We start from the raw sequence: 144,179 nt of genomic DNA, 5'->3' as shown, positions 1-144,179 counted from the left end.
CATGGGAAGGGGGGGGGGGGTAACTTTCTTGGCTGGTGGGAATATAATTAATTCCTTTTGGAAATATTGAGTTTGAGGTGACGAGAAGACATCCAAGTCTCGGCCCAAGTTATACTTCACATGCAGACATTACAGTATATGTGGTAATATAGAGAACAGACAGCAGAGAATGTATGCAAAACAGGTCACTGTCACGTAAGTCGACATGTAGCAAGGTGCTCATCGTCTGCTGATCCACTGCCAGTCAATCCATTGGTTGCCTGCATTTTACCGTATTCAATAAAAAAAACTTCTCGCATATAAAGCTATTAACCATACTGCTCCAGTATATATATCTTTACTTATCTCAAAATATCTCCCATCTCGGCCACTCCATTCTGCGTCTCTCTTCTGCATGGATCACTAGCTCCCATTCACTATTACAGGACTTTCATCTGGATGCTCCCACCCCATGGAATACCCTTCCACGCACAATAAGACTCAGTAGTCTCCAAACCTTCAAGCGTTCCCTGAAAACTCACCTCTTCAGGCAAGCCTATCATAGTTAACTTATTTTTTGTACCTGCAACTTGGTGTTACTGAAATGCTATTACTGGTGCCCGTCCTTGTTTTTCCCTCCTATATCCCTATAGATTGTAAGCTTGCAGCAGGGTCCTCTTACCTCCAAGTCTGTCTGTTGTTACCCAGTTTGTTTTATGACTGTTGCACTATATAAGTAACTGGAGATAAATAAATTAATTTGTTTGCCAAGACATGAGGTATATAGATTGAGAAAAGCAGCGAACTTAAAACGGAGCCTTGCGGAACTCTGAGTCAGAGTCAGAGAAGAGAACACTGAAAGAGCTATCAGATAGGTAAGATCATTAAGACTTAGGGAGTACAGTGTTTATATGTCTCACATTAGAGCATGAACAATTTCCAATGAATTCATATAAAACTTTTGTTTATTTTAGTGACAAATCCTACACAATTATAGTTCAATTTTTTTTTGAGTGGTAGTCACACATAAAATAAATCTTCTAGGGCTACTCCATCTGCAGAGACAGAGAGTGTCAAGAGAATAACATAAATTCATCTTCTGCGGAGGCTTTTCGTACCCTTCAAAGTTATTTTTTATTTTTTTCTGTAAACTGTATCACAGTAACAATTATGGTCTATAGTATACAGGCTGCGAACAACTGTAGTCTGCTTTCAACTTATGTAACCTGCTGCTTAAAGCAGCAGAAGTTCATGTAAAAAATAACTCTACTGTTCACTTTCTGTTAGAAGTTCATTTTCTCAACTTTGTACGGCACAATAAACCATCCAGACAAATGAATACCTTCTTTCTTTGTTTAATTATATCAAGAAGCTTTAGCCACTGAATCTATTAGAACACATAAAGTACAAACCACTGCATTTTTTAGAAGCCAGTAGTATTATGCCGTATATTGCACAGAAGCCAGAAAACACAAATAATTGCAACTCTAACTCTACATGAGACTCATTCTCATGTGCTTAATACGCTTAATAAGCACTTGCAAAACCACTGAGGAGCCATCCTCAGCATCACTTCCCTAAAGAAAATGATTAGCAAAAAATATTACTTTATGGTTTGTTTTATAGAACATAGATTTCTGTCAAAAATATTTTATTAATTTAATTTTCATTTAATATAAATATATACACAATGGGGATAATTCAGTACCGCTCACTAAGCAGCAGTCCTTCCCTGCTGAGCGAGTGGTTTAACGCCACCTGAACCCTGCCGCCAAATCCCCTTGGGTAAATGCGAGGGGATGTACGTGAACACATTCCCTCACATGTGGACAAAAAGGAGAGAAATCATACAATGGTCGCCAACCATCAAATGATTTCTATCCCCTTTGGAAATCGTTGCAGTCCACCAAAAAGTAATATGATGTCAGCCGTCCACCCCCAGGAGGTATCGGCCCGCCTCCCCTCCAGTCACCGCCTGCAGCCCCCCCTCCCTCCGCTACCTGTACAAACGCCTCGGCGAGTGTGATACTTTCCAAAGGGGTTCACACAGGGGGTCTGCATATGCGCAGACCCCCCCACCAACGGAACAGGGCTGAATTTGGCCTGCTCCCAGGCTTACTAAATAACCCCCAAAATGGGTATTTGTGTATTTGTTACATATAAAGTCTTTTTGATAAATTGTTACATTGTTCAGCGAAAAAGAACTAACTCATAATATTACTGCTTTTATAATTTAATAACACTACAAAAGTGAAAAAGTGAAAGGTGCACTTACATGTGTAATAGATAACAACTGATGCCCTAGTCTGACTGCCACTGCCTGTGGTCACAGAGCTGCTTGTTGGAAACAAGACTTTTATCTGCTCACTATGTATTGCATAATCTGGTGGGGGAGGTTCTTGCAAAGCCATATTATGCAATAAACAGCAGTAGAGCACATTGTCAGTCAATTTCCCCCCCCCCCCCCCAAAAAAAATAACAAACAACAAAACACTAACATATATTATTGTTACCCAGCAAGCAACCCAATGACATTTTATCCACTTCAAATGTTTCTTACATGGATGAATTGCTGTAACCAAGATAGCTGGTAAAAAATAATAATAATTATATTTGGCATCACTCATTATAATTTATGCAGGACAGATGTGGCACATAACCATGAGCCGAGTCTTGGCAAGGTCATACAACATCCTTATGATAGAATGGCTGATGCAGAACATCTGTATGACCTTGCCAGAAGACAATGCAATAAGATATATCACACAACAAAAGAACATATGTGTGCTTAGGCTCTGCAGTACAAGCAGAAAAGTTGCTCTTCTTCAATTTCTGCCCAATTGCTAATTTCAGTCAGCTGGTCATGTGATCATAGCAAACATTTGTACTGCCATAATTCCTACACTCAAGGTGCACTACACGGTTTTCCCAATTTTGTAAGCATCAAAATGAATCTGCTAAAATACAATGTTCTCGAGAAGTCAAGAATATTATTTGGGTCATTTTACAAATTGACAATTGGCAAATCTGAAAACAATCCAATTTTCTAAAGTCTTTGTCTTTGTTGGCTTTGCCCTTAGTAAATGGAGGGTTTAGATTTGTTTGCAATACTAATGGAAATTTGCCTAAAAACCCAAATAAATATACTCCATAATGTTTTGCCTGCAAATTTTAATGTATTCTGATGAAAGGAACTGGAAAGATGTGAGGCATTCCTTTCTGACTGTGAGCTAGACAAATAAATGCCACGGATCAGTAAGTTACCTCTAAAGAGGTCATACTCATCTCCACCTTCTCAAAATACATCTCGTGCTATTGAAAATCTGGCTGCTACAACTTGACATATTTCTGTTTTGAAATGTGACTAAAAAGCCTGGTGTATCATTTGTGGATCTGTTTACTGATAAGTCTAGGAGCATATTATACAGCTATGTGATAGGCCTTATGTATACCATCTGTTTTCTTCTTCTGGTCAAACCATCCTCTCTAATACCATTCCAGTCACTTTGTTCATTTGAGACTTGATACAATGCTGTCTTCGCTGCTTCTGGCTTTACTGCGGTTTTTACAGTGTCTGTAGCAGCAGCAGATGGTGAATTAGTGCCGTCATCATTGTGGTTTTATGCCTTCCATATTTGCATATAAATTTGTTTCATTGTTTTTAGACACTTAGGAGTTCACATTCTAAAAGCTGATTTTCAGAGCTACTAAATAAACTTTCATTTGTGTTTGTTATTTACAGAATTTTAAGTTGATTTCTTAACAGTGCAATCTATTCAAAAGAAAATTAACCATTATAGAAACATTTTCAACATACTGTAGTAAAATTTTTATAAAATCGAAATCAATTCTGGATCTTAGAGGTTTAAATTTTCCCGCCAAACAGTCGATTTTTTTATGAAAACCCATAATAATCATGATATAATACTCAAATGTTTGCATGGAATCATGAGTCTTTCAGTAGCGTACCACTGAAACCATAAAGAAGATGATGGTTATAAAGTACTATTATTATCATAACAAGTTGCTTTGTTGTCAGGGTGGCTTACAGATGCGTTCTCATACATTTAGCCTTGGTATGCCATGTACCACAAGATATATGGCAGGAGTGAGCCTGCAGTTCCCATTCAAGTCTGCTAATGTCAGGTGAATTTTATGTGAAAATGCATATTATTCACAATGGTCTGCATACAAGATGCACAAGCAGACCTTTCTGATTAAAATGATGCATGTCTATAGTCTGTGTGTGACTGTGGTATCTGCATATTAAATATAATGTTATAGGGTTTTCCAAGAAAACACTGTCGGGGAAATGTAATAGCATCCATGATGTAGGAGGTGCGGAATGCCGGACGAGATTTTCTTGAGTATTTTTTTTTTAAAGTGGCAATCATTTACAAGGCAAAATGATCCTTTGTAAACGCTTGCCTCTTTAAAAAAAATCATCCCACACCGGCCAGCATTCTGAACCTCCAGCATCGTTAGGTTTCCCCCACGTATTTGGACACATCTCTGGAACTCCCAGGAAACATTTTCTCAATGGCAAATCCAATCACTACCCTAATGTTTTGCCTATTAGATCTGCCAGCTTGTTGAGTACTGACCACACCACTCACAGAAGAACACCACCTTTACCAACCCTAAGCTCTATCTGATTTTAACGAAAGTCCAACGTCTGTATTGTATCTAAATCAATACAGATTGTATGAGCTTAGGTGCACAAATAAGGTGCTAACATTACTTCTTGATTCTTCATGGGCCAATTAGTACATTGCAGTCCATTTAAATGCTATCAGGAATAGATTCTACTGCACATCATCTGCTTGTGTTATTTTCGCCAGAGTGAGGGGTATAAAATACCAGTGTGAATCCCTGCATTGTCACTAGTGCTGCATTCAGTGAAGGGACATTATTTATTTATTATTATTATTTTTTGGGGTGCTGATTTCCTGCCTTACCCCAGTTGATGGAAATTCTAGTTTCAGCCCTGCTTACAGCATATCCTCATTTTTCTTAGGCAAGGTTGGAAGCATAATCTGGCATCACTAAGCATCTTACAATTATACCACTTGTGATACTAACAAAAATGACAGAAAACAAGCATTTTCTCCATGCTAATAACTATCATTAATCTAATATAGTTCATTACTCTATTACAGTAGATTACTCTATTACAGCATCAACCGTCCACAGCTAACACACATTTTTGTAAAATATACTTCACCGCAGCTCTACACTAATTGTCTGGTGTTGAATCAATGTTAATTGTCCCTTAATACCGCTCCATCCTGTTTCTATATAAAATACCTAACCCAGGTCTTTAGATTGACATGTCTGAATGCAGCCCCACCCTTAAATCTTTCAGCAAGGAAAGGGCAGCAGAATCTCTTCTAAATATGTATGGTAGGTACTAATACTAAATATAACGTATGCTTAGTTTTAGAAGCCTACTATTATTACTATAATGGAATTTAATAACAGAGCCTTCAATGTTCATCTTAATGACATATCATTAGCATTATCAAATACCCACTCAGTTAAAACCTCTGGATATTTTTTTTTAAAGACTGTTTATTAAAGATGTATAATTACAATGTATAAACAGTGGAAGGGCGGGAGGGAAAACAGAAGCAAAAAGGGATGACGGGTAACGAATGGTGGTACAATGCTTGATCAATTGAGAAACATTAAAATCAGGTTATCACAGTGCAGAGAATCAATAGTTAAATCAAGCCTAATATCTTATGAAAAAGGAAATCATTTCAGAAGCTAAATGTCAGGGGAGGGGGGGGGGGCTCTATGATAAGCTAGCCAGGGGGTCCATGTTTCAGTGAAGGATAACGCCTTACTTTCTACTATGCTAGAAAATAATTCCATGTGATATGTGTCCCACATAGCTGCGGAAATAGATGCCATAGAGGGAACTTTTTGGGATTTCCAGTGACCGGCTAATTTGCATTTCATGGCATTAATAATGTGACACATAAGCTAAGGGTTTGGCTATTTTTGGAATGTTCCAGAGGAATCCAGAGGAATAAAAAGAAATAAGGCGAGAAGGGTAATTCTACTGCTGTAACTTGCGATATCAACCTCCCGGATGGATTTCCAGATTGGAACTATTTTGGGACAATCCCATAAAATATGAAGTAGGGTACCCCTTAATCCAGAACCTCTCCAGCACAAGTCTATTATGGCCGGGAAGGCCCTATTCAGATGCATTGGAACTAAATACCAGCGTACAAAGATTTTATATGAGTTTTCTCTGTGGTTGAGGACATTAGGTTTTGTCTTATCTCAACCCAAGTCTCAGTACCCAGTTGTTCTTGTAAATCAGTTTCCCAGGAGATCTCATGGGAGGATAATGGGGGTAAATTACTTATTATGTGTAAGCAGGAGGCGATAAATTGTGGAAATAAGACCCTTACAGAAGGAGCGAAGGGAGCACAGGATTTCATGGTGGATTTCACTAAACAGCTATGTGAGTGAAGTGTTGTTGAGTGAAAGCTGCAAAGCTGTAAATATTGGATAAAGCACTAAGGGAAGACTGTAGTATCTAACCTGCAATTCCTCAAAAGTTGGAAATGTGTGAAAATGAGCAATATCATTGATAAAGATTAAGTCTTTAGAAAACCAGTGTTAAAAATGTTGCTTGTCTTTACAGCCAGGAAAGGTCGGATTGGCGGGGGGGGGAATAATTTCTAAATCTTCAATAATCTGTCCCACAACAAAACAGTGAATGCGATAGATGGGAATGTGGACCATCCTGAAGGCCTCTGGTTTCAGGAACCCATAAAAGTGAGGTGATAGCATATGGACTAGTTCAGTTTCTAATTGAACCCATCTTTGCGAGGATATATTTGAGTGCCAGAGAACTGCTGGTACTTATGTAGTATCTGGGCTGCCGATTTTGTGATTGTATGCCTTACCTTAAGGCATACAATCAGATGCGATGCGATGCGATTCGATGCGATTTTGCATAGGATTCAATGTTAAGAAGGTCCTGTTCATTTCCCCACTATCCAAGTGGGCATAGAGTTGATTTTATATAGCGTGGCGAGCGCAGCGAGCCACTGAGCCCGAAGCGTGGCGAGCGAAGCGAGCCCCGCGAGGGGACGCACATTTCTTAAAAAGTATTCTGTGTCCCCTCGCGGGGCTCGCTACGCTCGCCACGCTTCGGGCTCGGTGGCTCGCTACGCTCGCCACAGGTTTATATCCAACTCCATGCCCACTTGGATAGTGGGGAAAGGAAAAGGACCCCTTTTTCCCATTGAATTCTATGTTATAATGGACTCAGACCATTTTAACATTGAATCCTATGGAAAAATCTTGACCATCGCATCGCATACGATTTGGTCGCATGCGATGCGATACGATGCGATCCGATCCGATTTCTAAATCGGACGCCCAGATACTACATAAGTACCGAACTGCTTGGGATAGATAAGCTGCATAGAAATATTATTTAATGTTTGGGACACCTAAACCCCCCTTTCTTGGTTATATTGTATAAAGTCTTGTCTTGTACCATTTTTTATTGGCAAGGGCTGTGACATTAGGCCATTCACTAAGACATATGCAGTAGGAGTATTATTAAGTGACTAGATCCCTGTGAGGAAAGTGTTGAAGAGTGTGAACCATGCATAGCCACAATACTCGATCACACAATTTTTTTCGCATCTAAACCTATTATTAGAGAAGGGATTTTTGGGGATTCCAAAAGGTGAATAGTATCTACCACCTTTCTGATATTGTCAAAGGCTTCATACCACATTTATTGGCAAGCTGCTCAATCAGATTGTCAAAGGCTTGTCTACCAGGTATGAATCCGACCTGGGCTGGATGGACCGGAGAAGAAATGACCCCAGCAAGTCTATTTGCCAGGTTTTTTGGAATAATTTTAAATTGGAATTCAATTGCAAAATTGGGAGGTAGCTACTTTAAAATGTGGGATCATGTCCGGGTTACAGAATAACAACAATCTCAGCTCTTGTGGTAGGGTCATCAAAGGGGGTACCCATTAAGATTGTATTGAGGAAATCTCTCAGTACTGGAACCGATGTTCTACTACATTTCTTATAATAATGGCAGGCAAGCCATCTGGGCCAGGTGCTGAAGCGACCTGATCATGAGTTCTATTTCTTTAATAGTGATGTCTGTATTCATGGATGTAAACTGTACTTCAGTGAGGGCAGGGAGGGAACATCTTGAAAGAAATCTATCAATATGTTTTTGTAGGGCCATATTATCCTCTGCGGAAGGTAAGTTATATAAAGAGTGATAAAAATTTTTGAAATGCTGGGCAATGTTTAGAGGATCATAGGTTAGTTTGTGTTGGCAAAAAGATTCTATTTCTCTGTTTACGAGCATGGAGGCGAGCGGCCAATAGAGAATCTGCTTTATCGCATTTAGCATAGCATTTGTATTGTAACCATTTCATGTTTTGGGCCGGTTTGGCAGAGAGAATTTGATATAGCTGTCCTTTGAGAGCTAAAAGCTTACTGTAAATCATACGTTTAGAGGACTGTTGATGTTTAATTGTCAGTTCTTTTATCTGAAGTTCCAAGTTTGCAATTGTCTGTTTATGTATTAATTGTTGGGCTCTCGCTAAGGAGATAAAATGACCCTGAATGGCAGATGTATGTGCTTCCCAGACAATGGCTGGGGAGATCTCATCATATTTATTCAAGGAGAAGAACTCTTCCAGTACTTTATCAGTTTGAGCAATATAATCTTTTTTTAATAGAAAAGTCACATTTAATATCCAACAAAATGTTGGAAGAGTTGTCTGAGTAGAAGTGATGGTAAGATATACATCTAAGTGATCAGACCAAACAAATGTGGTGACCCAGGCTTTAGAGATATCTAATACAGTGTTAATATTAGAAAAAGGTCTATTCTAGAAGGCAGAGCATGGGAAATTGAATAAGGGGTGTATGGGCGTTCCAAGGGATGTAGGACTCTCCAGGCATCAAAGTAACCATGTGAGGTAATAGATTCTGCCTATATCTTAGGTTCTTTAATTGTGGTAGAGCACGGAATACTAGACTGGGTGCTATCCCAGTGTAGATCAGGGACTGCGTTGAAAACACTTCCCACTATAACCCGGCTTTTAGCAAGCATTTCAAGTTTGGGGAAAAAGTCGCTGTGGAAAGCACCCTGCTCCATATTTGGGGCATAAACTGATGCTACAAATAAGTAGGAATATACTAGATGTAAAAAAAAAACCTCTGGATTTCTAATGATGTGTCAACTTTCAATAAACTCTCCTGAGAAGTCCAAGTACAACTCACAACAATAAAACACAAATAACAAAAGATTATTTTCACATGACTTGACATGTGTTGTCAATTTAAGCACCATGAAAGAGCTTTTAACATTCATTTCAATAGATTTTCTACATGTAGTGCAGTGGTGATACACATCTATTATGACTTTTTGTGGCAATGGGAAACATACATGAGGAGAGATGGTTCTGAAAGTTCCTCAAGCCCCTAAAGTCAGAAGCTGTGGTTTATTTATGAGAGAAGTAAGAGGAAGAGTGCATGAAACTGATATTATACAATAGCACTCTGAGGGTACTCAAATCAACAGCTGAGGAGAGGTGCCTGTAGATCAAAGTACAGCTTTTGCCTAAAATGGAGAAAACGGACACAGGGAACAGAGCAGTCCAGCAGTAAGGCACAGCAAGTGCTAGAGTTCCTCCCAATCGATCAGGGTGATAGAGGGCTATATTTTCTAAGTCTTAGATCACGGATGGGGAACCTTCGGCCCTCCAACTGTTGTTGAACTACACATCCCAGCATGCCCTGCAACAGTTTTAATATGGCAAAATAACAAAGCTGTAGAAGGGCATGCTGGGATGTGCAATTCAACAACAACTGGATAGCCGTAGCTTCCCAATTCCTACCTTAGATGAAGATAAAGTGGACAAAGATTAGGTACCAAGCATATTGTCCCTGTCATTTTCCAAACACATCCTGTGGCATGGAAGTTATTTGCTGATTGGCTTGCTCTTTATCTCCATCCACTTTACCTCTAGCTGAGGCTTAGTGAGTACAATAACTGAGAGTAGACTCACTGAAGGTGCACCAGAATCAGTGTATAACTGGTAGTACAGCTATGCCTTCACATTATACTTCAATAAACCACCCACTTTTTGAGTACTGAGCTGTTCATTATCTAAGGTCATCTGTTGATGTGTGCACTCACTCTGTCATACCACTGCCACTTGTACACACATTTTCAAACAGCTTATGGGCCAGACACATATGCTACACTTACTAACGGCCCAAGCTTGTAAAACAAAAATACACAGATGCCACTTTAGTCAACTGCAGATAAAGAGTAAATATTTGTTTCCAGCTCAATGTGTCTGTAAATAAGTTAAAGAAGGCACATAATTGCATAATTATGTCTGTGAGTAACTGCACACAGAATTTACACGCATCCTGGGGATATAAAACACAGAAATGCAACAAAATGTTGATAACAATTAACAGTTGATCCAGGTGAAAGCCCAAAATCGGACGATAAAGGGAGAGCCATGGTTATGATTGGCTTGATTATTGAGCAACACGTGAACTCATACATGGAAAAGTGTCAGCAAAAGACATATCAAAATGTGGCTCTCATGAAAATAATTAATCTGAGATGTGCATTATACAACACAAAGTTATGCGAATGGATCAGAATGAGTGAATGTTTTGATAAAATAATGTCTGTTTTCTACTTACTACAGTACTGTCTATAGGTGTGCAAGTTGATGATGAAGAGATTACTACAGTGATGTTCAAACCTTAACTCCAGAGTTTCACTTCCTAGTTGTGTCATCAGAAGCAAATGCAACCAAGCTAACTAATGACACAGTCATAACAAAGCTACTGCAGTTCTAAGAAAGTGAGCTTTGTGACTCAATGAGAGAAATGCATTACACAACATGTTATTAACAAAAATTCAAGTGTATGTGCTACATGTGTCACAATATGTCACAAAGCATTTCAAAGCAAGCCAAAAAAAGTGAATGTTATACAGAATAAGAAATACATTGACAATAATTAATCGGGGCTGTAAAATGGAAGAACACATTATGTTAATAAATGCAGTTTATGCAACAAGGCTATTATTATAACTTGATCTTTAATATAAGAATAGTATGCAGTTTGGAAAACTAGTTGATGGAAGACAGCATACATATTTACATATATACTGGCAGACACTTGGGGGCTTACCCATGTATTTGAAAATGTATGTAACCAAGATCCCTGAATTCTATTGTCATAATATACAGTATATATTGTTTTTTTTAAATCTAGTTACTGGTATCATTCAATGTGCTGGGGGAACAGTGTTTTTTCTTACATGAAAAACAGCCTAGTAGTGCACAGTACAAAGGAGGACCCTCGGAAGTGGATAAAACTGCTTAAAAACCTTATACAGTATATCGATCACTAGTTATCCAACATTGCCCATATTGTGTACAGCATATGGCAGATAACTGTAAGGAACATGTTGAAGAACATATGCGGTATAATACCTTGGCAATGTTATTAAGAAAGTGAATGCAAGTGTTAAATTATTATGTTGAATAATCTTGGGTACTTTACAAATAAGACACTTTAAAGATGACCTAATTAAGAAGTATAAATATAACCAATGACAATATACAGTGATATGTATATAATTTCCCTTTTAAAGGTTGCTTGGCTTTGTTTAAGAAATAGTGACCTATATTACATATATTATAGTGGTGATTGATTACCGGTTAGTCATTTTAGGAAATTAGTTTTATAGTATACTTCAAATATTGTATATGCAGTCTATATTTCATGTGTGTTCAGTGTCAGGCCTAGAATTAAAGCACTCCCCACTAAAAATAGTGTTCAGCCACCCCCTTCTTACCTGCTCATTGTCAGGGGCCGCTGCTGCACCACATGTCCTGCTCATTGTTAGGAGAGTTGGGGAGGGCCCCTCTGGATGCCTCCGTTGCCATCACTGATGATGTCCTGCCTCAATCAGGCGCTGGGTGGCTTATGGATGCTTGGGGTCTGCAGGGCTATCGCAAGACCTGGACCTGCAGATAACTTTTGCCTTCTGAAGAAACAGTTGCCACCAATAACGGAGAAACGCGTCAAGGGTGGGGGATTGCTGAACCCCTTTATTCACTCCGACCAAGATTGGCTGCCACTCATCAGTTCCCTATGCAGAGAATCTATTGCTTCACTTATCTGGCACAGCGGTATTTATAATTACCGGCTTCCACCTGGCTGAGTATAACTCACTAACACCTTCTTCTTACTACACGGCTTGCTCCCCAAAAAAATCTCTGAACAGCTGTCTGTCATCGGACAGCCACACAGGACGGGTAGAGCGATAGCCGGTGAGATACTTCATACCTACAACCTGGTGGGTCCGCAATTTATCCTGCGTCTAAACCGGCTCTCTCCCTGCTGAAATACTAACAACCACCTGTCATCTGACAGAAGCGGAGCGGGTGAGATTGAGCTGCTGGAGCATCTTCTATTCCCACCATTACCGGACCATTGCCGTGGACACTACCATTACAAGGTCGTATAATTAATTTTCTCTAGCATGGGGCTTTTATGCTTTACAAGCGCTGCCTAAATAATTGCAGCTTGGGCACTAATTCTACGATATAGCCCGCTTGCACCTTTGGACATAGAATTACAGCAACTAACGCTGATATTAACTCTATTAAAAAGTGGCAGTGCAATACATACCAAACTATCTGGAGTTGGATAATATTGCATATTTTTTATTACTGAAAATCTCCCGATAATTGTATTTTTATCTTGAAAAATCTGTATATATATGTGTATAATTTTTTATTGTGTTTTATATTACTTACTTTTTATTATTAAAAAGGAATAATTGGTAGTTCTGATTGTGTGGCGCTCTCTTAATATACTTAAAATCAGTTATATTTAAAGTGTATAAATAATCTTTTATTTCAGTAACTTGCCAATCTCCGTGTTGCAAATTGGAGCAGCCTTAAGTATACATTAGCGTGGTGATATAGCTATTAATCAAAATAAGTCTATTGGACTCAAATTATTGGCTCTGGTGGAATATTAATATTAATATTATTATTACAATTTGCGCCTGATTGTGTTCTTCATAGTTTTGTCTGAAGATAACTTGTCTGCATCCCTGCCCATTGAAAATAATCCCTCGCAAAATGTCTAATGCTTAATTTAGCATACTCGATAATTGTATCCTGTGAGGTCATTTTTGGGAGATATATTTTCTTTTTTTCTTTTTTTTTTTCTTTTATATTAATATATTTTGTTCAATTAAACTTTTTTTTTTTTTTACCATCAATAATTTTTTATTGGAACAGATTTTTTATATGGGGTACAGAAAAAAATGGATACTTTCAGGGGGGGGGTAACAAGCATATTCAAAATATAAAATGCTTCGCTACGCAGAGCGGACAACGTAGAAATAGCATAGAATAACAGAAAGTATATAAGACAGGTATAATAAGTCATATTACATTTCTAGGCAGATAGAATCAGTCGAAATAATGAAGGGCCTTTTTCTTGTTCACTCTTTCTGACAAAATCCTTCTTAGATGGACAAAACCATGTGCACTGCAGGGGGGGAGGCAGATGTAAAATGTGCATAGAAAATTAGATTTGGGTGAGTTATTTTGTTTCTGTGCAGGGTAAATACTGGCTGCTTTATTTTTACACTGCAATTTGGATCTCACTTTGAAGTAAAACCCCACCCAAATCTAATTCTCTCTGCACAAGTTACATCTGCCCCACCTGCAGTGCACATGGTTTTGTCCATCTAAGAAGGATTTTGTCAGAAATAGTGAACTAGAATAAGGCCCTAAGTGTTTATGTGTCGTCCTTATTATTATTGGACCTCTAGGGGTTTGTTCAAGCTAAACTGACAAGGGTCTGCGGTAGAGGTGTGAGGGAAGAATTTAGCTCCCTCACCCTCTGTTACATACAGTATGTATGCCATGGAACAAAGTTTGTCTCCATAAGAAAGTGTTGGTTTGTTTTCAAAATTACTTGTGCTAGGGATGGAGGTGAGGGCTGTTTCCATTGCTAGGCATCAATTAAACTTTTGATATACAATTTACAATATACCATATATACTCGAGTATAAGCCTACTTTTTCAGAACATTTTTTATGCTGAAAAAGCCCCTCTCGGCTTATACTCGAGTGAGGGTCCCACTTGAGTCAATATGTTTTCCCAGTTTTTTTTGTTGTAAAATTAGGTGCCTCGGCTTATATTCAGGTCGACTTATACTCGAGTATATACGGTACAAGAGTATATACAAGAGTATATACGGTACAAGAGTTTCAAGAAGTACATACAATAAAAAGGGACAATGTCCTCCAAATATTGCAAAGTACACTGTGACTATTCAAAATCTAGGACAAGTACATACTGTAGCGCTTTAAATTCTTAACTCAAACTTATTTTTTAAACTAAAATGGCAAAATGACACAAGTGTTGCACTAAACTATATGTTTTAAGACATGTTCCTAAAATTGTCAAAAGCGTTACAAACATATTTACTCTTTCTTAACAGTTTAAGTTATAAGGGTGAATAATATAGAAGGAATAAGGTTAAAAGAAACAAAAAAAATGTTTGCCCAGGGTATTTAAAGAGAAGGAAGAAATTTAGAGAGGAATTTGAAAGAATTACCATAGAAGAGGTCTCAATTAAAAGTTAGAATACATAATTCTCAAGATGGTCAGAGTTTTTTCTGCCACAAAGAGATTGGGTAAAAACAAACCATACTGTAGATTCCATATTTGAATAAATGTTATGAATTTGTTCTGTAGAAATGCTGTTATCTTCTCCATTGAAGCTACAAACCATATCCTATTAGTCACTGTTTGAGCAGAAGGGGGGTCCAGTTTTTTCCAGTCAACTAGACATCTTGCAGCACTGAGGGCCTTATTCGAGTTCACTCTTTCTGACAAAATCCTTCTTTGATGGACAAAACCATGTGCACTGCAGGGGGGCAGATGTAACATGTACAGATAGAAATAGATTTGGTGATTTTTTGGTGATTCTTTGCAGGGTAAATACTGGCTGCTTTATTTTAACACTGCAATATAGATCTCACTTTGAAGTAAAACCCCACCCAAATCTAATTAGATCTGCACAAGTTACATCTGCCCCCTGCAGTGCACATGGTTTTGTCCATCAAAGAAGGATTTTGTCTGAAAGAGTGAACTCGAATAAGGCCCTGAGTATCTGGGTTGCTAATTTTTCTAAAAGAGTGTCTAGGGAGGTTATGGAGTGTCCTTGAAAAAAGGACCATGGGTCCAATTTACTTTAGTAATTAACACTTCACCCAATAAATTGGCCACTTCTTCCCAATAAGCTGTAATTTTAGGGCAAGTCCACCATACAGATGGGGCTGGCTTCATCTTTGCAGGACTGGTGTTTCTCATGCCAGCCCCGCCATCACACCAGCCCTGCCAGGGGATGGGCGCGCATGAGACGCTCGCGTGCCCCCTGGCAACGGATCCTGTCTCTGGACCCCGCCGCCTCCACCGCCGGTACCCCTCGCTGCCCCAAGCGCCCCCCTAGCCCTGCTCGTCTCCCTGAAGCGGAGACGTGCAGGGACACGCACCGTCCCTGCTGAGAGACTGAGACGCACGTGCGTGTGAGACGTACCCGTGTGCCAGTTCAGTGTAGCCCCTGCCACCGGAGCTCGCCAACAGGGAGGGTCTGGCGAGCCCCGGCCAATGATGGCAGGGGCTCCATCTGTATGTGTAAAAAAGTGCCCAACTCTCCACAGCCTTTCCAGCATAGGGGAGAAGCAGAGCTATAAATTCTATTTAGTCTAACTGATACCAAGTACAAGTGATAATACATTTTATATGCATTCTCTTTAATCAGAGTAGAGATTGAATTTTTAGATAATCTCTCACGAATAAGAGACCAAGAATTTTCATCCGGGGGATCCCTCAAATCTATCTCCCATTGATGTTCAAAATTGGGAGCAGGGGGTTCTGAAAAATGTAATATTAAATTATATAAAGAAGAGATCATTCCCTTCATGAGGGGTTCATCCAAACAGAGTCATTCCAATGGAGATTTTAAAGGAGTTTTGGTGGGGAAGTGTAGGGTATCAATTCAATTCAATTCTGGAAAAGAGTATTTTTCTTGCAGATCACCTAGACTCATACTTATTCCCCCTTGGAGCACATCTGCGGCAAATATTATTCCTTTGGCAATCTACTTTGCTGCTATAGAGGTAGACCGCCCCTGTACAAATGAAGGATTTTTCCATAGTGGGGTAAGGGGAGAAGGATCAGACGGTAACTTATATTTCCTAATCCCCTGATTCCATATTGAATAGGTGAAATTAACTACAGGGTTGGAAGAGACCTCAGGAGGCCGGCTTTTCAAGGGAAGCATTAATATGAGAGGGAGCGACACAATTCCACTGGAAGTAACTTCAAGGTATACCCATCCTGGACCAAAAGAAGACGCAAGCCATACCACCGAGACTGACTGACTGAGATGTGTAGCCAAATAATATAGTTTAATATCAGGAAACCCACGGTCACCACAGGAGGTCTCCTTAGATAAAGTCAAAAAACTAATTCTGGGATTTTTCCCCTTTCAGACAAATTGTATAAACCATTTATGAAGCTGGGAGAGAATCTGGAATGGAACATTAAAGGGCAGCGTTTGAAATAAGTAGAGAAGGCGTGGTATAATGTTCATTTTAAGAGCGACTATTCTACCAAACCAGGATATATAATATGATTGCCATCTGTGTAAATCCATTTTTATAGAAGAGAGAATTTTGGAAAAATTGGCATTATATAGTGAGTTATATTTATTCGTGATGTAAACACCAAGGTATTTTATTTTATCTGACTTCCATGCAAAGTTATATTTTGTTTTAAGGGGATGTAAATGATCATGATTTATGTGAAAAGGTAGAGCCTCAGTTTTTGTATGATTGATCTTATAACCAGATAAATTACTGTATGTTTTAAAAATATTAAATAGGTTAGGGAATGATGTTTGGGGGGAAGATAATACGTCATCCGCAAACAACAAGATTTTATAGTCCTTCGGGCCAACTAATATCCCTTTTACCATCAAATATACAGTAGCAGCCAGTGGTTCAATAGTCAGAGCAAAGATCAGGGGAGACAAAGGGCACCCCTGTCTTGTGCCATTAGTTATTGGGAAGGAGTTTGAAACTATACCATTGACCACAATTTTGGCGGGCGGGACTGAATACAGAGCTAATACACCCTGTAAAAATGGACCATCCAAACCAAAATGACCCAGAGTCTCTATCATAAAGGGCCAATTAATCCTGTCAAATGCCTTCTCGGTATCTAGAGAAAGCATTATTCCCGGAATTTTACTGGATTTAATAATGTGTATCAGGTTAATAACCTTTCTAGTATTATCACGGGCTTGACGACCAGGTATAAAACCTACCTGATCTTTATCTACTAAAGAAGTTAAGATAGTATAATTTTATGTCAGTGTTCAGTAAAGATAGTGTCCTATAATGGCGCTGGGTGGCTTATGGACGCTTGAAGTCTGCAGGGCTATCGCAAGACCTGGACCTTCAGATAACTTGTCTGCATCTCTGCCCATTGAAAATAATCCACCCCAAAATGTCTGATGCTTCATTTAGCATACTCGATAATTGTGAGGCCATTTTGGGAGGTATACTTTCAATGGCATTGGAAACAAACAAGTTATCTTCAGGTCCCAGTCTAGCAATTGACCCGGCAGAGCCACAGCACATCCATGCTATCCAGTGCATTCAAGACCCTGCAGTGGCTAATGTTACGCCAGTGTATGTGTTGCTGAAAAATGATATGAAAGAGGAAGTTTTACTCTACCAGACTAGGGAGCTAGTGGGCAGCACATGATAGGCCTGATTCAGAGTTCATCGCAATTGCATAATCTTTCTCAAATGGACCAAACCATGTGCACTGCATGTGGGGCAAACGTACAGAGATAGTTATATTTGTGTGAGTTATTGTGTTCCTGTGCAGGGTAAATACTGGCTGCTTTATTTTTTGCACTGATATTTAGATTTCAGTTTGAACAAACCTCACCCAAATCTAACCCTTTCTGCACATGTTACATCTGCCTCACCTGCAGTGGACATGGTTTTACCAATTTGAGAAAGATTTTGCTTTTTCAACCAAAGGCCAGATAACCTCACTGTTTTGTTTTCCACCGTTTTTTGTATAGTATCTTTGATTGACAGGAAGAAATAATAGGGATGTGATGTGCCATAGTTCATGCATGTGAAATAAGTGGCAGAATGATGCACTTTTGCATCATCAATCCATTCTAATTATGGCAGAATCTGTCTGTCAAGTGTACTGTCTCAGAAGACTGAATGAGAAGTAAATTCCATTAAGATCACATTTTCTGCACATGAGACATCAAAACATCACCAACAATCTTATAGAATTCATTAGTTAAAAATCTATTGTGGGAGAATGCCAAGCAAACATTTTGTAAATTAATAAGGTCACTGTACTATAGAAGGTAATGAACCATTTTAGGAGGAATTTTGCACCCACACAAGTGAAATAACAAAACAAAAAAAAAAGTATTTTCTAACAAATGACAAATGCTGAATTGTATCAAGTAATAATAACAAAATGTATCAAGCAAAATGATACACGTTAATGTGTCGCTGGATTCATATTACAAAAGCTTCAGAATTTTCTGTTGCAAAGCACTGATTTAACAGAAATGCTCTAAAATATATCTGAATGCTAGCTAAGAGACGGTTTTGGCATTCTTACTGCCTACATAATTTGTAAACAAAATACAAAAATCAATAAAATACAACATTATTGATGATATCACTGTAGAATCCTAAATAAATAGATTAAAGACTTTTCTATTCTCTCAAGCATTTTACACACTGTTAAGCTTGTTTTGTTTTGTGTGCTGTACAGGTAAATGTAAAGCACTTTGAGTCCTATTGGAAGAAAACGGTTATAAAAATAACACTTATTGTTATTACTATTATTTTTATAATACATTAAAAATGTTATGTAATTTATATTCTCTCTGGAATTTCCTAAATTATGCTTTATTAAGAAGCACTTTAATTTGCCACGTTATCTCTGCTCTTTCTGTATTTTTGTTTCGGAGTTGCATTTAATTAGAGAGGGAGCATGTTAAGTACGTGTCTGTATAACACCTTCCCAAATAGAGGCAGTAAGCCGCATTTGTCAAACATTGCAATCAGTTCTTTCATGTTATTTGGTTTAATAGAACTTGCAGTAACTTTAATGAGCTGGATTAGTTTATCTGCATTATCCTACATATTGCCAGGGGATTTATTGTGATAGGCCATTTCTTATAAAAAAAAAAAATAGAACTATTTAAACAAAGATGTAACACTGTACACTGCGTTATTTATAAGTAAATTGGAAAATAATACTATTATAGGAAATTATATTTTATTTATTTTTCCAAAACAATACTTCCTATACTTCCTATTCTTTAAGAATTAGATTCCTATCTAGTATCCAAATGTATTCCAATGAATTATAAATACCAATTTAAGTGGACATGTCTTTCCTTTTTTATGATGTTCATTCAAAACTTGTGTCACACCTGAGCATTTCTAACTAGGTTTGTGGGCCAGGAGTGGTGTTGAAAGCTAGGTGTAATTTGCATAAAGGGGATTATTCTGGTTCACTCCCAGATGGACAAAACCATATGCACTGCAGGTGGGGCTGATGTAACATGTACAGAGATAAAGCACATTTGGGTGCTTTATACTTAAACTGCAATATAGATTTCAGTTTGAACACACCCGACCCAAATGTAACTCTCTCTGCACATGTTACATCAGGCCCACCTGCAGTGCATATGGTTTTGTCCACCTGAAAGTGAATATGCCTTTCGAGTGAACCAGAATAACCCCCAAAGTGTGAGAACTTGAGTAAAGTTAAACAACTTTATACAGGAAAGTATTAATTGTGAGTGGCACAGGAGACAAGGAGTTTTCAAGCAAAACGGGTGAAAGATATGGGTCAGTAGTTGGAAACGGTGTTAGGCTCAAGGGTAAATTTTTTAATGAATTGAGGAGACAAATGCATGTTTCAAGGCAGAAGTGACAGTGCCTGATGATAGGGATAGATTGATGAGGTGGACAAGGTGGAAGCAGGCAGATTAAGGGGGTTATTCTAGTTCATTCTTTCTGACAAAATCCTTCTTAGATGGACAAAACCATGTGCACTGTGGGTGGGGCAGATGTAACTTGTGCAGAGAGAATTAGATTTGGGTGGGGTTTTTCTTCAAAGTGAGATCTATATTGCAGTGTAAAATCATGCAGTCAGTATTTTCCCTGCACAGAAACAAAAAAACTCACCCAAATCTAATTCTCTCTGCACATGTTACATCTGCCCCCCCTGCAGTGCACATGGTTTTGTCCATCTAAGAAGGATTTTGTCAGAAAGAATGAACTAGAATAAACCCCTAAGAGAGGTAGGGGAGGAGGCAGGAAGGGATAGTGTCAAGTGGTAATTTGCAGGAAGGAAGGAAGAGATGAAGACCATGACTTCCTCATGAGATACATTGGAGAAAGATGGCAGGCTATATTTTGGAACTGAGAGATTTTTTTAAAGGAACAAATACTTACAAGGCAAGACAATACCTTTTAAATGATTGCCCCTTTTAAAAAAAAAAGTCTGAGTTTGGCCAGCGTCCTGCACAGCTGCAGAACTCGAGCATCATTACATCCTACCCCATATTTGTTCTTCACATGCTGAAATTTATCAGACATACTTCAACTATTTTCACGTTGAAAATATTTTAACTGGTGTACCCTGTTAGTTATTAACGAAAGATGTAAATGTTTAACAACAAATAGCCGCAAATCAAGAAATTGCTTTTTGGAAAACTCGGGCCAAATATATCAAAGCAAATTGTCAACCTGTTTCTTTGGTTCCATCACTTGTATTCCACATCAGCAAAGAACCCAAGCAAAGACACCTATTTGATGTTAATATTCATTGTACATGTATTACTGTATATGTGCTTTGTGGCATTACCTTTACAATATTTGGGTATCCTATTTTTATACAGTTCATACTTTTTGTTTCTCAAGATTCATGCATTATGAATCAGCATGAATTTTATATATCTTGCTTTGCGTTGTTCTGTTTTGATACAATGATTCTAGCTTTGATTTATAGTGTTATTACATTTATAATGACGTTTTTCCTCTTCTGTATGAAACATAATAAAAAAAAAACATAAGTATAGTAAAAAAAAAAAATACTTTTCCTATTCATACTGTAGTGAGTTAGTGGCAAGAGTGTAGCATGTAAGAGCTTATAGTTTATAGTACATAATTAATAACAATTCTTTACTGAGTGTCCAAAACTGTTACTTACATCTATAATTGGAGAGGGTAAGTTTTATGTTATTTATAGAACAAGTTTCACACTGAATGTTTATCCTGACGAAGGGGACGAGGGCACCGAAACGTAGATGTCCAAATAAATGCACTTTACTTTAAATTTACATTTTACAAAGTCTCTGAGTGCGGGTTGTCCAAGCACAGATCCATAGGGAATGGGCAGGATAGCCTCACTTGAGGGCACCAGAGTAAGCAAGTCAAGGGGGACACCGGAGTGCCGGAGCACACCTCTAATACATATATATTTATCTCTCTCTGTGTTTCCCTATCTCCCACTAACAGGGGGGATTTGTAGAGCAGCTGCTGTATTATACTGGGCGCTCTTGGGGTCACCCTGTGTTTTAATATATATATATATATATATATATATCAGCATGGGGAGCCTGGCACTCGCTGAGCAAACAGCCACCCGGATGTAAGGGTAATGTAGACTGGAACTGGCAGCCGGCACTCCTGGGATTTTTCACAACAATGTGAAACTTTCATAAAGAAAATATACCAACACAGGTAATGTGTGTCAACATTTCGGGCTCTGGGCCCTTTATCAAGACTTTATCAAGATGTCTTGATAAAGGGCACAGAGCCTGAGTTGGTATCTTTTCTTTATGAAAGTTTCTTATTGCTGTGAAAAATCCCAGGAGTGCCGGCTGCCAGTTCCAGTATATATATATATATATATATGGAGCAGGAGTCCGGCACACACAACAGCGACGTAGCGCTTAATCAAGAAGTACTTCACCCGGTGCCCTCACTTGGTAGTGGATAGCTTACGTGTAGGGGTGCGGCACTCTAGGCATTGGCAAATAAGATGCAGTACACTGGATCAGGTTACAACGTTTCAATGCTTTTATTTCAGCATTTTCGTCAGGTATAAAAAACATTACTCACATGCTTACTTTTATACCCCACCGTGTGAATGAGATCCAGCGTGTAATCCGACGCTGGAAGATGACGTCAGACCAAACGGGCTGCGTGCTACCATCACCATAGTTACAAAGATGACGTATACATAACAAACAGACAGCTAACGTAAAAAAGTCTCTGGCATTGCTGGTCCAATAACTGTACAAAGTGAATCACTCGATCATGGCAAATATGGTAAATTCAGCAGCAAATGCGTAATAACAACAGGAACAATTCTGTCGGCAGACAAAATACATAATAAATACTAAAATATTAGTTAAGCATACTATAAGATCACAAAGATAGAAAATAAAGGTTAATCAGAATTATGGCAATCAAATGAACAATATATACCTCCAAAGTTTAATTTAACTGTACACAAAAGGTATAATTAAATCCTAGATAAACAGCTGATGCCAAGATATTCGTTTAACCCTTTGGGGGAAATTGTGTCTAATCGATGTATCCATCGAGTCTCACATTTTAAGAGTTGTAAGCCCCTGTTTCCACCCCGAATGTTAGCGGGCACATGGTCAATCTCAAAGATGGTAGGGAATGTTTTAAGGCTACAAAATGTTTAGGTACTGGGAGGTCACATTTACCTCCTGACAATGCTGCACGGATGGTTGAACGGTGAGTGGTGATCCTCTCTTTAAAGGTTCTCTCGGTCTTACCGATATAAGATAAGCCGCAGGGACAGATCAATTGATACACAACAAAACGGGACTCACAACTGAGGGTATGTTTAATAGTGTATTTGTTACCCCGATGCGGGTGATAGAATGATGCGCCAGGGATCATGTAATTACAGACAGTGCATGTACAGCGAATACATCCCCGTGCGGGCGGTTTACTCGCTTGATTGAAGAAAGAAATATCGTTTTTTACCAATAGATCACGGAAGTTGGGGGCTCTCTGATAACAAGACATCAACCTTGAATTAGAGATGTTAATGTTTCTATCCGTAGTAACAATCGGCCACAATTTTTTAGAAATTTTATTAACGGTTGGACTGGCGCTAGAAAATTTAGTGACCCATGGGAAGATTTCTTGGGAAGTCTGATCAATATTAGATTTGGGAGTAAGTAATTGGGAACGGGTCAAGCCTGATGCACGTTCCTTGGCCACTAATAAATCCTGGAGTTTATAACCCCTATCTAGGAATTTATTAATTAAGGCTTCAATCTGAGAGTCTGCCTCACTTGGGTCTGAAATAATGCGTTTTAGGCGAACCATTTGAGAAAATGGTAAGCCCTTGAGTAAACTCCTCGGGTGAGCGCTGTTTCCATGTAACAAATTATTTCTATCAGTCTGCTTCTGAAACAAAGACGTAGAAATAATACCCTCTTTTAGATGAATGGCAACATCAAGAAAGTAAATACAATGCAAATCATAAGACATAGTTAACTTCACAGGGCTGGTACCAAGGTTATGTGTATCAATGAGAGCAATGAGATCATTAATAGGACCCTTCCAAAAGATCGTCGATAAAACGACGGTATAGAAGGATTCTGGTTGCAATGGCTGGATCATTAAAGAAAATTTGTTGTTCTACATAAAACATATAAATATTGGCATATGCAGGTGCTGCATTCGAACCCATAGAACAGCCATTGGTTTGCAGCCAGAATCTCCCGTCATGGATGAAGTAATTCTTGGTAAGTATAAAAAGCATTAATGACAACAGAAACTGAATGTCAGGCCCTGAGTAATCAGCCTGTGAATGAAGAAATACATCAATAGCATCCATCCCAGCCTTGTGCGGAATGACAGTGTCTAGGCTTTTTACATCTAATGTCACTAGCCATACCTCATCTGTCAGGGTTGGAAGAGCCTGTAGAAGCTGGAGAAGTGTTGTAGTATCCAGAAGGTATCGGGGGTGCCTCACAATGTAGGGTTGCAATATCGCGTCGATGTAAACAGAAGTACACTGAGATAGAGATTGCCTTGCGGCAATAATCGGCCGGCCGGGGGGGGGGGGGGATTGTCCATGCACTTATGTATCTTCGGGATACTATAGATGACTGGGACCACCGGGTATTGAGGTATGAGAGCGTCCATTAGGTTTTGTTGGATAAAACCATCTTGTACGGCTTTTTTGAGCAGTTGTGTAAGAGCCATTTTGTAATCCGAGGTTGGGTCACGTTGAAGTTTCAGATAGGTCAATGTGTCAGCCAATTGCGAATCAAGCTCGATTTTGTATTTGGAGTAGTCCATGACCACCAGGGCGCCCCCTTTGTCCGCTGGTCTGAATATTAATTGACGGTTATTTGAAAGTGACTTGAGCGTTTCCCTTTCAGCCGCAGACATGTTGGAATGGGTTGACGCAACCTGTGTCAACTCCTGGTCGACTTGGAAATCAAGTAGACGCATATACGTCTTGATGGATGGGTTATTTGATTGTGGTTCGAAATTGGAACGTGGTTGCAGTTTCTTTAATTGTAGGGGAATGGGAGAAAGCTCGGCGATAGTAGGAGGCATCGATGGTGATTTTGAAAAATACTCTTTTAATTTTAATTGGCGATGCAAAGCATGTTTTTCAGCCTTCCATGTTAGAGAGTCCATTCTTGTGGTCGGCACAAACGAAAGGCCCTTTGATAAAACATTAGTTTCAGCCGCTGTCAGAGTATGGCTGGAAATATATATATATATAGTAGAGGCAGGGTCTGGCACTCCTATAGCGTAAATAAACTGCAGCCGGTGCCCTCACAGTCCGGTAAAGACGAATATAGGTGTAGAGGGTGCGGCACTCACGGCGTAATGAATAAGCAGCAGACAGTGATAGGATATCCTATCACTGTCTGCTGCTTATTCATTACGCCGTGAGTGCCGCACCCTCTACACCTATATATATATATATATATATATATATATATATATATATATATATATATAGCCACAAAAAATGAGGACACTCACCGGTCTTCTTGAAAACAGACAATTTTTTCTTTATTTAGTCCATCTCACCAAAATAAAGTGCAAAGTGCATGACAGTGGGCCAAGGGCCAACGTTTCGGTCCGTCACCAGACCTTTATCAAGGCCCCCACTATCTCCTCCTAAAGTGCATAACCTGCAGCATTACCATGTATGCCTTATAAGAGCCCAGCCAATAGACAGCAACGCCCCCAGACAAATACATAAAACCTGGAACTACAACATATATCATTCCATAAGTGAGTAAAAAGCTTAGTACTCCATGTCAGTTAGTAGTATATACTTACACCCATATTCCCGCCTGCCACATCGGGAGAATAGTATGCAGCTGTGCCACATACGCAGGCACATTTCCTGCATCATGGTGTATAGTATTCCAGTGTGTCCGGCACCGGAAGTGCGTCTCAGCGGCGTCACTTCCTGCCGGTGGAGCGCACAACCAGGAAGTGTGCGCTCCATCTATAGCGCTAAGCTTTATTCATACTCTATTGCCTTACAGCACTGCCAAATGGCGGTATCACATTGCCGCTAACGTCATCGCCTGTCAGTGGAGCGCGCAACCCCAAAACGTTGACCTGGAATAAACCTCGTCCTTCTTTCACTTCTACACTGAGAGTCCCCAAGTGCTTATTAGTTCCATGCACTATATGTGTATATATATATATATATATATATATATATATGCCATATATATATATATATATATATATATATATACTATATATATGCCAACTCTTGTCCGAGTGAAGTAGATGACTCAGACAAAATTTGAATTTAATCGTAGCATCATGGCACAGCTCCCACTTTAAACAGATGGGAGATGAGCCATCGAGACCTTATTCCAGCGTCATGACTTTTAGCACCTTGTACGTAGTTACCCTTCTGGTTATCTCCATCAAGGTCTTTTTCAAATCAGAAAGTATAGTCCAAGGGCATAACACTGCATCTAATTAATTAATTGTAGTTGTTCACTATTATTTTGTGTAAATATTGTATATGTGAAATGTAGTCAAAGTGTAGATATTCCTTATGTTACCAACATAGAATGTTGACATGATGGCATGTGCAGAATGTCGACAAGAACACAATGTCAACATATGAAATGACATCATCCAGCATGGACCAACAATGAAGGGTTAGGTTTGGGTATAAATTATGGGAGTAGAGGAGGTTAGGGTTAGGCTGTAAGATAAGATGATAGGTTTAGGCATTCTAGCCACTGGAAGTACCCCCCTAAGTCTACAGGAAGTCCTCCTGGGACAGCACAGACGGTATAATGGTTAGCATTACTGCTCCACAGCGCTAAGGTCGTGGGTTAGATTCCCACCATGGTCCTAACTGTGCAGAGTTTGTATGGGCCTTATTCTGATCGGTGCGGATTTTACCGCATGCGGACGTCCCGCCGATGTTGATCGTCTGCGCATGTGCAGAGGTCACTCTGCGCATGTGCAGGCGATTTCGCCGCACGTATTCTTTATACGCCGCACAGGGGGCGTAGAGGGGCGTGAGGGGCTACTTAGCCTCATTACCCTATGCATACGCCCCGCGTTTCATGGGCGTTCCCATGCAAACGCGGGGCGTATGCATGGTAATGAAGCCGTGACGCGTGTGTAGGGGGCGGGCATCTGACATCGCCGGATGTCAGCTGCCCGCCCCCATACATGATTTCACACGGACAAGTGTCTGTGTGGTCTTGGGTGGCGGGACCTGGTGGAGCGTGCGGCCCTGCATTCGATGTTCGGCGACCATCGAATGCAGGGGCTGCTCCCAACATGGAGGAGGCGTATCCCCGTCCACTTTCATGCGGACCGCCACATATCCGCATACGGACGGAGGTGGCGATCCGTATGGAAGGCGGGGATACGCCTGCACGGACATGACCGCATATTTCTGATCGGGCCGCAACGATCAGAATAAGGCCCATTGTGCTTGCGTGGGTTTACTCCTGTTTCCTCCCACAGTCAAAACATATACTGGTAGGTTAATTGGCTTCCAACAAAAATTAATCCAAGAGTGAATGTGTGTGGGTGGGTGTGTACATACGGTATTGAATATAGATATATAGCTACATATGGTATTGAATAGATTACGATTACCCATCATTACGATTGCCATCTTTTACATCACACCTGGGTATAGATATCATTGTCATACACCACAAATAGCAATTTTCTGTGCACCCACAGAAGTTTTGTTAGGAGGCGAGCGCATTGTATACCCCATCTCCTTTACAGAATTCTTGTGAGCTTGGACAGCTCAATACTTTGCAGCCCCTTCGCTCACTAGGTAACTGAGCGCTAGCTAACCCCCTATTCCTACTACTAGTTTTGTCCAACTGCTCAGCAGCTTGTTACCATATACTCACATGGGCATCCTTGACATTAGGAACAAGAGGGAGGAAAGGGCATCTTTAGAAACACAAAACATCAACTCTTATAGCATAGCTAGACCATCATCGGATTTCATTATCCATTATAAATCATTAGAAAAATCCATACAAAAAGAGACACACATTTGGTGGGACAGACACTTCCTTCAATGGTATATTGACCACAACCTCATCCCTAAGGGATTAAAAATCAAGAAGAAGCCCACCCACTACACAGATGACCATGACTTCCAGCAACAATGGGATGACGCTTTACACAACTGCTCAATAGAACTGATGAGAATACTGATACGCAGAAACAATAGTGAACTAGAGACTCTTTCGGCAGCCATAGAAGAGTCATACAAAAACATTGAACCATTCACGAAAGAACCTGGGTATGCAGAGATAGAAGACATTTCTCAGAAAAGACTTACACATAAAGAGAACGACATCATCAACACTAAGATCAAAAAAGTCCACCGTGACACAAGACCGACACTCATTGATACTACCAAACTCAATAATAATAAAAAAACTAACAATAGACCACAGACCAAAAAGACACACAGAACATCGGCTGCACTGTTACCTAAACCTCTCAATTGCCAAACCAAATATAAGGACACTGGTTTAACCTATCAGCAATACATGTCCAAACTACACACGACCATCCCTACACACACCAAAAGTAGGACGATATCCATAACTTCAGAAACAGAATCAGACACTAGTTTGGACACCAGTGGCCACACCTCTTTTTCAGTGTACGAAATCGAGGACGACCAAGATTACGACCATCTGACCAGACTCTCCTTTGACCAGGGGTGGGTGACGACACAACGCAATACCAATCCGACAAACACCTTTCCTGACGCCGTCCTGGGCAACAACACCACTTCCCAAGACGCAACAGATAGGGCAATGATAAATCCCCCAGTAACATGTACCGCATCTACATCAGAAACTCCTACCTGGGGAGAACATTTTTTAGATACGGAGGCAGGTCGACAGGCCTGCCTGACGCCAATAACCAGCAACAACATACAAAACAAAAAGAAAAGACACATAGATCTAGAAGATGATGTAGAGGAGGTGACTCCAAAAAAACAAAAACACATCAGCATACCATAACAGAACAGACCGACAAACACACCCAAATATTCAATTTGTGCGACACCACACTCTCCGATCAGCAACTCGATGTCCTTGCAAAAGGTCTCAAATTTGCCCCCAACAAGAAACCTGACAAATTTAACACATATTGTGACCTACAGGCTTTTACACGCAAACTCTGTCTCAAAAAGTACTTCATGACGAACCCCATCACCAGAAACAGCAACACAACCCCAGACCGTTACTCACACACCACTCTAAAACCCAAATCCACCTTCAATCCTACACATATCAAGAGTCACCAGATCAAAACCTTCGAATCACTTGTTACAGACGATCTGGACCACCTCACAACACAAAGTACCAACCATAACAAACACAAACAAAATATGACGAATAGCGAAAGACAAGCACTCAAAAACTTGGAAAACAACAATCAAATCATAATAAAACCGGCAGATAAATGGGGTGGAATAGTCATACTTAACAAATCCGACTACATCAGTGAATCCCTTAGACTTCTTGAGGACACAAACACATACCAGGTATTACCCAATGACCCCACATCCAAATTTAACAAAGAACTACATGATTTACTCAACACAGGTCACACAACAGGTATCCTCAACAAAGCAGAGCACGATTTCATCAAACAGACACACCCAAAAATTCCCGTCTTTTACTACTTACCAAAAATACACAAAAGCTTACAACAACCACCAGGACGACCCATAATCTCAGGCATTGACTCCATCACCTCAAATCTAGCACAGTACACCGACACCTTCCTTCAAGACATTGTTAAAAGTTTACCATCATACATAAGGGATACTACTGACATCATCAATACACTACAAACAATAGAATGGAAGGACGATTACTGGCTTGTCACCAGTGATGTTACATCACTGTACACTGTCATCAAACATCACCAAGGCCTTGATAGCACCAGACACTTTCTCCAAAAAACACAAAAATTACAACAGGATCAAATACAATTCATCATCGATTCCATTGATTACATACTGCACCATAATTATACATGGTTTAACGGCACCTTTTACCTACAGACAACTGGGACCGCCATGGGATCAAGGGTGGCGCCCAGTTACGCTAACCTCTTTATGGGTAAGTGGGAGGAGGACTACATATGGGGGGAGCGTGACTGGAGTGCCAACTTGATCCTATGGCGAAGATATATCGATGATTGCATTTTCATCTGGCAAGGCACATATAATTCTCTACAAAAATTCATGCAATACCTCAACATCAATGACAGAAATCTACAATTCACCTCAACCGCTAGCCAAACTGTAGTACAATTCCTGGACCTAGAAATATTCATTGAATCCAATAACATACACACAAAAACATACAGGAAACAGGTAGATGTCAATAGTTATATTCTCTACAACAGCGGGCATTATAAACCATGGCTGAGGAACATTCCCAGAGGACAATTCCGCCGTATTAAACGGAATTGTTCCAAAAACGACGATTTTCACACACAATCACTTGAACTTAGGGGACAGCTTCTAGAGAAGCTTTATGACCAAGACGTGGTAGACAAAGCATATAACGACGTAAGCGTCATGGACAGAGCCACCACATTGGCAAACAAATACCCGACTGACACAAAAATCACACAGGAAGTCTCCTTCATTACACAATTCAACCAATCCTCTGACCAACTCAAGAACATATTAGGCAAACATTGGCACATACTCAAACAGGACCACCAACTTAAAGACATTCTACCAGATAGGCCCAGATTGATATTCAGGAAGGCTCCAGACCTCAGACAGAAGCTTGTTAAAAATCACATTAAGCCGAAAGAAACCAGACAAACTACACTTACTGACAGAAAAGGTTTTTTCCAATGCGGACGCTGTGCCGGATGTAAAAACCTAGCCACTACCACCACGAAAAACTTACCTACATGGACCTCTACCACCATCAACCAAACATTCAGACACAAACAACAAATGTCATGTGAAAGTAAAGGGGTCATATATCTTCTTAGGTGTCCTTGTGGATTAGAGTATGTGGGTAGAACCACAAGGACCCTAAAAATCAGAATTTATGAGCACATTCGAAATATCAGAATGGGTTACACCAAGCATAGTGTATCAATGCACTTTAAAGAGACACACCAATCCAACCCCAAGGGACTAGTCTTTACCGCCATTGAAGCCCCCGACATGAATTGGAGAGGGGGTGACCACACTGACGTCTTAAATAGAAGAGAATTATACTGGATGTTTACCCTTAAAACATTACACCCCATGGGCCTCAACATTGAATTTAACAATGGCACACTGGGATAATGAGTTTATTCCCCTCGCAAACCTGTGATACAGATTAATTACTCTCATCATGTTTCATATGTAAACTGAACATATCATCCACCTTGTGATTTTGTCCATCCTTAATGCATTGTGATACACTCCAGGCACTGCACGATAGCAACATGATGCACAACACATGAGAGGCTGGCATTACGTAATCCAGTAATGAACACTCCCACCTGTGCACACAGCCAATCTGAACAGAGGGCGGGACATTTGTACTCCATAAGAAATGGACACCACTCCATGTGCATTATCCTTGAAGAAGACCGCACAGCGGTTGAAACGCGTTGGACATTCGCACTCAGACACCCGCCACCTACAAGTCTCCTCCCGGCTGGGAGTAGAGCTTGCACCAGGACGCATTTGAACGTGGCTGGGGTTGCCCTGGCAACCAGGCGCCGGGACCCAGAAGCTGCGCATACGTCATTACACCAGAGCCCGGCACACAGCACAGCTTACACGCTGTCAGTGCTCCGGCTAGGACACTCACTGGAACGCCGCGGGACCGTCCGTGACGACCACACAGACACAGGTGAGAGGTGCACTGCGGGGGGACGGGACGCCAGCCCCTCGCACCACCCCCTGTGCCACGTTTCTTCATACTTCGATTTTCCCTCCCGTCTGCAGTTGCGGACCCTCATACCCCGCACAGTACAGACCAGCACAAACCCTCATTCCCCGTGCTGCCATTCCTCTGCCCTCCCCTTCAGTGACTAAGTACCCACACCAAGTACCCACACCACACCTGGACTCACATTATATTGTTTATTCAATAAAGCAACTGTGCTTTCACAATACCTCTCAGACCCATCATTACGATTGCCATCTTTTACATCACACCTGGGTATAGATATCATTGTCATACACCACAAATAGCAATTTTCTGTGCACCCACAGAAGTTTTGTTAGGAGGCGAGCGCATTGTATACCCCATCTCCTTTACAGAATTCTTGTGAGCTTGGACAGCTCAATACTTTGCAGCCCCTTCGCTCACTAGGTAACTGAGCGCTAGCTAACCCCCTATTCCTATTGAATAGATTGTTAGCTCCACTGCTGCAGGGACTAATGTGAATGTTCAAATATTTGCACTGTAAAGTGCTGCAGAATTTGTGTGCACTATATAAGAAACTGTAATAAATAAATAATAAATAAGGGTACTTATATGTTAGTTGGGCGCCCACTATAGTTAGTACGCTCATACCCCCACTATCCATGTCCGCATGGAGTTGATTTTATATAGTGTGGCGAGCCCAGGGAGCCATTGAGCCCTTAGCATGGTGAGCGTAGCAAGCCCCGCGAGGGGACTCGGAAAACTAAGCAAATTGTAAGTTGGCGCCCAACTAACATATAAAGTACCTAAATAAGTCCTCATCTGCTGTATTATAGACCAGAAGACACAGCTAGACCACCATAAACAAAATATATTACATCCAATATACTCTATGTATGGTTGTATTTTATACAGTTTATATTGGTCACGTTCTTTCCACTTCACAATACACTAATACAGAACAACACACTATTGTTTAAAGCTATTAACGATCAATAAAGCTCACAGCTGACTTTGCTCCAGTATTTCTCATGGTTTTATTATGTGCTATTCAATTCCTCTATCAGTGACCCAGATAATATGTCCCTATATCAACACATCATAACTGACAACAGTCAAGGCAAACGCAGATTACCTCTTTTGTTGCACCATCGATTTTCTGTTGCAAATAAAATGAAGAAAGCAAAGCACCTTTCCGATTGAAGCGCCTAAGGTCAAACCATTGCTCATATACAATGAGTACAATCTAAATCAATAATGGAAGTATGTAAGATATGATACCAATGTGGAGCATAAAATCAGTGACTTCTGTATTTATGCTTAACCATGACAAATTTAGTTCCGGTCTTTAAGCAGAATAAAAATACAATAATAATTAATATTTTGCAGATGCAAAGAAGTCACAGAGTAAACAACACTTCATATTTAGGCTTGTTGCGAGCAAAGGACAGCGTACAGACATTTTCAATTTGAGAAACTCATGTTAAAAATTGAAATAGGCTAACACAGTAAAATATATAGCCATTTTATTGGGTATGCAATTGATAGGTTGACAGTATAAAGGTCAATAGTCAATAGGTCAACCGATATTCGTCGACAGTGCAAAGGTCAACATGTTCTGCAAGGACAGAAGTTAATTGTTTTTATGTAAGACTTGCTCATAAGATGTGACGGTGAAGAAGTCTATGGCTTAGATCAGTGGTTCTCAAACTGTGGGTCCTGACCCCAAAAAGGCTCCCGACCTTCTCAGCATGGGGTCACGACTCCATGTTGCTGACCATCAGGCTAATGACTTTTCTAATCTCAGTCAGTGATTCAAGGAGACTGGAAAATCTGTTGACTCCTCACATCATTTTGTGCCTCCACAATGCTGCCATGCATGTGCTGTCTGCTGACTACACATGTGATATAAGGATCTTCTGCAGTAACTTGCTTGGGTCCTGCAATTATTTTTATTGTCTTATGGGTCCCAGTGCAAAATAGTTTGAGAACCACTGGCTTAGATGATGAAGCAGATGCAGGGGATTCCAGCAATGCAGGGTTAGCTGGATACCAGATAGATGGATGACGTGAAGCTGGGGACTCCAGCAGAGCAGTACAGCTGTGCAGCTTGAAGCTGGGGATGCCAACAGAGCCGGATAGCTGGATGGCTTAAAGCTTGGGATTCCAGCAGAGCAGGACAACTGGATACCTTGAAGCTGGGGTTACAAGCAGATCAGGATAGCTGGATGGCTTGAAGCTGGGAATAACAGCAGAGCAGGTTAGCTGAATGGCTTGAAGCTGAGTATTCCAGCAGATCAGGAAAGCTGGATAGCTGGAAGCTGGGGATGCCAGCAGAAGAGGTTAGCTGGGATAGCTTGAAGTCAGGAAGTGCTGGAGATTGAAACTGCACTGTGTCTTTAAAGTAGAGATGTGCAGGCTCTGATTTACTCTGATTTAAAAGCAGGATCTTATTGGCTATCAACTGTCAACAACTTTCATGTGATTTAGCCAATAAGATCCTGCTTTGAAATCAGAGTAAATCAGAACCTGCACCTTTCTACTTTAAAGGTGCCCATACACGGTACAATTATTGTATAGAATATCGTATCGCATCAAATAGGTTTTGCAATGCAATGAGATGAGATGAGATCTAGTACAAAAAGTATTTGCAGCACATACTTTTTGTGCAGTGCGATGAGATGTGTGACAGGAGCGCGCATCTCAATTGTACCATGCATGGGTACCTTAAGAAGCTGAGTAAGGCTAGAGCTCTCTACCTGCTGACAGAAAACAAAGAACTACCAATAACTAGGGCCTGGAGCTGGGCTTTATACCTCCTGCTCAGTGCTGATTGGCTGGAATGGTACTCTGACTGTGATCTGTCTCCTGACTGGTTCTTGCAATGGAGCTAACCAGTAAGTGTAATGGTACTTCCCAAGGAGAAAACTGGTGGGGACTGGTGTGGCCCGCAGGGATGCCCAGTTTGCGGCCAGACAACGGATGAAGGACATTGCTTAGGATAGGTATGACAAGGCACGGCTATGGAGCGCTGTTAATTTCTGTTTTGTGACAAGCAGCATGTAAAAATAGGGGCAATATTTATAAGGATTACTCAGATGACAGATGTTTGTGCAGATAATCCAATGCAGCATCTTCAGACAGAACAGTGGATCATGGAGGCATGCAGGGCTTGCCCTTCCATTATGGGCACCTCCTGTCACTGTGACATATTTTAGCACAGCTACAAAGACAAAGCAGCTGTTGCTATTGAACCGATCTCTGAATCAGGATGTCACTATCCTGACTAAATCCATATATTTTTGTGATTTATCTCCTGTATCTCATGAGTTTTCTGTTACCTGGTTTTAGCTCAGATGACCAGTATCATACTTTTTCTGTCTGCTAAGTATATGATCTTAGACTTCTCCTCTGCATACTAACTACTGTACATTCTGTTTTGTTAGCTGCTGCTGATTCGATACCTTTGTGAGTTCTGATTTCAAGTCTCAATGCTTTTTTTTTGCACAGTGACTCCACCATATTGTGAATATGGACCATGTCTTCTATTATTCCCCAGTGATCTCCTGGGCAAACAATATAGTGCATACACACTGAACTATATCATTAATGACATCACCCTCACTGAACATTTAGTTATTGCTGATATATTCAAATTGAGTTGCATGTACAGAGAGTTGGGGGGGTCAGTAATGACCGGTAGCAGTGCACAACATTAACTACACACTAGACGATATTACAAATGAAATTGTTCAGAAGGCCCAAAATGAGCACTATCATTTGGATTATCATATACTGTAGTGTGTGCGTGCGCCTTTACTGTAATTCTCTTCAGCACTGCGTCCCATCAGTTTACATGCTCACAGATTTCCCTCCAGAACTGAGATATGGATGAGGCCATGTTGATGACATGACTCTCTTACAAAACTCAGAACACTGGCCCCAGATCACCTGAGTTCAGCATCAATTAGCTCATATTCAACCCTATAAATTCCACTTTCTAACTGTCTCAAATTGCCAGTGCATCATTGGTCACAGCCTATGCTGTATGCTGTACCTGGGCTCCTGGAATCTGCCATAGGAGGAAATTCTGCAAGTGTTCCACTTTAATGTATGTCCAGTTAAAATTTGTCTAGAATATCTTCTTGTCTCCAGCAAGTCTTGTGCAATCCATCTAATAAACCTCCAGTCCAGTTTGTCTTCCCCGCATTTCCTCATCTCCAGCTTGTCTGGTCCGTTGTGTCTGGTTACTAGCCGGTATAGTTTTGTTTTCTCTGCATTTCGTCATTTCCAGCAAGTCCAGTCCAGTCAGTCTGGTTATTCTCCAGGCCAGTTTGTCTTCCCCGCATTTACTCATCTCCAGCTTGTCTGGTCCATTGTGTTTTGTTACTAGCCGTCCAGTTTAGTCTTATCTTCTTTTCATCATCTCTAGCCCATCTAGTCCAGTTCAGTCCACATGGTTATTATCCATTCTGGTTAGTCTTTACTGCATTGCTTCAGCTTCAGCAAATCCAGTCCATTCATGCATAAATATACTATAAAGAGGTATTTTAGGCTCCCATCTCCAAGTCTACCCAAACGCAAGTATCTTAACCAGAACAACAAAAAACCTGATACATGACATCCGACTTATGCAAACTATTTTTAATCACTTTTAAACTCTTGATACCTTTTTAAAATATGCATACGAATTATCTCCTGTCATATCTACAGAGCTGGCCCTAGGCATAGGCAAACTAGGCAAATGCCTAGGGGGCACTTTAACCATAACTGGTGGAGGAAGAACAAATTGGTGGCTGCTTCTGGCCTGCCAAGTGCTCTCTCACCATGGCAGTAGCACTGTTGCTGTTAGGCAGGAGGGGTGTGAACTAAGAGTAGCCATGCCTATGTCATATAAACTTTGCTCCTGCCTGAAGATGGAGCCATAGCCTGATTGGCCATCCTGACCGGGCTTGTAGTAACCATGGGAAAGGAGCTAGCTTGTTGGCTATTGGAATGCTTCCTCCAGCCACAGCCTTTATCATCAGAGCTAATGTTCAGACAAGTCTCCATCAAGCTACCTGAATATGTATAATTGAGTCTGCATTGAAGTCTCCCACCTCCCAGCAGACATCTGGGCAACTCTACCTCTGTGGCCACAACCTGAAGAACAGCTTGGGTAAAGGGAATTAACAGCATGTAGTAGCCCTGGTGATATCATAGCATCCTTGGAGGGTCCCAGTGTGCATTAGTTGGAATTACCAAGGCTGTCATTAGGAATGCTTATATATCCTGCTTTACACGGGCTGCATTTAGAGAGGACAGGCCTGAGCCTAAGGTGGGGGGTTAATTTTATTAAGGGGATGTCAATTTATTTAGAGGAGTGTGGGCTCCACATGCCTTAATCTGGCCCTATACAAAGGTGATATATGAGCTACACCTAGAACCAAATAACACACAGCTGTTCTGCATGTAGTATCTGCAGGATAACCTAGACTGCAGTGCACATAGGCCCTTATTCTGATCCGAATATCGGCCAGCACCGTGCGTCCTAAACCCCGCCTTCCATACGGATCGCCAACTCCGTCCGTACGCGGTAAGAAGCTGTCCGAACGGACCGCACGTGTATTTCTCAAGAATACACCTCCTCCATCTCAGGGAACCTCCCCATCATTCGATGGTCGCAGACCATCGAATGCAGGACCGAATGGCCAGGCAGCTCCCGCAACCTCAGACCACACGGGCATTTCTCCGTGCAAAAGCAGGGATCTGGGCGGGCAGCTGACATCCGGCAATGTCATATGTCCGCCCCCCACACGTGCGTCACGGCCGCATTACCATACGTACGTCCAGCGTTTGCATGGGAACGCCCATGAAATGCGGGGTGTAAACATATGGTAATGAGCCCAAACAGCACTTCACACCCCTCTCCACCCCCTGTTCGTAGTGTACACATTTTATGCGGAATGTAGCCGTGCATCCCGCTCGCACATGCGCAGAGACGCCTCTGCACATGCGCAGACACAAAACATCGGCGGCATGAACACACACGGATATTACCGCACCAACCAGAATAAGGGCCATAATTTTGCCCATTTTGAGAACAAATTTAGCATTTTGTCATGCAGTGTAATTATTTAACATAGATGGGGGTGGGGGAGCCAATACCTTGCTGACACATAGGGTGAGATTTAATAGGATGAGAGATTCAGAAAATGAGAGATTTTGTGAGAAATCTCCAGTTTTTTTAAAGCGGTAATCATTTACACTGCAAAATCAACTGATTTTGCAGTATAAATGATTGCCGCTTTAAAAAAACCTGGAGATTTCTCACAAAATCTCTCACTTTCTGAATCTCTCATCCTATTAAATCTCACCCATAGTATCAAAATGATAATTGCTATGGGTGAGTGTTTATTGCGCTGGCTCAGGGGTGAAACAAGGGGCAGTACTAAGGGGCACCAGTCAAAACCTTGTCTAGGGCACCAAATTGGTTAGGGATGGCTCTGCATGTGTAAATATTATTATAAACAAAATTAAATTGCCGTGTAAACAGATTTACAAGAGATAACTCAAAGTACAGGATAAGATAGAATAAACATACCACTCTTTATAATTACCTGGATAAGCTGTTACTCTTGCAGCTGTAACATTGGATCAATATTTTCATAATTAAAACAGGATATTCTGAATGTTGAAACCAAACAGCTGAAAATAAGCTACCATTAAAACAGTAAATAAAAGAGTGATTTCCATGGGCTTCGTTCACAGTTTACAACCAAGAAACATTTTCCTACTACCATATATAATTAAAATAAACATCATCAACTAAATGTGACTCCCAAAGTTATACTTAAGATTTATGTCTAACTACATTAATCTCATAACTCCATAGCCATACATCTCCCAGTAGACTATATTTTACGGTTTGCAATTACCTTATACAGTAAATTGTACATATATTACAAATAAAGAAACAAGGTTCGGCTCATCTCAGAAGCTACTATAGTTAGGCTTGCACAGTAATTATTTATCTTGCTTGGGAATGAAATAGGATGTCAATTACCTTGTCTTAAATTAAATGTAAGTGTAAAAGTTAATGTTTAAGAACAGAGAGAGAGATAGACAGCAGCAAACGCTTGCATGTCAAGGACAAAGGAAGCACTGACAGCATTTGTTTCAGTCACAAAAGGATCTATTTAAACAATAGTTTGTATCCACTGACAATATAAAGGTTAGGTGTCTTAGAGAAAGTTCTGGCCTAGATTTTCAACACTTTTAATCTAAATCACAAAAGCGTTCTCTGCTTGCGAAGTCCAATAGAATCTAAAGAAACAAAGCCATTTAATTTACATATGGAAGTCCTGTTGCAAATGGAAGTACATTTGTACCCAATTATCAAGCAAAATATTTGTGGGACGAGACATATTTTGTCAACAATGGTTGAGACTGTTGACATCCATTTTTATTAAAAATTTTGCAGCCAATATACAAACGAAATAGTAAAAAACAGAGAGCGCACTGTATTGATCTAATTTACTTATTTGTATTGGTACTTGTGTATTATCACAGCGCCCACGATATTCAGTCGTATGGCATTGTATTCCATTTAAAATTGTATACCATTGTATATGGCATACAATGGCATACAATGCAATGAGATGCGATTTTAAATTGTACATACAATCTTTAATTGTATAAGCACCTTAATAGGTGCTTAAAATGTTAAATGCACCCCCACGCCACTGCCATTATCAACGCCAAACCCGAAGTGTGGCGAGCGCAGCGAACCCGCGAGGGGCGGCGGTACGCGTCCTCCGACCTTTTCATACCCCCACTATCCACGTCGGCGTGGAGTTCATTTTATATAGTGTGGCGAGCGCAGAGAGCCACCGAGCCCGAAGGGTGGAGAGCGCCGCGATGGGCCACGCATTACTTCACATGTATTCCGCTGCATTTGCCACGCTTCGGGCTCAGTGGCTCGCTGCACTCACCACACTATATAAAGTCAACTCCACGCCGACGTGGATAGTGGGGGTATGAAAAGGTCGGAGGACATGTAACGTCGCCGCTCGCCACGCTTCGGGTTGGCATTGATAGCACGGGTGGCGTGGGGGTGCTTTTAACATTGTAAGCACCTATTTCGGTGCTTATACAATTATTTATCTTATAGGGGGCACATTTAACATTGAAAACACCCATTAGGGTGCTTATACAATTTTAAATCTTATACCATTGTATATGCCATACAATGGCATACAATTCGATGGCAGACAATTTGAAATTGTAGAACATCTGCTAACATTGTATCGCATCGCATACCATCATATGCCTTATGGTATGCGATGCGATGCGATGGGCACCGTGATAATACACAAGTACCTTTGTATTTTATTTAGTTTCATAAAGATAATAATCTAAATCACATGTATAATAAAACAATAATAAAACAATACTTAAATATACCTTAAAAAGATTGTAATAATTGCTACATTCATTAATTCTCAATATGCAACGGCATCCACCTTATTGAAACAATTATATTAATAAATTTCCTTCTGGGCAACTCAGACCCATTTCGACAAATTGTAACACCGATAGAGGAGACCTGCTGCGATCCCTAAGAGTGAAAACCGTGACCTGGAAGGTGATTGGCATTTGAGAACGCAGAGAGTGACGTCCCACGGCGATACTTCCCCAACGTAGCTGGCGCCACCGACAATTCCGCTAGCCCCTCCATTCCGGCCTGATGACCTGCCAAACATAAAGAGGGCACGAAACCCCAACAGCGTCAGCCCCCGGAGCTAGCCTCCTGAAACGTTCCCACTGAAAACGAGAGAGCGCGTCAGCCACCTCATTCTGCACGCCCGGAACATGCTTTGCCCTGAATAAGATGTTAAATCGCAAGCATTGTAATGACAGTTGCCCCAGCACACGCAGAACTATCAGAGATTTCGCCTTCTGATTGTTGATTGCATGAACAGCGCTATAATTATCGCACCAAAAGAGGACGCTGCGATTCGCCAGGTGGGAGCCCCAGATCTCCATAGCAACCATGATAGGGAAAAGCTCGAGAAGTAGCATGTCCCTGTGCAGGCCTCCCCGAGTCCACTCTTCCGGCCATGCTTCTGCGCACCAACTCCCTTCCAAGAAGCACCCGAAACCAGTAGAACCCGCTGCATCGGTGTAAAGTTGCAATCCCGAGTTATCCACCACCGGAGCCAACCAAATCCGAATGCCATTGAAACCCTCTAGGAAAGAGGACCATATGACAAGATCACGCCTAACCTCGGCTGAGAAACGCACCAAATGATGAGCTCTCTTGACTCCAGCAGTGGACCGCTCCAGCTTGCGACAAAACAACCGCCCCATTGGTATAACCTTGCAAGCAAAGTTAAGCTGTCCCAGAAGCGATTGAGCCTGACGCAATGTCACCTTCCGTACCGTAATGCAGTGCGCAATGGATTCCCTAAGCTTTTGAACCTTCTCAGGGGGCAAGCAACAACAACCAGCTTCCGTATCAATCTGGATCCCCAGAAAAGATAGGCAGGTAGTTGGACCCTCAGTCTTCTCCTCCGCAATGGGTACACCAAACTTTGAAAACAGAGACCGCACGCTGGACAAGATGCGCTCACATTGATCCGAGTCAGCCGGCCCCACACAAAGGAAGTCATCAAGGTAGTGAGCGATCCCGCTCACTCCCGACAATTCCTCTGCGCACCAATGCAAAAAGGTGCTGAACCTCTCAAAAAACGCACAGGACACTGAGCACTCCATCGGCAAGCATTTGTCAATGAAGTACTCGTCCCCTATGCGGAAGCCCATGAACCTAAATGCATCTGGGTGTAGGGGTAATAGGCGAAAGGCCGACTCCACATCAATCTTAGCCATAAGCGCCCCAGCACCGAATGACCGGACCATTGCCAGCGCATCATCAAAGGATTGATAGGTCACCGAACAGCACTCAAACGGAATGGCATCATTGACCGACAAACCAGCAGGGTAGGACAAATGCTGAATTAGCCTATATTTCCCTGGATCCTTTTTTGGCACAACTCCTACCGGCGAAATTACCATATCAGCCAGCGGAGGAGCCAAAAAAGGACCAGCCATGCGACCTAAGCGAATCTCCTTTTCAACCTTCTCCCTTAAAACAGAAGAAAGGGATCTAGCTGACTGCAAATTCCTAAAAGATCCCCCTTTAACTTCGCCTTGAATAGGCAACTGAAAACCTTCGGAAAAACCTTTATACAAAAACATAGCAGCTTCCCTATCAGGGTAATCTCGAAGCCAAGAGGACATGGCCTCGATATTAACTGGGGTTACCGCCCTAGCGAGCGGGGCCTGTGGAAGAGGGCCTAGCGGCAGCTGAGTTGCCCGCCCCCCGAGAGGGGCGGCCACCTCGAAAGCAACTGGATGAAGGATGGTTGCCAGAGCAGGTGATACAGATGTGTTTATACCTGCAGAGCTGTCCCTGATTGCAGAAGGAATTGTTAAAGGCATAACACTTCCCTCTGGCCGAACCCGGTGTGAACTGTCTCCCGCCAGCAGGGAAATGCTTGGCCGCCGAGCTATCCGTGATAGTTCGTTGCGGTGTGTACACCGCAGGAACCGCGGCAGTAGCCGGGCGCACATTTTCCGCTACCTCAGCATGAAGTCTGGCAACCTCCATCCAAACCTCAACATCCTTGCAACCAAAATCAATTATGTGTAAGCAGTCATGCCTACGCCTGAACTGCTCATCTTAATTCCTCCAAGCGACGCCCCCATATTTCCTACGCATATCAAGGACCATGTGAATATAGCGAATGATATTCAAATGTTCCTTAGGCCTGTCTTCCAGGTAGCATGCTGCAAAGACACAAAAACCAGCCAACCAATTGTCGTATGATCTAAATGCCTCCGACCCAATACCACCTTTTGCCTTAGCAGCCTTATAAGCTTTCTTGGCTTCATCTGTCAGGCTAAATAAATCTACAAAATCACCCTTTTTGATTTTTCTCCTGCAACTCTCCCTAAGACCGCGCAAGACGGCGGTATAGTCACAATGCACTACGCTTGGTAAGTTTTTACGCTTCCTTTCCCTCCTAGACATAGAAACCACCCGCTTGCGCTTACCGCTCTTGGCTCTCCTACCCGCCTCCTTCTTTGCATATTTTGCAGCCCGCATGCGGGCCTTAGCCGTACTGCCAACCTCGGAGCCCCCGGCAGAAGAAGAGGAAGAAGAAGAGGAGTAGCGTGTAGAATGCGAGCCCTCATCAGAAGAACCAGCCCTAGACCCCTTAACCTCCTCAGAGGAATCCTCACCAGCCGACCCGGGCACATCCTCCCATGTGTCATCATCGTCGTCGTCGTCCACATCGGTGTCATCCTTGTCGACCTGTGCACCTTTCTTCACACGGCTCCCACCAGCAGCCTCAGCACCTGTGGGCGAATAAGAAGGGGGGCCAGGGGAACGCGGGCGCCTATTGCACCTTGGCCTACTGTGACTAGTGCCTGGCACTTCATCCTGCTCCTCACACTCAACTAATGGGGTTTGCCTGTCCCTGAATGCATTAACAAATTCGGAGCAGCCAGGTATAGGCTCAAAAATCCTCTGTCCACTGCTACCTGCAACCCCTCCCCCTGTAGGCCCGCCCTCAAGCAAGGGAGCCAAAGCACCTGCCATAGATGACAAGGCAGCTGATAACATCGCCGGGTCAAAACCAGTAGCAGAGGGCCCACTACCACTAGCCACCCTGGCAGCTGAATCAGCCCCATGGTGACCTCCGCGGGATGATGGTCGCCCTCTGCCCTGCACACGCCCGGCTGCACCCGCTGTCCTGCCATCCCTCCGACTTGGTGCCGCCTGCCTCTCCCAGGAGGGCCTATAGCCATACATTGGGGTCTCAGGGTCAGGATAGCGTTCAAACCCCTCAGCAGGGGCACTAGCAGCCTCTCCCTGCCTGCCTCTAACTCTCCCTAATGCTGCAGCCCCAGCACCAGCACCGCCTCGCCCCCTCGCGCGCGCAGGCCTAGCCGCCATTGCACCGCGCCGACTACCTGACACTGTAGCGGGCAATGGCTGCCTCCCGCCTGCGGCCGTACCCGACCTGGCAGCCTCCGGAGCAGACCCTGAGCTTCTCCGACGGGCGCCTCTAGCGTCAGTGCGCCCGCCGCGTGACGCGGTCGCACCGCGACTACCACCCAGGCCTCTCGCGGCGGAGGAAGCAGCCGCAGCCCCCCTCCGGGTACCGTCAGCCGCTGTCCGCCTACCGCGCGAGCCTGAGGCGGCCACAGGGTGCACCGTCTCCAGCACAGATGCCTCACCCCCGGCAGGGCCTACCTCGTCGTCGGCCGCGAAGCGCGCCGGCCGCCTGGCAGCACGCCTGGGACGCTGAGGAGCGGACCTGGGCATGATGTGAGCAATTCCTGTCACAATTTTACCTCAAACTAAGAAAAAGGGGTAAGCAGCGCAGCGATGCACGTCCACTCACCTCAATTTTTTCAGGGAGAGAGGGAGACTCCTCCCCCTCGCACCAGTAAACTCACAGCTAACTGGCCCATAACCTATGCCCCCTATTGGGTCTCTCCGAGTCACATGGCCTCCTGGGTCTACACCCAGCTTGGAATGTTTAACTCACTGCATGTCTATGCAGGCATTCCGTTGTTCTTCTCTAATCTGGGTTTAGGTTGCTGCCCCCTATATTCAGAGGTTTTTGTGATCCTCTGGTGGAAAACTTTTGGGGGGTAGAAATCGGTGAATATCACCAACTTCTGTTTATAGGAGGCGCAACTACACCCAGAACAATAAACACAATTTTTATATAATCAAAATATAATATATTTATTTTCCGTATATATCATAAAAAACAATTTATCGAAGTGCACTTCTAACATAATAATTCTGTGACTGAATTCAGCCATGAATTCAGCTAAAAATACAACTAAAAATTCAGAATAATTTCCCATGCATATTTGATGAAGCTTGCATGGATCAGTGAGATCTGTGCACACTTTTTTGTGTAAAAACAAAGAAATAGTTGTTAAAAAATGGTGTGTGATCCCCACCCACAAGCATAACCAGGCCCGGGCTCTTGGTCCTATTGAGGGAGAATAGGTGATGAGCGCAGTTTGTTTGAGCCCGCAGCGTGGCCAGTGCAGTGGAGCACTTCTCCATCGGAAAATATCAATCCTGAGATCTCAACAGCTATGTAAATTTGCAGAGTTCTCAGACCGAAAATAGTTGGTTACTTCTAACAACCAACCACATTCTGCTTTACATTTTCTAGGATGCAATAGATAAATGATAAACATAATCTGATTGTTTGCTTTGGGCAACATCACCTCTTTTTTTCTTTCATTTTTAGAAGCTTTAGCACATAGATAGGGTAGCAAGCATGGCTGGGTTCCTCCTGCTAAATTCAGTTTTCGATATGACGCAAAACATAATTGGCTCAGAAATGTGGGATTTCCTGTGTTTTTGGATTGCTTAACCAGCCCTCCCTTATGTTTTCATGTACTTTCCGGATAGGATAATGCATGAAGACTGTTGTTGGCTATACAGTAACTGTGATTCAGGGGCAGCCATTGGAGAGAGTTGAAGATCATTGCAGTGTGTAAGGGTGGAAAAGAAAAAATTAATCTGGGTGTCTTTGAGGGCCAGACACTATAGTAATCAATCTAATAGCACATTCAATTGTTTTTGAAAAGTATAATCTACAGCATATACTGTGTATTATGGCAGAGACATTACTGTGATTTTACTCTGGTTTCAAGCTTAGATGGCCAAGGATATAAAAAGTACTGAAACTTTCCTCCTGTTCTGGTGTAAATTAATTATGAATCTGTCTATAAAAAGAACTAGTGCTGACAGTCACACTACTTTATCATCTAAAAAAATGGTCAAGGGATAAGGTTATGTAAGACGGTAAACAAGTACTGTATAAACAATGGTTTACTATCTTTAAGAAAACATCACCTCTATCTATGAAGAAAAAGCAATGCCAAATATTGTAAACTTGCCAGGATGCCATAGTTACATAGTAAGTAAGGCTGAAAAAAGACTTTCGTCCATCTAGTTCAACCTAGGTTTATAATAGTTTTTCCCTTGTTGTATAGTATGTTCTAGTATTTTAAAGACAGATTGTGTTTCTTATTTGTACCCATGGATGTTTTTAACCAATAAACGTTTATCCAACCTTATTTTAAATGTATCTATTGTGTCTGCCAACACCACTTCTCCAGGAAGAGAGTTCCAAAGTTTGACTGTTCTGACCGTAAATAATTTTTTTCTTCTAGATGAACAAATTATTTTTTCTTCTAATCTAAACTCATGCCCTCTCGTCCTAGATTCCTTCCTAGCAGAAAAAAGGGTGTTTGCTAGTTCCTTGTATCGGCCCCTGATATATTGTTACATGTTGAGCGTGTCACCCCCTCAAACGTCTCTTTTCTAATGTAAATAGTCCCAAATTGCTTAATCTCTCCTTGTAGCTTAAATTCTCCATTCCCCTAATAAGCTTTGTTGCTCTTCTTTGGATTTTTTCTAGTTCTATGATGTCCTTTTTATAGTGTGGGGCCCAGAACTGCACTCCGTATTCGAGGTGATGTCTAACCAATGCTTTGTACAGAGGCAAAATTACTTTTGAGTCCCTAGTTACCATGCCCCTTTTAATACATGCTAGAATTTTGTTGGCCTTTTTTGTTGCTATATTACATTGAGCAGTACACTCCAGTTTGTTGTCTATTAGGATTCCTAGATCCTTTTTGAGTACTGAATTACCCAAATCCTCCCCGCACAGGTTATAACTAGCATACTGGTTATGTCTCCCAAGGTGAATGACCTTGCATTTATCCACACTGAACCTCATCTTCCACTTTTTTGCCCACTCATCGACATTGTCCAGATCCTTTTGAAGCGTGGTGACATCTTCAGATGATTTAATAACTCTGCTCAGTTTTGTATCGTCCGCAAATATGGATACATTGCTGAGTAACCCCATCCCAATATCGTTAATAAAAATGTTAAATAAAATTGGCCCTAGAACCAAACCCTGTGGTACTCCACTTAGTACTGGTATCATATTAGATATAGCACTGTTCACCACTCTTTGTTCTCTATTACACAGCCAGTTCCCAACCCATCTACAGATATTTGCCCCTAATCCCAGGTCCTCCATTTTATTTATCAACCTCTCCTGTGGTACTGTATCAAAGGCTTTAGCAAAATCTAGGAAAATCACATCTACAGCGTCTCCATTATCAAGGTTTTTGTTAACCTCTTCATAGAAACCTAGTAGATTAGTTTGGCATGAACGATTTTCCATGAACCCATGCTGGTTATTGCTGAGTAAACTATGAAGGTCTAAATATTCCTGGGTACCATCCCTTATAAATCCTTCAAATAATTTACCCACTATTGATGTTAAACTAACAGGTCTGTAATTAGCGGGATCCTCCTTTTTTCCTTTGAATATTGGCACTACCTCTGCTATTCTCCAGTCTTTTGGTACCTTTCCTGATGATAGTGAATCATCAAAGATATAATGTAGAGGGGTAGCTAGTTCCTATCTTAATTTCATTAGTACCCTAGGATGAATCCCATCTGGCCCTTGTGATTTATTTGTTTTGATTTTGCTGAGCCTCAATATTATTTCCTCAATCGTGAAATCAATATGAAGATCTGGTTTGTTCATCCCATGTGTGGTACTGTACATGTGCGTTCCACAGTCTGCTCTCCCTTAGAAAACACTGATGAGAAGAACTCATTTAACAGTTCTGCTTTTCCCTTATCCTCCGTAAAACTTTTTCCATTGATATCGGTTAGTGGGCCTATGTTCTCCTTAATTATACGTTTACTATTTATGTATTTTAAAAACTTCTTGGGGTTTGTTTTTCTTTCAGTGGCTATGCGCTCTTCATTATCCCTTTTAGCTACTTTGATTGCCCCTTTACAAGTTTTGTCTGTTTCTTTATATTGGGTGAACGCTTCCTCGCCACAGGTTTATATCCTACGCTCGCCACAGGTTTATATCCAACTCCATGCCCACTTGGATAGTAGGGGTATGAAAAGGACCCATTTTTCCATAGGAATCATTTTAACATTGATTCCTATGGAAAAATCGGGTCATCGCATCCGATATCGGATGCGATATCGGATGCGATGCGATGCGATATCGCATCGCATCGCATCTGATTGTATGCCTTAACTTAAGGCATACAATCAAAAAATCGGCAGCCCAGTTACTACATAAGTACCGATGAATTTCACGTAAGTGGGTTTATATGGGTTCATCTGAGGTTCAGGAATTACTCTAAGACTAGAGGTTGCAGGCTTAAAGTGAGCAGGTTTAATTATTGATTTTATTCATAAAGGGAAAAACTAGACCTAAATAATGTCTTTGAGATGAAATAACAGATAGTTCAACATGAGAGAGCAAATACTGTACGTCTGAGTGCAGCTTCAGCTGGCTAGGAAGGACAAGGTCTATAATGAGGGTTACATCAATGGATGTGTAACATAGAAGATGACTGCAGGAGGATGAATATGAAACAGAGGAGATGACTGGAAGAGGTGGAACTTTGGCTGAAGAACTGGAAAATGTGGTGTGGCAACGAAGTATTTTGATCCAGAATGAAGTACTTGGAAGACATGGAGAGATGAGGTGGGTATTGGATCTGGAATAAAGAACCTGGTAGACGTTCCAGTACAAGAGGGGTACTGGAATGGAATCCAGTGGGCACTGTGGCTAGCAGAACCAGATGTTGCAGGCAAGAGAGGTGAGGAGTGCTAAGATGCAGACTAGGATCACTAAGGATAGCGAATGACGTCAGGCACAGCTCAGAAGACTGACGCTGACCAGCCTAGGCAGATCCCCTAAATAGTCACAGGGTGGCCGCCATTAGCTGTTAGTGCAGAGAGGGAGGAAACCACCACTAGCTGACCAAACACCCTCCTGCCCATAACTAAAATGGCAGTGCATTGCCATCTCTGATACTGCCGACTCACAGGGCCAGAACCCAGCTGCCCAGATACCTATCCTGCCTGTCCCCCAGCCACACCATCTAACTATCGCCAGAGCTGCGCCTTGTACAGCTGTGAACAGACATGGATGGGTGGGTAGTGGGCCTGCCGTGTTCCACCATGGCTGCATATTCGTAGCCGGTACTTATGTACTAACTGGGCTGCCGATTTTGAAATTGGGTCCATCGCATTCGACCATATCGCATGCGATGCGATGGACCCGATTTTTCCATAGGATTTAATGTTAAAATGGACTGAGTCCATTTTAACATGGAATTCAATGGAAAAAGGGGTCCTTTTCATACCCCTACTATCCAAGTGGGCATGGAGTTGGATATAAACCTGTGGCGAGCGTAGCGAGCCACCGAGCCCGAAGCGTGGCGAGCGTAGCGAGCCCCGCGAGGGGACACAGAATACCATCCCGTCGCGGGGCTCGCTTCGCTCGCCACGCTTCGGGTTCGGTGGCTCGCTACGCTCGCCACAGGTTTATATCCAACTCCATGCCCACTTGGATAGTAGGGGTATGAAAAGGACCCCTTTTTCCCTCGCTTCGCTCGCCACGCTTCGGGCTCGGTGGCTCGCTACGCTCGCCACAGGTTTATATCCAACTCCATGCCCACTTGGATAGTAGGGGTATGAAAAGGACCCCTTTTTCCCATTGAATTCCATGTTAAAATGGACTCAGTCCATTTTAACATTGAATCCTATGGAATAATCGGGTCCATCGCATCGCATCGCATCTGATTGTATGCCTTAAGTTAAGGCATACAATCAAAAAATCGGCAGCCCAGATAATACATAAGTACCAACGTTATATTTAATGTGTTAAAAAGTTCTCTCATATGAAGAATTTATAATTTTTTAACAGCTGCAGATTTGTTTAAAAAGAGAAAGACAAATAATCACAAATGTACTCTGATTTATTTTTACCTTTTTTGCAGAGAAACTCAACATAACATCTCCCTCTAGGTGCGTACACACGTACAGATTTTTCTGTCTGATCTACCTTGTGGGAACAAAAACCTGGAAATGTATGGGAGCAGGTGACAATCAAAACTTTCCACCCAAATGCAGGTACACAGACAAAAAATAGATGGTTTGATAAATTTGTTATACCACAATAATTTAAACAATTTGTCTGACTAATCACTGTCTGTTTTCAAACGTTTGGGAACAATTTTTTGACTGTGATTTGCTCCCATACATTTCCAGGTTTTTGTTCCCACCATTTATTTAGGAAAGAGAAGATTGTGTCTATAGTGCGATGCACCTCAAGAAAAAGAATAATAATAATTTTGTTCCCACCAGATAGATCAGACAGAAAAATCTGTATATGTGTACCCACCTTTACTTTGATCTGAAAATAAGAAAAATGAGAGTAAATATTACAGTACCTAGGTAAGTGCAGGAGCCTAAGTTAATGAAGCCATCACATAACTAACTCATATACACAAGGTCGACTTTGGAAAAGGTTGACAAAAATCAAAAGGTCGACAAAAAAAAAGGACACGTGGAAAGGTTGACATGTTTTTTTTTCTGTTAGTGTCAACATTTCAGAATGTGGACACCCAATTAGTGTACCACTTCACTCGCCGGTGCCGGTGTTCTGTTATTTTCATTAATTGAATACTCTTAGCACTTTCTGATTATTTCTACAACAAACTTATCTGTTGAATACTGTCACATATAGATAATAATTAGGGACATGTCTCTATTCACTTACCCAATATATCTCTAATGATTAAGAGTAATGTGCAAGCCCATCCAAATTACTTACGAATTGTTGGGAAAAAAAAGTGTGTATAAAACCGTGTAAAAAGTATGCATTTCCTAATTTTATAGTACATACAGTATACTGTAGTTGCAACCTGAAAGCAAACTGCTGAGTGGTTGCTTTAGGTTACAAGATCTCTATCAAATGAATAGCATTTTCAAGTAGAGAGGTTGCCAGTAGGCAAGATTATTCTGTGAGCACACTTAATACTCACAAACAAAACACTCAGTCCCACTATGGACCATATTAAGAAAATAAATCAGGTGCAAACCACAGAAACTATGTCATGAACAAAAGACCATACCTGGATAGACATGGCTAGATTTTCATTCTACAGTACAACAGAAGTTTTGGGGCTCCTTTGGAATAATGTTCTAGCACACCGTAACAGGCGAGGATCCATCATATATATCATTTAATAACTTGATTACTATATTTTTGAACTGTGCTTTTACATCAAGAGTTATATATCATCATTTTTTCCTATGTATGTTGTCCATTAATTACAAAAGGAAAAATTAAGAGAGATAAGTGTGTGTGTGTGTGTGTGTGTGTGTGTGTCCAGGACTAATGTGGGTATTTTACTGAAGACTTTTTAGAAATCGGTACTTATGTATTATCTGGGCTCCCATGTTAAATGCACTCCATTTTTTTTATACCCCTACTATCCAACTACACATGGAGTTGATTTTATATAGTGTGGCGAGCGTAGCGTGCCCTGCGAGGGGGCGCGGTCTCATAAGAAAAACGGGAGCCCAGATATTACATAAGTGTGATGTTGTCAGACTGCGTGCAGGTGTGTGACCGTTACCTGATGTTCCTGTTCTCCTCTCGGCACTGCTTGGTGGCTACCTGACTGCTTCACTCGCCTGCAATTCAGAGGGCGGAGGGACAAAGGCACCACGGGAAGACAATACCCCAACACAACCACACAGAATGGTCACCACACGTGAGGACGGTGATCAAAAGGATTTATTTTAGTAGCAAAAGGACCGTGGATCACCGCTATGAAATAATTAAACAATACAATAATGACAATTAACAGTTTACGAATGAGGACAGTTTCCCTTCTATGATATTGTGTGCGATGGGGCCACTGTGGCACAGGTAGGCCACACTTCACACAATACGCTGCAACAAATGCAATGCACTGTTATTCACAATGAATTCAGGTAAAGATGGAAGAATAAAGATACTCCATCAAGAAGATATCGTGCGCAATGGGGCCACAGGTAACCTCTGTAGACCGCAACTCGCACGGTATACTGCGTCACCAATGTCATAAGACTACAGTGCAAACAATTCCAACCCTCAATCAAAAGATTTGTAATGACATTTAAATGACTGACAATAATATGCAGCATATTAAACCATATATCACTAACAATAATTGTCCAGTGGCGAAAGAGTAAGTCCCTGAACTGCGCAGTTCTATTGTTGGTCCTAGGTACCTTTTGGCCTAGGTGCACCGTAAATTGAAGTAACAGCTAATACAAGGAGTTGTAATCCAAGGCAAGTTATGTCCTGAGCTCTGGCACAATGCCAACACTGGGGTTACTTCTCAAAAGGTTTCCAATAACTGAAAGGGTGATGGTAAAGGCAGTCACTGCAAGGTGGACTGTGCCTCAGGCTAAAAATGGCGTTGTGCTGGGTTAACTTGTGGCGTGAAATGGAGGACAGTGTCAGTGTGGAGTGGTAGTATGGTACCTGCACACCGGGTGCTGTTGCTGACTCCTGTCAGTCACGTCTCCCTGCAGGCCGGTCTGCCTGCTGTCAATCACTGCTGCTGTGTGAATGGCGTCTCTACACGAGTGTGGGCTGCAGGCTCTCTCTCCCTCTCTCCCAACCATCAATCACCACTGGGAAGCTGCTGCAGAAGTCTCTCTCTGGCTGCTCTGTCCTGCCTCTGCTCCACTCTTTACCACCCTCCTCAGCACGCCCAGCGTAACGTGCTGCTTACTCCTTACTCTCAGGCACACTTCTCCTGACTGCCTTCCTGGTTCCTCTCACTGCTCACAGCAAACTGGTTACACTCCAATCTGCCCAGCAACAGGCAGGGCTCAACTTCCTGCTTTCTCCCAGCACCTTGCTGGGTCCTAACGTTCCTCCTGTGTAGACTGCAGGGTGGTTGCCTAGCAACATAGTACAGGGAGCTAACACCTGAAGCACAAGTTGTAACAGTTCCTGGGAGCAGCATGGGCTGCAGTTATGTACAAACATAGTTAGTGCTGGCCACCAGTAAGTCTGTGGCATAAAGACAAGGGTACCCCCAATTCTGGGATGCCACATGCTTCCCTGCTGGAAGAATGCCCGTCCGCGGGCATGGCGGCTGAAGTAACAAATGTCCTGTTACAGTCTCTCATTTAGAAACAAAGCATTCCAAGATAACATTACCTATAAACTGTAAAACATTTCTACATTTCTGCCTTACATCCATACATTAAAGCATTTACAATTACATTCAGGGCGGGTTACCTAAGCCTGGTAAAAGCCTGTCAACTATGGGGCCTGGGTTTGTGCAGAGGCATGTCCCCCCGGGTTCCCTGCTCCTCCGCCTCAGGCAAGTCTTCTCTCCCCTTCAACAGTATTCTTCGACTGCACCTTAAATCACTGCATGCGGTCGGCATTGAGCACGTGCTTCCTCTCTCTGCCTTTTCTTGGACCTGTTGATGGCCTGTTGCATCAAGAATAGGAATTTTTCACTCGAAATCGTTGTATACTCATACTCGCTACCGGGCCTCTCTTCCTTAGGCTGGGCTTCGGCCTTCTCAGCTTCCTTTAGGTTCTCTGTAGGGACATTGGGTTTAGACAGTGGCATAATGGGTTCTGAGCCCTTCGGTTCCATGCGGTCCATCCTCTCTTCCGCTGCCACGTGATGCACGGTTTCACTGCCCTTTCCTCGGTCTGTTGCTTCAACATCTGTCAGTCGAGGATTGGCTTCTCCGTTATCTGCATCTTCCATTCCCTGTGTAGCAGCACGCTTCTGCTCTGGAGAAAATTGTGGCCTAACCACACCTTCCATGCACTGCTGCTCTGTTTCGCTCTGAGTCATCACAACTGGTCTCTGGCTCGTTTCCAGCCATTCCCTCTTCCTGGGGACTTTAGGTTCTGGTGGTCTGGGCATCTGCTCAGGTCGCGGAGAATTCGTGTTAGGCCTGTCAGTCTCGCCAAGACCTTCCTGTAGTCTTCTTTCCCTTTGGTTCTGCTGACCATATGGCCGGTGGCTGTGTGGGTCATCACAGTGATGCGTGAAGCGCTGGCGTTCACTCTGACCTGTGTCTCTGTCGCCTCTTACCGCAGCACCACCGGGGCCTGTCACGTTAATGGCCTTGACGCCTCTCCTTCCACTTGCCATTTCAAATTCGACCCACTCTCCATTTGCTAGGGTCCGGAAGCATTCATTCCGATGGGTCTCCTGGATGCCCGTATAGTGGACATATACGGTTCTCCCATTATCTGTCCTTCGGATAATACCATAGCCACGTGCTACATCAAACCACATCACTTGGCCTGTTAACTTTCTCGTTCTGATTCGCCAATCCACAGCGTCGGATGGCACATTCACTCGGACTTGGTTCTGCCCTATTGTTTTTGGGGCTTCTCTTGAAAGTCTGTCTCTTGCCTCGGGATCCTCTTGTCTGGAGGTGGCGTTTGGGCAGTACCTCACAATGTGCCCACTCTCGTGGCACCTTCTGCAAATTGGTCGGCCTTGTAGATCATACTTGTTGGTGGATTGTCGGTTCGATTCTCGGGTCACCTCCCGCCACGGACGGTTCCTTGTGTCACGATCTTGACGCCATTTTCTGCGTCGGTTTCTTTCTTGATTTCTGTCCAAGTCTTCTAGCTTTTGCGACATGCGCGTCACATTACGCGTTAATTCGGACATCTGGCGGGTCAGCACTTCGAGTGGGCTCGGTTCTGCGGGGGCTTGTGCCTGTTGGGTAACTGCTCTGTTCGGGTATAGGGCGTCTGTGTTTTGCCCTTTTGGGGCCTGGTAGCAGGCTTCCCCTTCTATTGAGTCCTCATCTTCATCCCGACCACTCTGGTTCATGCCCAGGATTTGTAGGACAGTCTCCTTAAATTTGGCGAAGGAGCTGTCAGGCTGTTGTCGCCTCCACATGCGCAATTGGGACTTGACCGCCTCCTCCCACGCTCCTTCAATGAAGAGGTTGGTTAATGTTTCATCCACCTGTTCCTTTGGTGTCTTTTCCCTCAGCTGTATGGCCTTCATGGCTTCCTGTAAGCTTAGCGCATATTCCCGCAGAGGTTCATTCGGTCGCTGTTTTCTTGAGTACAGGCGGCTCTTCAAATCTGCTATTGTCTTTGATTCGAAGATCTCCCGCAGCTTTTCAAAGATTTGCTCTGCCGTTTCTTTTTCATCGGCCTCCCACGTTCTTACTTCACGTAGTGCTGGGCCTCTCAGTTGCCCCACCAGTATTTCTACCGCTTGTTTGTTGCCGAGCCGGTACAGCTGCGTCATGGAAAGTATCCGATTTTTGAATTCCTTCAGCGTGTGCGTCCCTGGGGTGTTGTTTCCCGAGTACGTCGGTACCCAGGGTGCGCCAAAGTAGTATGGCATGGTGATTGGTGCCGCTGGATTTCCTTCCCCAGGTGATGCAGGAAGTCGTCTCCTCCTTCTGGTTGATGTGGGCGCCTCCGATTGGTCCGAGTCCGACATCATTGAATCCTGTTCGTGACGCCAAGTGTGATGTTGTCAGACTGCGTGCAGGTGTGTGACCGTTACCTGATGTTCCTGTTCTCCTCTCGGCACTGCTTGGTGGCTACCTGACTGCTTCACTCGCCTGCAATTCAGAGGGCGGAGGGACAAAGGCACCACGGGAAGACAATACCCCAACACAACCACACAGAATGGTCACCACACGTGAGGACGGTGATCAAAAGGATTTATTTTAGTAGCAAAAGGACCGTGGATCACCGCTATGAAATAATTAAACAATACAATAATGACAATTAACAGTTTACGAATGAGGACAGTTTCCCTTCTATGATATTGTGTGCGATGGGGCCACTGTGGCACAGGTAGGCCACACTTCACACAATACGCTGCAACAAATGCAATGCACTGTTATTCACAATGAATTCAGGTAAAGATGGAAGAATAAAGATACTCCATCAAGAAGATATCGTGCGCAATGGGGCCACAGGTAACCTCTGTAGACCGCAACTCGCACGGTATACTGCGTCACCAATGTCATAAGACTACAGTGCAAACAATTCCAACCCTCAATCAAAAGATTTGTAATGACATTTAAATGACTGACAATAATATGCAGCATATTAAACCATATATCACTAACAATAATTGTCCAGTGGCGAAAGAGTAAGTCCCTGAACTGCGCAGTTCTATTGTTGGTCCTAGGTACCTTTTGGCCTAGGTGCACCGAAAATTGAAGTAACAGCTAATACAAGGAGTTGTAATCCAAGGCAAGTTATGTCCTGAGCTCTGGCACAATGCCAACACTGGGGTTACTTCTCAAAAGGTTTCCAATAACTGAAAGGGTGATGGTAAAGGCAGTCACTGCAAGGTGGACTGTGCCTCAGGCTAAAAATGGCGTTGTGCTGGGTTAACTTGTGGCGTGAAATGGAGGACAGTGTCAGTGTGGAGTGGTAGTATGGTACCTGCACACCGGGTGCTGTTGCTGACTCCTGTCAGTCACGTCTCCCTGCAGGCCGGTCTGCCTGCTGTCAATCACTGCTGCTGTGTGAATGGCGTCTCTACACGAGTGTGGGCTGCAGGCTCTCTCTCCCTCTCTCCCAACCATCAATCACCACTGGGAAGCTGCTGCAGAAGTCTCTCTCTGGCTGCTCTGTCCTGCCTCTGCTCCACTCTTTACCACCCTCCTCAGCACGCCCAGCGTAACGTGCTGCTTACTCCTTACTCTCAGGCACACTTCTCCTGACTGCCTTCCTGGTTCCTCTCACTGCTCACAGCAAACTGGTTACACTCCAATCTGCCCAGCAACAGGCAGGGCTCAACTTCCTGCTTTCTCCCAGCACCTTGCTGGGTCCTAACGTTCCTCCTGTGTAGACTGCAGGGTGGTTGCCTAGCAACATAGTACAGGGAGCTAACACCTGAAGCACAAGTTGTAACAGTTCCTGGGAGCAGCATGGGCTGCAGTTATGTACAAACATAGTTAGTGCTGGCCACCAGTAAGTCTGTGGCATAAAGACAAGGGTACCCCCAATTCTGGGATGCCACATAAGTACCTAGAAATCTTTTAATAGTACACAATACATTTTATGATATATGTTTTTGTATTACTTCAGCACAACGTCCTCTTTGTGCACATACTCATAGCCCAGAAGACCTTTAACACGTCAATGAGTTACTTACAGTATGAATGGCCATAAGGTAACTTCTGTTACTTGTGGGTGGAGGTGGTAGAGAGATCTCGTACAGTACATGCCACCACTATATATGTATGGTACCACCTGCTTCTGTTAATATGCACTGCTTATTGAATCCACCAATGTGTGAGATTGCTTTGGTAACTAGTCATATCATTTATAGATGATTTATTGTAAGGGATACATTCAATGACTGCGCCATCGATGGTAGATGCTAAATAGAAACGGTGAAATAGATATTTTTAGGATTTTTTCTTGGCCTTTTAACCCTGTCAGTAATTTTAGTATTGTCAAAATCCCTGTCAAAAATCACTTAGTATGTCCGACTTGTATTGCATTGGTCAAAATGCTGTGCATGCCCAACTACAGAAGACTTAGTGGTGTAAATAAGGCTCTGCAGCCCTTGCGGTGGCAGGGGGAACCCTGTGCCACTGGGGCGCAGGGTCACAGTGCTCACCAATCTCATAGAGCCGGAGGCAGCTGCAGGAGTCCTCTGCGAGCTGCAACAGTCTGCCGCCGTCCTTCCATTGTGCACGTCACTGCTCCCCCTAAAGTCTGGCTGCCACCTTCTCCAGTGCTCATGGCTGGCTAACGGTGAGTAATCCCACCCCCTTTTTCTGCACACTGCACTGGTCCTGGCTGGCATACTGTACAGTGCTGATAAACCTTCATGGGCGGTATCTCCGGTGCCACATGGCACCGCCAGCCAGAAGACGAAAGCACTGCTCCTCAAGCCGGAAGTGCAGGTACTCCTTGCCCGGGGAAGGGAGGAAAAGATTGCGTGCGAGCACCTATTTGGGTGCCAGCGTCAGTGTGCCCCTGCTCCCTGTGCAATGTATGTGTGGGAGCCACTGTCAGTGTGCCTCTTATATGTGTAATGTATGGGTGTGTTAGTGTGCCTCTGGTCCCTGTGCAATGTATGAGTGGGTGTGTGTGTGTCAGTGTGCCCCTGCTCCCTGTACAATGTATGTGTGGGAGCCACTGTCAGTGTGCCTCTGATCCCTGTGTAATGTATGGGTGTGTTAGTGTGCCTCTGGTCCCTGTGCAATGTATGAGTGGGTGTGTGTGTCAGTGTGCCCCTGGTTCCTTTGGAGGGGGCCCCATAGCAAGATTTTACTACGGGGCCCACAAGGTTATAGTTATGTCCCTGCCTTCCACCATGCACGCCAGGGCACATAGGAACAGGGGTACAGCTACTACGCAGCTAGCATGATGCCGAAAACATAGATGACAGACAGTATGGCTCACATGGATGCAGCCCCAGATGTCTGCATCCATGATGGGGGGCCATGCAGTCACAATAGCAACAGGCAGATAATCGCGAGGCTGCCTGTTGCTGAATGGGGGCCTAAATACAAGACATTCCTCACTTAACGACGGGTTCTGTTCCTAGGACTCGGTTGTAAAAAAAATACATAATACAAGTACAGTACACTTATAAATAAAGAAAAGTCATGCTCCTCCTATTCTCTGACATGTCACAGAGATGCTGCAAAATGTGTGCAGCACGGGTCACTTAACAGTCTGGGCAGGTCGTAAGTATGAATGGGTAGGTGGGACGCAAGGGCAGAGTCGTAAGTCTGAGCAGTCACAGTGCGGTCGATAAAAGAAGGCCTGGTCGTAAATCTGAGAGGTTGTTAAACAGGTAGGTTGTTAAGTGAGGAATGTCTGTACACTGCTCAGAGTCAGACAGTGATCTAAGCAGTGAGGAGCCTCCAGAGCGAAGCCGGGAGCATATGGTGAAAGAGCCTGATAAATCACTATTCTGCAGGCTGCAGCCTAAAGCGCAGGATCCTGGCGAGGGGAGGGGGGGGGGGGCACCAGATTTTTTGGGGGCAGGGGGAGCAAAATTTCTAGTTACGCCACTGAGAAGACTGAGTGGGTTTGCACATAGATAAGGATAGATAGCATTACAAAAATGACTACTTTATTGTGTAGGACAACAGGGGGACTGTAAAATAGAGATTAACATGAATAACACCTCCCACCGCAAAGATATGTTTAGTCTGGGAATATCAGATTGAATAATGTAATGGACACTGTGAGGCCTGCACTTGCCTTGAATCAGCGTGTGTAGTCATTGATCTATACCCTTAGTACTGTAGGAATAGTATGGCCAGATTAACAATGGGATGAATGGAGCTGCAGCTCCAGGCCTCCACATAAAAAGAGACCCACATTAAGGCACAATGATTATCACCAGACAGACACCAGCTGGAGGGCCATAAAAGTATTAGAACTGAATTCTTATTTTACACATTTATGCAAGTTTTGTATTGTTATATACATAGGGAGGCACTGGGGTGTATGAGTTCTATATGCCTACATTCTGTAGCATTGGTATAACCTCCTCCACTTCTTATAAGGCCTGTAAGTTACATGCAAGGGAAGCCTATTACAGACCTTGAAGCTGTATAAATCATAACATTAGCTATAAGCAGGGCTATTTTTCTGCAGGCTCCAGCAGGAACTGTGGCCCTTATTCTAGTTCACTCTTTCTGACAAAATATTTCTTAGATGGACAAAACCATGTGCACTGCAGGTGAGGCAGGTGTAAAACCCCACCCAAATCTAATTATCTCTGCACAAGTAACACCTGCCTCACCTGCAGTGCACATGGTTTTGTCCATCTAAGAAATATTTTGTCAGAAAGAGTGAACTAGAATAAGGGCCTCAGTTCCTGCTGGAGCCTGCTGAAAAATATCCCTGGCTATAAGACTGTAGAAGACAGCTTGTCTGTCTGAAAGCAGCATAAACTTACCAGGCTGGCAGTAATCCTTAGCTTCACACACTTAGGGCTGGGCAGGGATTGGCTTGTTTTGATTGACAGGTGGCTTGTTTTCCATGATGTCATCTGATAGGTTGATTGGTAGTCACAGGCGTGGGTGCTGGATTGAATATCCTAGCTTACAGAACATTCTGTCTCTTTCAGTTGAAGTCGTTTGCCTGTTAAGTAAAAAGATTTCTACATTAGAGTTTTCACAAATCTTAGCTGATTTTCTTATTCTATCATTTTCCATTTAACCAGCTGTCACCTTGTCCATCATTCTCCTTTATCCTCTATTTCTTTTATACATGAATTCTATTTTCTAATATTCCCCCCTTTCTCTATACTTTTTCCTCTCAGTTCAATCTCTCCTTTCCCTATCATTCTTTCCCTCTCTGTACAACATTGTGATGTCAGCGGCCAGGCCTAAGTGCAGTGCGGGGGCTCCCACTAGATATGCCGCACTTGGTGAGGGTATGGCAGTAGTTGTTAGGGCCTGGGCCAGGCCGCCTTGCCACAGTGAGGAATGGGGGATGTCTTCCTTACCGTGACATACAGTGATAGGAGACGGCCAATTGATGGCAATCTATTGTGCTGATCTCTAGGTCTTTAAGGGTGAGTTGCTCTTCTGACCACAAGGTTCGGCTGTTCAGACTTGCCTTTGCTATGGCTTTTCATGGCGCATTTAGAGTGGGCTAACTGGTGTCCGCAACTACGTCAGCGGATTCGCCCATGCTTTTGCATCACGTCGATGTGTGCCTCGACAGTTTGTGGTGCAAGATTCAGCGCTCCAAGATGAATGTAGTTGGCAGGGGACAGTGGGTCTGGTTAGGTCGAAGCAGTGATCGCCGGACACGTCCGGTTGCGGCTGCTGAGTCTTATCTGGAATCATGCCATCAGTTGCCAGGAGACTGGTTGATACAATGCAATGGGTCACCACTTACTAAATATAAATTCAGGTCTGTCTGTAAGCATTGCATTTTTCACTTGGGTCTGTCACTGGACGATTTTCTGGGCACTGGGAAGATGGAGGTCTGGTGCTTTCGAAATTACATCAGGCCCTCATCCAACGGTGCGCCCCTTTGAGGATTAGCAGCTCGCTTTAGCGTTTGGGAGGCCTTGAGGATTTTTTTGGGTTACCACCAGTTTTAACGTTGGCTGTTGCCAGCTGGTGGAAGTTTTGTGTTTTTTGCCTCAAGTCAAATTGGGCGACCCACACCCCCCCCCCCCCTTAATTACAAAGTTTTAGTGCATATATTTTATTGTAATTATGCGGGGATTTATACGAGTTTAAATAGGTCACATACAACATACCCCCAATTTGTAATTTGAATCTAATATAGTATTTTAAAATCATCAAATGGGTATCTCTCTGGGATAATTTTTTTCCTCTATAATATGTTCTAGTTTACAAATTTTATTAATGGTCTTTCTTTATTTTGAATTACAGGTCAGCATCTTGATACCAATATTATTTGGCTGGTGGGCCATTCTTATTTTTATTGGTTATCTTTGTCACTGCGGATGTCGAGCGCATCCCTGAGCTGCAAGTCATCCAATGGTTAGGGCAGAGGGGGATGAGATGGTCTGCTTTGTGTTACTTATTGTATGTCAGCTAGGCAATTTGGTTACCCCCTTTTTGCAGTAATCCATTTGGGAGGCAATGACTTAATTCATGACTCAGGCTTGAATGTTAGATTTGAAATTAAGAACCTGTTACTAGAATTGATTAAGGAATGGAGTTTATGCACCTTCTTTTGGTCAAACATAGTTCCCAGGAGAGTTTGGAGGGACGCTGATAGTCCAGGGGCCATCGATCTGGTCAGACGGAAGATAAACTCTGTGGTCGGTAGGGCTGTAATTCAGGAAGGTGGGATGGTCATCACGCATGAGGCCATTTCCTTTTGGAATGAAACCTTATATCGGTCAGACGGAGTGCATCTTTCTTTAGTAGGGATGGACCTTCTCTTTAAGGACATTATTGATTTCTTGAGGGCTGTTAGGTTCTAGAGTTTTTCTTTGAAGGTTGTGAGATAGGGAAGTTTTAGTCAGTGGTGGGACAGTTTGTAGTTCAAACTGTTGTGGCAGACAGAATGGTTAGTTGACTTAAATAGCCGGTTTTGCATTTAGTTATTATTTGATGTCGAGATGTGGGCATCACCGGTCCAGGTGGGCCCACATTTTGACCTTAACAATTTTACTTTGTTTTAGGCCATTATTGCTATTGTTAATGTGTCAGGGCAGGTGGCCCAATTTTTTTCCGGCTTGGGCAGAGTGAGGAGCTAGCAATATATGGCTGAGCAATATATTGCTCAGTGTCTCCTTTTCATCAGCGACCAGAGATGGTCGCTGATGAAAGGGAACCTCTGCCGGGGGAGCAGCAGAGGCAATCAGCTGGTCGCAGGAGCAAGCTCCTGCAACCAGCGATTAGAACGGGGCTGAAAACGGGAGCGCGCAACCGGCAATTTATCGCCGGGGCACACTCCCACCACTGGCAATATGGTCTCCTGCGACCATATTTATAGCGATTTCAGCCCCTATCGCCCCTGTGTGTACACAGCTTTAGTGTTGTTTATGCGAGGTCAGAGGCAGATGGTCAACCCCTGACCTTAGGGGCATGTACAGTAATTTCAGTTGCCAAGGACTCTGGCAGTTGGCCGGTCCGGGGCAAAAGGGCAATAGGCCCTTATATTTGAATCTTTCTTATTTTTATCAGTTTGTTATTTTTATTAGTAAATGTAAATTTATTTGATTCATACAACCGTTCTTTACCCGCCACCTTAGCAAGAGCAGGGAAGTAAATGTTTAGTCAGTTTAAATAGGTCACCCTGCTCAAATAAATAATCCATCCCTTTTAAGCCCAACTCAGTTGTCTGTGTCTTTATTTTTAGATAAGTGGTGTGAGTGTGGGTGTGTGGAGTTTATGGAAAATCTAACTTGCTTAAGATTGTAAAACTGGCTTCCATGGCATTATTCATAGCTACTCTGAGAGCCAATGGGGGCAAAAGGGGACACCAGTACCAGGCCCTGACCTTGTAAGGAGCCCCAAAGTTCTGAGGGGCTGAAAGCATGGCTGCATAGTGAATATTAACACTTTTTTTTATAATAAAAAGCCACATTAATTTGCAAAGTAATAAAAATCCGCTACTCAAGGAGATATTAGTCATTAATTAATCATGCCCCAGTATTTCTGTTGTCGGCCCTGGCCACTCTGTATACGACAAACCCATTGTGTGCAGTACACAGTATCACTCTTGTACATATATATTTATTCTGTTTATTTAAAACATACTGTACCAACACCCTTATGCTCACACACAGACTCCCTTATAGAAACAATGCATACATTCACACACTTTCTTACTATTACATAGACATTTTGGAAAATATCTTTCTTTTAATTGGTGTAACTTATCGGTTTATAAATGTAGTAATCAACATATTTTTTTTCTGAACAATGTATACACTTTGGGGGCTATTCTTATTCATTTGGCCCTCTGTGCATTCGTACGGAGGACCTATGTTGTGCCTCTGCGCATGCGCAGGCACGTTTCTGTGCCTGCACGCACCCTACAAGGCGAGCGGGGGTCAATGAAGAGCGGGGGTGCTGGGCAGCCTCATTACCATATGGGAATGATGGGCGTTATCATTGTAATGAGGCCATGACGCTGGTACGCATATCCATCCTAGCATACACGCATATGAAAGTGACTTGAAAGTCACTTTTATATGCGTGTACCTTACACATCTTTCGATGGTCGTCTGTGGGAGGTTACCGGAGGCATATGAATGGATGTTTATGCTAAACATCCATTCGCAGTCTGTGCGGGCGGACATCTTGCGGGTGGGGTTTGGTAGACTCGCAAGGCTGCGAATTCGCAGCCTTGCGAAAGACCAGAATAACCCTCTTTGTGTATTTGGAAGTATGGATTCTTAACGTTAATACGCTTTTCTCTACTCCACCATGGCAGCCAACATATGGGTTTTCTCCCTATAGGTAGATATCTGGAAAGGAAAGAAAAAGACACCTCCCCTATATAAGGACTGCCCCCTCTAGGCTCAGTGTCTTTTGATTTTAAAGCTTCAACATAATAATACATAATAAATTACATGGGCGGGAATAACGCTGCCATGGTGGAGTAGAGGAAAGCGTATTAATGGTAAGAATCCATACTTTCCTCTACCACGGCAGCCAAGATATGGGTAATACCCTAGCAGTTACTTCCCTGGGTGGGTTAAATTATATATATATATATATATATATATATATATATATATATATATATATATATATATATATATATATATATAAAATAAATTATAACAAAAAAGGATACCAGGTTCAAGTTTCACCATTTACTCTATATCACCACACTCAGTATTTTTCTTCCAAAGTTAGCATAACTTGATGAGCCCACATCCCCTCTGTAATGCCTCGTGAATGTATGAGCTGAGGCCCAACATGCCGCTTTGCACAACTCATCCAGCAATGCTTTTGGCCCATGATGCTGCTACTGCCCTAGTCGAGTGCGCTTTGATTCCTTTAGATGGATCTAGGTTTTTAGTTTTATATGCCTCCTCTATGCAATTTTTAATCCACCTGGCTATCGTTGTTTTCGTAGCCCCGTTCCTCTGTTTCTGCCTTCTGTTACTAAAAGCCTTTTAGTCTTCCTCCAAGGCTCCACCATTTGAAGATATATTTTTAAAAATCTACTGATATCCAGGTTATGCAATCTGGATTCTTTGGCATTCGTGGGTTTAGCAAAAAAGGATGGCCGCACAATCTCTTGGTTCATATGGAACTGAGACACTACTTTAGGTAGAAAATGTGGGTTTGTTCTTAATACAACTTTCTCTTCAAAGAAATTAAGGAATGGTTCTTCCGCCCACAGGGCTTGCAGTTCCGATACACGTCTGGCTGATGTTATAGCCACCAGAAAAGCCACCTTACTAGTAAGGAGCTCTATGGAAATGTCCTGTAAGGGTTCAAATGGTTCTTCTGTTACATGGACTACCACATTTAAATCCCATGGTGCCATCGGCTCATGGAAGACAGGCCTTATCTTTTTTATTGCTTGAATGAATCGTTGTACATATTTGTCATCGGTTATTTTTGTATCAAACATGGCCCCTAGACACTTGGACTTTCAACAAACTCGCCGATAACTTTTTTCTAATTCAGCTTGCAGGAATTCGAGGACTGAAGGAACTCTGGTTCTCTGCCACCTTCTTTGCAGAACCCCGCATACGCTCTCCAGATCCTATAGTAGGTTTTTGATATGGATGCTTTTTATCCTCTCAATAGCAAATCTACCACGTGTTTTGAGAATCCTCTTTCTACCAGATTTCTGGTTTCAACAACTACGCCATCAGGTTCCAATTTCATGGTTGTTTTTCGAAAGTACCTCCCCTGTCGGATGAGGTCCTCTTGGTCTGGTAACTTCCATGGCTTGTCTATCACCATCCTTGTCAGTTTGGGGAACCAGGCTCGTCTCGGCCAATACAGGAGATTTACTATGACTGTAGCATCTACTCTCTGTACTTTGTTCAGCAATCTTGAAATGACCGGAAAAGGAGGGAACACATACATCAGCCCTGTCCCCCATTTGGATGTCAGAGCATCTGTCTGCCAAGCCTCCTGTTCCCAATGTGTTGATATGAATATTGGTACTTTGGCATTGACTTTGGTTGCCATCAAGTCTATTTTTGGCAATCCCCAATGCTCCATTATTACCTGGAATATTTCTTGTGACAGTCCCCATTCTCCTGGTCTTAATGTATTTCTGCTCAGAGCATCCGACAACTGGTTTCTTTTTCCCGCAATGAACACTGCTGATAAGTGTAGTACATGCTTTTCTGCCCATGTCAGTACCCTTATTGCTTCCTTCATAAGTTTTTCTAGATATTCTTGCTATTGCAGTGTCCACCTTAGGAGCCTCCTCCCATGATTTTACCTGTTGCGCCTCAAACAGATACAATTTCGCAACCCTTAATGGGACCGCTCCTTTTTTATCCGGATGCGTCCATTCATCCTCCACCACCTCTTTCAGAGTCTTAGCTAGAGGAAAAGTTTTAGAGTTTTTTCTTTTATCTTTAAATAGCAGGGCCTGTAACTTGCCTTCTTCTTGAGTGTCCTCAATATTTAATGATTTGTTAATTAGAGTCAACAAATTATCAAGCAAGTCTGGATTAAAATCCAGTTCAGCTATTTCTTGCGTAACTTTGCCTTCCTCTACTTCATCTTCTATTATCAATGCCTGTCCCTCAGCTGAATCATCCGATTCCTCTGACGCTAGCTCTCTAGGCCTTTTTATTGACATTTTAGCTAGGTCTTCCTTCATTACAAAGGTGTCAGCTAGAGCAGTTTTTAGCATGGCCACCATCTCTGACATTTATTATTTATATATTATTATTTATTAACAGTTTCTTATATAGCGCACACATTTTCTTCAGCGCAGTACAGAGTATAGTTGAACATTCACATCAGCTGAGATCCTTGCATTTATCACAGATTGATCCTGAACATTTGTCTGGCAAAATCTTATCAAATAATGTGCATTTGGCTGAATGCAATTTATTATGTTTAGCTTTTGTATCGGCCTTCTCCTTGCTCGTCTCAGATCTATATATAAACAATAATCAATATAAGTAACGTTCCATATTATATATCTCATATCCCCTTTCCAGCTTTCCCTGAGTTAGCTGGCTGCTTTCTCTCTTCCTCCATGGTCACACACACTACTGACACTTCTATGCAAAGAAATATGATACACTGATAAGGATCATATCAAAGAAATACCAGTGCCCCCACAGCGCCACTGTTTACAGGGCCTTACCCGGTCTGTAGTCAGTATATGAGTCCTCTGCAACAACCTCTTGGGGAAGCAGGGCTCTTAAATCTGCCCCCGGGCACCTCCCACAGCGCTCTCAGCGTCTCAGTCACTCTGCCGGCGTCAGATGCTGGCAACGACAACAATCCCCCATACCAGGCGGCGCTAGCTGGTGATGTCATACGCTGGCATCTGGAAAACAAGCCCAGGCCGCTGCCAGCCAAGCTCCCGCATCCAGAGGATGAAGCCGACCAGCGCGTCAGATGGCTAGCCCGGACACCAGGTACTTAACATCCATCCCCTAACTGCTCTAGGCAGCGGGGAAGTTCCATGACCAGGTTCCCTACCACACTCGGCTGCGGGACCCAAACATAACAAAAACAATATCTGCCTAACACCCCTACTACACTTGGCAGCGGGGAAGGCAGCAGACCTACAGGGTAAGCCTATAGTCTACCTGGAAAGGAAAAAAAAGACACTGAGCCTAGAGGGTGCGGTCCTTATACAGGGGAGGTGTATTTTCTTTCCTTTCCAGATACCTACATATAGGGAGAAAGCCCATATGTTGGCTGCCATGGAGAGGTAGGGGAAATTATATTGCTTACATGCTTTGTTCTTTAATCATTGCGTACAATTTCTGTAAGGTGTCAAAATATATTTCTCATTTCTTTTCCTTGCAGCCTGGAAGCAGAGAATAGAGGTTGTTTCAACAACTGCACACAATACACTTTACATTGCCAAAGACTGCAAATGAATATGGGGACACATAACGTAGAAGCCAGAAAGTGGTGACAGATACACTGATGAAAAAGGTCCGTATTGAACCAATGTAGAGGCTCAGAACTTTCTTCATTGATGTAGGACACATTTAAGAGGCATGAAACACATATTTATGTGAGTATGGATTTTATTGATTCTTATGCTGAGAAAAGTCATTTAGAGTTCATTTTGTGGCCCTGTAATTCTCAGATGCAGAATTTTGGTGTAGCTTATGAAAACAATGTTTAGTGAAAAACAAGAAACTAGATGGGAATAATTGTACAGTAGGAAATAAAATGTGATGTTTAGTTTTTTTTAATAACCTTATCTCAAATGATAAACACACTGTGAGGCTGATTCAGAGTTGGAAAAGCTGGTAACTTTGCACATTTGTTGCAAAGCAGTTGGGGCATATTTCAAACTGTAGAAATATTTAGATTTAAGAGGTGTGTGTTCAAAAATTCACATAACAATGGACTCTGCAAGAATTTAAAAGTAACATTCTGGCAAATTGAAAAAAAAATTATTTTCCTACAAAATGGAAGAAAAAGAGAAAGAGAAAAATATGGGCGATTGATATACTAAGCAGGATGATCTACAAAACTCCAACTGGTTCATTGGAATAATGAAACTGATGTAAAGCCGGCCCAGGTGCAACAATATGCATTCCATAAGCAAAGAAACAATGAGATATACAGTCATATATACAGTACAGTCATATATTACTATAATCAATGTTACACTATTTACTGTATAGTAAATACCCTGTCAGCTACATAATTACAGGGGTGCCCTGTGTTCTGTATAAGTCAAGACTGCCTTGTCTGACATAAAAGTGCTGCCTTGTCTGACATAAAAGTCCTGTGGTGCTGCCCTGTCTGCTGTGTAAGTCAAGGGGTGCTGCATTGTCTGTGGTATAAGGGGTGCTACTAAGTCTGCCACATAATTCAAGGGGTGCTACTAAGTCTGCCCTGTCAGTTAAGGGGTGCTGCTTAGTCTGCAGTATCAATCAAGGGGTTCTATTAAGTATTCTGTATAAGTCCAGGGGAACTGCCCTGTCTGCTGTATCAATCAAGCAGTGCTACTAAGGCTTGTGGCTGAAATGATTGGTTTGTATAGGCCTCACAAAAAAAGCCATGCTACAAACAGTGCATAATGCAAAGAAAAGAGGTGCAAAGTGGAATTGTCCTTGGGTCCTCCCACCCACCCTCTTATTGTATATATTAAACAGGTCATGCACACTATATAATTGTCCACCATTCTTAAAATTGCAGGAAAAATAAAAGAGGAGATGTTGCCATGTCACGTTCCGCTTGAGCTGACCATTTTACCACCAATAGCTCTTTGCATCTCTGCAGATTTGTGTCCATTGTAAACAAAAATACAGGCTAGGATTAAGCAAAGTGGACAAAATATAGTGATCTGATTTCAACAGATTGACCACCCTTTTTGAGCCCCCGACAGCATCTCTTGCACAACCCTGTAATTTAAAAAAAAAAATCTGCACCACGTTTAAATTATTTGTGCAAGCAAAACACAAGAATCTTGAAATTTGCTAAGATGTAATGCTCTTTTATAATTTTGGTGGCATTATCAGATAGGGCAGCATGGGTGGTGTAATGGTTAGCATTACTGCCTCACAGCACTAAGGTGATGGGTTCAATTCCCATCATGACCCTAAGTGGTCAGAGTTTGTATATTCTACCCGCATGGGTTTCCACCAGGTGCACTGGTTTATTCCCACAATTCAAAAGTATACTTGGCGGTTAATTGGCTCCTAACAAAAATGATCCCTACAATGAATGTGTTTGTGTATACATGTGGTAAGGGAATATGGATAAGAAGCTCCACTGGGGCAGTGGAGTACACATTTTCTTTGTGCAAACAGGTCTGAATCAGCCTCGGAATATGAGGCTGATTCAGACCTGTTCGTGCAAATAAGAGTTCAGCCACGGTCCAATTTTTTTTGCATTGCGAATTTGCATTGTCCACAGTGCACATCCGCTAGGTCTAGTTGTGAGCACCTTTTGAAAATGTTTCTACTTGCAAGGTGCTAGTAACCTGATTGACAGGGAGTGGGCATGTTGGAGTGGATCCCCAGTGTTTCATGGGCGTGGACACAAAAATGGTGGGCGTGCCCAAAGAAACACTGGGAGTGCCTGGCCAAACACGTGTTTTGGCCTGCTAGGGGTGGACACATCATGTTGGCGCATACCTGGGAATGGAGGTTTTGCTTGCAGCAGCTAAATGAGTCCTGGGCTACATGGTGGCTGCGAGCACCAAGGAGAAGAGGAGAAAGGATCCTACCACCTTAAAAAATATTAAATGGAGAGGGGGGAGCATGAGGGATTGTCCCATCTTCTAATACGCATATAACTGTACAGTCCTTTTGTGCACTCACATTGTCTTTTAATAAGGCAAATGCTGGGGTTGATCACATGGGGGGATCCAAAGATGTGTCCACAATATAATAATGGTAATAATAATAATAATAATAATAATAATAATAATAATAATAATAATAATAATAATAAATGGTCTCACTTAAAGTGGAGGAGGGCACTCATCAGGCTTGGCCTTAATTTGTCATCCTTTATTATTTAAAACCGTTACAAACTTGCATTCAAATTGATGATCAGAACTTAGACCTTTATCCAGATGTGACAGCAGATCAAATACATAAATCCAAAGAATGTCTAAATTATCAAGTTAAAAACAACCTTAAGATAGCAATTAAACTGTTATGTCACCAGGCCCCATTTTTAAATACCCATGCCTCATTATGCTACTGGGTGCAAAAGCCGGCATCCTTTTCACACATGGAGTGCATACTTCTTATTATTATTCCTAAACAATGCTGCCACCATTGTCAATGCAGCACCAACCACAGCAAACCTTTGTCCACAGTTAACTCAACATAGTCCATATTCCTCCCTCACCCACAGATCACAAGATAGTGTGATAGTACACAGACCAGGGCACCAGCTATCTTGCGCATGTACAGGTAGCTTGTGTTCCACAAAACATACATTGTACATCCTTGTTAAAGATTTAAAAGTGAATTGAAATGAAGTGAAGCCCTTGATGATATGGGACTTAGGTTGATAGATCTACAGGTTTAAATTTACAAAGTTCGGATAAGTACGAAAGCACTAATTTGTACCCATCCGATGTCATATACTGTAAGACTGGGATGAACGCAGCCAATTTGCCATATTTATATATGGCAAGGTCAGTGGAATTCAGCTGGTACAAATGAATACACCATCAACAGAACTCAGCCATATGTTGCAATAGAGTTCTATGTGATTGGCAAATATACTATCATTAGTTCTGGTGAATCTGGATACGATTTCACCAGTTAATACGAATGACAAGTACACCACGTTTTTTTGCGGAGAGTTTTCCATAAGCCTGCACAGATCAGTCAGATCCATGCAGGCTTCCATGTGTAAATATAAGAAAAACAAATAATTAAAAAAAACATAATTCAGATCCCCCACACGGAGATGTTAAAAAAGGGGGAGTGATCACCGCAACCAATGGGGTGAAAGAATGTATAAATAAAACTGATAATATATAATATATAAGATTTTTGCTTGCCTTAGCAAATAATACAGTGTGTGCTTATATTGAAATGGTATAACTTATTAGTCTAATACAATAATGTTGCTAAACACAGGACATTAAACCTTGGACAGGCAGTTATTACACCTCAGATAAAACCTACAATTAAAAACATACAGATATAAAGGTATACAGAGATCTAGTGTGCTGCTGGATATTAAAATGAACGTAAAAAGAGATAATGTGCCAGCGCTGGCTGTTTTAAGAAAATATATAAATTTACAAATTTATTAATAACAACATCAGATTAAAAACAAATAATAAGCTAAAAGGTGAATCGCTCTAGATGGTGCAGTTTATAGCACTGAATTTAGCATCACTTGCACAAGACTAGTGGATTTGTAAAATAGGCTGTATATTACCATCCCATTGCACCTGGTGGTTTTTGGAGCCAGGGTATAGTGAAAATGTGTCCGTGGTATGTCCTATGATTTCAAGGACTCAAGGTTCCCAATTAGATTGTCCTCTTGTTTGTCGTCTGGAAGAAATTAGGGATCAAGCGGATATCCCAATAGATATTTGTAATCCAGGAATTCTGAGGGTCATCTATGGGGTGGATGGACACGTCACTTGTGGGAGGATGGATGCCAAACGTACAGCGAATTTCAGTGGTGCTCAACGCGTTTCCCCGGTATCACCGGCTTCATCAGGAGCAAGCATACCCTGGCTCCAAAAACCACCAGGTATACCCTGGCTCCAAAAACCACCAGGTGCAATGGGATGGTAATATACAGCCTATTTTACAAATCCACTAGTCTTGCATACCCTGGCTCCAAAACCCCCAGGTGCAATGGGATGGTAATATACAGCCTATTTTACAAATCCACTAGTCTTGTGCAAGTGATGCTAAATTCAGTGCTATAAACTGCACCATCTAGAGCGATTCACCTTTTAGCTTATTATTTGTTTTTAATCTGATGTTGTTATTAATAAATTTGTAAATTTATATCTTTAGAACCGCGTATTGTTCTTTTCTTAAAACAGCCAGCGCTGGCACATTATCTCTTTTTTCTGTCCTATATTTGGGTCTGACAAACCCAGAGCCAGCAGCTGTTGATAGCGCGCCACACAATACCTTTTCTTATTAAAATGAACGTATCCGTCAAAGAGCGCACTTTGATTTTAAGAAGATACTATAGATACTATAGTTTATGGAGCTGAATCTCATAATAGCAGTGATAAATATGGAAATGTGGGATTTATTCCAGTGGGCTACTCACCATGTGTTGGCACTGGAGATTTTCAATGAGCGCAATGGTCCATGAGAGAAATGCTGCTGTCTTCGCTGATAAGCCCAATTAAGCAGAACAGTGGTGATGGGCGGCAATGCTTCTGACCCGCTCTACCCCACTGGGGAGCAGGTGCTTGGGAGGGTGTTTGCTGCTTTCGGCGTTTGGATTCAAGAGTCGGCACTGTTGACGGAATAACAGGCAAAGCAGGACTTTTTGGTTCTGCATATTAATGCTGGGCATACAATATATTGTCAGATAATGGCCCTTATTCAGATCTGATTGCAGTACAAATGTATTCTCAAAATGGGTAAAACCTTGTGCACTGCACAAGGTTTTAGGAGTTATTTTGTTTCTGTTCATGTCAGACACCAAGCAGATCAAACCAAAATACGGTTTATTTTTATCACAGCACACACAAGTAGATAAAGACAGGAGCAAGAGGCAAAATGTAGCATAGAAACATCCAGGTAGCAGTCCAAGTCCTTTTTAGCATCACGGTTCCAAAGCACAAAACTATCACTCTCCACACAGCCGTGATAGCAAATGTTCCACACAATAGCGTAGTAGGATGCCCACCCCAGGCAAACCACGTGTTCCACAAGATCCCTTGGCAGAGTTCGACCCCTCGGCCAGGATTGCGACTAACATGAGGAGCCGGCATGTGTACAAGTCATTTTAAAACCTTCTAAATTCCCACGCGTGCCCATACCATCAGTGGGCTTGCACTGGGTCTCGATTGGTGGATTCAAGAGTCAGGTATATCCCCCCTCCCAGCTACAGATGTCCATCTGCTGCTGCCCCCCCTGCTGGGTCCGGTACCAGTGAGTCTGCTAGTGACCAGAGATATGCAAAGGAGTGTCAATACGAGGAACAGGTATATCCCCCAGGTAATCTACAGCTGTCCATCTGCTGCTGCCCCCCCTGCTGGGTCCGGTTCCAAAGAGTCTACTAGAGTCCAGAAAGGCACAAAGGAGTGTAAATACAAGGACGGTAATTTGGTTATGTCCTGATTACCCCCTGTTGACATAACCTTCCTGTAAATAGCAGGGGAATTGGATCACCCCCTGTGGACATTTCCTGTCTGACCATATTTGGGCAACGTCCTCTGATATACAGTCTAATACTATGGTTCTGGAAATACACACAGATTTGGGGGATAGAAATATCTACGGAGAATAAGAGGGTACAGACGGACTAAAAAGTACATTAATCACTACACCTAATAAAATATAATAATTACAGTCTTACAGTAAATCTGATAACTTCACAGTAAATACTGGCTGCATTAATTTTACACTGCAGTTTAAATTCCAGTTACAACACACCCCACCCAAATTTAACACTCTCTGCACAAGTTACATCTGCCCCACCTGCAGAGCACATGGTTTTGCCCATTTTGAGAACAAATTTGTACTGCGATCAGTTCTTAATAAGGTTCAATGTGTCAGTCTGACTGAAAAAAAAAACTGTATCTGAAAATCCTGAAACCCTCAGGTATCATAGCCATGGCACTGTAATGGTGTGTACACACGGTCAACAGCCATGCTATTCTATTCCGATCGAATCGCACAGCAAGGCGAAAGAATATATATGACTATATATTACAGATCTGTACTAAATATTCTAATAGATGCAGCCCTGTCTATCTGGCTTCGATTTGTGCTTTGTGGGAGCGCGCATTGGTTAAAAAAACCTGTGCGATCTGCATGAGATCTGCATGCACTTCTGATGCGATTTTGACTATATAGTCAAAATTGTAGGCTAGAGTGTACCGTGTGTACACATAATTTATTTCAGTTTATGGCTACAATATCTATGCTTCACCCCTGGGAGGAAACATTTCCCCATTGTTACCCTAAAGCCGGATACACTCTAGGCGATATGTGTAAGCGGCGATATTGGTGGTGGCAGGAACCATGTGCAGAACCAGCATTGGAAAATACATATAGACTTGCCAATGCCAGTGCAGGCAGTGACAGGGCGAGCGGTGGACATGCTGCAGCATAGCCTTTATTACTGAGGGCTTCCCTCATCTGTACTGAACAAATGAGGGAGGGGATAATTAATGAATGTTGAGTGTACACACTAGACAAAAAAGTTAAAGACATAAGGCCCTTCTGAGTGACATATTTTCTTGTATTCTTTCTTCTCTGTCCAACAGAGATCTTATAATTAATTGTTCATCTTCTAGTGCAGGCTTTCCCAACCATGGTCCTCAAGGCACACCAACAGTGCAGGTTTTAGTGATATCCAGGCTTGAGCACAAGTGACTTAATTAGTACCTGAGGGATTCTGATTGAACCATCTGTGCTGAAAGCCTGGATATCACTAAAACCTGCACTGTTGGTGTGCCTTGAGGACCGTGGTTAGGAATGCCTGTTCTAGTGTAGAAGCCGCTGCAGCCAACTAATTAACAGATCTATCGTATATACTAGTTAATTATTCTTGTTAAACAGACCAATCATTTCCCATCAGCTGCAGCAATACACTGTTACACAATATTTGTCACATTATATGATAATTGGCTGAAGTGTTCAACAACTGAACAATGTGTGACCACCAGCATTAGTGAGAGTGATGATCACTTCTGTCCATCATGTCATGTTTATACTGCCCGAGGCTCTAAAAAAGGGAAAAGTTATGGTTCTTCTAAAAGGTAAAAACTTAGTAATTATTGAAGAAAAAAAACCCTGCAAATCTTGCAAAATATGTGTGTTTGATGATAAATAATACAATAAATAGTCCATTCCTACTGCTTCATCTCCAAACAGCATCTAAGAAGCTGTAAGTCTGTGAAATATAGATGTTGTCGAACCCTGCTGCCCTTGGTGTTACCCCTTTGGAATTGGATGGCTGTGAAATCCCGCTTGAAGATCTTTCAATTACTTCAAACATCTCCTCACAATGTTCTGCAGAAGACAGTATAAATAATACTACAAAATAAATAAGAAAAAGCAACCAACATTTTTAGGAAGCAAACATTATTTGCAGACATTGCATTTACACTTTTTTTATTTCTAACCTACTTTATTTGATACTAGTCAAAAGCCTTCAAAATGATGGCTTCTGCAATGTACTTTCACTTTAAGCTGTGACAGTTTTACTTTCACTTTGAGCTGCAACAGTTTTTAATCCACAATCTCTCCACCCCACCTCAGTCCCTACCCGCTCCTAGCTTCAATCTCTTCTTCAGAGCTCCCTCTCTCCATATCCAGCAAGATTGAAACAGATCAGTGCCCCTGGAAAAAATTGCTGTTACTTTTTGTTATGACAACTTTTAGCCCACAAAGCTGTAACTTGGTCGTCGATTGGCCTCTAGTGGTCAGTGGTGGTACTTGGTTTTCTGTCTAAAAGTGATGGTTACATTTTATATTAGACAAATTAAACCTCTATGATGAGGTACTTTTTTTAAATGTCAAGATCTGTTTCACTGGTAATGTTGTCTTAAGGTTATAATTCCAAAATATTTATTATTTATTTATTTATTAACAGTTTCTTATATAGCGCACACAGATTCCGCAGCGCTTTATAGAGCATAGTTATAATCAAAAACACATAACAAATTACATTACAAGACAGTTTAGGACAAGTACATAGTTAATACGGATAGTTGCATCAGGGGACAGGACACTGAAGCAATCATCAGGGTGGCAGTGGTTTATATATTCTAAGAAAGGCACATGAGGAGAGAGGGCCCTGCTCGTGAGAGCTTACATTCTAAAAGGGGAGGGTTAGACAGACAGGGGTGACACAGAAGGGGAAGAAGTGAGCATAAACAGTAGGTTAGGATGAGAGATGGTCAGGTTTTATGCAGGAGGGTGGGAAGATGACAGCTTAGTCTTTGATATTTTAAGTCTAAAGAAGCGCTGAGTCATCCAAGAGTAGACAGCAGAGAGACAGTTGGAGATATGAGTGAGGATAGAGGGAGAGAGATCAGGAGAGGAGAGGTAAATTTCAGTGTTATCAGCATAGATGTGATAGCGGAAGTCGAGTGAGCACATAAGCTCACCCAGAGAGGATATATAGAGAAAGAGGACACCTACTATCAATGGAAGAGCAGGAGAGGTGAGGTCATTAGAGGTACAGCTGGTATAACGCTGTAGTTATGAATCAGTTTTCCCACTTTAATAACGGCCCACTTCAATCTAGGCCCACAGCCTATCCGGCCACAGCCGTATGCAATGACTGCTTAAGTACTCTAACAATGCATGAGTTCCCAATTCCCAATAATTGGAATCCACTCACTCAGTCCCCACCCCCTACAACACATAGCAATAAAAGTGGCTTAGAAAAACAAAACTAGCATTCCAGGATACTATATATCATCTAGAATAAAAACAAATTCCTCCCTACACACAGGCTAGGTACTGTTGTAAAGTACACAGAGGAGATGTTCAGTGTGTTACCTAGAAGTACAAATCAATCCCACACAATAGATGTAATGCTCTGCAGTACAGAGGAGATGTCCAGTGTGTTACCTAGTAGTACAAATCAATCCCACACAATTGATGTAATGCTCTGCAGTACAGAGGAGATGTTCAGTGTGTTACCTAGTAGTACAAATCAATCCCACACAATAGATGTAATGCTCTGCAGTACAGAGGAGATGTTCAGTGTGTTACCTAGAAGTACAAATCAATCCCACACAATAGATGTAATGCTCTGCAGTACAGAGGAGATGTTCAGTGTGTTACCTGTTGGAGACAAGAGATGATGAGTCAGATGAATCTGGTATAACGCTGTAGTTATGAATCAGTTTTCCCACTTTAATAACGGCCCACTTCAATCTAGGCCCACAGCCTATCCGGCCACAGCCGTATGCAATGACTGCTTAAGTACTCAAAATATTTCAATTATCTAGTGTAAATAATACACACAAAAAAAAACATGCCTACTCTTGCATAATCTGTACCATTCCCAAAATGTACCTTTAATTTACACATTAGTTGAGGATAGGGATACTAAATATTTACTTTCAATAAAGAGAAGGGAGTTCAAGATAAGAAAATATTGATTTTCTTTATTTATAAAGTAGGAAATGCTTTTGGGAGGCACAAAGGAGAATGGGCAGAATTAAGGGTCACGTGCTCCTGGGGTCGATATTGTACAATGGCGCATTGTGAGAAGGGAAGAAGCTGTGACCAGTGTCATTTGAGTGTTGTCAGTGCCATGTGGGTGTGTACACCCCTTACGCTTTCATCTCCAATGTCTCCCTAAATCAGGGGTAGCCAACTCCAGTCCTCGAGAGCTACCAACAGTTCACATTTTCCAGCTCACCTTACAGGTACACAGGTGCACTCACTACTGACTAACACATTTTAAAAGATCCACAGGTGGAGCTAAATGCTTCACTTGTGATTCTGTGAGGAGACATGGAAAACATTAACTGTTGGTAGTTCGAGGACTGGAGTTGGCTACCCCTGCACTAAATACATATAAATAGAAAAATTGCATAGATTTGTTTCAAAACTGTACTGCTCTTTCCTATTTTAAAATTAAAATGCAGATCTGAATTGTACTCAACTGAGGGGTCTTTGTTGGCAGTTGTATATTGCACTATGAGTTAATAAATCAATCTCTGCTTAAAAGAAAATGCAACAAAACAGGATAGCAGAGAACATTTTCTGATACAAAAGGCTTTTTTCTCTATTTCGTTGCCTGTGTATGTGCACATAATTACTTTGTCAAATCTCAATTATGCTGCCAAAGTAAGATATTCAATTCTTAAGCCTTTTGGTGTAATATTGCAAAAAGGGAGCTTTACAAACTAAAGAGGTTATGAAAAGTAATTCTGACCCTGATGTACAGTTTGAGATTTAACAAGATGTGGTTTGCTATAAACTGCCCATTGTTTGGGACTTTTTTTGCCAAAACACATCAAATCCAGTTTGAGATTTATGACTCCAAACCGCAAACCATATCATAGTTTTGGCAAAAAGAAACATGGCCATAAAGAGAGAGGGAGGTGCAGTTTATTCTGCCATCCAGGGAAGTGTCATGGGTCCACAACGCAACCATTCCCCTTCCAGATAGTGCATCCTCTCTTCTTTGCCTGGTGCTGCTGTCCATTTAGCGGGTCTCTCTTCTCCCCTGTTGGCAGCTCCCGGTGGCCCCGTGGATCAGCAGTGGCAGCAGCTCCCACTGAGCACATTCCATGAGCACTGCCATGATAGTCCATCCAGCTGATTATGGATCTGATGTGTTTTGGCTTGAAAAGTCCTAAACAATGGCCAGTGTATAGCAAACCAATTAAATATTAAATCTCAAACTGTACATCAAGGTCCGAATTACTTTTTATAACGTCTTTAGTTTGTAAAGCTCCCCATTTGCAATATTACACTGAAAGGCTCAAGAATTGAAGATTTTTCTTTAGGTCAATCAGGGACTTTACCTTTATTATGGTTCTTTCCAGAAGTCCTAGACACCAGAGCAATGATTTCCACAATCTGACTTTGTACAAAGTTCCTGAGCATATTTCCAGTGTTTCCAGTGTTTGCATTTATATTTGGGTTCTAACATTCCCCAGTCCATCTGGTAAATCTGTTTCCAGTATATCCTCCATTTCTCCTGTCATCCGAACCAGTCCATCTGGTAATTTTCCAGTTCTAGTACTTTCCAGGACCACTGTCATCCAGTCGTTCTGGTAACTCTCTGATTCTGAGTATTTTGCAAAGTCTCAGTCTGGTGATACTCTGCTTCCAAGCCTTCACCTCATTCTTGGTTCTGGTCCATGTTCCTTTGTATCAAGTCTCCTAGAATCAGCAACAGCATAGGTGACCAAGCGAGGGGCCCCACTTTCACATTGGATGATGCAGAAGTCCATACCTCTTCCTGGGGTCCCTGGTAAACACCCTCACTGTATTAGACCTTATGCGCCCCTGTCCTGGGTCATGTCAACCTCTACTGCTGTTTTTGGTTCCCTATGGTTAATTTGCAAACAGAACATCAGGCCCACTCAATTCCAGGCTCCTGAGATACTCTATATTGGTCATCAAGAACCTCCATCAGAACCACCAAACTCCAACTCCATAATAGGAAGACATTTTCTGGGGGAAGCACAACTGTGAATCCTAACCCACCCAGGTGTCCAGCTGCCCCAGCTCTCTTCCTCCTGATCTGATTTTCCTTTTATAGACTGTGAGAAATGTCTTAATATAATGGCTTCTCAGACTCATCTACATGACAGCATAGGTTAGAGCCAAACTCATAAAGGGGCACCTGGTCAGCCTTGCCAACAAAAGCCTAGAACTGAACTGAAGAAAGGAGGAAGAAGGTAAAAGGCACCAAAATAGTAGGGGGAAAAAATTATCTTAATTAATTAGAATTAATTTGTTGTTCAACAAATAAGGTGAAAGGGGAAAAGAGGATTACAAAATATTAAGCCAAGGGCTGTTTTACCTTAGTTAAGTTATGGACATGTAATTTACTTATTTTTTATCAAAACAATTCTAACATTCTTCTTCTGAAATCATGTGAGCTAGCAGAGACCTGAGAAAATAATGTATTCTGCCTTTTAATTATGTTCACCTACAGTAGTGTGATCATGTGTTTGCTAGAAGCAAAATGAAGCATCTGTGCCGGGTTCAACAAACACCTGTCATTGTTCTTCAGAAGTTATGAGTGAAGCTAGTATAATATTTGTTTTGTAATCTGTCTGATTATTACAGGTTAGTGCTGTATTGTATGGTTGCTGCGTGTTAATGACAAAGTCCTATCTACAATACATGGTAGCTTACATAGCATAAAACAGTACTAAGCAAATCAGAAGGTAGGTAAAGTATATAGAGCCGGATTTAAAGATTTACATAAATCCAATGTTTTTTTTTCTGTGCATGTGTGTGATCTCTTACAATCTCCCCATGATTGACAATATCAGCGTTTGGGGGGCATCAATAAAAATGGAAGAATGTCACCCACATTTTGTGTGTATGTGGAATATCCACTGCATCTTTGGCCCTGGCATTGGAGTTCCTTGGCCTACTCAGATGGCTGAGGGCTGTGATATTGGTCATGTTGGTGATCCAAAGCCTTAGCTTCAGCTGCAGCACACAGAGAGATAAAACTTGCCAGAATCATATTTTTTCCTACAGAAGTCTCTTGCAGCACTAAATAGAGGGCAATGAATTGCAGGGTTGTCTACTTTCTGGCTGCCTTCTCAAGCAGCGGGCAGCCAGCTCCGATAGGCAGAGGCATGAGCTGTGCCGGCGGGAAAAAAAAGGGCGGGACAGGGTCAGAGCTACGGCATAAAATTTATGCTAGGGGGTTATAAGAAAAAAGGTGCTATACAATTTTTAATGAAGCAGTGCGAGGGGGCAAAGGGAGAGGGACACTATGAAGCTACGCAGCTGCAACAGCAAAAGGCCTGGAGGGGGTAGATGAAGCAAAGTCTGAGGATTTTTTTTTAAAGCAGCAGGGAAGAAAACAAATAGTTTTTACGAAGCAGCCAGCTGCTAGCAGCATTTCTTATTTGACATCAATAAAATCTCACCACTGCCGCTGATTGTGCAGCTACTTCTCCCAGTTTCCGGGCGGTGGGGAATGTGAACCCTGCCAATCTCCGCTTCACAGCAATGGGCAGGGTTAATGGGGGTGTGGTGAGGTGGAGATGCTCAGTGGGGACCGGTGGTGAGGAGATCTGTTGGTACTTGTTTCCTAGCACGGCCACAACGATCATGATCGTGGGCATCGTGAGGAAAAATCGGGGGCATCGCGGCCATCGCATGCACTAAAAAATCGGGTGCGATGGTCGCGATGCGATGCCCGCGATTTCCCCATAGGGAACAATGTTAAATGCCTCAATTTAGCCGCAATGCCCCGATTTCCCATAGGAAACAATGGTAAATGGGCCAGAAACCCCCCAAAACACCCCTGAACAGTGAAATGTCCCCCTAAAAGTATTTTACGCCACCCCACGATCAACGCGAACCCGAAGCGTGGCGAACGGCGGCGGTACGCGTCCTCCGACCTTTTCATACCCCCACTATCCACGTCGGCGTGGAGTTGAGAATAGAATAGTGTGGCGAGTGCAGCGAGCCACCGAGCCCGAAGCGTGGCGAGCGCACGCGGATACCTGTGAAGCCCGCGAAGGGACGCGTTTACCTGTGAAGGTATCCGCGTGCGCTCACCACGCTTCGGGCTTGGTGGCTCGCTGTGCTCGCCACACTATTCTATTCTCAACTCCACGCCGACGAGGATAGTGGGGGTATGAAAAGGTCAGAGGACGCGTACCGCCGCCACTCGCGGGCCATGCTTCGGGTTCACGTTGATCGTGGGGTGGCGTAAACTACTTTTGGGGGGACATTTCACTGTTCTGGGGTGTTTTGGGGGCTTTCTGGCCCATTTACCATTGTTCCCTATGATGATTTGGGGAAATTGAGGCATTTAACATTGTTCCCTATGGGAAATCGGGGGCATCGCGGGTACATTGAGCCATTTAACATTGTTTCCAATGGGGAAATCGTGGGCATCGCGTCTGCACCATTTAAGCCTTTTTTAGCCGCATACGACGCGACCGACTCGATTTTGACTGTTTTCAATGCATTTCAGTGGGAAAATCGGGGGCATCGCGTCGGTCGCGTCGTATACCACTAAAAATGACACCCGATGCCCACGATTGTGGCCGTGCTAGGAAACAAGTACCGATCTGTTTGAAGGGGATGTGAGCACGCACCCTCTTCTGGTGGCTGGCGTTTGGGGAATCGATCGCCAGACGCCCGCTAGAAGAGAGTGACTCCATCAGGAAGTGTTGCTGTTGGGAGTCATTCTATGGGCCTAGAATTTGGGTGCAGTTCTGTTTTTTTTTTACTCTCCTACATCTCTCAGTATATGCCCCAATAATGCTAATGTTTACCTTCATTGGTTAGTTGTCTACTTATTGCGTAGCTCTGTACAATTTTTTTAACTATGTACTATGATTGGTTAGTGGTGTATTTTGTTTGGTTAGCTATCTTTTATTGTCAAAAGTATACATTCATTGGTGAACGGTGTACTTCCATTGGTTAGCTGCATGCGCATATGGTTAGCTGTCTATGTCTATTGGTTATCTGTGTACTTCTATTGGAAAGCTCTGCTCTTATGGCCTGATTCAAACCTGATCACTGGGCTGCAAATCTTCAGAGCCCATCGATTAGGTAAACTCCACCCACACGGCCCATAACTCGCGAATTCCCGCCCATGTGCACAGCTGTGAATTTATTTGCAGCCATGCACATGAGGGGAAAATAATTTGCAATCACTCACAATCTAATGGTTTCCCCCTCTATTCCCAGGCGGCAGGATTGCATGCGGTACCATTCATAATTTGTAATGGATTATTTATAAATAAATAAAAAAAACTTGCGTAACTTTGAACTCTTTTTGCATTTTGGGTTGCATCTTGGGACCCAACATGCATTTTAAGTATCCAAAATACAGATCGAACCTATTAAATGTGAATAACCCATAAAGCAACTGTGTGCCTAGTCATCCTGTGGTGCCGCAAGACTCTTCTATGTGTGCCTCGGGTTGTAACCAAGGCCCAGTGTAAATTACTTAGGGTTAAAGTGATGGGAAAAACAAGTGGTAGTGGCTGCCAGTCATAAAACATGTGGATACTCAGAAGCATAAATGTACACCACATAACTAAATCTAAGGATGACAGAAAGGGCACTATTTACTGGATTTAATACTGTATTTAAAATTCATCCATAAATTATTTTTGCCCTGATAAAATCCAATACGCTAGGGTGCCGTTTTAAAAAGAGTTTGGGAATCTCTGCCATAAAGTAATATAAACATAATTTTTATATTATTAACATTTTTCTTTTTTTGTGGACAGTGATCAAATTTTATACAACAGCATTTATTTTAAGTAGTTTTAACATCCACATTTTTCTATCAAATATTTTTTTCCTAAACCTGTTTTATGGGGATTGCAGATTTTAAAAATCTTTCATAATCATTACAATATTGAACTGCTTACAACATTTTTTGTTGTTTCCAGATGGTACAAGTCAAACGAAATGTACTGTGAATATGTTCAAACTTTTAACTCCATCTGGTGCAACAAAACAATTGCAAAGTATTTTCAATATTTTTTATGTATACATCTAACACTATAATAATTGTAACATTAAATAATACTATTAAAACAAATTAACAGTGAAATAGCTTTCATGAAACTTTCAATTTACTTTTCTTTTGAAGTCAATTTGCCTATCATAGGAGTAACCACAGGCTTCGCAAGGGAATGTATAAAGGCATGCAGACGAGGCCAACTGTGAATACAGGGTTTAATTCAGACCTGACCGCAGGACAAATTTGTTCTCAAAATGGACAAAACAATGTGCACTGCAGGTGGCTCAAATCTAACATGTGCAGAGAGAGTTAGATTTGGGTGGGGCGTGTTCGAACTGAAAGTCCAAATTGCAGTGTAAAAATAAAGCAGCCAGTATTTATCCTGCACAGAAAACAAAATAACTCACCCAAATCTAACTCTCTCTGCACAGGTTATTTTTTGCCCCACATGCAGCGCAACATGGTTTTGCCCATTTTCAAAACAAATTTGTCCTGCAATCAGGTCTGAATTAGGCACACAGTCTTTTGTTTCCAAACATACAATTTAGCGGCGTTGCATATAACTCTAAAGCTGTGGACACACGGTGCGATTCTGGCTATCAATTTTGACTATAGGGTCAAAATTTTAAAGAAATTCTGAATTGCAGTGTTCAGCCACATTTGATGCCAATTCGATGCTGATTCGCTCCCCCATTTACTAGTCAGTATTGAATAGTAACATAGACTGTGCAGGCAAATCTATCTAGACTATCTCACCTGTAGTATGTATTTAGGCTAGGGCCAAATTGCAAAATAGTCTAAATCTTACTGCATCTAAAGTGCAGTTATCCAAAATCGAATAGTCAAAATTGGATAATAAAAAAAAAATCGAATCGAACCTGAAATCGCACTGTGTGTAAACACCTTTAGACAAAAAACTGTCTGCTTCAAAATCCAAGGAAAAATCCATATTATGCTTCATTATAATGTACAATTAGCTCTGTACTATACAATACTGTGAACAACCCAGCTATGGAACATACAGTACATACTGTATCTCTAGGAGGAGTCTCCTGACCAGAGTCATCAGCTCTTTCCTTCACTACACCAAACTTGTATCAATACTGAATCATTAAGTATTAAAATAAATCTCTTACTGTACAAATGGAGCCGCACTCATCAGAGAAGCTCCCATCGTGCCGCCCCTCATCCTGGGATGCGAAAGCGTGTGAGATGCTCCCGCCAGCTACAGCGTCATGGTGAGCTGTCGGCAACGCATAGAGCGGCTCCATCTTTTTCTCTACAAAAACCATAGCCATAAATGTAAATCTACAACAAAAATGGAACATAGTAAGTAGCTTAAAAGGAAACAAACTGTGCACAGTACAGTGTCAGAATAAGATCTAAAAAATCCACACTGTACTGCTGTAAGTGGACAAGTTGAGTTGATTATAGCAACTAATGAGCTTTGAGATTTTTAAGTATATTCTACAAAATGATAGTCGATTGGTTGTTATGATCAACTTGTCCACTTCTTCACTTTTTTACACTGCTAGACATGACTCCTTTAACAGAAGTATAAGCCATACCTTACATCAGTGGTTCTTAACCTTGTTTTGATATGTATCATATAATGTCAATGGGTGGGATGTAATGTGTTGTGAGTCCGGTGGCCGCTTGGAATGCTGGACGAACTCCGCTGGACGCCCGACTCACGATGCTTTTGATCCTTTTGAAATTAAAAATACAATCTCATGTCACAATAAGGTACAGTATATGTCTTTTAACACTATATTAGCTCTATATTTAAATATTTTATGTCATATTGGTTTTCAGTTCATTGGCAAAACAGAGTCTATATTAATAAATTAATTAAAAAAAAATCATTGTGCTTGATGCGGATGTTTAACAAATTAGTTCTTAGAATGAATAGTGATTTAGAGTAAAAAAAAGCACACTATAATTAAATGAATAATGACCTACTTATTTTTTAGCTGTCATACAATTTAGCATAATTGAAGACTGTATACTTGACTAGTCTTGTATAAACAGCAATAAATAGCATAAGAGGGGTGCGACAAGAATAAAAAGAGATATTTTCTGCAAGGTTAAACCTATTAGCAAACATAGGAAATTGGAAAACTGCTTGTAGCAATAAAATGTAAAACTTTTTAGAATCCAATATAATAAAAGAAAATAAAAAATTATAAAATAGAAAAAATAAAATAGAATAAAAGAAATATGAAATAAGTAATAATATTTTTATTATTTATTTCATCATTTTTTATTTAATTTTATTTTAATTTAATTCATTATTATTATTTTTGTATTTGATTTTGTATCCACATGCCCATAAATAATTGTTTATAATGAGAATTGGTAGATCCTTTACTAATCTATGTGTAGCTAATCGCGTAGAACCATTCTTTGCTACAGAACAAATAATGTGTTTAGCTTACTAGCAACAAAGAGTACACATTGTTGCAGGTGAAATTCTCCCTGAAATATGTAACAGAAAGTGCATTTGGAACCGAATATAGTGGTATCCTTCTGTAGTCTCTCTGTAAGTGTGAAATTTTAAATAGCAAAATGTGTTATATTTTCATTACTTTTTATCCATTTCTTTATTTTTATTTTGTTTATTTGTGTTTTTAAAATATATGCATACATAAAGGATCTTTCCTGTTTGAACAGTGCAAATAATCACCTGCAGACTAATACCCCTTTCACACCGCACTTGTTAAACGGTATATTGCCTTTTTTCCCCATTTTAAAACGTTTAAGGCTGCAGTGGGAAAGCGCCACGGTTCAGAGCCATTTTCTATGCAGCGAGAATGGCTCTGTTCTACCCGGTTAAAAAAAAAAAACGTCATGGGTCCGGAACCAGGACCCAGGGACCTACCTACGGGCTCAAGATAGGGAAGTATCAGTGTGTTTGTGTAATGTATGTATTAAACTTTTATTTTTCTGGGTTGTCAGTGTGTTTATATAACAATTTCTTGTACTGTGGAACTACAAGTGCCAAAGGGCCCTTTAATGCCCCGCATGCTGGGACTTGTGGTTCTCCAAGTCCCAGCATGCATGGGAGGCTTGCTGGGACTCATAGTTCCACAGTATAATACAATAGTTTTTCATCTTTTTTTACACAGAATCAGCCCGGTGACCACCGCTCCAGGGTCACCGGGGACAGCACCAGGCTTTAGCCTTTATTGAGGGGGTCCCCACTCCCCCAGGATAAAAAGTCTCCCCCCAACTGTGGCATTACCCTGCTGGCTGGTTGGGCCTGGGGCTGGTTCTTAAAATACGGGGGACCCCTACTCGGATGGCCTCGTGTACTTGTCTCTGGTAATCTGTGGGCATGGGAAATGGGGTAAAAAAAAGGGGGGTTTTGTCTCCTGGATGAAGTAAAAACTGCACCAAAAGTACAAAGTCCTGACGCTTACTAAAAAGAGATAAGGAATAAATAATAAAATTACTTCTTAACCAGCTGCAGCATGCATCAGATGAGTTCACTCGAGCTCATCAGAGGATATACAAAAAATACAACAATGTAATGCTTTGCGCTGCTGGTCAAATCAGTAGCTAATTAAATCTGCTGAGTAAATAGGACTGGACACACTGCTTGGATTGTATCAATTTTATATAATAATTTTTAAAAGGATATATCACACAATCTCAAATACATAGTCATAAAAATACAATGAAATAATATGAAAAATAAGAAAATATGAAAAATATAAATAAAGAAAATGCGCAAAAATGTAGAAATAATTAAGAATAATCGATTTCAATAGAGTGATATTTTAAGTATGAGGTCTCCAGTTAGTTGGATGATAAAAGAGTGCTGGTAGTACTGACACTTAAATGTCTAGTAATGGGGTCCACACAATGTGAAATTAAGGGTAACAAGGAATAATATGCCACGATGTTGAAGAAAGCCAATCCTTTTAGCATGTGAGCATAACACGCAAATGGTAAGTCGGAGGCAGTCTATTAGTGCTCTAGGCACTATTTATATAGATATTGTCCTTGTAAGATAAGGATGGGGAGCATGAGAAGTAGTAAGTTGCTCACCTAATATGTGCGGTATCCAATTCAGAATGAGCACCGGTAATTGTGCAGCTGTGCGGCTGTTGGTAGAAGAGAGCCGGTAAATGGATTTGTTCAAGCCACGCCGGTCCTGGAGTGTCCAGTGATGTTGGATGGACAATTAACGGTGTCCGTGCTGGAAGGCTTGTGAGCTGGCAGCAGTTCCAATGGGGGATGCGCTAGATAACGTGTAGCGTGGTCCGGCTAAGTCTCGTTGGACATTCAGGAGACCTCACACTGAGTTTGCTGACATCAACGCGTTTGGTAGCCACTTGTGTGCTGGCAACTTTTTCAAGACGGATACAGCTTCACAGCCCAGAGACTATTTATAGGCTGGAGTGTCACTCTTGGTATTCAATTAAATCATTAGGGTTTGTAACATATATGTATTGAGATGTTGTTCTATTCAAGTGACATCATCATTGCATGACACAATACAAGATTACTATGAAAAAAACATTAATTAATGTAGTATGTTTTTAACACAATGTGTATATGGACATTTTGCAATTAATATGGGTGGTTTTAAAATGTGATTATGTCGTGCTTGCATTTGCACTAAATAAATAGTACGCACACATAAACACAGGTAAAGGTCTAAAAATGCCATATTGGTACTAAACATGTTGTAAGGGTTAATGTAAATTGCAAGTAATGTGTTTAAGCATAAAATTGCATTTAATTGACTGTAATAAAAACTAATATATAACATAAGAGTTAGTCTAATTGGATATTTGTTTCATGTGGTTGAAGAATGACTTCCAAATGGATTAGTGCTGTGGTTGGAAAAACGCCAACTCAGTGCGTATGGTCGCCTGCCCGTCCTTTCGGACGCAGAAATACTGTGATAAATATTTGAGTTTCGACCGCACACGGTCCTGTGGATGCATACCGACGCCACTCCCTCTTATGTGGAAGTCCGTACGAATGGACGCAGCCGACATGTAGGCGTGTGTTCTCTTACCGTACCGATGTGCTGTGCGTTCGGTCATTTCCGAAAGAATGCACATCCGAAAGAGTGAACTAGTATAAGGGTCATAGTTCCTTAACATATAGGAAGTTAATATCTTCTTGTTTAATATCTCAAATACAATGAGTTTCCATGTTTTAGCCAACCTTTAATTTGTATATAATAGACAGTTAATAATACTGTATCATTACTGGTCTCTTTATTGCTGGCAGAAGATTAGTTATTGGAAGCTGCTGTACCAATGTTAAATGATACATTTCATCGTAATTGTGTATAGATTCATTGGCTTGACATGTTATAGATAAAACTAGTAAAATATGTAATCTTAACTATCAAATTTCATCCTTTCAGATTGGTGGAAGTGAGATCTCATCTTTGTATTGTGACAGATGTCACTGCAGTGGACCCTTTTTTAATGATTGTTTACAGACACTAAAGTTTGATGGCCTGTGTCCTATAAAACTATCCAAATAGATACTGGTGGACTTTATTTATGGCTCCTACAAGAATTAAATCTTGGACAAAAGAAATAACTAGAGTTGCAGAATACCGATTAAATGGAACAAGTATATTGTGAAATAAATACCTGAAATTAAGTATATCAAAATAGAACCAGTATATATAAAATTATATATAAATATATTTATACAGTATATGTAAAAATGTTCATAAAAACACACATGTACAAAGCATTTCTTTTTGCAACAATTGTCATACATACGAGAGGTGTGCAATAAGTTTCCAAATGTACAGTAGACTCAATATGACTATTTGGTTGTGTACTTTCACCACTCTGAAATGTCAAGGTTCAAAATCATAAATACAGTAAGCAGCACTGCACACTGAAGAAGTCAGCATTATTCCCCTATTTCATGAACTCCTAATGGAGCTCAACAGATGCCTCTGGAGAGCCATGATCTATGACTAGAGGGGCCTGTGACAGTCCCTGGAAGATGTGAAGATTGTGTAGTGTGTAATACCCCTTAATTGAGAAATGAAGGGAGATAATTAATGAATGATAAGGTGTTTTTATTCAAATTAATAAAGGTGTAATTATAAGGAGTGGGGAATGTCCTCTTGATGAGGAAGGGTAAAAAGCCTTGTAATTGCACACAGGTAGGATACCTCACCGTCACTCACTTGGGGAAAGGGATATCAGGAGGGGGTCCTAGAGCCTTGTGTCATCAAATGGAATGGCCCGGCTGAATGTCCGGTGGAAGGGACCTCTGCTGTGTGCAGGGAGAGCCCCTAGGGGGATGGGGGTATCAATGGATCCCTTTATTTACCATAAATCACAATATGGACTTGTACACTGATTGAGCTGCACACAGAAAGTGACATAAGTCCATATTGTGATTTATGGTAAATAAAGAGATCCGTTAATAACTTGCATAGTTTTTCTGGATAAAGAAGCCTATAAGGACAAGATTATGAGACAGTTAACCGATTCAAATACATACAAAAAGATGAGGGAATCCAATGGATGCCATTAAAAAGAAATTGGGGAATTTTTTAGAAGTGTATACTAAAAAAGGAGTTATCATGCAGGAAATAAAGGAATATATAGATATACAGTCCCCGGCCATACCGGTAATATATGTATTGCCGAAAATACACAAGAATCAGGAGAAACCACCTGGTTGAACCTATTGGGGCAGGGACAGGATCTGTGTTATCAAACCTGTCACATTATATTGACTCCCTGTTACAGCCTTTAGTACAAAAGATTCCCTCATTTCTAAAGGATACCATTTCTGTACTCCAAGACATGGCCGAAATTACATGGAGGGACGATTATATTCTAGTTACTTCAGATGTAACCTCCTTGTATACCATAATTAGGCATGACTTTGGGTTAAAAGCTGTTGAATTCTTTTTGGACCTTGAAGATATGTCTAGTGATTCCAAGAGTTTTATTCTGAAGGGTATCTCTTTGATTTTATCTAACAATTTTTTGGTATGAAGATACTTTTTACCTTCAATTGACAGGAACTGCCATGTGCACCAGGCTGGCACCAAGCTACACCAACCTTTTTATGGCGTGGTGGGAGGCTAACTCCGTATGGAGTGGTCACCCATTTGGTGCCGGCCTGGTGTCCTGGCGAAGGTACATTGATGATATCCTGTTTATTTGACAGGGTAATCGATCAGAACTGGATTTATTTTGTGAACATTTAAATAACAACCTTGTACACATTAACCTCTCTTTTGAGATAAGCACCCTTCACGTAAATGTTTTGGATCTGAATATTTATATAGAAGGAGGGGTTGTAAAAACTAAAAATTACACAAAAAGTACAAATTGCAACTCTTATATACCCTATGAGAGTAATCATAATAAAAATTGGATAATAAGTGTGGATAGTTAGTGTGCCCAAAAGCCAGTTTTTCGGATACGCAGCAATTGTACGGATATGGATGTGTATAATACCCAAGCTGAAATTATGAGTAACCAATTTGTCGCTAAGGGCTATGATCCAAATGTTGTAAAGGAGGCTCACAAAGAAGGTGCCAAATTGGATAGAAACAAAGCTATCGATAAGAGCCGAATTAAAAAGGTGGGACAAAGTCGAGGTGTCCCTTTTATCACCAAATATAAAAATCAATATAGACAAATTGAACAGGTCATTAGTAAACATTGGGATGTGCTAGGTAATGATCCCCTTTTAAAGAACCATATAGGGGAGACTCCAAACTTCATATATAGAAGAGCTGAAATTTTGAAAGATCTGATAGTTAGGAGTGCTATCAACATCCTAAAACCAGGAACTACTATCAACACCAAGGTTTTTTTTCATTGCGGCAATTGCAGCATGTGTTAGACATTCAAGTCAAAGGAGACTAAATTTGTGGAATTTAAATCACAACAGACAAATAAAACCTTTGAAATAAGAGAATTCATTGCATGTGATATTAAATATTGTATATATTTATTGAGCTGTTCTTGTAACAAGCAGTATGTTGGAAGAACTTCCAGTGCACTAAAGACTCAGTTGGCAGAGCATATTAGCAATATTAGAAAAGGAGTGGAAACGCACAATGTTTCCTTACATTTTAAGAATGTGATCCAACACATATTACTGCTAGTTATGGGATCAAGTCTATTCGATCAAATTGGAGAAAGAATGATAAGGATGAGAAACTGGCACAAACTGAAATGCAATATATTTACAATTTAAAGACATTGATACCTGGGGACTAAATGTAGATGTGGAACGAAAATGCTTGTTATAAATACAGTATATTGGAAGTTGTAATGATCTATACTAATATCCTTTATCTTTCTTCTATGATGTTCTGAAACATTGACATAATGGAGTGGTTCTGTACAAAGACTCTAGGAACCATCTTTTGGAAGCTTTGTTGTATCGAGGGGGAATAAACTAACGGCAGTTCAACAGCGTGCCAATTACCGGAAGTAAGCGAACTTCCGGGACGGACCTCCCGGATATTGTCATCAAAGCCGGGGGAGAGCCGCGTCTGCCGGATACACGTGAACACCGGAAGTGGTCAGTGATACCGGAGAATTACCATGTGGCAGCCAGACACTTAAACACCTGGACTGGACGGTGAAACGGAGCACCATTAGACTTTGTATTTAGAATGAATTGCAGGATATATGTTGTTGTATATAATATGTATTTAATGTGTTTTTAATGTATGTATACTCGATTAGGAACTGTTTTAATTAGCATGAGATTCCATGTTTTATGTTGTGCCGACCCTAGGTAGGTATAAAAAATTTACTTCACCCTGAGGAAGAACTATCAGTTTGAAACGTGTTGGTGTTTTATGGGAATTTCTTGACTTTGGGACCTCACTTTAATCCATGGTAACACTCTATGGACGGACTCTGTTTGAAGTCTCTATAATCCGGATTTGGAGGCTGGGAGAGGCTTTTTTGAAGTGTTGTACCCATATTCCATGAAGTCTTTGTTTTTTATCTATTAAATTTTTAAAACGTTTTGGATGTTGAAGTGTATTTTCCTGTTGGAAGAACAAGAATAAATATACCTTTGCCTGCACATAGGGACCATTGCTTTGATGAGTCTATATCTTTATGGGGTTTGGAAATTGATAAAGAAACCTTTATGTGTAATTCGTTGAGCTAGTCTGGGTGTGTGTCGTAGGACTCCCTGAAAAGTAACCCTAATTAATTGTCTAATGAGAGGATTCTCTACTCTTCCTATATTTGGAAATTAGGAGCAAGCATCATCTTCTTGCGAGAGGATTGCTTTGAATATATCCTGGGAACTGCGCAGTGGAGCTGAGCTATAGTGTTTGTGAGGACTGGAGTCTGCGACTGTGTGTATAACTCCACCCAGTGTTATACACACAGTCACAGACTGACAGTTCTGGCTATATATATATATATATATATATATATATATATATATATATATATATATATATATATATATATATATATATATATATATATATATATATATATATATATATATAGATAGATACGTGCATAGACCGCACTCACACTTAATTATTTGTATGTAACTGCGGGGTGCCAGACAAGAGATAAACGTGATGAACGAGTATCCCAGTAATAGTCCGAGGTGTATCCACACCTGTTGAGGTGTGGAATGTCAGGCACTCGCCTAATAATAATCAATTCAGAGGGTCAGGTAAAATCCAAAGATTGTGCAGTTTTAATTCAACTATCCAGTATAGTCATATTTGTCTCATGCAGTAAAAGAATATGCCCCGACGTTTCTGTCCTGGGTAGACGGACCTTTCTCAAGGAGCCTGTAACATTTATAACATTGCATTCAGTGAACAATTGAAAACAGCACTAAAAAACATTCAAATGAAAACAATTGGTGAAAAAACAAAGTCTTACTTTTCAATGAAAGAGACTAGCAATCAATGGAGATCAGGTAAGAAAAACACCCATGGTGCCTGGAGCTGCTGCTAAATAGCACTGCCCGGGCCCGGCTATTTATCCCCCCTAACAGCTGATTAGACAGAGCGTGGAAACCGCGTCCACGCTCTGACAGCGCTACTTCCGGCGTCACCGGGAGTTCGGGACCGGAAGTCGCGCGTATTGACCCGCATCAGTGGAACGCACGGCAGTAGGCGTGCGTGTGTGTATGTTTTGAAACAGAGCCGCGCGAAGCGGGTTCCGTGTGCTTTTAACTACAAAGTATCAATACACTGGCGGTCATAATGTTACTACAGGAGAGAGAAAAGCCGGGGGTTGTGTTACAATCGCCAGCATTTGATGTAGGTGAACTATATTTAATTTAAGAGCGCACGCTAGTGCAGTGCATTCTGTGAATAAGTATTGGAATGCTAGAAGCTAATTGCTGGCTATTATCAAGTTGGACTCTAATTGGACAGGGATAAGGAGAATTTTTATGAAAACGTTTTTTATCTAACTGGTCATTTTATATATTTTTATAAAGAGTTTTATTTTTAATTTTTATTTTTTATTTTTATGTTTTTATTGTCGACATGTGTGTCAACAGTTTAAAAAAAAATTTTTTATATATGTTTTATAGAAAAAATCGTAATGAGGGAAATGAGCGCAGTACATACTTAATGCTATCCTCTAAAAAGGGAGCCAAATTCTGGATTACAAAATTTTTTTTTTATGGGTGAGAAAGGGATCTAGTTAAAGAAAACATAGCGTGTACAGAGATAATTAATGCTGTTAAGGTGTTTTAAAATCATCTGGGGGAAGACATTTCATATTAAGGTATACAAGTTCTTAAGGAGAACTAGCATATCCTATTATACGGAATTTAGGCAGCCCTAGCTGGGACCTAGTCTGGTTGGTTTAACGGGGTACAATGAGAATCGGTGGAGATAGTCTACACAGAAATCTTGTTCTCTGTTCTAGTGAATTACAATAAATGGGACATGATGCCAGGTAAGAAGTTACAATAAGTTACAATAAATGGGACATGATGTCAAACAATATATTCCCATTCTAAGTGATGTAATGGTCAAGTAGGAATAAGAAAAGAGTCAGAGGAAATACAGATGGCAGTTCGAGAGTAGGTCCAATAGTGCTGGGATTCTTATTTCAGGAAGATGTTATAGGGGTTGTTTTCGTTTAGGCCTCGTGGGGCCAGAGTTCCCAATTGGTGAATCCACCTACTTTCTCTTTTCTTTAATAAAAGTCCTCGGTCACCTCCTCGTGTGGGCGGAGGAATCCAGTCTATCAAACGACATCGGAGGGACGAAACTTGATGACCAGCTAGTAAAAAGTGGCGAGGAATCGGGAGTTCTGCTTTTCCAGTCTCAAGGGCGGATCTAACTGAGTTTCGGTGGTTTGCCATACGCTCACGGAATTTGCGGGATGTCATCCCTACGTATGCAAGACCACATGGGCAGACCAACAGATAAACCACATGGTCCATCTGACAGTGGAGTCGGTGTCTTATTTTAATCGCCTTGCCCGAGTGGGGGTGTGGAAAAGTGGCCCCTGGGATCAAACTATTGCACGTCGTGCATCCCGTGCACCGGAAGCACCCTGGTCTCCTAGAGTGCAACCAGGTGGTGTTTTGTTCTACACAAGGTGTTGCCATGGGTCTCATCAAGATTTCTTTGAGGTTCGGCCCTTTCTTGTATGCCATCATTGGTGGTCCGAGTCGTTGTAGTTTTAATGTATGGTCAGAGGCGACAATCGGCCAGTGTTTTCTGATACTTTTCTGGATGTCGGCTGACGCGTGGTCATATGTGTTGACATAGATCATCCTAGATGTTGTTTTGGGACGTGTTACTGCGGTGGATCCAGCTTGTTTAGTAGTGATGTTACGTCGAGCTTTAAACAAGCATCTGTCAAGAGTGGATTTAGTGTATCCCCTTTGGATGAATCTGTCAGTCATCTCAGTTAATTGGATCTCCATGGTTGAAGGCATGCTGTTGTTCCTCATTACCCTCATATACTGAGATATGGGGAGATTCTCCTTAAGAGAAAGCGGATGCTGACTCTCAACGGAAAGCAGGGTGTTGCGATCTGTTGCTTTGCGGTATACACTAGTCTGCAGAATACCATTCGAGAGAGTCACCGTGATATCCAGAAAGTTTATGGATTTTGGCTCGATGACATGTGAGAGTCTGATTGGACTGGATAAATTATTCAATTCAAAGACCATTTCATGAAATTCTTCGGGTGTACCGGACCAGATGAGAAAGATATCATCTATGAATCTTTTGTAGTACTTAATGTGCTCTTGATGTTTCGCTAGTATGTTGGTGACTTCATAATCGCACATGTACAATCCTGCATAAGCAGGGGCTAGATTCGAGCCCATTGCGGTACCCGATACCTGCACATAGTACTTATTATTGTATAAAAAATGATTGCATGTTAATATAAGATGGGCCAGATCAGTCAAGAAAGTTGTCGGAGGTGTACAGACGGGTCTCTCATCCAATTTCTCCCGGAGGACCCGAAGGCCATCACTGTGAGGAATGACGGTATATAGAGAGCTAACGTCCATGGTAGCCAGGTATAGCTCCCCCACTAGATCAATTTGTTTAAGCTTCTCTATAAAATCCTCCGTGTCTCGAATATATGTCGCGCTAGTGGTGATCAGCGGTTGCAAGTGATGGTCGACAAATTTCGCCAGGGGTTGTAGTAGGGAGGCTCTAGCGGAAATGATTGGCCTGCCCGGGGGTTGAGTCACTGATTTATGTATTTTTGGTAAGGTGTAAATAATAGGACATACCGGAAAGTTAACTGTTAAAAACTCATGATTCTCCTTAGATAACCAACTAGCTGAAAGTCCTCTTTGGAGTAAGTTGTCCACTTGTCTCTTAAACTCCAGGATTGGATTCTGTTTCACTAGCTTATAGGTGTTAGTGTCGGCGAATTCCCGCATGATTTCATCATGGTACTGTTGCCAGTCTTGAAGGACAACAACACCCCCCTTGTCGGCCGGTCTTATTACCAGATTAGTGTTCCTCTTTAATTAATTTAGGGCGACCCGTTCCTCCATATTAAGATTAAAGAACCGAGGTTTCTCAGGGAGCCATTGGGTGTCTTGTTCGACTAATCTATTAAAGGTCTTGATGCTCGGATTTGTCGAGCTAGGGTCGAAGATGGAGGGTGGTCTGAACTTAGATCTGTTGATTGGGGTCTCTGAGTCTCCAAATTGTTCTCGCAATCTGAGTTTGCGACTGAATTTAAGTATGTCTATTGAAGTCTCGAATTTATCATGAGTAGATGTAGGTACAAATGATAGGCCCTTTGATAAAACCGATGTCATTGCAGATGTTAGTGGAGTGGAAGATAAGTTGTAGATCAGGTCAGGACTGGTTTCATGATTCTTTTTCCGAGAACCTCCGCGGCGAGGGTGTGGTCTGCGCCCCTTCCTCTTGGACATCGGGGAGGCTTTTCTTATCTGAATACCATAGGAAGCGACATATCCCTAGAGGTTTCAGAGTCCCCAACGTACCCACAATTGGGAGAAATAACCCCACATTCTGCAATTCGAGACTTCAATAGACATATTTAAATTCAGTCGCAAACTCAGATTGCGAGAACAATTTGGAGACTCAGAGACCCCAATCAACAGATCTAAGTTCAGACCACCCTCCAGTTTATATAGTTTGATCCCAGGGGCCACTTTTCCACACCCCCACTCGGGCAAGGCGATTAAAATAAGACACCGACTCCACTGTCAGATGGACCATGTGGTTTATCTGTTGGTCTGCCCATGTGGTCTTGCATACGTAGGGATGACATCCCGCAAATTCCGTGAGCGTATGGCAAACCACCGAAACTCAGTTAGATCCGCCCTTGAGACTGGAAAAGCAGAACTCCCGATTCCTCGCCACTTTTTACTAGCTGGTCATCAAGTTTCGTCCCTCCGATGTCGTTTGATAGACTGGATTCCTCCGCCCACACGAGGAGGTGACCGAGGACTTTTATTAAAGAAAAGAGAAAGTAGGTGGATTCACCAATTGGAAACTCTGGCCCCACGAGGCCTAAACGAAAACAACCCCTATAACATCTTCCTGAAATAAGAATCCCAGCACTATTGGACCTACTCTCGAACTGCCATCTGTATTTTCTCTGACTCTTTTCTTATTCCTACTTGACCATTACATCACTTAGAATAGGAATATATTGTTTGACATCATGTCCCATTTATTGTAACTTATTGTAACTTCTTACCTGGCATCATGTCCCATTTATTGTAATTCACTAGAACAGAGAACAAGATTTCTGTGTAGACTATCTCCACCGATTCTCATTGTAGTCGACACATTATACCCCGTTAAACCAACCAGACTAGGTCCCAGCTAGGGCTGCCTAAATTCCGTATAATAGGATATGCTAGTTCTCCTTAAGAACTTGTATACCTTAATATGAAATGTCTACCCCAAGATGATTTTAAAACACCTTAACAGCATTAATTATCTCTGTACACGCTATGTTTTCTTTAACTAGATCCCTTACTTACCCATAAAAAAAAATGTTTGTAATCCAGAATTTGGCTCCCTTTTTAGAGGATAGCGCTCATTTCCCTCATTACGATTTTTTCTATAAAACATATATAAATTTTTTTTTAAACTGTTGACACACATGTCGACAATAAAAACATAAAAATAAAAATTAAAAATAAAACTCTTTATAAAAATATATAAAATGACCAGTTAGATAAAAAACGTTTTAATAAAAATTCTCCTTATCCCTGTCCAATTAGAGTCCAACTTGATAATAGCCAGCAATTAGCTTCTAGCATTCCAATACTTATTCACAGAATGCACTGCACTAGCGTGCAGTCTTAAATTAAATATAGTTCACCTACATCAAATGCTGGCGATTGTAACACAACCCCCGGCTTTCCCCTCTCCTGTAGTAACATTATGACCGCCAGTGTATTGATACTTTGTAGTTAAAAGCACACGGAACCCGCTTCGCGCGGCTCTGTTTCAAAACATACACACACGCATGCACGCCTACTGCCGTGCGTTCCACTGATGCGGGTCAATACGCGCGACTTCCGGTCCCGAACTTCCGGTGACGCCGGAAGTAGCGCTGTCAGAGCGTGGACGCGGTTTCCACGCTCTGTCTAATCAGCTGTTAGGGGGGATAAATAGCCGGGCCCGGGCAGTGCTATTTAGCAGCAGCTCCAGGCACCATGGGTGTTTTTCTTACCTGATCTCCATTGATTGCTAGTCTCTTTCATTGAAAAGTAAGACTTTGTTTTTTCACCAATTGTTTTCATTTGAATGTTTTTTAGTGCTGTTTTCAATTGTTCACTGAATGCAATGTTATAAATGTTATAGGCTCCTTGAGAAAGGTCCGTCTACCCAGGACCGAAACGTCGGGGCATATTCTTTTACTGCATGAGACAAATATGACTATACTGGATAGTTGAAATAAAACTGCACAATCTTTGGATTTTACCAGACCCTCTGAATTGATTATTATTAGGCGAGTGCCTGACATTCCACACCTCAACAGGTGTGGATACACCTCGGACTATATATATATATATATATATATATATATATATATATATATATATATATATATATATATATATATATATATCAACTCCAAGTCTGCCGGCACTCAATGTGAATTTGCAGGTACAGCGGGCCCTGGTGCCCAATAGTAAAGTAATACAATGTCCAAAATCAATGGCACTCCGGAGGCAGGTATAGACAAAAGAAAAGCGTGTATTTAGGAAACAAGCTTTCGGGGTTTGATCCCCTTCATCAGGATACACTACAGCAAAAGACACACAGCACATAACATACATAAATACCTGACCGCAGATCTCACCTCACCACGCCGTCCAATGCCCGGGCGCACGCACCTCTCGCCGGAAGACGGGACTTGATGACGTCATCTGACCACGTCTCAGCTACGCCGCCGTTGCTAAGCAACGAGCGGCGCTTGCGTTCCAGCGCAGTCCACGACGCCATCCTCCTCACTTCCTGGTAGCGCTATGGACCCTGCAAGGCTGGCGGAGAGGGGAGAAACACGGATTAATATACAAACAGTGACAAAACCTAAATAAATACAAACATCAACAAGGGATGGGGCACAGGGGGAGCAAAGAAAATAATATATATGTACAAAAACTCAGCAGTAAGTACAGACAGGAACAAATCATTGGAGTCTCAGGTGACCGCATTCCAACTAATTTTATCATTTAACCCGTTAGGGGAAATTGTGTTAAGGCGAAAAATCCAACGTGACTCGGTAATAAGCAGGCGCTTTGCCCTATCACCGCCACGTAATGAATCTTTAATATGATCGATGATAAAATATTTGAGTGAGGACAATGGGTGTCCAGCACTCTTAAAGTGGCGTGCCACAGGTTGGTCCACAGATCTGCCAGCTAGTGACAGATCTATGGCAGACCTGTGTAACCCCATTCTAACACGGAAGGATTGGGTGGTCTGGCCCACATAATAAAGGCCACAAGGGCACGTTAAAATGTAGACCACATACTCTGACCTACAGTTTAACACATGACGGATGTCATAGTGTTTATCCAAATGTGGGTGCTTAAATGTCTTGCATGGCACAAGGTGTCTGCAAGTGGTACAGTTATAGCAACTGTAGCAGCCAGGGGGTTTAAAGTAAACATTTGTGGGCCTTGGGGCATTTAAGCCCGTGATGTCTGCTCTCACCAGACGATCACGCAGATTACGGCCTCTCCTAAAGGCTGCTAATGGTCATACAGTTTTAAGCACTGGAAGATCAGGGTCATTTTTTACAATAGGCCAGAGGGCCTTGGTTGCATACTGTAAAATCGGGCTGGCTACTGAATAAGTGCTGGTCCATGGAATAATGTTCTGAGTACTCCGGTGTCTAGCCTGTAGTAGCTCAGTACGCACAGTGGAAAGGACCTGATCTTTTTGTTGCAACAATAAGCCAGCCTTGCAGGGTCCATAGCGCTACCAGGAAGTGAGGAGGATGGCGTCGTGGACTGCGCTGGAACGCAAGCGCCGCTCGTTGCTTAGCAACGGCGGCGTAGCTGAGACGTGGTCAGATGACGTCATCAAGTCCCGTCTTCCGGCGAGAGGTGCGTGCGCCCGGGCATTGGACGGCGTGGTGAGGTGAGATCTGCGGTCAGGTATTTATGTATGTTATGTGCTGTGTGTCTTTTGCTGTAGTGTATCCTGATGAAGGGGATCAAACCCCGAAAGCTTGTTTCCTAAATACACGCTTTTCTTTTGTCTATACCTGCCTCCGGAGTGCCATTGATTTTGGACATTGTATTACTTTACTATTGGGCACCGGGGCCCACTGTACCTGCAAATTCACATTGAGTGCCGGCAGACTTGGAGTTGTTATAGTACCACTGGGGGACACTTGTTGTTCCTGCAGAGGTGTGTTGCAAGGCACCTGGACGCCTATTTTGGACTTCCTTATTTTTCCCGGCTACTATTGCATTTATCCCTGGCCCGTATATAACATCATTATGGAGCCAACGGGGGTTATGCCATCTCAAGACATGACAGGATGTCAGAACCCGTCTGTCTCAATTGGAGATACTTTCTCCTTCTCTGCAGTACAAATCAGTAACATTTTATTTGAGGAGGAACCTGCCCTAAATCAGGCTGTACTGAACATGGATGAACTTCAAAATCATCTGTTCAAACTTCACAGACGTGAAATTGATTTCCATCTGCACGGCTCCTCCTTATCAGACTACTACCGTGCTCATAAAATACCACGGGGTTTTCGTATCCGCAACATTCCGACTATCGGAAGGCACAATCCGGACTTTGTCCGGAAATGGATTGGCATTCTGAATCGGGCATCTCTGGATTTGATGGTCCTCGTTATTGAGGAGTCTGGACGTGAACTCCAGATTGCCAAAAACAAAATTGCTGCCCTTCAGACAGAACATCATAAGACTCTCTCTGATCCCATCAATGCTGCCAGTATACTTAAACTGGAGCAGCAATGTGAAACATACAGAAGAGATTTACTGAAGTTTAAACGAAATAAACGTCAGACAGTCGACACAGACTATGACGAGAACAGGGTGTACGGTTGGTTAATTGGTGAATCCCCAAAACGCTCTGACGGTGGCCAACGACGACGCAAACCTTGGCAACAGAAATATCGCAACCGCCAAGGAAACTCCAATATGACAAGTGATAGCGACTTTGGAGTATCGGAATCAGATGATGCCACTGATTCCCAAAGTGTCCCTTTAGATCAAACAGCCTCCACTTCAACCAAAGGAAGAAGAGGCCGGCCACCCGCAGGGGCAAACAAAACAACAGAAATAAGACGCAACCCTCCGCGGATTGTAGGGACGAAGAAACCTTAATTTTCAACCTATCAAGCCGCACCCTGTCCCCTGAGGAAACTTCGGTACTCACCAAGGGACTCTCTTTTGTACCAACGAATTTCTTTAATGATTTTGACTGGCGCTGTGATCATCACAGGTTCATGAGGAAGTTACGTCTCAAAGAATTTTTTCAGTTTAGACCTAGCCCTCCCTCAACTGGCATTTTTGAGGACTTTTTGAAATCAGGTTCAGGATCGAAATTTGATCCAATCTCGACTAACCCGTCAATTAAAACCTTCGGCAGGCTGCTAGATGACTCTGTCAACCGCTTCACTCAGGCACCTGGCAAGGTGACCAAAAATTTGTCTTCTAGCGAGACGATGGCCCTCAAAAAACTAAGCAGTTATGAGGATATCACGATTAGGCCCGCGGATAAGGGCGGAGCCATCGTGATCCAAAACATCGATGATTATCGCGAAGAAGTGTATAAGCAGCTAGCTGACGAAGCAGTCTATCTCAAGTTGACTGGCGATCCAACCAAAAGATATCAAAGAGAATTATCCTCTATTTTGTCTGCAGCAGTTGACGAGGGCCTGTTACCATCCAAAGTCCGTGATAGGATATTCACGGCGTCCCCGGTGGTACCTGTTCTGTATACTTTACCTAAGTTGCACAAGGATGCAATGAAACCACCGGGGCGTCCTATAATTTCTGCACGGAACTCCCTCTATCAGCCTGTGTCACAGCTGCTAGACCACATTCTGCAACCCTTGCTGAGTCTATGATCGTCTTTTCTGAAGGACACTACTAGTTTTTTGAAATTGTTACTGGACATTCCCATTGTCCCTCCTGGCACACTGATGTGCTGCTTGGATGTATCTAGCCTATACACCTCGATACCCCACAGTGGAGGCCTAAGGGCCGTTGAATTATTTCTAAACCAACACCTTGATGCTACAACCTTCAACCATCAGCTTTTCTTGAAATTACTTAGCCTGACTCTGGAACGTAATTTTTTCTTATTTGATGGCAGCTTTTATCTGCAGCTACGGGGGTGCGCCATGGGATCCGCGGTAGCACCCTCGTATGCGAATATTTTTATGTTTTATGAAGAAGATTTGATGTTCCTGAATTGTCATGATGTTAGTAAGCATCTCCTCCTGTACACCCGTTACATTGACGATATTTTCGTGCTATGGACGGGTGGACAGGAGGCATTTGATGCTCTTATGGTTGATGTGAATTCCAGGGATTCTACAATCAAATTCACATATACTTGTAGTACTACTACAGCTCACTTCCTGGATGTAGCAGTGTCTATTGCGGACAACCAATTGTCCACAGATGTGTAGTATAAAGATGTTGGTAGAAATACCTTTTTGCTATCCTCTAGCCATCACCCGCCTGCTCTCAAACGGGGCCTTCCAAGGTCTCAGATGTTGAGAGTAGCAAGAGTGATTAGTGATCCTTCTCTGTTACCTGATAGGTTGGATCAGTTGGTGAATAAATTCCTTGCTAGGGGTTATGAGCATAAGTTATTGTTGCAACAAAAAGATCAGGTCCTTTCCACTGTGCGTACTGAGCTACTACAGGCTAGACACCGGAGTACTCAGAACATTATTCCATGGACCAGCACTTATTCAGTAGCCAGCCCAATTTTACAGTATGCAACCAAGGCCCTCTGGCCTATTGTAAAAAATGACCCTGATCTTCCAGTGCTTAAAACTGTACGACCATTAGCAGCCTTTAGGAGAGGCCGTAATCTGCGTGATCGTCTGGTGAGAGCAGACATCACGGGCTTAAATGCCCCAAGGCCCACAAATGTTTACTTTAAACCCCCTGACTGCTACAGTTGCTATAACTGTACCACTTGCAGACACCTTGTGCCATGCAAGACATTTAAGCACCCACATTTGGATAAACACTATGACATCCGTCATGTGTTAAACTGTAGGTCAGAGTATGTGGTCTACATTTTAACGTGCCCTTGTGGCCTTTATTATGTGGGCCAGACCACCCAATCCTTCCGTGTTAGAATGGGGTTACACAGGTCTGCCATAGATCTGTCACTAGCTGGCAGATCTGTGGACCAACCTGTGGCACGCCACTTTAAGAGTGCTGGACACCCATTGTCCTCACTCAAATATTTTATCATCGATCATATTAAAGATTCATTACGTGGCGGTGATAGGGCAAAGCGCCTGCTTATTACCGAGTCACGTTGGATTTTTCGCCTTAACACAATTTCCCCTAACGGGTTAAATGATAAAATTAGTTGGAATGCGGTCACCTGAGACTCCAATGATTTGTTCCTGTCTGTACTTACTGCTGAGTTTTTGTACATATATATTATTTTCTTTGCTCCCCCTGTGCCCCATCCCTTGTTGATGTTTGTATTTATTTAGGTTTTGTCACTGTTTGTATATTAATCCGTGTTTCTCCCCTCTCCGCCAGCCTTGCAGGGTCCATAGCGCTACCAGGAAGTGAGGAGGATGGCGTCGTGGACTGCGCTGGAACGCAAGCGCCGCTCGTTGCTTAGCAACGGCGGCGTAGCTGAGACGTGGTCAGATGACGTCATCAAGTCCCGTCTTCCGGCGAGAGGTGCGTGCGCCCGGGCATTGGACGGCGTGGTGAGGTGAGATCTGCGGTCAGGTATTTATGTATGTTATGTGCTGTGTGTCTTTTGCTGTAGTGTATCCTGATGAAGGGGATCAAACCCCGAAAGCTTGTTTCCTAAATACACGCTTTTCTTTTGTCTATACCTGCCTCCGGAGTGCCATTGATTTTGGAAATTAAATATATATATATATATATATATGTATCGAAGAATCCACACTCTCATCCAGGAATTGATAGCAATGGTGGGGTGCTCAACTTAAAGTACCACTACGTGTACCATAACATATTTCAGGTGGCTAGCCAAGTGAGCACACTCCAAATTTCCAACAAGGTATTTTTATTAATACATCACCACTGTGATAAAGGGTCGATGTTTTGGACCAAAAATGGTCCTTTTTCAAGACAGCATCTGGACATCCACACGGTTCAGCAACAAAGCAGAATGGCAGAGTGACATTATGAGCCTGGGATGCCCCTTATATAGGTCACAAACATTCAGAATACTATACAGCTGTGTTAGACTGATTTACAAACTAAGAGAGCCCGTAAAGCTCAATCGAAGCACAAACCGGTATCACCATTGTGGATAAAGCAGCGTTAAAATGCTGCCTATGTCCTGGGTCCCAGACAGCACAGAATCACAGAAGTATCAACCAGGAAGTGACGTTGGTGCATTCCACCGCAGGTCACTTCCTGGAATATGCACTCCACTATGCCTTCATCAGCAGGCACCAGTATACAACATACAATTCTAACCGGAAGTGAAGTCGGTGCGTTCCACTGCTCGTCACTTCCTGGTTATCATGCATTCCACATCGTTACAACATACTGACTTATGTGCTAGCACAAAGCTCAAACACAGTAAAAATGACACATCAACACTGTCAGTGCATACTGCAAGGGCCATCCTAGTTATCATGCATAGTTACTGTTGCGCTAGTACAGAACTTTAACGCTACATTCACACCAGACTAAGTGTAAATGGTCATTAATATACCACTAAGGTCAGTATGCACTGCAAATATTTTCCACTTAAGTGATACCAGGCATGTGCCAAGATTTACAATACTGATTAAATCTAACAAGTATTCAAATCACATAGCTAAATGGGGTCAACTAATCTATACACATTAGAACCCCAACAACCAATATAGGGGCGCATACAGGCTTCTCCAAAGCCCACAAGTGAATACACAGACAAACATAAAACATATGCAAATACAATTTTTATGTAACACTCTTTTTTAAGATTTTTTTTTATAAATTATATTGAATAACTTGATGGTCAGTAGCCTGTCACAAAAGAAAAAGACAAACTCACTAGACATGCAATAAATCTACCTCTGTCCAACGTTACCGACTACCAACAGTCAGCAATCAATATGTACCAAATCCGTCAAACAAACTTCATGTTGACAAAAAACAATTGAGTGGATTGTGTTCATTCAATCTTCGAAGGGCGACCGTATTGAGTTTATATATCTAGTGAGCCTCAAGTTTTCACAATAGTGCATTCCTGTCTCCTCCTCTTGATGACTTGGGTACATGATCAACCACGATACATCTCAGCATTGCAATGGAATGTCCCTTAGCCAGGTAGTGTTTAGATACAGGTGCCAGAAGACAAGGCTGTCCTGAATGAATAGCGATGGTTCGCCATACATTCGCAAAAAGACCTCATGGTCATCCCCACATAATATAATGTACAAGGGCAATTGAGCACATAGATCATACTCAAACTCGTACATATATATAAATATAAATATATATATATATATATATATATATATATATATATATATATATATATATATATATATATATATATATATATATATGATAATTGGAGACATTTGACCATTTGCTTCCAAACACTTGAAAACAGACACAAATTGACATTCTGAAAAATTGATTAAATCCAGAAAGATTGGACATATAACCTTATAGTGTATTTATGCATAAGCCATCTTACAGTATATTCTAAATTTAACATATACTATGTTACAGTAGCTAGATCAGGTGCGTACTTTATTGCAGTCCAGAAGGACTGGTTAAAGTAAAACAATATTAATGCTATTGCTACTTATAGTACTTTTCCTTCAGTGGACAGAGATACTGTGTAAAAGTAACTATAAGAAATAATACCACAATAACAAAGCTTCTTTTAAGTTACAGTTCTGTCTTCCAAAAATCAATAAGAGCAATGACACTGATTTCTATATAGTGTTAGGAACAGTCAAAAGGTAAAACTCAATTTCCTTAATGTCGTGTGGCATGAAAGTCTCAGAGCATGTTACTAAACATTCCCCTGACTCTGTATAATGTCTCTAATTATCCTCAGCTTAAATAGAGAAAAGCATTGTGTGAGGTTTCCAGTTCACATTAGGAATATTTCCAAGTCACACTGAATGTGATTCTGACAGTTATTTAAAATACAAGTCTATTATCAACGTGACCAATTCTTTCATCTAAAAAAAGGTAATTAGCTTCAAGTAGCCTTCTGCCAAGTAAGTGATCCCGAATATTAAAACATGATAAATATGGGCAAAACATGCAGAATATTACTGCATAACAAATATGGCCATTTACAGTTGGTTCCATTGATTTTAATTTGTATTAAATACCGATTTCTATATTTCAGATACCAACAAAAAATATCCATGTGCCTTTGTTAACAGTTTGTCATAAGTTTGGCGGGATGTAGTAGCATCCGAGTTTGCCTGAGGTGCGAGATGCAAGCTAAATTCAAATGTTTATTTTTTATTTAAAGTGGCAACCATTCAAAAAGCATGATTTTGCCTTGTAAATAATTGGTTCTTTAAAAAAAAAACATCCGAGTTTGTCCGGCAGTCAGCATCCCAAGCGATCTTGGATGCCGTTGCAGGCCGCCAATAATATTGTTTTCATAGCTGGAGCGGAGTATTATGGGCAGGCAAGTTCAAGATGAGTATAATTAGATTAGATTACAGTACATTCACAAGTATGTGATACAAACAACTGTGTATATATATATATATATATATATATATATATATATATATACATATATAGATAAATATAGATATACATATATATATATATATATATATATATATATATATATATATATATATATATATATATGTATATCTATACGTGGACCAGTATATGTGGACCAGAGAGTAGCTGCTGTGAGGAAGAGACAGGAGCCTTACTATGAAGTGGGAGATCGTAAGCTAAGGAAGTGAAGTAATGGTTCTATTATGTTTGTGTATTTATTTATGTATTTATTATGGCATGTTTACCCTTTTCCTAACCACTTATCTTATTTAAATGTTTGAAACTGTCACGATCCGGGTATTAAAGCAAACCATCTTACCGACTAAGTGCCTGCGCAGGCTCAGCTTGCGTTACAAGTTCCGATACAGCCGGCATCCTGAGCGCAGTGCGCCTCCATGTCAGTCATCTGGCAGTCCTCTCAGTGCTGCTGAGTCTGCGGCTGCACGGTGCACCGCTCTCCTCACCCGCAGTAACAGTATCCTTTGCCCTGCAAGTTCCGTGACAGACGCCATTGCTCCCGGTCATAAGCATGGTGTTCACAAACACACTTTCCCGCCTTAGCCAGACATGGTGGCCACCATGATGTTGTCAGTCACATGTCTGGTTCATCCAATCCGGCAATGAGTTGTTCTCCCAGGTTACCTGCCGGGGCCAATCCAGGCCAAGCCATGGGTATAAGTATCCTGGGAGCTCTCATCTCATTGCTAGTGCTTCATTTGTCATCCTGCTATGCAAGTATTTGTCTGCTGGTATTCTCTTCCTGCTGCAGTGTTCCATCCAGGTACTCCAGGTTGCCGTGTCCATCCAGGCTCAGCATCGCCTGTGTCCATCCGGGCTCACCATCGCCTGTGTCCATCTGGGCTCACCATCGCCTGTGATATCGGGGTCACCATCGCCTGTGTCCAAGCCGGGTCTCCTGTCCTGTGCCATCCAGGTCCCCTGTGACGTCACCTGTGATTCCACCTGCCAAAGATCCACTTACCAGCTTCAGCCTAGCTCCGATGTTCCGCCATCGATCCTGACCGATACTCCGGTTATCCTCCACTGTCTCCATCCATTCCATCCGGATTCCACAGCTTCCACCACCTCCGCATCCCTGGTCCGATACTCCGGATACCATACTCCATCCGATGTTCCACCATCGAATCCATATCGGTGCAAGTAGTTCCGTTTCACATTATCAGTGACTGTCATTTACCATTCCATCTGGTTACCAACTGCTTGTACCATCTTCCCTCAATAAACCTGTTGTATTTTACCTGCTGCCTGATTCTTCCTCTGGGTGCACGGTCGTGCTCATATGCACAAGGGTCTCAACCAGCCTGCCCGGTTCCAATACCGATCTAGACCCCCACCAGAGGTCTTTGTCTCGCCGACTCAGACCCCTGGTGTGACAGAAACCACCTATACTACAGACCATCTGTACTATTAAATTAATACTGTATTCCATACAGTATCCAATGTACAAAAATAACAAGACTCTCATACTTACTCCAATTTAGAGTGGGAGACTTTGGATTATATTTGGAAACCCCCTTCTAAAAATTCTGCTTTTGCCACTGAGTGGTGGCACTAAGCACAGCTGCAAGCAGTGAGGTGGTTGCACCCAGAGGAGTTGTAAGAAATACTATATCTTGTGTTAAAAATAAAACAGCCAGTATTTACCCTGCAGAGAAACAAACCACTCCCCCAAATCTAACTCTTACTGCACATGTAACATCTGCCCCACCACTGCAGGTGGCACATGGCTTTGCTCATTTTGAGAAGAAAATTGTACAGCGATCAGGTCTGAATTAGGCCCATAATTTATTATGACTATACAGTGTGATAGATCTGTAATTCCATTAATCACTGTAAATATATGTGCATAAAACTTGTATTCAGCAGATAGTAGGATTACAGTAGAAAAACCACCACAAATACAGTGTCACGCTTGAGTATCGTGGATCCAATGAAGGTGGCTGATCAGACATGGCGGGACTAGGAAGAGAGAGAACAGCGGGCCAGATATACTGCCTTCGCTTTAAGTGACGCCCCAGGGAAGTTGACTAGACTTCCGAGGGGATGTTCGCCAGGGTTCCCCGCAAGGTAATTTGGACTTCGCTGCATCTACCAAGCAGGTCGCAACCCTCCAACGGAAGTTCCCCTGGAGGTCTTGGGTTCCTGTAACAGGCATACGGGTAGAATGACTGTACACTTTCTGGAACACTTGGCAGACGTAGGAGGTAGAATCGTTATTGTAACCCAGAAGGGCGACTTGGCTTGCCGTGGAAACAGAATAACTAAAACTCCGGATGCCAACTTTGCTTGCAGTGGACACAAAATAACTAGAACTCAGGATGCCAACTTGGCTTGCAGTGGACACGGAATAACTGTAACTCAGGATACTGACTTGGCTTGCAGTAGACATGGAATAACTATAACTCAGGATGCCGACTTGGCTTGCAGTGCACACGGAATAACTGTAACTCAGGATGCCGACTTCGCTTGCAGAGGACACAGAATAACTGGAACTCAGGACGCCGAATTGGCCTGCAGTGGACACGGAATAACTGGAACTCAGGATGCCGACTTGGCTTGCAGTGGACACGGAATAATTGGGACTCGTTCCAGGATAGCTGATCTGGAGAACAGGACTGGACTTTGGACGCAGGATGCTGGGTGTCTAGTATGAACGCCCCAGCAAAGCAGTAGCACCAGCAGAAAGGAGAGGCAGCTTCCTGCCTTTTATCTCCCAGGGCTTAGGGAATTCCCCCAGAGCCTCCCACTGGGAGGTTACATAGTATCCCTGCCCGGAAGTGCCCCAAGCAAGATGGCGGTGCCCATACCGGGAGCCAGGGATGGAGATCACCGGACCCGCTGGCAGGAACCTGCCTGTGATCTGCCAGGAGGACAACCTGGGGAGGACCTTGGAGGAGCCCGGCGGCAGAGGACACCACAGAGGGCACACCTGGGTGAGTACCCGACGCTGCCTACGTCCCGGCAGTATAGACAGCCACGCCGGAACGTGACATACAGTTGTAGTGTTCTAACATGAAGTTTTCACCAAGCCATCTGATAGTATGTAGCATAAAGTGTCATCTTTGTTTACTGTGTTATTGAAGATTGTATTTGATATTTTAATTACCATTGTTTTTTTAACGTATGTTATATTTCATGCTTTGACAGTTCTTTACTAAGACAACCAATAGACTGTGTACCACACATTAAATTGCAAAAAACTGGTTGTGGATTTATTTATGTAGTGGTGGTGTGTGTGTGTGTGTGTGTGTGTGTGTGTGTGTGGTGGGGGGGGGAGGACTCTGCTTGCCTCTCTGCATTGATACTGAAGTACTCTACAAACAGGTAACATTAGAGTGTCTGTACCACAGATATATCTATTGTAATATCTCTTAACTTCCGGGGGCGGCATGGAGAAGTCAGCAGTGTCTTCGCACAGCTCAGTCGCTCACCCAGCTCCACACCGATAAAACCCTGTCGGCTGCATATAGAACCCGCTCCCCCAGGAGACACGCTGAAGACATGGACAAGTTCCTAGAGCCGCAATCGTCCTCCAAGCAAGCCCCCATACCTCAGCCACAGCGCCAGGAGAAATGGTGGGTGGAACAAAACATGGCGCCGGCCGCGGACACAGCCCTGGAGACAAGAGCGGCAAAGAAGCCAATTACAGACTCGTCAATTAAATACACAGATACCCCTGAAAATATGAGCACTCCAGGTATAGCTTACATTAATCTAGGAGAATTGGTGAATCTCATTCAAGCCTCCATAGCTCCCCTTTTACAGAAGGCAGTTATTGACATTACTGAGCAGATTGACCACCTCTCAGAGAGGATGACTGAGGCTGAGACACAGATTAGTAATAATATGGAATTTACAGAAGACAGTTCAAACATTGAAACAAGATAATACTAACAGGTAACAGATAGAATTGAAAATATAGAAAACAGAACGAGGAGGAATAATATCAGGATAACTGGCATTCCTGAATCTGTAAAAGATCCTCAGCTAGAACAATTCCTCCGTAATAACATATTAATACTACACCTGGAATCGGTCTGTTCGAACATAGTTGTGGAAAGGATTCACAGATTATAAATATTACGCCTCAAGTTACATCTAGACCTAGAGTAGTGATCCTAAAAAGTTTGAACTACTTGCATAAGCAAGCAATATGGACTGCATCTAGGAAACATAACCCAATCAAATGGGAAGGCCATACTATCAGAATTTTTCAGGATTTCTTAAGTGAGGTCTCCCTAGTTAGAAGGTCATTATCTCAGTATGTTCAGTCATGATACAATCCAAATGTAAATTTTACATGCTGTTCCCAGCACGCCTCAGGATCCTAAAAGATACTGGATCACATGATTTTTTGGAGGCAAAAGCTGCGGAATCTTTTCTCCGTCAACATCGCCTGATAACAAACCAGGGTGATGAGGATATTTCGGATGCCCCTGGAAGCAAGGCTAGTTGAACTAATATCATAAGCCGCATTGGAGGGGCAGGTGATCTTTTCCTACAGCAAAATAGGGAGCTTACCAAAAGCAACTAGAAAGAACGTTCGGATTTATTTGTTTATAACCCTTATATACAAGTTAAGCCGACATGTGTGATACAAATTTCTATTGCTAGGAGCTGGTGGGGTGATACAGCCTTGCCGCCATTGTGTTATCTTTTAGCCCCTTTTGGATGCAGTTCATGCTGCATTCATGGGGACAGTTACGGAAGTCCATGTTTAATTTGTGTGTAGCTGTAAGTTCATATAAGTTTCCATTACTTTTACTTTTATGTCTGTACATGTCTAATTGTGTGATATTTGTCTTCTATTTGTGTCCCCCCCCCCCCCCCCCCCTCCTCCCTCCTTGGGATTCTACATATACAATTCTTACTTATTGTCTTATGTTCTAACAGATACAAGTCAGTTTACTTCTTCCAAATAATAAATAACATTTTTCTTAGGTGATCTCATTTACTGTTTCCATAGCAATGCAGACATTAAGTAGACATACGTTAGGTAAATGACTTTGTTCCCTTGTATTAAGATTTATGATCTATATTATTTAAGGATCATTTGTATGAATGGATTTGTTATGCAGTGGAATTATTAGAAGACAGGAACCCACAGCTTCTGTAACACCTTGCAACAATCAGCCGTCTTCACTGAACCAATACCAGAACATCATTCTTTCTGATTAATAATACATTTTTGTTCTGTGCCATTACGCACAATTGACAGTAAATCCCCTGGATTTACTGTTCCTTAATGACAATTTTCATTTTGGACACAATTACATTTGCTCATTTAGGTTCTTATTTAGAGTTCAGAGCGGGTCCAGCTAAATGATATAAATTTGCACCTGGACAAAGCTTGTTATGATCCAAGAGGGTGCAGATGTTATTTTATTTTTTAGATGGAGGTTAAATATTGATTTTGCATGTAGCATACAAATAAGTGGCAGTTTTATTTTTATACTGCAATTAAAATAAGTTCAAATTCACCCCTTTCCCAACACTGTCACACATATTACATCTTCCCCTTGCCTGCCACTGTAATGGAACATGATTTTGCACCTTATTGCAGAGTTTACTAAAATTTTAATTTAAGCTCTTATTGCAAGATGCAGTCTTAGTAACTTTTAAATGCTGAAGAGTCAGACGATATCCTTATGTAATAATATTTACCATGATCTTAGCTGTCAGTGGCATCGCAATAGCCCCCTGCAGACCCCATTGTGGCTTGGAGGCGTTGGGGGTCTGTGGGGGCTATTGCTAAATCTACTGAAGGCGGTGGTCCCGTAGCTTAACAACTGTCTGCTGTGCAGTGCCAGACATATTGGGAGGGACATTTTTAATGAGAATAGGAGCACCAGGACCACAGACATGTAGTTTTCCAGTCCTGGCAGACCCGGTGGTGATGGCAGTGGCCAGAGAGGGGTGAGGCTACAAGCAGGTAAAAGGTGGGGGATGAGCTCTGAGTTTCTATTACATCAATGGTGTCAGCATATCTTTTCAACTGTGTATTTTTTTTACAATTTGGTTATGTTAAAAGCATTTTTTTAATTGCTTAAGTACAAACAATGGTGGTCGGAACATCAGACCACTGATTTTATTGCATTTTTAAATTTTCGGATCCTGCTACACTCACCAGCCTCATGGGGACCAGAGGAAAAGTAAGGGACTGCTAATGTCTGCAGCCTCTGGATGAGTGGAGGGTGCTGATAGACTGATCAACTAGCAGTGTTTGGTAACATGTCAAGCAACAGGAAGGGAACCACGAAGCATAGGAACGGGAGTAGCCTTTACACATTCATAGGATGATTACCATGGTCGTTTCTATTTTATTTTATAGACAAACACAGTCTCCTCATACAGGTGCTATGCTGCATCATATTTGCATGTTCTCTTGCTGCAGATCCTAGTTAATTGGTACACAATTGCCAATCATACAAATGCTTTTAATAAACTGACAACAGGACTAACATATCAGGGCCCCTAGCGCTCTACCAATGCGCATTTCACTGTAGGCTTAATCATGGTTTTGGTGATACAGTACTGTATGTCAATCCAGTCCACTGGATCAGAAGACATTTCACCTAGTCTGTACCCAGTTTAAGACACGAGGAAACCAAATACCTCCCTACAGTCCGAGGCTACTCTGTGGATATAAGTAGACCTACCCAGCAAGATCATTTTAAGAGAGGAAGAGGTCCATGTGTAGCTTCTTACATACAGGCCTGCTCCTCTCTGTCAGAAGTCACACAATGTAGTGCAGTACTCTAATGCACATGTGCAGTTCTTCATAAACATGAAATGGTGGCAATGGCTAATTTCCACAGCACAACTGCCTAAAGAATATTGTGCTAAAAATGAGAAGGTGAAAGATGTGTGATGTCCAAACACTGAAGGCATAGGATACATGGCAACAAATCTATAGTAAATATGGGATATTCTTTTGAAATATAGGAAAGGCAAAATAGTAGTTAATAATAGAGTAAAAGCAAAGAATACAAGCATCCAATAGTGGGTGTCGAGGTCCTTTCTAATTCTTCTTCCTGGCTTCTTAATTCTTACTCTGGCTACCTGGCTATCTACAATAAATCCTTATTAGAATTCCTCAATTGTGCAGTGAATGCCATGATTCTGGTTCACCTGCAGTGTACATCCCCTCCCACCATTAAGGAATGGATCTCTTGTGTACACGTCAACAGAGTATCTCCAAGAAAGCCCAAATAGGAATCAAGATTTCATGGCTATGTGGCATCCTTTGTTGTAATAGAAATGCTCTCAAGTGTATTTTACAAACTTTGCCTGAGCTCGGGTTTCTCTTTCCTCTGACTGAGCTTCTACCCTTGCTAACAGCATGCCCATAGTATTCTCTTTACCTACTCTGTCCACCTCCCCCCTTCTCCATCCCTCTCTGTTCTGTATATTTATTTATATTTACTTGAATTATGTGTTCTGTTTTGGACACTTTTGCTAAAGTAGTTTGTCATGTCCAGTTGTTATTTACACTACTTTGTGACCATTTTGGACCTTGTAATTGTAATCTGATTTTCGAAAAATTCGAAAAACATATTGAAAAAAAAGAAAATAAATTATTTTTGGCCAAAAATTGCTCCTTTTTTCAGTATTGTTTCTGTATTTCTCAGTGGAGAATCGAAGCATTTCTGCCAATGCTCGGTCATAAAGTAATGCAAAAATGCTAATATTGTCGGTGCAATTGATGTTGCCCTCATTGCCATAACACAAAATAACATCAAATATAACAACTTACAATTTTATCAGGCAATTTATCTGATCATAATCTTGTGCTTTTGAAATGTCTCTACCATTTGATGTAGATTACAAGTAAATTATATATGTACATACTAATTTATGTCTATAAAAAGATAGCCCTGTTATTTCAAAGATTCCATCAAAAAAAGATGATTTATTCAGCAGCAGTTGCTTAGCTGAGTTCGTGCAGTATTTGTAATTTCTCAAATATCAGTGTGTCTTCACAATAGGAGGTATGAAGAAGAATCCTTCTGAGTTCTAGATTGCATCAGCAGGCATTCATTGCGAGTGGCACACAGAGTAACAACGGCTGCCTAGCAAAATCCTTTCACACTGCACTATAAATTGACATAGAAAATGAGCTTCTTATATTTTTCTGCTTTCTGCTGTTGTTCCTATCTGCGGTAGTTCTCCTTTCATTGGGTACACATGAAAGCACAATATATTTTTCAAGTACAACATGAAAGTGATTGGGCAGTAAAAAATTTTATACCTCTAATCTTTTCATTTATGTAATTTCTGTGTTTATTATTGGGGCATGAATCAGATCATGTTTCTGTTTTTGTTATTTTAATTGTTTGAACTGCAGATACTACACAACTTAGAATGGTGTTTATAAAGACCAAAAATAGACTTTCCAATTGATTTAGGTTGGAAGCAATTCCGAACTATTTAATTCTGACCGCCAATCCACCTGCTTTTGTCAGAAACACGGCCAAATCCGACAGATTTATGCCCCGTTTCCAGCCACCCCAAAGTCAGATTGAGGCAGGGAGGATGGTGCTGTGCTCAACCGTCGTGCCACCTGGCGCAGTCCTGGCTCCTGCTGCCTTTTGCATGTCTTTCGGCCACCTCACGTTGTCACTCACCCGGTCCCATTGCCAGCTGGGTTAGCAGCAATCCGTGGCCAAATGTGACAGTCCGATTTGGCCGCTGATTTGAATAGGTAGTGTCGGATCCATTCCCCTTAGGGGTATACTCAATTCCTGTCAGAACTGCTGTCTTGTTGAAAAGATGACAGTTTCCAACTTGAATAGGTCAGAAGGTGTTCCTACCTATTCAATAAGGGCTTGTTTCTGACCATCTCAATCCGACTTTACAAAACGTCACATTGAGGCAGGGAGGATAGTGCCAGATGAGCAGCAGCAGCTCACCCAGCACCGTCCTCCCATCTGCCGCCCACCTCCCACGTAGCTTACCCATCCTGCCACCGGGCCTGGTGACAGCAGCTTCAATTGAATATACCCCTTAGGGGGGTATTCAAGTAGTTCAATTTGTTGCTCGACTATTAAAATGTGTCTGCTTTCACTGCTATTGAAGGCATTCTTTGTCAATTCCTTTTCACTTTTTATAGGTCGAAAATGTATTGTTGAAAAATACTTAAATTTTGGTACTTATGTAATATCTGGGCTCCCGTTTTTCTTATGAGACCGCGTCCGCTAGCCACGCTTCGGGCACGGTGGCTCGCTGCGCTCGCCACACTATATAAAATCAACTCCATGCGTTGTTGGATAGTAGGGGTATGAAAAAATAGGGTGCATTTAGCATGGGAGCCCAGATAATACATAAGTACCTAAATTTTTTTTTTTAAATGCGAAGTGACAAAAATCCATTGATCGGCAGCTAATTCGCAGATCCGGGTGTATTTAGCCACTTCCAAAATCAGCTCTACAATTGACTAGGGCCTCCTTAAAAACATTGATAAGTGCAGATTAAAAAAAAAAAAAACACCATAATACTGCACTGTAACTACTAAAGAATCAGAAATACATCTATCCCTATCTGTGTGTAACCAAAACCAGTACTCTCCAAATTTCACACATCACATATGGACCTATAGGATCACTGACATAACTTAATCTGTTTTAATGGCAAAAATATATTTTGCTACAGTACATAAATCCAAAGTTCTCTCACACTGTATATAATTTATCTTTGTTGATAAAAATGATGCAGTCCCAAAGCACAGCAGACTGCATAGGTTTCCATATGGCTGTTATAGTGACACATGTATCAAGCCCCAGAAGGTGCAGCTGTTATTAGATTGCATTGGTTATTAAAGCCTATGGACTTCTTCTTGCATACTCATACTGTATTGCATGTTATGGGTCCACATGCCCAGGACGACTCTATTTCATAATAGCTCTCCTGGGAAGCAGACTTGATACCTGCTTTTGAGAAATGGATGACAGGGGGATGATCGCAAGATAATGGTGATAAATACAGTAATACATCTACCTCCGAGTTATATGAAAGAGAAATATCAGAATGATATAAAAGGATGCAGAGAGACAGGAAAATCAAAACAGCTAGCAGTAAATATTTGTAACTGTACTTACAAGGATGTAATTATTATGAATGATATTCCCCCACCCAAATCTGCGCTGACCTGCCCCCCAAGATACTAATTCTACAACAATTTGCATAAGGGGCATGGCCACACCTCCTGCAATTAAGCCAGGGCCGGGGCTAGTGTGTCCGGTGCCCTCCTACAAACCATAAATTTTGCGCCCTTTCACATTGGGCTGCAGCTTGTTGCAATGGCAATTCTGGGAGCGTATGTACTGTAACATGCGATCCTATGGAGGATCTTGGGTGCATGTACATGTATGCATACACCATCTCAGTGCTGTGTCCGCAAAATGTTGCAGGCACCAAAGGTGCCCATACACGCTATGAGAATCGCATACGTTATGGGCTAGATAGCATCGCACGGCATGCATGCAATGTGTGTGCGATGCGATCCGAAAGCAGTACAAAAAGTGTGTGCAGCACATACTTTTTGTACTGTGCGATGCAATGCCACATCATTGTACTGGCTGCCGGTCTTGCAGGGCAAGTCAGTACTTAAGGAGTGAGCTGTGCGGCGATTGGATAGCCGTTTGACAGCAAGGTGGAGCCGCACAGTACAGGTTGCAGGATCCCAAAAGATGGCGGCCGCCAGCGGAGGCGACAAAAACCAGCCGGTGGTGAGTGTGCGCAGCTGTGCAGTTGCCGGCGTTTCCAGACAGAGGCCTAACCAGGCACAGACACACACACATGTGCGTGCGATGCGATCCGAAAGCAGTACAAAAAGTATGTACAGCACATACTTTTTGTACTGTGCGATGCGATGCCCGCAGGAGTGCACATCGCATCGCATGCTGCTATTGCCTCGTGACAGAGGGGGAAAGGAGGGAAGAGATGGAAGAAGAGGGGAGGAGATAGAGGGGGCGGAGTGTTGAGGACTGGCAGTGGCACTGGCACAGCAAACTGAGAAGAGGGAAGGAAGGGGAGGTGGCACTGCTGCCTGTTCGTCATTCCATTGACAGCTGACAGGCGCAGGGAGCAATGGGTAGGGGGCAGATCCGGACATGACATGTCATCCAGGCATTTACGGACAGCGCTACATGCCTCAGCGCAAGTGTCAGTGTCCAAACTGCTGCCCACTGTCAGACAGGCACCGGGGGCAGCGTGCAGGCTGTGTGCACTCGCGGTGCAGGGAGCCGCTCTCCATACTGCCGCCCGCTGTCAGACAGGCACTGTGGGCAGCGTGTAGGAGGTAGTGACAGTGAGGGCTGAGGCAGCTTTAGCAGAGCAGGGAGGGAGACCATGCCTTTTCAGCATGGCGCCTCCCTGCTTTGCAGGAGCTGCTGAGTGGGTAGCGCCGGCCCTGAATTAAGCCATCACACATTACCTGGGCTTGCAACTGCTCTGTACACCCCTGCAGAGACTTAGGGGCAGTGGCGGTTTTTACCTATGGGCTGCATGGCTGCAGCCCCCACCAGGTAAAATCCACCACTGTTCTCTGCCTATGAGGCCAGATGCAGTCTGTGAGACTGTTCTGGCTTCAATGTGGCTGGCAGTGACTTCCGACCTGCCATTCACTCAAGGCAGTCCCATTGGGAGGCATTCCCTCCCTCCGGGATGCCTCTCTGTGCGCAAATACCGGGGCAGCCCCCAAAATTGGTTCTGTGCATGTGCCAGGCTCGGAAACCTGATTAAGCCCCCGGGGCTGCTGCAAAGGCAGCCCATGGAGACTTGGGCTAGCGCATGCGCAGTATGTATGAAGTTACTGCGCATGCGCTGGCCCCGTGCAGGGGACTGGCAGCGGGGAGCACAGTAGTGGCGGCGAAGGGGGAGCATCATGACAGCCTCCTTCCTTCGCAAGGGTGTCTGCCACTGCTCATGGGTCTGAGAAAACTGCACCCTGATAATCTCTGAATGACCCTCAATTATGTTGGTTTTTCAAATCTTATTACTAATGCCCTTTGGTGTGCTGGGGGTTAAATCCCCCTCTCTTGCAGCACCTGGGGAGCATTATTAGTTTGATTGAGCAGCTCTCACCACTGTTTTAATGACGTTTTCTACCAGGTTCCCAGAAATGCATAATCACAGTGTGGCATAATGTTAACTTGGGGTTACTACTGTGGCATGTGTACTGGCAGTAGTATAATAAGGCATATTTTTTTATAAAACTGCCCTCAGTGTTTTTTTTTTTTTTTTTCTGGTGTTGGCAAAACCACCCGTATGTGTTTTGGATCCAGATTGTTGTTAGTTTTTTTTAAATGCTACATGAAAAGCTAAAATTATGCAATTTGTACCTTTTATGTACATAAGTATTTCTAAATAATAAAGTATTTCTAAATCCTCAAAATAATTAATTTACAATCATTTACAGTCTATTTTGACCACCTCAAAGCTCACAAAATTATTCACCAAATACCCAAGGCTGGCTGGCTTAATAAAGCATGTGAGCAGCGGCACAAACACACGGCAGTTACTTTAAGAATATAGCACATCTATGAACCATTGCAGTTCAGCAGACAGGATGACAGTATAATAAATTGTATGACCTCATAGAAAAAGAATATTTCAAAATCAGAGTTTCCCAGAGTAGTACAGGGAAAAAGAGTTTGAGTATGTAGTGGCAGACAGGCTAAGTATTGATTCATTCATTAAGTAATTGATCACAATTTATTTAATAAAAATATATATTATTTAAATTAATTAAGAGAATTAAATACATTTAAATTCACAACCACAATCTTTTTTTGGCTGCAACTTACAATAGAAATAATAAAGTATTACTAACCAAGGATTCCTAATAAGTTGAAAAGAAAAGATAACGCCTTCCCCATTAATTTCTAATTGTGTACATTTTCTGAGGTGCACTAGAGACTCTGAGTATAAGGGATAATGCCATATTAAAAAGGACAGTCACAGTTTAACAAAGCAAGCACTTAATTGACAAGGACTTCTACATTTGTCGCTGAAATGCTTGGCTTGTTTCAGCCCCCACAAGACATTTTTCTTAATAAGGGTGATGATGAGGGTGTTGAAAGTGGAGACTGCATGTGCTGGTAGCAAATACAGGATATTTTTTCTGATTTTGATAAATAATTTGCATGAACTCACTGCAAATGACAGAAAAAACAGAGAGGAAGTGCACAGAGTAGGGATGGGGAACCTTTGACCCGCCAGCTGTTGTTGAACTACACATCCCAGCACGCATTGCTACAGTTTTTCCTTTTTAGCCATGCTAAAACTCTTGCAGGGCATGCTGGGATGTGTAGTTCAACACACACACTACACTGTTCAACAACTGTTGAACAGTTCAACAACTACACTGAGTACTGATGCATTCACAAATGTTGACAGGATCTGGGTAAATATAATTATACACATGAGATGTTGCTTTTTTGGTCTTATACCTGGGCATGACACTATTCTTATTTTATCATAGGCACTGCTGTAACCGGTGGCTGACACGTCTTTAACAAAAACAACATTCTCATCATCAACATCCTCATTAACCCCTTCAGTGATGTTTTTTAAGGTAGCGCTCCCCACTGGGCATTTTTTTAGGGTGAGCGCTACCTAGAAAACCCCCACCACCCTGTGTCCCGGGGCAAGGCAGCGCTGCTGATCACTATGTCAGCCGCTGCTGTGGCCCTGCCCCCGGCAACCCAGCGCAAAGTTAGATTCCTATTGCAGACTACACAGCGGGGGGGGTGTTCCTCTCCCCCCATCCAGCGCCAGAGGTGCCTGGCCCCCTAGATTCCCCCTAGTTACGGCCCAGCACCAGAACACAGCATAGCTCAGCAAAGCACCTGTAATTGCTCATTTTTCCTCTGGGCACAGCACCCCTCTGGTCCCAACACAGCACAAAACCCCTAACAATGCAGACCACCTCACAGCACAATACTTATTACAGCACAGAACCCTTATCAGCACAGCCCACCACGCCTACCCTGAGAGCAAACCACACCTACTATTGCTGTGTACCACTTACTCACCTCCCCTTGCAGAGTCCTTCTTGGCATCATTTTCAAATTGGCGCCGGCTGCACAGACCGGCAGTCAAATTCAAAATACCACTGGTTGCCCCTGGCAGTATCGATTTCCAAGCATTTCTTCAGAAATATCCTAAAGCATGATGCAAGTGCCATCCTGATGTTCCTCAATCAGTTTGTAAATTTGTCTTGGATGAGGAGCACTTGGTTGCAGCAAACCAGCCGTTAAGGGAAATTTTGGACTTTCCATAGGGGTTGTGGATTACACCCATAAAGCACTAGTGCTACCACGCTGGAATGAGCGTGTCTTTAGTAACAAGAAGAGTTTCCATGTTATGAATCTAATGACAACATTTAGAGCCTCCCTGATTATCACTCCATGTCTGCCAATTTTTAAGGCAGTAGTAATGATGTATCCATCATTCCTCAGTCAGGAGTAAGGCAGCAATTATCTGATGCAAGGCATAGATTTATTAACAGTTTGTTATATAGATGTGGAGAAATGGAGTTTACAACAGGAGTGCGCGATTAAAATACAGTGCAGCTATGTCAAAAATCACCAGGGGGCAAACATCCAGCAAAGTACCCCAGGGATACAAGAACAGACAAATGAAGGTGAGATGGAGACAACAGTGCACAGTGTATAAGCTTTACAGATAATAAAAATATCACCAGTTGTTTCCAAGGGAGTGGCATACTCCGTAGTCAAACAGGCTTTTTGTATACCTGTAATGATAACCTCCCGTATTCACAATGATGTGATATGGGGAGGTATAATGGAGAACACAAATAGTACAGATTATCTTTGATAAAAATAACAATTTTAATACAGGTCCACACTTACAATAGGTAGAAAGTTTAAAACAGCATTAGGATATGTTCCCAACAGTGGCAAAATATCAAGGTCAGATGGTAATTAGCAGTTCGGCGATGAAGTCCTGGTACCCGTCTGGAACAGGGTGAGGAATCTGCACCAAGGAACCGCAATGACAAGCGTGGAGCCAACCTCCGGGAGCAGTTCAAATTAGACACTAAACGCGTTTCAGTGTATCACTCCTGAGGAAGGGTAAACTGAAACGCGTTGAGTGTCTCATTTGGACTGCTTACGAAATATGGATCAACAAAACCCATGTCGACCTTTTGACTGTCAACCTAACTCATGTCGACCTAATGCATGTGTCGACCTAGACCCATGTCAACCTAGTCCCTTGTTTACCTAGACCCCTGTCGACCATGACCCATGTCGACCTAGACCCCTGTTGACCTTCCTGTATGTCGACCCCACGGTGTAGACCTAATGACTGTCGACCAACTTATGGTCAACCAAACGATCCCATTCACATAAAGTGGGTGAAAACCTGGGATCCAGCGATTCTCAGTAGTATAGTTCCGAATAAAATCAGAGACTGACTCATCCCATACAAAAACTATATGCTATAGTTGCTGCTGCACCTCTAGCATCTGAGAGGAAGGTGCCATGCGCTCAGCGCTACCCGGAAGCACAGATTACAGGAACACTGGGTTTGGATTGTGCACCTCCCAGCAACGAGCATGTAACACTGACTGCAGTGCGCTCCCCTGGGCAACAAGCAAGTAAGTCCCCCTGTCAACAAGCAAGAAACTCCCCCTAGCAATGTGCATGTATTCCCCCATGGCAACGAGCATGAAACTCCCCCTATGGCAACAAGCATGAAACCACTAGCAGGGAGTATGAAACCCATGGTAAGGAGCGTGTAACCTCTTTATAATGAGCAATTCACCACCTCCACCTGTGGCAACAAGTATAAAACCCCTGGCAAGGAGCATGTAACTCCCAGGCAACAAGATGCAACCTCTGGCAATGGGCATGTAAACCCCTGGCATCAAATAAAAAATCCCTGTCACCAAACATGTAACTCCTAGCAACATGCATGTAGGTAAGTGGCAGTTATGTGGCATAATATGTAATCGGCATTAAGGTGTGTGGCATAATATGTAGTGGGCATTACTGTATGTGACGTAATATGTAATTGGCATTACAGTGCGTAAAATGTAAATGGAATTACGGTATGCGGCGTAATATGTAATGGGCATTATGGTGAGTGGCATAATATGTAAAGGGCATTGTGGTGTGTGACCATGTGCCATGGTGGTGGTGGCTGTGGCAGGGGGAGTTCCTATGAAAATGCTGGATGCTCCCATGGTAATCACCCAATGACGTGGGCAGCTGATGTCAGCTGCCCACCTGCTTCCCGCACAGTGTGCCCGCAGATCAGAGACACCATAAAGGTGTCCCTGGTCTGCGAGCACTGCAGAAATCATTAAATAGTCACCGACAATCAAATTATTTCTTTCCAGCTGCGAATGGATGATTATGCAAATCATCAATTTGAAGTCATGCAGTGGCTTTTTTTTGGCCGTGGGTGCAGCAGGTCCTCTTTGGTGGACTCGCAAGGCTGCGAAATTCACAGCCTTGCGAGTCAACCAGAATAAGGTGCTATATCTGTGTGCTATATAATTATTAGTGAACTGTATATTAACAATTATAAATTGTGGAAACAAAGGCATCCAATAGAGAGACATCCAATAGAGAGACATCCAATATAGAGAGAGAGAGTCAAAGAAATTCCGCCAAAATGAAGCCTTTTTTATCCTTTGCTGGAGAACTATATACATCCTAACATGATGTGACCGCAATCTATTGAATGGCTCTAGATAAATTGCTTGTTCTGTTGAGTCAAACAAAACTGTATCTTTTTTGCAAACATTCAGCAACATTTCTGTACATTGAAATGATTAAATATAAAATAAATAATTCATGCTTTCAGGAAAGTGTTTGCTGGAGAATTGTTACAACCCCATCTTCACATAGATAATCCTATCTCTTACGAACTGTTCATTTCAGTGTTAAAAAAGAGGAAAGCAACAAGGAAACAGCCTATTTACACCAGTGTAGTTCCAGTAGCTGTGCTTTAGATTTACAGTCATATTTCCAAGGTAATCGGTGCATTTTATCTTACAGCCAGGATATTGTAAGCAAGGTAACACATATTTGTGCCAAAACAGGAGAGATTTGTCTTATAAATACTCACTTGTCACTGAGGAAGAAGAGCTATTCTACTAGACAACGGTTTTGTGTTCTGTCATAAAACCACAGTCAGGCAAAATAGACAGCGCGATAGTAAATCATGTCTTCAGCAGTCCCTGCAAATCAAACAAGGAAGCTATTCTTTGAACTCTGAGTTGTCTATAAATTACTGGACTGTGCACAACTGCCTTCTGTATGTATTATACAGATAAAAGAAATGTTTTACATGGGACGTCCGAGCAGTATATAGATACTTCATATGAAACAGCAATACATTTTTCATTTAAATAAAAATATACGTTCTGTATATTGAAAAGATGCATAGTCCTTAAAACTTTGCACTCTATTTCAGAGCCTCTATTATATTAAATAGAATTAACTGTGAAAGCTACAGCACAGATGCAGTACAGAATTCAGAGGAATGGAAACAGACAAGTAGGGCCCAGAACAGTACGTGTGACAGCATTGAATACGTTTACGCTAGTCCTCTATGTTTTGCAAGAGATATTAGAACTATCAAGATGTAGTCGATTCTTGACCATGTGTTATGGGTCAGAGAGACACGTGAACTGTTTTCAGTTGGATGTGATGAGCGCCATGCATCTATGAGGTTCACTATTTTAGCAACATATGGGACACCAATTTTTGGTAATGATGTAGGGTGTTTTGAGGGAGGGGACCTATCCAGAAAATGTTATGATAACAAATTAAAATCACCACATAAGATTAGTGTAGCGGGGTCTAGAGGGTGTAGTTTAGCTAATAATTCTGTAATGAAAGTTTGGTACTCTTTACCTAGCACGGCGCCCACGATCTTGATCGTGGGCATCGTGAGGTAAAATATCGCGTCGGTCGCGTCGTATGCGGGCTAAAGATGCCCGGACGCGACGCGACTGACGCGATGTCCACGATTTCCCATTGAAAACCATGTTAAACATGGACATCGCGTCGGTCGCGTCGCGGCCGGCCATAAATGTGCACACGATGGCCGCGACGCGATGCCCACGATTTGCCATAGGAATCAATGTTAAAAGGCCCGATGGACACGATTTTCATGTTAAATGGCTGAATGGACCCGATTTTACCATAGGAAACAATGTTAAATGGGCCTTAGAGCCCAAATACTTACCCTGAACTCTGAAATGGCCCCCCCAATTGTTTACGCCACCCCACGATCAACGTCAACCCGAAGCGTGGCGAGCGCAGCGAGCCCGCGAGGGGCGGCGGTACGCGTCCTCCGACCTTTTCATACCCCCACTATCCACGTCGGCGTGGAGTTGAGAATAGAATAGTGTGGCGAGCGCAGCGAGCCACCGAGCCCGAAGCGTGGCGAGCGCAGCGAGCCCCGCGAGGGGACGCGGATACCTGTGAAGCCCGCGAGGGGACGCGTATAGCTGTGAAGGTATCCGCGTCCCCTCGCGGGGCTCGCTGCGCTTGCCACGCTTCGGGCTCGGTGGCTCGCTGTGCTCGCAAGACTATTCTATTCTCAACTCCACGCCGACGTGGATAGTGGGGGTATGAAAAGGTCGGAGGACGCATACCGCCGCCCCTCGCGGGCTCGCTGCGCTCGCCACGCTTCGGGTTGACGTTGATCGTGGGGTGGCGGTAACAATTGGGGGGGCCATTTCCCAGTCAAGGTTGCCTATTTGGCCTCTGTGGCCCATTTAACATTGTTTCCTATGGCCACATCGGGTCCATTGAGGCATTTAACAGTAAAATCGCGTCGGTCGGGCCATTTAACATTGATTGCTATGGGAAATCGGGTGCATCGTGTCGCGGGCATCGCGGGTACATTTATGGCCGGCCGCGACGCGACCGACGCGATTTCCATGTTTAACATGGGTTTCAATGGGAAATCGCGGGCATCGCGTCGGTCGCGTCGCGGCCAGACATAAATGTACCCGCGATGGGCGCCGTGATAGGTAAAGAGTACCGAAAGTTTTCTTATATAGGGTTGGAGCATATATGTTACATATACTATATATACTATCATTCACTTCAATCACAGTGATTATATACCTTCTCCTAGGGCAGTGGTCAGGGAACTCGGTCCTCGGTCCTCATAACCCAGCAGGTGCTAATTACTCACAGACACATTTTATAAGGTCCGCAGGTGGAGTTAATTATTTCACTTGTGATTCAGTGAGGAGACCTGCAAAACATGCACTGCGTGGGGTAATGAGGACCGAGTTCCCTGACCACTTCCCTAGGGTCTGCAATTGTTGATCTAACCTGAGCTCCTAAGGAGCGTTTGGCTAAGGTGGCTACCCCACATGACTGAGTTTAAAGAAGCTGATCCCAATACCACCCAGTCAAGCATCTGCAACTTTTTTACTTCACCAGGCAAGAGGTGCGTTTCTTACAGACATCTCAAATCTATGTTTGGCTGGTTGAGATACAGTATGTTAGCAATTTGCGCCTCTTGGTGTGTGTATGCCTCTTATATTTAATGAGCCTATGGCAACTGGAATTTGATTCTGACTTACAGTATGTAAAGGTTTGGTATAAATTTAAGTGTAAACAATACATTGCATACCTCCCAACTGATATATGTGGAACAATCATGATTTGGGGGCTCTCTCATCTATCCAAATCAAATGGGCATAGATAGATAGATAGATAGATAGATAGATAGATAGATAGATAGATAGATAGATAGATAGATAGATAGATAGATAGATAGATATAATATCTATCTATCTATCATAGTTGCCTACCCTCCTGCAATCTGCAGGAGACTCCCTGAAAAAAAAGCAGCAATCTCCTTCTCTCCCTCATTAGTCTACCAATCTCCCTCATGTCACCTAACCCACATTACATGGTTCAATTTTTTGGGGGGAAAAAGGAATGAGCACTTCCCAGCACTTTAGCAAGTATAGTAGATCTTACTAACTGCTTTGGAGCTCATCTTCATTTGGATTTAAGTAATTTTAAAAGATTCCTCTCAGATGTAGCAGTACACACCCATGCTTCTAGGTGCCACGTTCACAATCTCTTTTCATAATCTCTCCATATATGGAACTAGACACGCCCTTTGGGTGGAGCATGACACGTCCCCTCAATGGGGCGCTGTGCAAAATTCTACTACCAACTATAATCTCCCTGAAACTTGTTTTCAAAAGTAGGCAACATGGAGGTGGGGGGTGCACGGGAGGAGTGAAGGGGGGTGGATGTGGCCAGGGGTGGATGCAGCCACAGAACTGCTCCATGGAGGGGGGGGGGGGGCAGAGACACCTGGTCCCAAGTGCAGCCCTTCAGTGGCCGGAGACCACAGGCCCTGAGGAAGCTTAACTGCGAAGCGCGTGCCGGCTAGTGGTGCGCAGGCAGTTGTGTTGCTGTTTTGTTATTTTTCTTATATTGCATTTATGTATATGTACCTATAGTGTGATGTCCTGGAAGCCATTATGAGGGCTCGAACTCACACGTGTGCGGTAGTGAGAAAACCCTACATTTGGGTTTCTTACAATCACTGACACTCCATACTTGGGAGCGATCTCTGGTGGTTGAAGTCTCCCTGACAGGGATATACCCTACCCCAGTGAGTGCACCAATAGCTGTATTTATTTGTGACTTGCCATCCGATCTTCCAGGGTTGAGGTCTCTCTGGCATTATTACAGAGAAGACACCACAAAATAGTTGACCATATACAGCTATTTGGTGACTGTGACTTACTACGCACAGCGCCCCACACCTAAGTGTCGGAGGTGCAATACTCCGTGTAGAGAGGGACAAGTATGGTGTGTTTCCTGGCGGGGAGCAGGACCCCGTGTGGAGCCAGCTGCAGTGCAGCATCCAGCTAGATATGAGCGGAGAGGCGCAGTGTGGACCAGCAAGGTGAGTGACAGACGAGGGGGCGAGGGGGGGGCAGCGGGGTGGTCCGCTGTGCTGAAAGTGGCTAATCTTTCAGCCCGGCAGCATACACAACTGGCGATGATGGATGAAAAACCATCCATCATTGCTACATCTGCTGGTAAAACCAGCAGATGAACCATCTTGCTAGCGATGATGCAGGAACACGAATCATCGCTAGTCGGCAATCTCTGGGGCATACACAATAGGCAATTTGAAAATCTCTCAAAACAGCTGTGTTGAGTAATTTTCAGCTAAAAATCGGGGTACTTGTTTCCTAGCATGGTGCCCACGATTTTAATCTTGTTACATAGTTTTGATTGCATTGATCGCATCGCATCACATGCGACCAGATCGCATGTGATGCAATGCGATCAAAATGATGATTTCATTGTACAATCACCCTGATGGGTGATTAGTATGTTATATGCACCCCCATCGTTAACACCACCGCCACTATTAACGCCAACCGAAAGCGTGGTGAGTGCAGCGAGCCCGCGAGGGGCGGCGGTACGCGTCCTCCGACCTTTTCATACCCCCACTATCCACGTCGGTGTGGAGTTGATTCTATATAGTGTGGCGAGCGCAGCGAGCCCAAAGCGTGGTGAGCCCCGCAAGGGGACGTGGATAACTTCACATGTATTACGCGTCCGCTCGCCACGCTTCGGGCTCGCCACACTATATAAAGTAAACTCCACGCCGACGTGGATAGTGGGGGTATGAAAAGGTCGGAGGACTCTGTAGTGGAGTCAAGCAGTAAGCACCTTCCCTCTGAACTCTAAATTTGAAGGGTTTCACACTGCTGAGCCTATACAAGATTTATCATTGAAGAAAATTACTGTTGTGTTTTTTTGAATACCACACTTTTGGACCCTATTGGAAATACATGTCTGTTTATCATAATTGGATATACACATAGCTGTATCGGTTATATTATTGCACCTGATGAAGTCATTGTTATGACGAAACGCGTTGGTATACTCTTCAGACCGAACTTACCAACCCACCAGAGATACTATTGTAATTGTTCATGTACTTGGATAAACATTTTATGTACATTGTCACACCTTGCTAGGTGTTTTTTTATATGTTCATACATTATTTTATTAATTTTATGTATTAATGATATATGTGAACTGAAGCTGTTTCACTATCTTAGTGCCCTCTGAAACCCCACTTTCTTGCATATATATATATATATATATATATATACACACACATACACACGCACACATACATACAAACACACAGCAGATATACTGTATAGATAACTTTAATATATGAATGCAGTGTTGTAGCTATAATTTCTCTCCTCCTATTTAAGTTAGAATAAATCTTCTAAATGCTAAATTAATCTGAACACATTCTCTATGTACATAATATTTTCCAAGAACACTGGGATTCACCTCATCTGTGTATTTGCATTTCCTAGAAAATATAAATTGAATATTTGGTACTTATTTATTATCTGGGCGCCCGATTTTTTGATTGTATGCGATGACCCGATTTTTCCATAGGATTCAATGTTAAAATTGACTGAGTCCATTTTAACATGGAATTCAATGGGAAAAAGGGGTCCTTTTCATACCCCTACTATCCAAGTGGGCATGGAGTTGGATATAAACCTGTGGCGAGCGTAGCGAGCCACCGAGCCCGAAGCGTGGTGAGCGAACGGTATTCTGTGTCCCCTCGCGGGGCTCGATACGCTCGCCACGCTTCGGGCTCGGTGGCTCGCTACGCTCGCCACAGGTTTATATCCAACTCCATGCCCACTTGGATAGTAGGGGTATGAAAAGGGCCCCTTTTCCCATTGAATTCCATGTTAAAATGGACTCAGTCCATTTTAACATTGAATCCTATGGAAAAATCAGGTCCATCGCATCGCATCGCATCCGATTTGGTCGCATGCGATGCGATGTGCCTGATCCGACCCGATTTCTAAATCGGGCACCCAGATACTACATAAGTACCGAATATTTCAATGCAAGCATTCAAACATGTTTTAACCATCTCATCTTCATACTGAAATTCACGGTTTTATTATTCTGGGCATGCATTTTGTTATAGAATGATGTTGTTTTGAAAAATCTTATGAATTACCGTATGTAATGGTTTGAATTTGAAACTAATACATTAATGGAGGATTCAATTGGGTGGCAAAAAAACCTTGCAGACCTCATACCCAATTGTAAATGACGCAAGTATCCATAGACCAGTGTTTTTCAACCACTGTGCCGTGGCACACTAGTGTGCCTTGAGCTGTTCTTAAGTGTGCCCCCAGATCTAGAGATGCCCATGCCAGTTTACAGCCACCACAAGTTCTACTGTTATTTACTGGTCTCTTCTTTTCATGTAAAGGGCCAATGTATTTTATTTTTGTTACCTGTGGGGACCAGTGTGATGTATTTTATATGTGGCTAATTGTTTTTTTTTTTTCCTGTGGGGACCAATGTATTTTGCCCTGTGGGGATCTCATGGTGTGCCTTGGCAATTTTAAAATCTTATTTAGTGTGCCACAAGGTAAAAAGGTTGAAAATCACTGCCATAGACCATTGGTTCTCAAACTCGTTCAAACTAATTATTTTGGGCCATGGGTCCCCAAATGTAAATTAATTACTAAAACAGAGCCTACAATACATGAGTGCTACTATTTGGCGATTGACCACAATGTCTCAGAAATCACAGTTGTTTTTCTATCTTACTTTGTGATGGAAGTTATACAAGAATAAATACTGCACAGTAAATGTCAACCAAACGGACCATCATCAGTTTGTACTCCTCTTTTCATTGCCCTCTAAAAATCGAATTATTTGGTCAGATGGATAGGCAAAACCAGTGCAGGTGCCAATCATAAAAGATGTGGACAATTAGAAGCATAACTGTACACCACCACCACACATAAATGAAATGTTCCAAAAACACTACAGTAGTCTTAAAATTTATATATGGATTGGTTGGAGGTATCTTTTCAAAAGGATATCGTTCATAGGGTCGACAGTATCATTTGATGGTCGCCGACACACTCAGGGGCCTTAGTTTTGCATGCACCCTGTATGGGAACAGGGCACGCAGCTGACATCCTTTGATGTAAGCTGCCCACCCCTGGCAGCCACGTCACAGCCGAATTTCCAAGGGAATGCCCCAGCGTTTTCATGGGAACACCCATGAGACCCTGAGTGTTCCCATGCATGTGTCCACCCGCCGCCCCACTCCCCCACCAGTGAACGAGTGCCGAATGGGAAGGCAAACTAACAGTTTGAAATGCCTGCTCGCACCTGGCATCTGCACATGCACATAAATGCACATCCTAAACATCGCTTCCCCATGCGAAAGAGCGGGGTAGCGATGGGATTAGAATCAGGCCCTTGGCCCAATGGTACATACCAAATATGTACTTCAGTACAGTGATTCCATTGCTATCCTGTTCTTATTGTGTATTTATTTATTTTGCTGTTATGACATACCTGTAGAAGCCTACGTCCAAATCATTAAAAAAAGTTTTCACAACTTCATTGTCAAATTGTCTTATTTTGAAATATCTCCCATCATGCTCCCTTGGCTCTGTAATAAATGTGTGCTTATTGTCATTATTCATTGCTTGTTTCAATATTTCTAGAATAGTAACTTACTTATGTTTTAAACTGTTTATCCTATAAGTTTTGAACAGTGATTTCTTGCATCTTTGTTTTTCATAGCCAGTCTTGATTTACTAATGTGTTTGTGGAGCTACATACAGTCCATAAATCACAGAATAGAAAAAGAAACCGGGAGAAGAGAGGGTAGGCAGGAAGGAGACAGATACAAAGGGAGGAAGTAAGAGGAACAGAGTGGGGGAGAAGGTACAAATATAGTATAAAAAAATCAGTTGAGTGTACAATAGAGATGTGGAAGATATCAAAGAAAAAATGTGGGTGAGAGAGGAAGGAAGGAGAGGAAGGAAGAGGGAGATACATTTTTCAATTTACCACTGTTGACCAATTTTTCTCTTACCTTCCAACTTGTGTAGTAAAGTAACCAATTGTTGATGTTAAGAGCACCATTTATTACTGTATAATATGCTAAAGAAAAAAGGAAATAGTATGAACTTGTTGTTATATAATAGTATATATAAATACATTAACAAGATTAAATTGTAATATTGTATATGCCAGGAGCATTAAGGCAAAGCTTTTTCACTGAACAATATTTAGCAAGGAGAATACCAAGTAACCTTAGAGCTTCTACCACTAAACCCAACTGTCATTTATTGAATATATCCCTAATCAATCTCAGTGCATGCACAAAATTGTTCTAAAAATATCTACAGCAATACGAACAATCAATACCGTATGTGTCAACTCAACCAAGAGCCCGTCCAGCAGAAAACACCTTGAAAATTAACTACAATCATCTGTCTATCAAAGAAATTGTTCATAATAAAGGTCAAGAAATTCTCTGGTGCAAATTCAAATTAGACAACGCCTGACTGTGACAAGTAAAGTTTTTATTCACATGAGACCCATGGAACGAGCTGATTCCAACCATTTCTGCATTAAACTAATACTATTATTACAATTATCAGAATCTCGTTAGAGTATATAGCACTTCAATATCACTTTACAATTGGCTACAAGGACAGTAAGAAAAAAAAAGCTGAAGAATTAATTATCAGGTAATTCATGGTTTAGGGAAAGTGGAAGAAGAAATCTACACACTAGGAATGATACTCAATATAAGAATATCTAGTATTCATGACAACCCTATAAGTCATACATATTTGCTATGAGGTACTGTATGCACTTTATTATTAGTAAGGGGGTGGAGGACAAGCATACTAATTATGGGGCACATATTAACGGTCATGAACATTTCAAATGTAATCTTAATTGGTAATGACTAATGGGGGTATGTCATTAACAAGAGCATTGATCTCCCATCTCAACGTCAGAAGCTGTCGGGCCCGTTCTGCCAATTACGGGCATGGATTGTCGTGATCCAGGCCGCAGATTGACAATCCATGGCCGTTTTCGTGGCCATGCCCCCTTTGCACCCATCGGCAGGAGGGAAATTGAATCCCGGCTGTCGTAATGCGGTCAATCTGACCACAAATGAGCCAAGATCACGGCTGATGGCGGGGATCGACAGATCCCAGATTGCATAGCCCCCTAAAACGGCAAATTCTAAAACAATAGGTAGTTAAAAATAATAAAATAACATAAAAATAGTACGGAAAGTGTGTAACTAGAAATATGAATCTTGCTGGTACTTTACAATCTCTGAAATTATGAGAATGGTTTTTATCCAAATAAGTATTACCCAACAAGTCTATATTGTTGACCAGTAACTAGAAAATCACACAGGCAATTGGCATACTGTATACAGGAATAACTTGGAAGTCAAATTTATTTGTATATGTAATATACCACAACTATTTAGAAATTAATTATGTAGTCCCAAATTGAAATTGCCAAATAACTTAATGGATGACATGTATAAAAATAAGTTACGTGAAGTTATAGAATATATAATTATCTGCTTACTGTATAGCAAGAATCCTTAATTTTTTTATTAGATTCTCTCTTTTGGGAAAGATAATTTAATGAAATAATTTTTACATGGATTTTAATACTTGCCACCTTCCAAAGGTCGCAACAAAGTATTGGTAATTTATAATTCAAGAATGGCACATTTCAATCAAGTAATTTTCCTACTGTTACTTTTTATTTGCTGACCTATTGGTCCTACCACTTTTCAGATGGAGTTACAAAATTCACTACATAATCCTTGTGAACTCTATGAAAACACATTGCAATGAAATCATTGTTCCCCCACAATTTATCAAATAAACAGACAAGAGCTAGTAACATTCCTGAGACTCAGAAATTCATAACTGGTTGGACCATTTACCATAGCTACATTTGCCGATAATACCCATCATCATTATGCACTCCTCTGTGCAGTCAATAGGGGAGTGTGGTGATAGCTGTGACCTACCACACTGAAGTGTCTGCTGATGATCACAGAATCTAGTGGAGGACCCACCGCCGGGTATGATTGGCTACAACACTCATACTCCCTAGTGTGGAAAGTGCCAGTGTCAGCGGAGGAGCAGGATGGCTGCATGCATGGGTCTCCCACAGTAGCAGCAGCTCCATGGTCCTAAGGAATACTGCACTTTATCTCTGTGGTTGTGGGATTCCGCCGTCATTTGGCAGAGAGCTGTCACTGGTGATTATTATCACCACTGAGCATTGGTACTGTGCTCACACCTGTACAGGGATCACATGCTTAAGTATGATGGTGTCAATACAGGCCTTATAATAAGAGCTAAAATGGCAAATTTATGATTTGCTTTTTTTATTTACACCTAGGACCTAAGGAGAAGCTATTTGCTAAATTTCAAGATTGTAAGCCTTGTGGTTTAAGGGATTTTGGCATACCCACATGCACACACAGGCAATGCCATTGTCATGATAACATTAATTTATAAATACCATTTTAGCAGTCACCTGAACTCATGAGAAGCCTTTTCAGCTTTTCAGGCAATAAAATGAGAGAGAAAATGCCAAATTGATGATTTGCATCTTTTTCCTGATTCCGTGGATGGACAGTGACATTTGTAAACATTGTTCTTAGCAAGCACCTAGGACGTAATGAGAAGTTACATTTCAAGTTCAATGGGTGAAAAGTAGACCCCTCCCCTGGGGATAGCACTCGCGATGTGTCCTCATCCCCCCCACCCCCCAAAAAAAACAGATTTAGAAACAAAGTGTGCATGATCTCTCCTCCTGCACCTGAGCAGGAAAGTATAGAGAGGAGTCTCAGCAGAGAGATAATCAGCATATATACCCCTCCGTATCTTCCTTCTGAATCCTCATACTCATCATGGTGATATTTCAGAGGTATATTGGTCAATTATTATTGGCTCCCATTCATTACCTAATTGTCAATACAACCAGCTAATTGGTTGGTTGGGTGGCTGGACAGAAAATTTTACAGTGTATGGAAAATGTACATTTTTAAAATATCCACATGCAAAAAAAAAAAAAGATTTTCCAGCTTCCATATAATATACTTTTTCCCCATTACTTCAATTATATCTTCATTTGGGGTAAAACAGATTACATTACATATTTGCTGTTCATGGCACTGAAAGAGTTACATCCGCCAATCCTGCTAATAGCAAAGTATAACAGACACTGTAATGAAAGTAGCAGAGCAGAATTGGTACAAGATTTCCAGTAATCACTTTTGCAACAGCTGCTCCTTGTCTAGAATTAGAAACCTATTAAAGTTAACTATGTCATTCTTTCTCCAGTTGGGAAAAAGTGGCCATTGATTGTCAATGACAATTCAATCTCTTCTGCACAGCTGCTGTGAGGAGGTAACACCGCCAACTCCTCAAAACTAAAAATTGAGGTAAGAAAAGTATTGATTATTGTTTTACTAAGAAATAATAACTTTAAAATCAATTACTGTAAGTTTCACATGAAGTTAGGCTTAGTAACACAAACTACACATAAACTGCTATGGATGTACACTGACTACACAACATATGTGTGCTTTAAAGTAGCAGTAAAATTCAACTATTAAATTTTTTATAATACCAATGAAAAGTGCAGCTCTAAACAAAGAGGTTAAGCACAGTGTGTGTGCCCATATCTTCAGTAACATAACCGTAAGGGGGCTGTAAGTACATAAAAGCTACTGTAAATCCAGAATGAAGTTGTGGGAGGGTGGGAAACAACAGGGTGGAGTTGATCAGGTGTACACCAAAAGTTAGTTAACCTTTTGAGTGCCAATGTTGCTGTGAGAGATCCTCAAAATATACGCTAAAAATGCCAGGGTCTCTCACAGCAACTGTTTTTTTTTTTTGGGTGCAATATTTAACTAAACTTCGATTACTTGAGGAAACCATCAGATTTACCACAGACGGAGAAACGCGTAAAAAATCTATCTTATTCCGACACTCGCTTCTTATTGAGACAGCCCAAAGTACCATCTATTGGCTGCCCGGTTCCCAACCCAGATGGACTGATTCCATCTTGTTACAGCGGCACAGCAGCGCTAAGAGGCGTCTTTCCATCTCAGACACCCGGGTGATAGTTACCATCCTGCCGTGTCAGCTCCCAGCGCTGGCTCCCCCAACATCGGGGCCACGCTGGTTGTTCAGAAGACTGGTCACCACCCGCTCCCAGAGTGCCTGCTCCCGGCGAGAGTTACCATCCCATCTCCGTGTCAGCTCCCAGCGCCGGCTCCCTCAACATCGGGGCTACGCTGGTTGTTAGCAGACCAGCCACCCCCTGCATCTGGAGTGTCTGCTCCTGGTACCGGCTCCCTTACCATCGGAGCAACACCGGTGGAAGCGGACACCAAAGCACTGGATCTCTGCCGCAATTCCATCACGTACACCAGCCGGTAATATACACCAATAAAAACATTGAATTTATACAACTAAAAACTACTACAGCAACTGTAATATAAAGGGAACTTTTATATTGCCATTATCCATTTGGGAACTTCGCTATTATTGGCAACACAATACCAGCATGGGCTCTAAGTGGTGTTAGTCGGAACCATTATTTTATTGTATATGTATGTATTTTTAGTCTTTAATTTTACTGTGTAATTACTGTATTAAATAATATTGAGTAAAGAATAATAACAAAGATCAACACAGTGCGCTCTCTTTTATCTTGTTGCATTTTGTATTGCTACAAAGACCTATTGGTCTTTTTGGGGGGCAGCATCTGAGCTGTCGATTAGAGTTATATATCTATATAAATTCATTCCTTTATATATCATAACTGTGCCTGATTTAACCATTTGGGTATTTGGTTGTTCGGTTCAATTACTTGACTTGGCTGTATTTGTATTTATTTATACTAAAAGAACAGTCACTGGTATTTTTAGCAGATATTTTGATGATCACTCACAGACACATTGGCACTCGTAGAATTAAGCTAATTGAAGATTGGTCACAGCACTCAGGGGCAGATTTATTAAGCTTGGAGAAGAGATAAACTGGAGATGAAGCTGATAATAGGTAAAAGGAGATAAAGCACAGCCAATCAGCTGTGTTTGAAAAAGACAGTTGGGAGTTGATTGGCTGGTGCTTTATCTCCTTTTACCTTTTCTCCGCTTTATCTCCAGTTTATCTCTTCTCCAAGGTTAATAAATCTGCCACTCAGGGCAGTAAAGAGCCTGGCCAGGCACAGGTACTTTTCAGGGGGTGTGGTCTAATCATTGAAGCAGTGTCTATGCAGCCTTAGAATAAAATACAGAAAAAAAGCACTTTAAGCACCTCCCTGGCCACACTGCAGGCCACCACACAGCAGTATGTGCTGGGTTGAGAAGAGCTGCTGCAGAATTAAACTCATGGCATGCTAACAGGTTTAAAGCTCATTGGCCAAATGACTCAGGGCCAGTAAGCTAATCTGCGAAGCACGTGCCGGCAAGTGGTGCACCGGCAGATGTTTGCAGTATTTGTTATTTTCTTTACTAATGTATTTTGATTATCTGTTGGAACAGTGACATGCCGCAGCAGCCCTTGTAAGGGTGCTTACTCACTCCCAGCAGTGTCTACCCACCTGGAGGCAACTCCACTGGATCAGTGCACTGATATACCCAGGCGGCATACTATTACCACTGCTGGTTTATTTGTACAGCTATCCCATGTAAGGGTCCACATTGCTGTTAGAAAGTGTGACTCCATGCTGGGCACTGTGTTCATGCACACAGGTGAACCCACACTGTTGTCATATGCCACTATATACGTGGTCACTCCACCAGAGGGATCCTCCTTGGAGTAATAAGTGTATTATCACTACACACACTAGAATTCATTGCAGTGTGTGCTGATCCCTTCCTATGTGAAAGTGATCACACTGTGTGTTGACCCTACCATATGTACCTGTGAGTCTGCGACATAGAGAGCAAATTATAAAGAGGTTAATCTAACCCACTCCTATACCAAATAAACTGGCCTGACAGACCACATAACTCTGTTCAGACCAGGTGTACACTGTTCGAATCTGATTTCCAATTGATTCCTGACCATCAAAGTTCAACATCTGCCTGCCACCTTAGTTTTAATTGTTTGAATCCCACCCTTGTCTGTTGTTATATGTATTTTTATAATTTCGCAGTTCTTAAACAAAACTAATAAAGGTTACATTTTAATCTATTTTTGGTGCACCGACATAGGACATCTCTTTCTCTCAACTCTTTCAAATTTCATATGTCCAATGGTAGCACACCCCTGACCCTGTTAAAACTCATATAGATACAATGGTCTACTTAAAGGGGGTCCACCTATATTTATTGTAGTCTTGTGCGACTGACTTATGGGCCCCATACATCAGCAATTAATTGTGACAATCCTAAAATCTGGAGAGGATTGCCACAATTAATTTTAGATGTGTGGGCCCCTCTTTTGGCAATCCCAATCAAAAATTAATAGGGATCTCCAATCGATTGCTTAATCAGATTTTTAAGCATGCTTAATAATCTGGTATTATCTGTGGATCTTTTTTATATGTGTGGGCATTCCCAATTCATCTTCTTCATCTATTTACATTAAGAACAGCTGAAATGAAAATCAATTGGGCAATTTACAGATATGAAGATGCAATCTTTAGATGGAAAAATCTGCCGATCACTGAAATAAATCTGTAATGTGTGGGCAAGTCAAATAGATAGTAGAATAAATTTATCTGGCCAAAAAATCCCTGGATCTGGAAATCCATTAATTGTGATTGCTGATGTATGGGGCCCATAACTCCCCCGTGTTTTACGAAAGAAGAGAACAGCCTCCTCCTCCGTCTTTGGCAAGCTGAACATATTTGTGACAGGTACAGCCATTGCGGACCCTTCTCCTGCAGCTCTGAGTGATACAGCCATTCCTGTCAGTAATTCACCTCAGAGTGATTCTGACAGGGAGCGGGAATACTACCTCTGACTGACTACGCAATTTACATTACCTACGCTAATTCTGAAAGCACAGTTACGCTAAATGCGTAACAGCCACCAGTATACAAGTACCCTATTAACTACTGAAATCGCATCGCATGGCACTATAATGGGACATGCGATGTGATCTCAGCACGGTAGCGTACGTATGCTATTTGGGCGCCGTGATAATACACAAGTACCCCCTGTAGTTGTATCTTTAACATGCATGCCGACCTGCTGGGCTTCCTGGATCACACAAAAAGGAAAGGAGAGAATAGGTTCTGTGCGCCTAGGCAGCCTATGATGGGTACATCCACAGGGGTGGCCCTGAACCCCTAAAGAAGGTAGCAACACTTGGTGATTGGATGAATGCAATGTCAATTTTGTTAGGAGTGAATGTTGATTGGACAAGAGGGGTATTTAACCCCTGGAGCAGATCACCAAGGCCACTCTCCTTGAAAAAGGACACAGTTGTGACTGAAAACGCATTTGGAGGACTTGGTGCATACATTGTTAGATCTGGACTTTTTGTCCGTGTAGCCTACATTAGATGACGGATTCCGGACAATCATCTATTGTTTCCATGTGCTTATGAGAACTGATTTGTTTCATGTTCTCCATCTCATTCGGTAATTAGTCATTTCTATCTATATGGGATTTAGTTATCTATTTTTGTTATGTGAATAAAGGTGGTATTGCACCATATGCCCCCTTTCTTTTCCTTTCATTGTTCTTGGGAGTTCATCTGGAATCATTTGAATAATAATAATAATAATAATAATTTATTGTCACTTACAACATTAAAAAAATGCATAAGTGAAATTCAAAGTAGTTTTCCTCCTCCTCCTCCTTCCACAGCCGCAGCAACATAGTGCGCCGCCAAACAGCAGAATGCTGGGGAGATCTGAGGATTTCTCGTTTTATCATCTATGAAACAGTCGAATTTGTAGAAGAGGATACGTTGTTTCAAAAGGAGGAACGTATGGTTATACTTACCCCTAAATATCCACTAAAAATTTGGAGAAGAAGAGGACCATTCCTGTTGATCTAGGGATGTACTCTGATCCTTTAAGGGCGCCGGTGGAGGGAACATCCTACTTTTGTCTTGTGGGGCTTCCTGGATCGTCAGCTGGTCCACTCGTAGACGATATAGTGTATATAATAAAACATGATGTCAGTGCCTGCACTTTTTTTATATACTGTATATAGCGATGTCTATGTATATGTTAAAGTGCTTATAGTGCCTTATTTAATTTTCCTCACAAGTATGAAAAATAAAAAATATATAAAAATAAAAAAAGTGCTCTGCTGCCACCATGTGATTAGGTTGTATATATAAAAATACTAAGTGATTTAAAACAACCATTGTGCAAGTGAGAGGTACTGTTTAAACTCACTTTTTTTTTGGAGTTACTGCAGTTGGTAAGGATTCCTCCAATGATGAACCTTAACACTGAGAAACCCCGCCTAAAGTAGGGAAGACATGATGGTGTGATAAAGTTTTTTAAACCGTTTTAATAACACACATAAAAGCATAAAAATAGAGAAAATGGACTTGTACAAAAATAAAGGCAATAAAAGCTTATCTGACTCAGTTTGTGGAGAGGTACATGTAGGCAGTGGTGTAACTAGATACATGTGGGCCCCATAGCAAAAGTTTGTTAGGGCATCTATTTATCAACTAATGCTGAAAAAAGTATATAGCACATGATACTTTGACATGCAAAGTGGGCCACTCTCAGCTCTGGGCCCCATAGCAGCTGCACCCCCTGCACCTATGGTAGTTACGCCCTTGCATGTACGTTCCGGCACCTACATAGAAATTAGTAATTGGTACATGGAACCATATTACATAAAGTGTTAGTGTGGGTTGCGCATCAGGCTGTTCAGTTAATGATACCATTATAAGCATTGAATCCTGCACTATAGTGTGAATTTTGGTACGCTAATCATCAAATATATCTTTATGAGCCCGTCCCCCTCATTATGTTAGTGGGTATGCTTTGGTGCTTTATTTAGTTTAATAGAAAAACTGCTCATGAGGGTTATGAAATTTGCTACACATTGGTCATTTTCCCTGTTTATTTTTGCATAACACCAGATATCTAATTGAGGATTATCGTTGCCTGATCATTTACACCATTGACTCAGGTTTTGTAAAGATACCTTGATGAGAAGATACATCATCTCTAGCGTGTGAGTGTGGGGTACGAATCAAGCAATTTAAAGATACCTTTATATGCACTAACTACTGTATTACAGTGTGAGTTTTGGTATGCAGTCCATTAAAGATTCCTTTATGTGCACATCTACCTCTACACTTATGTGAGTGTGGTACACTCTGCTGCATTATCTGTTGCAAAGTCAAAGATATTCTGATGTGGCTGAAGTAATTTACCACACATTTGATTTTTCATCTCATCTCTCTATCCGCATGAAATTGGATTCTAACATGAGAAATGTCATCATTTGAGCAGCATCATAAACACACATGAAGTACATTGTGGGGATTGATAACATCCCCTCTACTCCATTCTAAGGGACATATTGTGTTTTATTGCTTTATTGTGTTTTTACTCATACTGTACATGTAGGCGGATGGGGTGAATACTCCATCTCTACCTCTTCTTCATAGCCCTTGATATTCTTTTCTTCCAAAATGTGGCTAATCCTTTTTTAAAGGCAGTAATATGCTCCCCACACACACTCACAGATAATTACATTTTCATTATGCAATGTAAATGTAATATCAAAGTGCAGAGCCTATTATGGCCCACCAGCCGGCTTGAGAAAGGGGCGCTGCCCCGAAACGTTGCCATCACCCGCACCATTAAAACCTAAGTTTTTGGTTTACTGAATCCATTGGAGTGCCGCCCCGTTTTTAGGTAATGACAGGCTGGTTGGAGTGTACGTCGTCACAAAGGGTATCCGATTTAGTAGCTTTTGGTTTTTCTCACCAGGTTTTAATAAAGATTCCCTGGGGACTCGCAGTACTTCATTTTTTGTTTTCTGTAATGTGGTGATGTTGTAGCCTCTGTCGGCGAATTTTGTGATCATCCCCTCCAATGCAGGTTCGAGAGCCTCTGACTTGCTGGTGATGCGGGCCACTCTTATTAATTGGGACTTTGGCAGCCCTTTCTTTAGTGCAGGTGGATGATTGCTGCTAGAAAGCAGAAGCGTATTCCGGTCTGTGGCCTTTTGAAACACTTCAGTGTCAAGTTTACCGTCAAACAAAGAAATTGAGACATCCAAATAATTAACCCGTGTGGTACTGCTGCAATGGGTGAATTTAATGGGACTGTCTAGTTCAGGACAGGCCAACCTGTGGCTCTCCAGATGTTGTGAAACTACATATCCCAGCATGACTTGCCACAGTTTTAACACTCCCTTATAGCAAAACTGTGGCAAGGAATGATGGGATTTGTAGTTGGACAACATCTGGAGAGCCACAGGTTGGCCAGGCCTGGTCTAGTTGGTTGATGTTGAAGATTAATTTTGACAAGTCCTGTTGGAGCCCGGACCAAATAATAAGCAGGTCATCTATATATCTGCAATATAAGATGATATGGTTGTATATGGAAGGGTCCTGAAAAAAGAAATCATTTTCAATTTCAAACATAAATATGTTTGCCAGGGACGGTAAGACATTGGATCCCATTGAACACCCGGTGAGCTGAATTAAGTATTCTGTGTTATTAAGGAAATAGTTTCTTGACAGGGTATATTGTAGCAATTGGAGAAATAACTCAATGTCCAATTTATCGAACCTGACACGGTGAAGGAAGTTTCTCATGGCTGAGATAGCATGGGTGTGGGGAATGACGGTATAAAGGTTAGACACGTCGAGAGTGCAGAGTACGGTGCCAGGTGGTAGAGTAGGTAGTGACCCCAGTTTATTTAATAAATGCGTTGTGTCCTTTAAATAATGAGGTTGAACTGTGATGTAAGGCTGCAGTAGGGAATCAAGAAATTGTGATATAACTTGAGTTAATGAACCCCTGGCAGAAATGATGGGTCTCCCCTGGCAGATTGACCGGATCCTTGTGCAGTTTCGGAATGGTATACATCACAGGGACAATAGGGAAAGGTTGAATTAAAGTGTCTAGCACTTTTTTACTGATATGTCCATCTTTGTGTGCCGCAGTCAATAAGGTGTCAATTTCTTTTTTGAAGATCAAAGTGGGGTCCCCATTTAGTTTCTTATAAGTGTGCAGGTCGGAGAGCATGCCATCCAGATTTTGTACGTAGGTGGCGGTGTCCTGTATGACAATCGCGCCACCCTTGTCTGCAGGTCTTATAGTAATTTCAGATCTTTTGGATAGTGGGTTTAGTGCTTTGCGTTCATCGGGGTGCAGATTAGAATACATCTTTTTGGGAGTCTTATCAAATTTAGTAATGGATTCATCAACCAATCTTGAGAAGGTTTTTAATGCTGGATTGAAGGATTGTGGGTCAAAGGAAGAAGTGGCATGTTTCCTCAAGAAATCGTTGTGGGGGTCGTTCGAAGTAGTTTTGACATGTTGGAAGTGTTCTTTGATACGCATGGATCTGTTAAATTTGTAGAGGTCCACCTTCCATTTGAAATCATTGTGAGTGTTAGTTGGAACGAACGATAAACCCCGGTTCAATACCTTCCTTTCAATCTCAGAGATTGGATGAGTGCTGAGGTTAAATATTAGGTTTTTTTCTTGTTGGAGGGAGGCTTTGTGGATACGGGAGTTCTGTCCTCCCCTCCTCGTATATCTTGACCTCGAAGATCCAGATTTGAGCGTGTAGCCCGGCCTAAAGGGAAATTACCCTGGGCAGTGTTATCATCGGAATCTTCTTGCACAAAGTCGCTGTCACTCGTGTATCGTGATTGATCACGGTGGGTGCGTGTCCTCCTGTTAGCCCTATAGTTTGAACGGCCCCTTGGTCTTGAAGGTGTGGAGCTATTGAGCCAGTTATAGACCCTGCATTCATCGTAATCAGATTGGACGATGTTCCATTTTTTCTTTTTGAATTTCTCCAGGTCCACTTTATACTGTTCTATTTGTGTCTGTAATTTTTTCCATAGTGCAGCATTGGCTTTATCATCTAAGATCGGTTTGTGTGCTGTACGGATTTCTGCAATTTTGGTTCTAGTGGTATTCAATACTTTGCCGGATTCTTCGATGACAAGAATCATCAAATCCTGGCTGCACTTGTTAAGTATGGATATCCATTTAAGGCAGAATTCAGCATTATTTCTGCTTATAGTAGGCACATTGTTAATTCTAAAGCCTCTTGGGATCATGCGATGCCGAAAATAGTCAGACAGAGTGGATCCG

At 42.1% G+C, this 144,179-nt stretch overlaps 2 long non-coding RNA genes across 2 annotated transcripts; both read right to left on the bottom strand.

The window, feature by feature from the left end:
* Positions 1–84,176: 84,176 nt before the first annotated feature.
* LOC146006994 (uncharacterized) lies at positions 84,177–124,199 on the bottom strand. The gene is made up of 3 exons (XR_014444171.1): positions 124,093–124,199; positions 84,603–84,742; positions 84,177–84,342 (listed from the first exon to the last, which is right to left on the bottom strand). It is a non-coding gene; the product is annotated as an uncharacterized LOC146006994 (long non-coding RNA).
* Positions 124,200–131,947: 7,748 nt separating this feature from the next.
* LOC146006993 (uncharacterized) lies at positions 131,948–140,217 on the bottom strand. Its single transcript, XR_014444170.1, has 3 exons — positions 139,867–140,217; positions 134,427–134,560; positions 131,948–131,996 (listed from the first exon to the last, which is right to left on the bottom strand). It is a non-coding gene; the product is annotated as an uncharacterized LOC146006993 (long non-coding RNA).
* Between the last annotated feature and the right edge of the window lie 3,962 nt (positions 140,218–144,179).

The sequence above is a fragment of the Crinia signifera genome, chromosome 6, assembly GCF_055691185.1.
Source record: "Crinia signifera chromosome 6, ASM5569118v1, whole genome shotgun sequence".
Lineage (NCBI taxonomy): Eukaryota > Metazoa > Chordata > Amphibia > Anura > Myobatrachidae > Crinia > Crinia signifera.
This window is presented reverse-complemented; position numbering and strand designations above follow the sequence as displayed.